The sequence below is a fragment of the Macaca mulatta genome, chromosome 17 (genome assembly GCF_049350105.2).
Source record: "Macaca mulatta isolate MMU2019108-1 chromosome 17, T2T-MMU8v2.0, whole genome shotgun sequence".
Classification (NCBI taxonomy): Eukaryota; Metazoa; Chordata; class Mammalia; order Primates; family Cercopithecidae; genus Macaca; species Macaca mulatta.
This window is the reverse complement of record NC_133422.1, coordinates 28,923,222-29,040,058: the sequence shown is the minus strand read 5'-3', so window position 1 is coordinate 29,040,058 and position 116,837 is coordinate 28,923,222. Positions and strand designations below refer to the sequence as shown.

Here is a 116,837-nt window from a genome sequence, read left to right as displayed (position 1 = left end):
GTAGGAAGATGGGAATTTTGCCTCATTGCTCTTCAAATCAAACTTAGATCGCTGAGAGACTTCGTGTACAAACACAAGCATTTGCTGAACATGTTCCTGAATTAAATGTGAGGGACGGTTTGGGAATTAGAAATCTTCTGGGACAATTTATGAGTTTAAACAGCTATCTGAATCTGAAGTTTCTCCAGAGCAATTCAAGTTGTTTCTCTCCTAGAGAAGGAACAAAAACGTGTAAGTATTCTATGACATTTTTAATTTAAATGTTTGGTAGTCTGCAAGGTTTATTGAATACTCAAGGTATGACGAAGAAAATATTGATATCTAATAAAAGCTTTTTTTTTTTTTTTTTTTTTTTGAGAGACGGAGTCTCGCTCTGTCACCCAGGCTGGAGTGCAAAGGCACGATCTCTACTCCCTGCAACCTCTGCCTCCCAGGTTCAAGCGATTCTCATGCCTCAGCCTCCCAAATAGCTGGGACTACAGGGGTGTACCACCACGCCCAGCTAATTTTTGTATTTTTAGTAGAGATGGGATTTCATCATGTTGGCCAGGCTGGCCTGGAACTGGAGACCTCAGGTGATCCGCCTGCCTCGGCCTCCCAAAGTGCTGGGATTACAGGCATGAGCCACCACACCTGGCCTCAAAAGCTTTTTTACTTTGGATCAAAAAGGGAATGTTTGATCCCTAAGCACTAATAATAATAGTTTTATAAAACAATAAAGTGTGTTGGATATTATTGACCACCACCACACAGGTGTAGGTATATTTGTATTTCTTTTTTCTTTTCTTTTCTTTCTTTTTTTTTTTTTTTTTGAGACAGAGTCTCATTCTGTCACCCAGGCTGGAGTGCAGGGGCGTGATCTTGGCTTACTGCAACTGTTGCCTGTGTTCAAGCAATTCTCCTGCCTCAGCATCCTGAGTAGCTGGGATCACAGGCGCCTGCCACCACGCACGGCTAATTTTTTGTATTTTTAGTAGAGATGAGGTCTCACCATATTGGCCAGGCTTGTCTCGAACTGCTGACCTCAGGTGATCCACCCACCTTGGCCTCCCAAAGTGCTGGAATTACAGGCATGAGCCACTGCACCCAGCCATATTTCTATTTCATAGTTTAAATATCTGAAACTTTGAAAGTTTAAGAAACTTCCCATGGTCACAAGTCTAGTAAAAGATTAAGGTGGGAATTGAAAAGATGAAGGTCTGTCTGTTGCTAAACATGTGTTGTGTTCTTTCTGGGGGTAGGCATAGAACTTCCTGTGATAATGTTCTATATCTCTGTTACCAATACAGTCCCCACAATATGGTGGCTATTGCACACATAAAATGAAACTAGTGTGACGAGAAACTCAATTTTTTTTTTTTTTTTTGAGACAAGTCTTGCTCTCTGTTGCCCAGGGTGCAGTGCAGTGGCGCAATCATAGCTCACTGCAGCCTTGAACTCCTGGGCTCGAGCAATCCTCCCGCCTCAGCCTTCTGAGTAGCTAGGAGTGGCTTAAATGTAAAAATTTAAAAGAAAATTTTAAAAGAACTTTTGTAGGGACAGGGTCTCATTATATTGCCCAGGCTGGTCTCAAATTCCCAGTTTTAAGAAATTCTCCGCCGAGGCCTCCCAAAGTGCTGGGATTATAGGCATGAGCCACAGTGCCGGCACTAGAAATTTAATTTTTAGTTACATTTAATTTTCATTAATTTAAATTTAAAGTTAAATAGCCACATGTAGCTAGTGGCAGCTGTATTGGACAGCATAGCTATAGGACATCACACTGCCTTGTCTATAAATGCTTAAGCTACTGTGATCTCATGTATAGGACATCTGGGTATCAAAGACAGAAAATGTGGAAGTGTAGTTGGAGGAAAAAACACATTTTATCCAAAGCAAAGTTACTTTTCTTTTCTTTTCTTCTTTTTGAGACAGAGCCTCACTCTGTTGCCCAGGTTGGAGTGCAGTGGCATAATCTCGGCTCACTGAAACCTCTGCCTCCCAGGTTTAAGCAATTCTCTGCCTCAGCCTCCTCAGTAGCTGGGATTACAGGCACCTGCCACCATGCCTGGCCAATTTTTGTATTTTTAGTAGAGATGAGGTTTCACCATCTTGGCCAGGCTGGTCTTGAACTCCTGACCTCGTGATCCACCCACCTCAGCTTCTTAAAGTGCTGGGATTACAGGCCTGAGCCACCGCGCCTGGCCAAAGCAAATTTACTTAAACTGCAGTATTTAAAGGGAAATAGACCTAAAAGTTATAAGACTCATACAAGTTAGGTAAGAAAAATTTCTTCTAGAAAATGTCTATTGGCCATTTCACTTAAGGATTATTAATGTATTGGCAATGTTGATTATAAGGGACATAGCAATTTGAAATAGGGGGAAACAGTGTGCCCAGAACTCTGTTGTTCACTTTGGGAGACCGAGGTGGGCAGATCACCAGAAGCTAAGAGTTTGAGACCAGCCTGGCCAACATGGCAAAACTCCATCTCCACTAAAAATACAAAAATTAGCCAGGCATGGTGGTGCACACCTGTAATCCCAGCTACTCAGGAGGCTGAGGCATGAGAATTGCTTGAACCTGGGAGGCGGAGGTTGCAGTGAGCTGAGATGGCACCACTGCACTCCCACCTGGGCAACAGAACAAGACCTTGTCTCAAAAAAAAAAAAAAAAGGCTGGGTGTGGTGGCTCATGCCTGTAATTCCAGCACTTTGGGAGGCCAAGGCAGGCAGATCACCTGAGGTAAAGAGTTTGAGACCATCCTGGCCAACATGGTGAAACCTTGTCTCTACTAAAAATACAAAATTAGCTGGGCCTGGTGGTGCATGCCTGTAATTCCAGCTACTTGGGAGGCTGAGGCAGGAGAATCACTTGAACCCAGGAGGCGGAGGTTGCAGTGAGCTGAGATCATACCATTGCACTCCAGCCTGGGCAAAAAAAGGAAATTCCATCTCAAAAAAAAAAAAAAAACACATTGTTACTGCATGTTTCAGTTCTTTAGGCATTTTCCAACCTGGGGAATCATAAATTCCTCAAATAGTAGGGACAGAAGAGAATGTTTACAATCAAACTAATGAACCAGTCTTTTGGATGGTTACTTTCAGGTGTCTCCTGCCTCCTGTTACCTTGCTTTCCAGGAATGACTTTAGAGCTGAATATTTACAGACTGGAGTCTTTAATGCTCCATAATTAGTAAGCAGAGTATGTCTCCTCCAAACAGCAATACGCAAAGAATAAAAAGGTATCTACTTAATACAACGCTAGATGACAAGCCCTTTTTTGTCTGACTTCTGGATTTAGTGGTTTGTCTGAGTCCTCTCCTAGACCTGCTGACTTGACGATAAAAATCTCTTTTCAGTAGAGACTAGCTTTTCACACTTGTTTAATTCTTCCTCTTTTGGTAACCAGTTTACCTAGACCTTTTTTTGTTTGTTTGTTTTACAACAAATATAACATCATTGTCCTGTGGAAACCCTTTTGTTTATGCTGGATCAAGAAGGTATCTCTAGGTGTTGTGACCCAGACAGGGCACATGGCTCTCCCTCATCTCTCCGTGTGCCTGCCTGCAGAAAACCAAAGTACAAACGTGGGCCCTGCAATCAAGTTGCATGGACCCTCTCTCCTCCTGACTGTGCAAGAGTTACTTAGCATTTTTTGCCCTCAGTTTCTTCCTGTATAAAATAGGGGTAAAAATAGTTTTCTACCTGATAATACTGTTGTGAGAATTAAAAGAAGTAATCCCAGAAAAGGCTTAATAGTGCACACTCAGTAACTGTCATTGATCATTTTTTTTTCCCTTATTTACATCTCTACATGTTGGTGATTTTAAAAAATCATTATTTTATTTTTTTCAGTTCCGGGGTTCACGTGTAGGATGTGCAGGTTTGTTACATGGGTAAACATGTGCCATGTTGGCTTGCTGTTAGGCCCCGCATCCATTAGCTCTTTTCCCTAATGCTCTCCCCCACTCCCTGCCATCCCCCGATTATGTTTTATTTTTATGTATGTATGTATGTATGTATGTATGTATGTATGTATTTTGAGACAGAGTCTCCCTCTGTCACCTAGGCTGGAGTGCAATGGCATTGATCCTGGCTCACCGCAATCTCTGCCTCCTGGGTTCAAGCGATTCTGTAGCCTCAGCCTCCCGAGTAGCGGGAACTACAGGCACCCACCGCCATGCCCGGCTAATTTTTTAGAACTCCTGACCTCAAGTGATCCGCCTGCCTCGGCCTACTAAAGTGTTGGAATTACAGGCGTGAGCCACCACAGCCTATTATTATTTTATAACCACAATCCCCATCTTCACCAGACTATAATATGACTTTTTTTATTCAAAAAAGAAATGTGCTCCTCTTTTTTTTGATGGAGTCTCACTCTGTCGCCAGGCTGGAGTGCAGTGGCGTGATCTTGGCTCACTGCAACCGCCGCCTCTGGGGTTCAAGCGATTCTCTTGCCTTAGCCTCCCGAGTAGCGTGCGCCAGCACACCCAGCTAATTTTTATATTTTAGTAGAGACGGGGTTTCACTCTGTTGGCCAGGATGGTCTTGATCTTTTTTTTTTTTTTTTTTTTTTTTAAGAGACAGCGTCTCGCTCTGTCACCCAGGCTTGAGTGCAGTGACGCAATCTTGACTCACTGCAAGCTCCGCCTCCCGGGTTCACGCCATTCTCCTGCCTCAGCCTTCCAAGTAGCTGGGACTACAGGCGCCCGCCACCAGGCCTGGCTAATTTTTTGTATTTTTAGTGGAGACGGGGTTTCACCGTGTTAGCCAGGATGGTCTCCATCTCCTGACCTTGTGATCCGCCCACCTCGGCCTCCCAAAGTGCTGGGATCACAGGCGTGAGCCACCGCGCCCGGCCTGGTCTTGATCTCTTGACCTTGTGAACTGCCCGCCTCGGCCTCCCACAGGGCTAGGATTGCAGGCATGAGCCACCGCCCCCGGCTGCTCCTCATTTTTATTATACCAAACATTTTATGGATTCCGCTCCAATGGGTAAGGTTAATGTTTTTCTCTACTTGAGTTTCCACCTAACATTTGTTGAGGCCTCATCATGTGCTATGTACCATATTAGACACAGAGAACCCAAAAACGATTGAGACATAAATGCTTTCCTCCAGGTACTCATGTTTACTGAACAAGATGATGCAGAAACAGATAACAAATCTGGCATTCATTCAAAGAGGTCACTTCCCAGTAGGTCTAGTATTATCAAAATAACTTCCAGCAGGGATCAGCTGAAATTGGATGCCAAAGGGTTGCTTTTTGTTTTCTTGTGTGGGGAGGGGAGGGTGGATGTTAATAATAGGTTAGATATATCAGACATTCCATCTGCTGGAGTTCATATGGTTTAATAAGGTCATTCATACCTTAATGTGAATGAATTATTTCTTATCTGAGATAATGATTTATCTTAATAACTTTTAATTTTTTTTTTTCAGATATGGGATCTCATTCTGTCGCCCAGGCTGGAGTGCAGTGGTGCATTCACAGTTCACTGCAGCCTCAAACTCCTGGGCTCACGCGATCCTCTTGCCTTAGCCTCCTAAGTCTCTGGGATTACAGGCACGAGCCACTGCACCCAGCCTATCTCAACTATTTTGAGAGTGAAAACTTTGGTTTGAGGGTGATTTGGTGGCCTAATGCATTTGAGACAGGGAAGACCTCGTGGGTTGAGCACAGTGGCAGCTTCTGGAAAATCAGAAGGCCCATGAAGGACTGGATATGAGTGGAAAAAAATCAGAATACTCAACTTCCGGTCCGTTTGACAATTATGATCATTTACTGTCTTTGTATTTCTCATCTATAAAATAGGGAGAGACAGGGGAAGAGACGCTGCTGGACTGGAGTGATGGGCTCACAGGCTCAAAGCATTATGCCTGTGCGAGGAGCCTTCGAGATCACCCAGTCCAACATGCTCATTTCACAAGTGAGCAACTTGCTACTTATATGAAATAACCTGTTCAAGGACACACTGCTTGTTATTGAAAGAACCAGCAAGTTACTAAATTATCAGGACTGTGTTCATCTCTAAGGTACCATTTCGTTCTATATCTAGTATTGTACAATTATATTTTTACATATATGTACTATAATATCTAGTATTTTAAAATTTTATTTATATATGTGTCCTACAATATATAGTAGTATAAAATTAGATTTTACACATATGTAAAATCATGTAGATTTTACATATGTGTAAAATCATGCAGAATCATGACCTTGAGACCATAAGTATATTCTAAATTATGCCCACTACTATTTTAACAGTGTTTATTTTATTGTAGTCTAATTATTTGAAAATGATATTGGAGGTACAATGTGTGTGTCCCAGGCCCATTAGCCCATTATTATGCCTTGAGGTTACCTCATTTGTGTTATCCACATAATTATGTATCAGTGCTTACTGGCCAGACAGTAGCCTCGCTTGAGGTGTCCCCAATTATTTCTGAGGATTTATCTGGTTCTTCCTCTCTGACTTTTCGCCTTACTGCTACAATGCTGTGTCTGCTGCTACTGATTAGCATGGGTCATGAGATGGTTGCCCTGTTAGGCACACCTATTTCCATGACTGGTGCTCCCTGGAAAGGGGACACCCCTTGGAGAGGAGACTTTGCTTTCCTAGAGTCTAAGGACTGTATTTATTCTTTGGGGAGAGTGGAGGTCTTCATTACTGCTGTTCTAGACATTGGCCACAACAGAAACCACTTGTCTTTGTGTGTCTTTTTGCTTCCATTGTTCCTGCCGACACCACAGACCCTCACCATGCCTTGGAACCAGAGCTCCAAGCTCTGCCTGCCCCAGAGAGAGATGGAGATGACAATTTCAACCACACAGGGCTTTCACAGGGATTAGAGATGATGTATACAAATGCCTGGCAGGAATTCAGTAAATGAAAACTCTTTATTATTTTAGATTTCTTTACCACTGAGGTAAAAGCACTGCTAGGTAGCTGGGTTGATGCATTTGGATGTCATTTTCTTCAATTTTCAGTATTTGCTTTTTGCTTCAGGTGTGCTTCGAGTGTGGTGAATTAGCCAAAAGGCGATCATGAGGGAAGGAAGGAGTTTACTCATTCACTCATTAATTCATTTGTTCATTCAGCAAACATGTATGATAGAACATGCTGCTAGAAGAAAACACCTGAGACCTGATAATTTATAAACAACAGAAACTTATTTCTTTTTTTTTTTTTTGTGACAGAGGCTCTGTCGCCCAGGCTGGAATGCAGTGGTGCGATCTTGGCTCACTGCAAGCTCCGCCTCCCGGGTTCACACCATTCTCCTGCCTCAGCCTCTGGAGTAGCTGGGACTACAGGCGCCTGTCACCAAGCCCAGATAATTTTCTGTATTTTTAGTAGAGATGGGGTTTCACTGTGTTAGTCAGGATGGTCTCGATCTCCTGACCTCGTGATCTGCCCGTCTCACCCTCCCAAAGTGCTGGGATTACAGGTGTGAGCCACCACGCCCGGCCAACAGAAACTTATTTCTTACAGTTCTGGAGTCTGGGAAGTCCAAGACCAAGGTCCCAGCAGATTCTGTGTTTGGTGAGGGCTGCTCTCTGCTTGTTGCTGTGTCCTCACATGGCAGGAGGGATGAACACTGTCCTCACATGGTGGAAGAGACAGAAGGGCAACAGGCACTATGGTGCTCCCTTCAACATTTTTTTTTTTTTTTGGAGATGGGGTCCTGCTATGTTGCCCAGACGGGAGTGCAGTGGCTGGTCACAAGTGTGATCATAGCCCACTATAGCCTTGAACTCCTGGCCTCAAATGATCCTCCTACTTCAGCCTCCCAAGTAGCTGGGACCACAGGTCCACATTGGCTCCAGCCTCTTTTATAAGAGCACTAATCCATTCATGAGGGCAGAGTTTTGATGACTTCATTACTTCCCCAAAGACCCCACATCTTAATACTAGCACATTGGGTACTGGCTTCCAACGTATGAATTTTGGAGGGACACAGATGTTCACACCATAGCAATAGGTGAGAGAGAGAGAGATAAGACTACACAAATTGCAGCAATACAAAACTGTAAGTAAAGTTCTTCTAAGGTTCAGAGGGAAAGATATTACTCCTGGCTGGGAAGATAGTAACAACTAATACTAATATAGCAATTTCAAAGAACTTCCACATGCATTTTAGAATTTGATTCTCATAAAACCCCAATGATTCAGGATCCTCACTTATAGATGAAAAGAGGATTCAGGGCAGATTATTGACTTGCCTGGACTTGATCTGATAGGATTCAGCCCTGAGACCTGAGTTTTCAGATTCTGAAGATCCTTCCACAGCACCATGCTGGGAAAGCTTCATAGAGAAGGTGACCGCGTGGGATGAGTATTCAAAGAGGAAGCGATGTTGACAGGCAGAGATGGGGCAGGGCCATCTGAGCAAGTCAAACAGCAAAGATGTAAAAAGTGGAAAGGTTAAGATATGCTTGGAAAAAGGTGAGCAGAACATGTTAGCTGAAGCATGAGTCATGTGCAGGGCAACCAAAAATAAGAAAAAGTATCGGCCAGGCGCGGTGGCTCACGCCTGTAATCCCAGCACTTTGGGAGGCCGAGACGGGCGGATCACAAGGTCAGGAGATCGAGACCATCCTGGCTAACACGGTGAAACCCCGTCTCTACTAAAATACAAAAAATATATATATATATTAGCCGGGCATGGTGGCGGGTGCCTGTAGTCCCAGCTACTCGGGAGGCTGAGGCAGGAGAACGGCATGAACCTGGGAGGCGGAGCTTGCAGTGAGCCAAGATCGTGCCACTGCACTCCAGCCTGGGCGACAGAGCGAGACTCCGTCAAAAAAAAAAAAAAAAGAAAAAGTATCTTGCACTGTGGCTGCATCACATATGATCTCAACCACTAGACAGTTTATTTATTTATTTTAATATATATATTTTTTGAGATGGAGTTTTGCTCTTGTTGCCCAGGCTGGAGTGCAGTGGTGCGATCTTGGCTCACCACAACCTCCCTCTTCCGGGTTCAAGTGATTCTCCCGCCTCAGCCCTCCAAGTAGCTGGGGTTACAGGCATGTGCCACCATGCCCGGCTAAGTTTTTGTATTTTTTTTAGTAGAGACAGCATTTCACCATATTGGTCAGGCTCGTCTTGAACTCTTGACCTCAGTTGATCCACCTGCCTCGGCCTCCTAAAGTGCTGAGATTATAGGCGTGAGCCACCGAACCTGGCCCTACACTGAGTTTAGAAATGACTTGACAGACAATGGCAGAGGGGAAGGGTATGCTGATTGGGAGCAGAGGTGAAGTCTGGAAGATCTGGAGAAATGAGTCAGATTGCTGTGGAGGGATGGGGGAGGCAGGCGGACTGCCTAGGAGGTGTTAAGGTAGTCTTGTGGGTGGCATGGGAAGAAGAGAGAGATGCCAGAAACACTGAGTGGTGAATTAACATGGTGACTAGTTGAGGGAGTTGAGGGAGAGACAGAAGTAAAGATGGCTCTTAGCTTGAAGAGGTGTCCCTGGAAGAATGGTTATGCCAATAACAGAGTGGTGAGTTTGCAGAAAGAAGCTGACTTAGGAGGCAAATCAAGAACTCCTTTTCCCGTCTGTTATGCTTGTGTTGCCTATGGCATACTGCTACCTGACTGACTACTGGCATGACTCCCCATGCCTTGGGAAGGTGGAGAGCGAGTCAGAGGGTTTGACTGACCCCTGGGCTGAGGACCCTTCCTTCCTGTCTCCCCCGAGACCCCCTAGTCCTTCATACATGTGCCTGATGAATACAATGCTTGGTATATGGTAGACGCTCACAATATGTGTGGAAAATAAATTCATTTAAAATAAGAGCTGTCAAGTTTCAGGCCAAGGGTGATGATTAGGGTGAGGCAAAAGAGAAGGAGATAGTTGCTAACAATGAGAAACACCAAATTTGAGTCCCTGGAGGTGGTCATTTCCCAGAGATTAAGGTCTCCAAGGTCTGGTGCAGGCTTGCACTTTTTACCACTTGAGTGGTAAAAAACTTGATGAAGTTAAGGATGTAGAAAGACTGTGGTGTCAGGGTGCCACATTTGTGGATGCTGAAGTTACCAGGGATACTGGCAAATAATAAAAATGACTAAACTAGATCCAGGCAAAAGGGCGGCCCTGCTTTGGACTGGGCGTGAAGAGAGGTGGCATAAGGTAACCTGAAAAGGGAATACCTACTAAATTATAATAAAGACTGAACAACAGTCTGAAATTTTCTCTTACATTTAGTCAAGGAGAATGGCAAACACACAAGTTCTGTTTCCTTAAAACCCAGAGTTGAGCTAATGTATTCTTTCTTTTTTTTTTTTTTTTTTTTTGAGACAGAGTCTCGCTCTGTCGCCCAGGCTGGAGTGCAGCGGCACGATCTCAACTCACTGCAACCTCCACCTCCCTGGTTCAAGCGATTCTCCTGCCTCAGCTTCCCGAGTACCTGTGACTACAGGCATGCACCACCACGCCCGGCTAATTTTTGTATTTTTGTAGAGAAGGGGTTTCACCATGTGGGCCATGGTTGGCCAGACTGGTCTCAAACTCCTGACCTCAGGTGATCCTCCCACCTTAGCTTCTCAAAGTGCTGGGATTACAGGCGTGAGCCACTGCGCCCCACCTAGCTAATGTATTCCTTCTAAACTCATAGCTGGTGTGTGTGCGTGCGCGCGCGCGCGCGCGCGCGTTTCCCTTCAAATGAGTGGTTAGACTAAGATCAGGTGTTACAAACTGAGGACCTGATATTCTGAAGTGACTGAAATGCTTAAGTCTATTAACAAAATGTGAATTAACATTTAAAAATAAAGCGAAAAAGAATCTACCTTTTTGGTGTTCCTTGAAAAGTGGAATCTTCTGGCAACACTGGGCCACAGTCCAATATGACTAGAGTATCTGAAGCCTGTGTTTATCAAGAGGCCACACCCCCCACTCACAAAGACGAATGCCCCTGGACATAGCTTTGCCACCAAAGGCTTCTGAGGGCCTCAAGCTCTTTTTTTTTTTTTTTTTTTTTTTTTTTTTTTGAGACGGAGTCTCGCTGTGTCTCCCAGGCTGGAGTGCAGTGGCGTGATCTCGGCTCACTGCAAGCTTCGCCTCCCGGGTTCACGCCATTCTCCCGCCTCAGCCTCCCAAGTAGCTGAGACTACAGGCGCCCGCCACCACGCCCGGCTAGGTTTTTGTTTTTTTTTTTTTTTTTTGTATTTTTAGTAGAGACGGGGTTTCACCATGTTAGCCAGGATAGTCTCGATCTCCTGACCTCGTGATCCACCCGCCTCGGCCTCCCAAAGTGCTGGGATTACAGGCTTGAGCCACCGCGCACGGCCAGAGCCTCAAGCTCTTTAAGGCCCTTTTGGTTTAAAGATTGTCCTTTTTGATCCCGTCATGGTATATTCCTACCAACTTTTGACCTCAGTTCAATTAAATTATAAGTACTACAACATTACATACCTGCTCATGTCTACCATAGATTATGAAAATTAATTAACATACAAGCTAATGAAGCTCACCTGCTCCAGAAAGCAGCTTTTTTTGTTTGTTTTTGAGACAGAGTCTCCCTGTGTCGCCAGGCTGGAGTGCAGTGGCGCGATCTCGGCTCGCTGCAACCTCCGCCTCCCGGGTTCAAGCGATTCTCCTGCCTCAGCCTCCAGGCGCGCGCCACCACGCCCAGCTAATTTTTGTATATCTAGTAGGGAAGGGGTTTCACCATGTGGCCCATGGTTGGCCACACTGGTCTCGGTCTCTTGACCTTGTGATCCGCCCGCCTTGGCCTCCCAAAGTGCTGAGATTACAGGCGTGAGCCACCGCACCCGGCCGAAAGCAGTTCTTTATCAGTGCAATCCATCCAAATTTCCCTGTTTCATTCCTTCGATGCCCCCGGAGGGAGTGGGAGTGCTACACAGGAAAGTGTGCGACCCAGGGCTTGGCTGCTGCCTGAAGGCTAAGATTATGTGTGGTGGTAGAACAAGAAGTGTTGGGGGCATGGAAATACAGGGACTGCCAGAGTGAAGGTTGCAGAACCGGGGTTGGGAGGATGATGAGAAACTGGGCGACACTAAAGCGCCACTTCAACAAGTATTTATTGCGTATCTACGACGTGCTAGGCATTGTTTTGACACTAGAGATTCAGCAGTAATTCAACCAAAGTACCTGCTCTCATTGAGCTGAATTCCCGTGCGGGCAGCCAGGTAACGCACGTAAACACTCGTATCACGTAGATACACATGTACATGTCAGCTAGAAATAAATGCTATTTATAAAACTGAAGCAGAGCATGGACACAGCGAATGAAGGTGGCTGCTATTTGGGAAGACCTCCAAAAAAGCGAGACTGCGAAGCACCCGCGGTTGTTCTTTTTCTGATTTTCTACCTACCCGCAGCGAGGTGCGCTCCCAGAAAGCTCCGCCCTCTTCCTCCTGATAGGGCGCAAGGTGCCAGGGAAGCTCCCCTCTCTTCCCCGCCCAGAGGCCGCCTTGTGGGGGCGGAGCTTTGCGCCCAGCAATCTGAGCGCGGCGCGCAAAAAGCCGCGCGCGCAAGGGTCCCGGCATTCTCCTCGTTCGCACTAGGCGTGGAGAATTACCCCAGGCGGATCGTGGCATGCTGGGAACTGTAGTTGACGACCGCTCCCCCCACCCGCGCCTGAGGGGCGGTAAAAGCCGCCAGGTCCGGCTCCATTTCTGACACCAGACTTGCAGCACTCAGGGATTGTGGAGAGCCCTAGCAGGGAAAGAGGGCAGGGTCATCCCGAGAACCAACTGGCACGTCCAGCCCGGCGAACGCCCAAGCCGGTCGCCGCCCCCGGTCACGTGTCGCCAGCCTCCACGGGCGCGCGCCGCTCTCAGCACTGTTCCCGCCCCACCCGGCCCGGCAGTCTGCCCGCGCCTCCCCCGGCGCTACTGCCACCTCGCGCTCGGAGGCGTCACGGAACGTGCTCTCCTCTCACCCTCCCCCCTCCTGCTCTCCTCCTCCTCCCCCTCCCGCGCCGAGACTCGCCGCCGCCGCCGCAGCCGCAGGAGTAGCCGCCGCTGGAGCCGCGCGCAGCCATGGCCGAGAACCCCAGCTTGGAAAACCACCGCATCAAGAGCTTCAAGAACAAGGGCCGCGATGTGGAAGTGAGTGTGCTTCCGTGGTCTCGGCCCGCCTGGCCGCGCCGGGCCGGCGACGCGGGGAGGGGCGGGGGGCCGGCGCCGGGCTGGTTCTCGTCGGCTTGTGGTCGGCCGGAGTTGGCCGCCGCCTCCCGTCACCGCGGCCCCGGGTTGGGCGGAGCGGGCGGTGAGACGCGGGCCGGGCTGCAGTCACCCTCCGAAGCTGCCGGCGCGGCGACCGGGAAATGCCGGGGTTTTCGGCCCCGTCACGCGGGCGCGGCCTTGTGTCGGCGAGGAGGGGATGTGGAGCTGAGGCGGGGTCCTCGGGCCGGGGCCGCCCGAATGAACGGGGATGCTGCCGCCCCGGCCCGCCGACCGCACAGCCGAGGGGGCGGCCGCTGCTTGCGCCCGCCGCTGGTGCAACCTTCCGCCCGGTGCAGCCCCCTCTGCGCCTCCCGCGCGGCTGCACATGGAGCCTCGCCTCTGCCGGTCCCGGCTGCTACCTTCTGCTAGCCGGGCCCAGGCGGGCGGTGGCGGCCCGCAGAGGGGGGTGGGGACCAGCCGGGTAACTGACTTGTTTGAGGGTGATGGATGGGGGAGGGTAGGATGCGCCAGGACCATTTTCTTATATTCCAGTGCTCGTCTTTGGACTAGTCGTGCCGAGCTGTTCTAGCTCATACTCCTGCAACTGCTGGCATTTGGAGCGAGCTGAAGGTGGACAATAGTTTGCCATCTATTGTGTTCAGGCTTCGGAAAAGAGGTTGTTCTGACCTCCGTTTATAGGACTTGTTTTCTTAGCCTTTCTTGGAGTGGGGTGTGCATAGAGTGATACAATTTCTTTGACACGTTTTACTAAAATAAATTGGATACATAGGGTTCATACGTCCTCTTACGTACCTCTTGCTCCAAGCTAGTAGAATTTCCAAGTGGTTGCAAAACTAAACATTCATCGCGGTCACTCAGTTAGTTGCTACTCAGCATGTTGCCATTGTCTCATTAAGGTGACATTAGCAGGTACTATTTGCAAACTCGGCTTGTTGAGGCAGCGCTAGAGGTCTCTCTGCAGCTACTGAAAACAGTAAGTATAATGCACAAACTTCACTGGGACCGTGACCTTTGGATTTGTTAGGGGGAAAATAGTTTTAAGGCCACAGCCTTCTTTTCTAATACTAGCCGACATGATTTGCAGTTTTGTAATTTTTGGTAAGAAGCTGGTGTGATTAAGAGGTGTGTATTTTATCCTATCTTAAGGAAGGTTGTGGGGGTAAATACACCATTCAGCGTTCTATTTTGTAGAGAAACAGACAAACTCAGGCCGTTTTTCGAGCTACAAAATTAAATACTAGTAGGAAAAAACCTAGGGAGATATCCGTGGAATTCCCATTTAAATGAGTCAAAGATCATATATTCTTTCCTGGTCATGGTTAAATATCCTTTGTGAGAAATACATCTAAGCAAAAGTAAAACTTGGGAATAGACACAAGAAATTTTGGAACTGCCTCCTGTTATCGGTCCACTTGATGACAAGTGTTAATTTTGAACTTTTCCCATTAGGAATTTTTCTTGACGCCTACCCTGTTCCAAATAAAAATGTATTGAAAAATACTCATATTGTTGGTACAGAAGAACCAGTAACATTCTTCCTTCTCTTGGATATTGGTACAGGTTTTTGTTTCATTGTTTACCTCTATTATTGTGTTATGGTAGCTCAGTGATACTTAGTAAGGACTCCTGCACATAATAGGTACAAAACAAATATTTGCTGATGATAAGAATGTAACCAGTGACTTTTAGATGCATGAAAAAGAGCATGGTTGCTAAGCCATTCAGCCTGGTGTTGGTCACAACATTACATTTCTCGGGACTCTACAGGGTAACTAACACATGAAATAGACATTCAAATGGTAGTTCTAATGTGACAGACACCGCGTTAAGAGCTTCATGATACCTTATTTAATCTGTGTAACAAGTGTATGAGTTAGGTGTGGCATTATCCCCACTTTACATGAGGAAAGTATTTTTTGAGACGGAGTCTTGCTTCTTTACCCAGGTTGAAGCGCTCAGGCACTCCTAGCTCAGCTGCAAGCTCAAACTCCTAGGCTCAAGGAATCTTCCCACCATGGCCTCCCATGTAGCTGGGACTACAGGCAGACACCATCACACCTGGCTAATTTTTTAATCTTTTGTGGAGACGGGGGTCTAGCTTTATTGCCCAAGCTTGTCTTGAACTCCTGGGCTCCAGTGATTCTCCCACCTCAGCCTTCCAAAGTGTTGGAACTACAGATGCTAGCCATCACACCCAGCTGGAACTTTAGGTACAAAACCTCAGTGTGCTTATGTAGCCTGTGCATGTCACTCAGTGGATATGGGTATTATTTATTCACTGATTGTCTATGGGTATCTATCAATGTTAGGTCTTGGGGATAAGGAATAAGATGCAGTCTGTACCTCAAGGAGTTTACAGTCCAGTGGGGGTGATAATTACAATGCAGAACAACAATTGTTACAGTGTAGTATTCCGAAAATGCATGCCAAAAAACTACTTGGAGGTGAGCAGAAAGGGAAGATACTCTGGTTGATTTCTAATGAATGAATGGGAGTAAGCTGATTGTGAAGGATGAAAGAAAGGTGGCCAGGCAAAGAGCGGGAGAAGGCCGGTGGAAGAAAGGGGCATTCCAGACCAGAGGGAGCAGTAATTGAAGAGTCCTGAGAGAAATGTAGGAGAGAGAGAGACTGAAAGGTAAACTGGGGTCAAATCTGATGAAGGGCCTTTATTGGGGATTTAGGCATGTCTAAGAGTAGATAACCATGCTTAGTCTTGTCCATTAGAAACATAGTACAACTTAGCTCTGTAACTGAGTAGTTGTGGTTATCAGGCTGTTCTAAAACAGTGAGATGCACTTTGATAAGCTGTGATGCCTATTTTTTCACATACAGGATAGACAAAAGCTGAAACATGTTAGAAATTGTAGAACCAGCTGATACACAAGATGTTAGGTGCAAGAATAAGACACATACTTGTTAAAGAAAATAAAAGGATAGAGTTATGCCAGGGGATTGTGAGTAGAGACAGGGTTGAGGAAGAAAATTTCTTTATCATTCAATCAAGAGAGACTTTAAGAGATTTTTGGAGAGGAAAAAAAAAATGAGGTTAGTGAATCTTATAGGAAGTATGTACCAAACTTAAAAGGGGCGTGTTAACTGGTGAATAAATATCCAGGTAAAAAAGAAGAGTGATTATATTAAAGAGAGGAGACTTCCAGATGGCCTGTGTTGGTCCAAGAATATCTTGTGGCAAAGAGTTGCTTGGAAGCTTTTTTTTGATAGGGAGATCTGAAGGAATTTATTCCAGAGCAAAGAGGAGGTGTAACATGATTAGAGCAATGGAAAGGGTGACAGGGCAGTTAATACCTAGAATTCATTTTGGAGAAATAGTGCTGCTATCTGGTCTGCAAGGAAGAGTTTTCCAAAAAATTAAGACTGGGAATGGCTACAACCTGGAATGAGGATTTGATGATGCTGTTCTTCCTCCCTCTTCCTCCTCCTTCACATTCTTTTTGTAAAGATCACCGAAGAGAAAGGGGGTAAAGGTTATTCTGAGGTTTATAGATGGAGGAAGGGAAGGAGTAATTATTATCACTGATAGAAATTTGGAGCTTGGGTAGGGGAATGGATTTTGTAGCTAAAACTAGGAAGTACATATTGGAAGGGAAACATTTCCTTTTATTTGTTCTGGAATGTGCTTTTTAAAAAAACAAAACAAAACAGGGTCTGGCTCTGTCACCCAGGGTGGAGTGCAGTGGCCCAATCTCAGCTCACTATAACCTCCACCTCCTCCCGGGCTCAAGCCATCCTCTCATCTCAGCCTCTTGAGTAGCTGGGACTATAGGCACATGCCACCACACCCGGCTAATTTTTGTGTTCTTTGTAGAGATGGGGTTTTGCCATGTTGCCCATGCTGGTTTCAAATTGCTAGCTTAAGTTATCGCCCTGCCTTGACCTCTCAAAGTGTTGGGATTAGGGACCTGAGCCACCATGCCCGGTCCTGGAATGTGCATTTTAATACTAGACCTTTTCATGTAAGGCATTGATTCTTAAAAACTTTTTTCCTGTTTTCAAAGATAACTTGTAGAAAAGTGTGCAAAACAGAAATGTTCTGTTTAATGAATACTTACAAAACAAATGCTCAGGTAACTGCAATCCAGGTCAGCTTCTCATTTTCTTGCTCCTGTATATCTCAAGGATGTGACATTTTCATTAGTAACAGTAATTAATAATCATTATTTTAAAAACCTTAACATTTATTGTTTACAGTATACCAGTGCTAAGTACTTTATATAGATTATCTATTTAATCTTCACAACAGTCCTCTCAAGTAGGTACTATTGTTATCCCCATTTACTGCTGAGGAAATTTGAGGCCTACAACTCTTAAGTGGCCCTGAGTCTTCCATTGGGTGTTAAGTGGCAAAGCCTGGACTTATATCAAAGCTTGATGCTAAGCAGCCGGGCGCAATGGCTCACGCCTGTAATCCTGGCACTTTGGGAGGCTGAGACAGGTGGATCACCCGAGGTCAGGAGTTTGAGACCAGCCTGGCCAACATGGTGAAACCCCATCTCTACTAAAAATGCAAAAATTAGCCAGGTGTGGTGGCTCATGCCTGTAATCCCAGCTACAAAGGAGGCTGAGGCGAGATAATCACTTGAACTGGGGAGGTGGAGGTTCCAGTGAGCCGAGATCGTGCCACTGCACTCAAGTCTGGGTGACAGAGTGAAACTCTGTCTCAAAAACAAAGTTTGATGCTAAAGCCAGAACTCTTGCTTACTGTGCTGTACTCCACCGAAGGGAATCTAAGACTTGACTTGTACAAACCATGCCTGAAAGTTAGTGAATGGGGAAAATATCAAAGAAATATTGACTATCAATCTCAGAAATTGCTATTTCTTTTTTTTTTTTTTTGGAGACGGAGTCTCGCTCTGTCGCCCAGGCTGGAGTGCAGTGGCCAGATCTCAGCTCACTGCTTGCTCCGCCTCCTGGGTTTACGCCATTCTCCTGCCTCAGCCTCCCGAGTAGCTGGGACTACAGGCGCCCGCCACCTCGCCCGGCTAGTTTTTTGTATTTTTTTAGTAGAGACGGGGTTTCACCGTGTTAGCCAGGATGGTCTTGATCTCCTGACCTCGTGATCCGCCCGCCTCGGCCTCCCAAAGTGCTGGGATTACAGGCTTGAGCCACTGCGCCTGGCCTAGAAACTGCTATTTCTATATTTTAAAACCTTGCTAATAATTTTTGATGAACTTTATTATTAGATTTATTTGCCTTTTTATCTTTTTACTCTTGCAAAGTTTTCTTCTTATCAGCAAGGAGCCAGTTAGTTGGTTTTACCAAAAAGTGATAATCCATAATGGGCTAGCACTTAAGCTTTCTGCTTTAGTTTCTGATACTAGGGCTAATATATATTTTCTCACCTGCAAAGTTCAGTTAGCTCTACCAGACTTGCTTCTGTCTCTCTGGAACCTCCAATGGTAAGTGGCAGTATCTGATTGTCCAAGTTTAAAACTCTATCCTTGACTCCCTTCTCTTCCCCTCCTTCATCCTTTTCTGTATTAGTCATCTGAAGAACCCTCATGTTTGTACCTGTTACCAACCTTACTTCCACTGCCCCTGGTTTAGACCCTTACCTTTCTTGCCTGAACAAGTATAATAGTGTACCTAGCTCGTCTGTGTTCAGTATCTTCTCTCCCCAGTGTATCTTGTGGATTGATCTTTCTCAGATCTTTCTGTGTTACTTTCCTGTTTGTGATTCTTCCCATTGACTTCAGGATAAAAGTCCTTAGCATGCCACACATAGTTATAAGACTCTACCTTTTTTACCTCACCTTGTGCTTTTTCTTATATCTCCTTTGTGCCAGCTGTGATAAAGCTGGAGATGCTTGAGTAACCAGTAGTTTCTTCTTCATGCCTTTGTATATGCTGTTCTTTGTGCTTTCTTTTGGCCATCTGTTGAGTTGGAGCTCACTCTGGCAACCTATCTCTTCAGTGAGACTCCTTCATATATCTCTGGAACACCAAGATTACAATTCTGCCACACCATATCATTCTGGTTAAAAACAAAAAACAGACCTTTAAAAATTCTCCATGAGGCCTTTCCTGACTTATAGCATACTTGGTACTATCAGTTCCTATTCTTTTCCTTCTCTCTAGTGTTTTCCTAGGTGAATTTTCCTTCACCTATTTGGGATAAATTGCTGTGATATACAACAAATTCTGTTTGTGTATAGCTGTTCGAGTATTTGGGCTCTGTCGAGAAGCTCACTGAGAATAGATAACCTTGGATGTAACTTGAAACACATGAAACGTAATAGAGAAGAGAGACTAGATGGTATACCTGAAAAAAAGTCTGCATTTGGGAATGAAAGGTTCAGTATTATTCTAAGACATTAGTTTTCTTTTGGTGTTGACTCCATGGCATCGATACTGTTGCCTAGCCCACCTTGAACAGCCTGTTCTCCTATAATGTATTTCTGTAACATGAACTCACTCATACTTGAATGATAAATAAGAGTGTTAAGGCAAAATTCATATTAGTTCATATGTGATTTTTAGTAGCACATTAATGTTTAGCACTCTCAAATAACAGCAGTTGAACATAAAGTACAGAAACACAGTTGAACGGATCAAGTCCAGGAGTATGCGTATTGGCCATGCACCCATGTTCTGCCTCTTGGCTCTGTTTAACCATGTGCAGTGTCTAAAGGTGCTTACGACCATCTGTCCTGTACATTTCCCTCTTTCTTCCTAAGTTTGAAGAGCGTTGAGTGTTTCAGCAATCTATATGTCATAGAGCAGACAAACTATTTTTGTTGTTGTTGTTGAGTTCACTAATGGGGCATATACTGCTTCCTGGTTCTTGGAGTTCTCTTTTTCAGTCAGCTTTGCTAAGTCTTCTTTTACCCTTTGAATGTGGTAGGCATGGCTTGGGATTCTGTCTACGATTCTTTTATCTATAGACTGTTTTTCTTGCTCATATCAGCAGCTCCCTTGGCTTTAATCATCATTTCAGTGTGGGGGGACTTAAATTTCATAAAATCATCATCTGGAAATTATTCACATGAGCATCTTTTTAGCTTCTCAAGCTCAAAGTGTTTAAAGCCATGTTCTGCCTTTGTTTTTTCTTTTTTCTGTTTATGGCATCATCACCCTCACTGTGACCTGAATTTGAAACTTGAGAGGCTTCTTGGACTTCTTTCTCCTCTTCCACATTCAGTCAGATGCCAGTTATGTAGCTCGAATCTCTGTGCTGTCTCTGGATTTTGGCCCTGCCTCTATATTCTGCTGCCTCCAGCCTACTTTAAGCCTTATTACCTGTCACCTTCCTGTTTAAAACTATCTCCAAAGTGGTGTTCTTCCTCTAGTTTATGAGATTTTTCAGTGAGCCTGATGCCTGATTATTTCTCCAGATTCAGCCTTCTTTCCCCACCCCCTTAAGCCCTAGCAACACTGAACTTCTTATATGCTTATACATAATCTGGAATCCCGCCTGCCCCTCCTCGCCAGTGCTATTTCTATTCTCAGGGCCATCTTGCTGACTGGAATATCCTTCTCTGCCTCCTGTTGCCTGGCTAATTCCTACCACTTTTAAATACTCAACTCTGGGTAGGTACCATTCTTTGCTCCTGGAAGAAGTCTGAGTGTATCTTTCTCATTGCAATTATGATAATGTATTCTAATTAGATTTTATTTTTCTTACTAGATTGTGAGCTTTTTGAGGGCACAGACTATGTGTCTTCATTGCCTACCACTTAGTACAGTGGCTAGAACCAAGCAAGCATTAAAATATTCCTTGAATAAATACATCCTAGGCACCACAGACACGATAATTTTCTCATGTATTTTTTAACCGAAACATTTACTCTTTTAGTGCCTTTTTCTACTGCTTCCCAAATCAACTCCAAGCTTTTTATTATGACAGGTGAAGTTCTGGGAGATTAAGGCATGTACATAGTGAATGAATTAGTGATTAAGGCTAATTTATATGGCTAAGTAACACTCCTTTATATGTATATACCACATTTTGTTTACCCATTCATCTATGGATGAATACTTGGGTTGTTTCCAACTTTAGTCTGTTGTCTCCCAACCATTTAAAAATGCCACTAATTTGTTCAGGTCAGTTTTCTTATATTAAATTGCACTATATGAAATTGCCTCTTTCCAGGTTTGTAACAACAGCCAAGTATTGGCAATTTCATATGGTTTAGCCTAATAGACTGTCCTAATTACTGGGTTTGTCTGTTTCCTTCTGGTGGTGCTTAACTGGTTCCTCTTATTTTTTTTTAATCACCCTTTGGATATTTTGTAATCTGGAAGTTTTTTAAAAAAAATTTTAAAACATTTTTGAGACAGACTCTTGCTGTTACCTGGGCTGGAGTGCAGTGACATGATCATGGCTTAAGCAATCCTCCTGCCTCAGGGTCTTGAATAGCTAGGACTACAGGTGCACACCACCGTGTCCAGCTTATTTACTTTTTGTAGTGATGGGGTCTTGCTGTGTTGCCCAGGCTGGTCTTGAACTTATGGCCTCAAGTAGTCTTTCCTCCTCAACCTCCCAAAATGCTGGGATTATAGGCATGAGCCACTGAGCCCAGCCTAAACTGGAAGTTTGATTTAAAGGCTTGATTAGCTTCAAGTTAAGCTTTTATTTATTTATTTAAACTTCAGTTGGTGATAGTGTGTACTTCAGAATATATCTCAGTAATGATAATAAGATTCGTCATAGGGTTCAGGTGATAAAGAACAAATAGTTTAATGCCATGAATGTGAAAGTTATTTAACAGTTTGTGAAGTGAATTTTAGTTATTTGGGTGAAATGCTGCATGAACTGGGTGAAATGTGACATGAACTGGATGACATTTCAAGAAGTGGAAAAAAAAGTAACTTAGTATCCAGTAAAGGAGTTACAAAGTGTATTTCTAGAACTTCTAACTTCAGAGTCAGTAGGATTTTCTTTCTATGACTGACACCACTCCTCAGTTGACTTTTTGTTTAGTTAGCATACGGTTTGGCTGTACAGTTGGCCCTTTGTAACCTGTGGATTCGTAGGGCTGACTACTGTACCATTTTATAGAAGAGACTTGAGCATCTGCAGATTTTAATATCTTTGGGGGAGGGAGCATCTGGAGCCAACCCCCCGAGGATACTGAGGGAGGACTGGATTCTCATTTTCAAGTCTATTCCTTTATCTTGGAGGTAAAGGAATATTAAAAGTATAAGGAGGACGTAGCTATCCTTTTTGCAGTTTTACTATTAAGAAAAATTTTGTTACAGCATAGCCAACATCAGCAGTTAAAATGTGGTAAAATAAATCTTGACTATATTTACTTGGAATTAATCATTCTCGGTTTTCTGGGTTAGGGAGGTTGTATATATACAAGATTTTACTTTATTTTGACACCTGCCTTAAATCGAATATAGTTTAGCTGTTTTCTTGATTCTTGAGAATCACCATTATGCATGTGGATATTGGGTTTTGCTTTTATATAAGTGATGCCTTCAGGTTGTTAGATTAACAGGATTTTGTCCTTGATTTTTATGCTTGTGGAGTTTTTGCTCTTCATAATTTTTTTGGCATGTCCTTCCCTTGCTTTTAGTCTATTAGCTTTCTCTTTGATACTGTCAGCATGTTTACCTGTGGTAGCCCCTGTGTTTCTTTTTATTTGATGCTTTACATATTCTAGTGACTTGGGAAACAGATTATTAAACATTTATTTAGCTTTTTTTTTCTTTGAGACAGGGTCTTGCTCTGTCATCTAGGCTGGAGTACAGTGGCACAAACACGGCTCACTGCATCCTTAACCTCCCAGGCTCAAGTGATCTGCTCAAGTAGCTGGACAGGTGCATGCCATCATGCCCAGCTAATTTTTATGTTTTTTGTAGAGACAGGCTGTCGCCATGTTGCCCAAGCTGATCTCAAACTCTTGAGCTCAAGCAATTCATCAACCTCAGCCTCCCAAAGTGCTGGGATTACAGGCGTGAGCCCCTGCGCCCGGCCTGTTTAGTATTTTCTACATGCTGTGTAGACATCATTAGGTACCAGAGATTATAAATATGAAAATATTCCCTGATCTAAGGAAGTTCAGTTTAGTGGGAGAGACTGATACTTAAGCATATGGCTAGTGTACAGTGTGATAAATTCTATGATACAGGTACATAATTTGTAAAGTACTATAAGAGCATAGAAAAAGTGTGACTGTACCTGGGGAAATTTAGTAAGGTTACACAGAAGGTCATACTTGAGCTAGGTCTTGAAGGATGAGTTTGCCAACTCAGAAAGAAAAATAGCATGAATAACAGTGACTGTGTCATGGAGTCTGAAGGTTTGGCATGTTTAAACTGCAGCTGATTTGGGGGGTATCATATCCATTCTCCCTGCTTTTGGAAACAGCCTTCTGATTTGGCCTTGGGAAGCTACATTTCTGCCATTGGATATCTCATGGTGGGATTTTTAATGTAGGTGATCCTGCCTCTGGTTAATTAATGTACCTCACACTTTTCTGGCTAACACAAATTAGGCTAATTCTGTCTCTGGCATTTAAATCTTGAGTGAGCTGATACTGAGACCTAATTGATTCATCCTGACAGAAGTACTGTGAAGGTAACCATCCATTAATTCCTGCCGGCTAGATATGTGGGAGTTGCTTCCATAGGCTTGATTCTTCAGCTTTGCCTTGGTTTTGTGAATTACTCTATATTCTACCAATAAATTCACTCTTCCCTTTTTTTCTTCTTAAATTAACCCAAGTCAGTTTCTGTTGTTTGCAACATAACTCTAAGGTAATCAACTGTCTTGGTTTGCCTGGAACTGAGGTAGTTCCCAGTATACAGGACGTTCAGTGTTCAAACAGAGAAAGTCCTGGACAAACCTTAACACGTTGGTTGCTCTAATTGAAACAGTTTGGGTGTAAAGATAATGAGTTCTCGGAATCCAAATGTTGTTCAGATGAAAATACTCAGTATGCAGCTGAAAACGGTGCAGAACTAGCTTGCTTCAGTTATGTCACTCAGCAGCTATTCGAATTCTTTACTAAGTGTGAGGGATAAAACAATGAAAATAATGATAACCAGTAATTGTTGAGCACATAACTATGTGCAAGGCACTGTGTTTATATGAATAACCTTAAATAATCCTCACAAAGTTTACATTATACAGAAGAAGAAAATAAGTTCTTCATTTCTTCATTTTCTTCTTAATTTGTTAAGAACATACGGTTAGGAAGGGGCAGAACTTGCATTCAGTCCCAGATTTCCGACTTTAAAACTCCATGCCCTTAATAGCTATTTTCCTACTTTACCTCAGGGTTCCTGCTCAAGGAATGTGTAGACTAGTATGCAGATTGTGTGAAAGCAAGTAAATATTTCCTGTAATGGAAGTGTGTACCTAGTAGAGCGGGCACGTGGGGAAAGAATCACCTGAGCTGGCCTGGATGAGTCACGGAAGGCTTCATGGAGGTGATTGTGCCTGAGCTGAAAGTAGAAAAATGTGTAGGTATTTGTGGTAAATCTTGGGCAAGCCTGGAAGTAAGAGGAGACAGTGTGATATGTTCTGGGGAGCTAAAGTAATTCAGTATTTCTGGCTGGGCGCGGTGGCCTTACACCTGTAATCCCAGCACTTTGGGAGGTTGAGGTGGGCGGATCACCTGAGGTCAGGAGTTCGAGACCAGCCTGGCCAACATGGTGAAATGCTGTCTTTACTAAAAATGCAATAATTAGCCAGGTGTGGTGGCATGCACCTGTAGTCCCAGGTACTCCAGAGGCTGAGGCAGGAGAATCGCTTGAACCTGCAAGGCAGAGGTTGCAGTGAGCTGAGATTGCACCACTGCATTCCAGCCTGGGTGAGGAAGTGAGACTCCATCTTAAAATAAGTAAATAAATAAAAATAGAAAAGAAATATTTCTTCAATATTCAGGTGGAGTAATTGGAAATTTGGGTAGAACAGACAAGAGCTAGATTGTGAAAAACCTTTTCTCTGGGGAACATTTTAAATAGTGAAATAGATTTGTGCATTTAGAAGCATTGCTTTGGTTATACCATAGGGGATGGATTGGTGAAGACGAGAAGAGAGTTTGGGAGTAACAGCAAACCCTCAAGGTCTCAGGTAGGTGGCCTGACTATAGCATTGGCACTGAAATTGAAAAGCAGAAAAAGTTATTAGGACTAATCTTTTGGCATATTTTACCTTACAGAATAGAGGTTGGCAAGTTTTTTGTAAAGAGCCATAATATTTTTTAAAAGCCTAAATATTAAGGCTTTGAGGGCCATTCTGCTTGTATTGCAACTCTTCACCTGTGCCTTGAGCACAACAGCAGCCATAGACTGGAGGCAAACGAGTGTGGTTGTATTCTAATAAAGCTTTATTATGGAATCAGTTGGGGGTCTGGATTTGGCTCACAGGCCCTTCCTTCTAGGCTAGTGTGGCCAGTGGTGAAGATTAATAGTTCAAAGCAATGACTACAGTAAGATGATAATATAGGTGAGGGATTTTAGGGGTAAGAAGGAAAGAGGAGCAGGGGAGTAAACAACCCTGAGGAACCAAATCATATTAGGAGACAAGGTGAAAATGGTGCTGAGGGAGTCTGTAGGAAGCTTAGCAGCAAAATGGTGTATCAGAACTTTAGGGATGAGAGTTTCCTGGAGGAGGGGCAGTAATTGCAGTATCAATTGCTACAGAGAGGAGAGGCATGATGAGATCTTAAAATAAGCCTTTTGTTGTATTTGCTCATTGGGGGCCAGTGAGAAGTGGAAAACTGAGAGAGTGGTGGAGGCTGAAAGCTAGATCATGATGAGCTAAGGAGTGAGTTGGAGTTGAGGTAGTTAGACTAGTTAGAACTTTGGTTTAAATATTTGGTAGTCATGGGAAGGAGAATCACAGGTTAGCCTGAGGAAGCAGTAGGATTGAAAGAAGCTGTTCGTTGTTTTTTATTTGTTAAGAAGGGTGGGGGTGGTGTTGACTGTAGGCTAAACTGAAGAAGCCAGAGCAAAAGAGACCTGAGGACTTGGTTAGAAAAGGAACAAACGACTGAGCCTAGATAGAGTAAGTAGGGAGTTGTTAGGGAAGGCAAGTAAGAGATGTAAGAGATGTGGAGAGATCTTGAAGGAGCCTCAGGTGGAAAGGACTTGAAGTACAGACGGAAATGAGGATGGGCTGCATTAGGGGTGGGGAAACTGGAACAAATTATACTTAGTGGCCTCTATTTTCTTTGACAACTTTATCTATAGAGAATGACGGGTTTAAGAGGTAATACTTGAAGGAAAGGTGTTTCAGGGAAAGCAAACTAGGATTTATATAGGAATGAAGGCCCAGCTGAGGTAAGTACTGTACTGGATTGTTATTTTGGTAACAGTAATGAACAGTTTTCAGTTAATTATATCAGATTTAGCTATGAATGCATTCTGGATTTTAGTTAGAATTGTTAAACCAAAATCAAAGTGTAGAAGTCATATTCAATTGAATTGTTAAAAAAAAAAAAAATGGGGCCGGGCGCGGTGGCTCACGCCTGTAATCCCAGCACTTTAGGAGGCCGAGGCGGGTGGATCACAAGGTCAGGAGATCAAGACCATCCTGGCTAACACGGTGAAACCCCGTCTCTACTAAAAATGCAAAAAATTAGCTGGGCATGGTAGCGGGCGCCTGTAGTCCCAGCTACTCGGGAGGCTGAGGCAGGAGAATGGCATGAACCGGGGAGGCGGAGCTTGCAGTGAGCTGAGATCTGGCCACTGCACTCCAGCCTGGGCGACTGAGCGAGGCTCCGTCTCAAAAAAAAAAAAAAAAAAAAAAGGAACTAGCAGGAACATTGGAATTTATTGAGTCCAACTCCTTATTCACAGATATGAAAATTTAAGGCATAGAAAAATAATGAATGCTGTCCACTCATCTAGTTGGTAACCAGGTTTTCTGATTTCAGAAAACCAAAAATCACTTGTTTTTAATTATGTGTTTTAGCATAACACACTTAAAAATTCTGGCTGGGCACAGTGGCTCACACCTGTAATCCCAGCACTTTGGAAGACAAGAGGAGGGAGGATTGCTTGAGGCTAGGAGTTAAAGACCAGTCTAGGCAATATAGTGAGACCTCATCTCTACACAAGATTTAAAAAGTAGGCAAGCATGATGGTTCACAACTGTAGTCCCAGCTTGGGAGGCTGAGTTGGGAGGATCTCTTGAGTCCAGGAGGTGGAGGCCACAATGAGCTGAGATTGTACTGTCTCAGAAAAACAACAACAAAAAAACAAAAGCTCTCTTTTATAAAACTTTCAAACATATGTAAAAGTAGAGAGAATAATATATTGAACTCCCATGTGGCATTTTAAAACAATTATAATTTATGGTTGTTTTGTTTAATTTATATCTTGTTAAAAGAAAGTCCTTAGCCAAATTAAAGAGTTCAACTGAGCAAAGAATGCTTTGTGCATAGGGCAGCCTCCTGAGCCACAGTATGTTCAGAGAGACTCCAGCACAGCCAGGTGGTGGAAGATGTATAGACAGAGGTGCAGAAGCAGTCAGATTGGTTACAGCTCGGCATTTGCCTTATTTGAACATGGTTTGAACAGTTGGCCCCTTTTGACTGGCCAAAACTTGGTGACTGGCACAAAAGTAGGTTACAGTCTGTTTACACCTCCATTTAGATACATTTATAGTTCACTATGTACAGAGAAGCCTTTAGACTGAACTTCAAATATGTAAGGAGACAGCTTTAGACTAAACTGGATTTAACAATCTCTACCCACTTCTACTCTTCCCTGTATTGTTTTGAAGCATAATCTATCAGTATTATGTTTCATCTGCCAAAATTTTAACATATATGCCTAAAAGGTAAGACATACGGTAGTTTCAGTGTTTTTTCCCCTTTTAAAACATAACCCACAATATGGGTTAATGTGGGTTATGTGGGCTAAGCAGGTTGATGTGGGTTAATGTGAGTTCTGTGGGCTAAATAGGTTGATGTGGTTAATTTTTAATTTCCAAAGATGTTTATAAGTTATTATGAGTGGACTTTTTGGAAATAAAGGTTTCCTCGTATTGCAGTATTTTGGGAAGTGATTTTACTAAAAAATAATACAGGCCAGGCATGTGGCTCATGCCTGTAATCTCAGCACTTTGAGAGGCCCAGTTGAGAGGACTGCTTGAAGCCAGGAGTTCTAGACCAGCCTGGGCAGCAAAGTGAGACCCTACCTCTACAAAAAATACAGAAAAAAAAAAAAAAATCAGCTGGGTGCATTGTCGTGTGCCTGTAGTCCAAGCTCCTTGGGAGGCTGAGGCACGAGGATTGTTTGACCTGAGGAGATCAAGGCTGCACTGAGCATTGCATCACTGCACTCCAGCCCACGTGACAGAGCGAGACCCTGTCTCACATAAAGAAAAAAATAGTGTGACAACTGTTTATGTGGCATTTATATAATATTAGGTATTATAAGTAATCTAGAGATGACAGGTTATATGCAAATACTATGCCATTTTATATAAAGGGACTTGTGCATCCTTGGATTTTGGTATTAGGAGGTCCTGGAACCTGTATACTTTCTTTGCATTTCCCATTTCAGAATCACAAAAGGAGTACAAATCCAACCCTTCAGCATATCTTTGTGGTGTTTACAGAGGGTGTTAAGACAGATACTGTTGTTATTTTTCTTTATTCAAATGATAATAATAGGGACTGAAAGGTAGAAAGCTGAACAGAGTATGGAGGAAGGTAACTGAGTAGGCATTGAAATAATTAGAGGGATTGGATATTGCATGTGCATTCCTCAACATTTGAATCAGCAAGAAAAAAGGAATTAGATAGACTGAGAAGGATGAACATGTTGGCTAAATATTGGGCTACAGATTGTAGAGATGCATATATGGGTGGTAGAGAAAAGGTAGAAATTAGCTTTTGTTATCCTCAGCTAGCAGAGAGCAATGGACTATACAGTTAGTATCTTTTTATAAATTTGAACTGACTATAAGTTTGAAACTACTTCCCATGACTATGTGTATCTTGGTTTTGAAATATATACTTGGGAATGCTTATTGAGGTGCTTTCTTTTGTCTTTAGATTATGCAGAAATAATTTTAGTTAACTTTAGCATGTGGTATTTTAAACAAGGGTCAGAAAAACATCAGAAATGGATAGAAGCATTTTTCAATAAATATTTTGGGAATGGTCCTTGTATAACTTAATTTGTGTACTAATTCATATTATGTATTCACTTATAGTTACATTTCTGCTTATTCTACTTACTAGTAGTTAAAAATTAACTATTTTTTAAAGGGAAGGGGAAGATGAAAATAAAAATTGTGATTCTAAATAAAATCTAAGCATTCAGATAGATTCACAGATTTTACAGAGAAAATTTACAAGCTGGTAATTCCCAGTTAGGATTATCATACTATTTAATGATAAAATGCATATTTACTGCTGTGTAATAAGAATACATTCTGTTGGCTGGAATCCTTCAATACATGTGAAAATAATTTAAAATACTTCCTCATTGCTCTTGGGCAATTTAAAGTTACTGTCAGGGACTATGGCTGGTAATAACAGTGTGGTTTTCAGTTATCTGTTAGAGTTCTGGAAACCTTGTTTTTGCTTGGAAGAAAGAATTGATACTTGGATGTTAAAGTTCTTTAGGGGCACAGCTGGGTGTGGTAGCTCATGCGTGTAATCCCAGCACTTTGGGAGGCTGAGGTGGGCAGATCTCTTGAGGCCAGGAGTTCGAGACCAGCCTGGTCAACGTGATGAAACCCTTGTATCTACTAAAAATACAAAAACAAAAAACAAAAAACAAAAAGTTCTATAGGGGCTGGATATTTGCTTTTGTTTTCTAAATTTTATGGATGTAGGGCTTAGTGCAAACACATTTTTGTGTATCCTGTTGAACTCTTGAAACTTTGGAAAATTTGGAATATTTGAGAAGCTTGGAACTAAATAAATCCAATTTTGGAATACAGAGGAAAAAAGTACATGGGCTATTGTAGTACAAAAAGCATTGTCACTGAATATGACCCACCCCAAGTCAGATTGAACAAACATTGGTTGTACAAACTCTTTTTTCAATATTGTGGAGCCAGAAGGAAATAAAAATGAATGAAACAAGATCCTTGTATTCAAGGGACATATTTAATTTAATAAGGTAAATAATAACTGAAGGCAACTATAAAACAGAACGTGATAGTTTAGTAAGAGTAAAGGAAGTTTGGGAACACAGAGAAAGGATAGTTGTGAATTACAGCCTTAGAGATTTGTGAGGGCTTCTTGGTGGAGATGAACTGGGCCTTGAATGTTTCATGATTTGACGAAGATGCATAAGTTAGAAAAGCAGAAACAAATATTTTTTAAAGCTGGTTTGTTTGTGACGGTGTACAGCCATATGGATGAACTTCTCCCTAGTTTGTCTCAGCGACCCAGGGCATTAGCATGAGAGCCTGTTAAATCAGTGTTTCCCATCTGGAGCGCTGCCCTAGGGGTGGCCACCCAGGGACTTGGGTGGTGGAGCCTATGTAGCCTTGTCCTTTTATCTCAGTATGCTGTATAAATATTTCCTGTGCGTGTCGTGATGTGAAAGTGGCTGGGAAGCACTATTTTAACTCACTAAATATTTCTCTCCTGGTAATAAATTCTTCAGTGTATTGTTTAGTGTTTGTCAAAAATAGCTAGAATATTTTCTTTTTTCTTCCCTTTTTTTTTTTTTTTTGAGACGGAGTCTCGCTCTGTTGTCCAGGCTGGGGTGCAATGGCATGATCTCCACTCACTGCAACCTCCGCCTCCCAGTTCAAGGGATTCTCCTGCCTCAGCCTCCCAAGGAGCTGGGATTACAGGCATGTGCAACCATACCTGGCAAATTTTTGTATTTTTAGTAGAGGCAGAGTTTCACCATGTTAGTCAAGCTAGTCTTGAACTCTTGACCTCAGGTAATCCACCTGCCTTGGCCTCCCAAAGTGCTGGGATTGCAGGCATGAGCCACCACGCCTGGCTGAATATTTTCATAATGAGAACACATTCCTAATTAGTTGTTTTAGTTACCAGTGCAGGAGTCTTCTGATACGTTAGACATAGCTCCATGCAGCAATTAGGGGGCACAGCCAGGTTTATAACTTTCATTCTAAGTTTTTGTATTTGTGAACGTGATGGTATTATGTGAGGACATGATATGTTTGTGGTCATGGCTAAACTTTAAATATAATTTAACCAACATATCCCTCCCTGTGCTTTTCTTTTGGTAAGCATAGTAAATACTGGACCTATTTTTGAGAAAACTGTACACTGTTTACAGCAGTGCAGGTATTAGGGAGGAAGGGATGTTTGGCAGATCTGTTTAGGGTAAAGATAGCCTTGAGAGGAGGTCCAGAGCTCTCTTGTCTAAAAGGCAGAGAAGGGAGAATGAGCAAAAGAGAAACCTGAAAGTTCCGAATTTACAATCCAGAGGAAACCAGGCAGCTGGACATCCAGGCCTAGGTGTTATAGGAGACCTCTAGTTATGACTGCTGCCAGGTGTTGAATTCGGGGTATAACTGTAGATTCTTGGGGCTGTGGCTCATGTGGCTTTAATTAATCTTTCTCTCTTTTTAAAGAATATATTAATTGTATTGAAGTGGTGAAATTGGAGTCTCTGCTGACTTGTATCAAGGAAAAGGACCAAGACCTGGTGTGGTGGCTCACACCTGTAATCCTAGCACTTTGGGAGGCTGAGGCAGGGGGATCACTTGATCCCAGGAGTTTGAGACTAGCCTGGGCAATATGGCAAAACCTCGTCCCTTAAAAAAAAAAAAAAAAAAAAAAATTGGCCTGGGTTTAGTGGCTCACACCTGTGGTCCCAGCAGCTTGGGAGGTTGAGGTGGGAGGATCCCCTGAGTCTGGGAGGTTGAGGCTGCAGCGAGCCATGATCACTACTCCACTCCAGACTGGGTGACAGAGCGAGACCTGTCTCAAAAAGATGACTATGAATGGGTTAGTCTTGGTGCTATAGACTTTCAGAATGTGGTTACTTCTTCCTTTCTTTTTTCTTTTGGTGAGGTAGGAGTTATGTGGTGCCTAGAGGTGTTTTAAGGACCTTCAGAAAATGTATAGCACCTTCCTGTTCTTCTTGTTCATTTCCTCTGCCTAGTAGACTTCAGCAGTGTAAGTTTGGTTTTATAACTACTGTAAAGTCATTTTTACATGAACTCACCACTTAGTCCTAATAATCATTGGAACATAAAATGAACAAAACATTAAAATAGGTGTCATGTAAATGTTATTGTAAATTTTATGTATTTATAACACTCTTGAAGGTTTATTAGTTTTTGACTGCTTACAATTTTTTTTAATTACAGGGAATATTTATCAGCTGCCCCAAGTGTTGATAAGCAACACAGGTCCAAGTGCATAATATGGTATTAATAGGATAAAAAATTAGGACATTGGTAATTAAATCATAGAAAAAATAATCTCTGAGGCAGACTAATTTAGAAAGGGCTTTAAATAATTTAAGTACTTCTCAGAATAATTAACATTAGAAAATTACAGAAGTAATACACATCAGTATTTAGCATGATGAGTTTTGACAAATGATTACCCCCTTGTAACCACCATTGCAATCAAAATGTAAATATTTCTGTCTTCGCCAAAGTTCCCCCATAGCTCTTTGCAGTAACCCCTTCCTGTCCCTCACCCTTAGGCAAATATTAATCTGCTTTCTTTCATTGATCAGTTTGCCTTTTCCAGAATTTCGTTTAAATGTGATCACAATACATACTCCTTTTGTGTCTGACTTTTAAAAAATTTAATATTAACATTAATATTTTGTGTACCTAAAGTTCATTCTTCTTAATTGCTGAGTCATATTCATTACATGAATATATCACAACAGTAGGCCATTTATCTACTGTTGGCCATTTGAGTTGTTTCTAGTTTTTGGCAACTGTAAGTAAGACTGCAATGAATATTTGTTTATAAAGCTATGTGTTTGTCTTTTGGATCAATATAAGTCTCTGTGTTTCTCTGTTGGATCAATACCTAGGAATAGAATGGCTGGGTCATATAAGTGTGTATTTAACTGTATTTATTTATTTTGAGACAGAGTTTTGTTTTTGTCACCCAGGCTGAAGTGGAATGGCACGATCTCGGCTCACTGCAGCCTCCGCCTCTTGGGTTCAAACAATTCTCCTGCGTCAGCCTCCTGAGTATCTGAGATTACAGACGTGCGCCACCATGCCCTGCTGATTTTGGTATTTTTAGTAGAGATGGGGTTTCATCATGTTGGCCAGGCTGGTCTGGAACCCCTGACCTCAGGTGATCCACCCGCCTCGGCCTCACAAAGTGCTGGGATTACAGGTGTGAGCCACTGTGCCTGGCCCAACAGTATTTAGAAACTTCAAAATTCTTTTCCAAGGTGGTTGTACTATTTTACATTCACCAACAGTGCGTGAATTCTGTTTGTTCCACATCCTCACCAATACTTTGTTTTGCCAGTCTTTTAAATTTTCATCATTTTACTAAGTGTGTAGAGGTGTCTTACTATGGTTTTATTTTGCATTCTTCACATTCTGTTGATGAAGTTGAAGAGCATCTGAAAAATCCATAGCTTACATCATATTAATGGTGTAAATGTAAAGCTTTCCCCCTGAGATCAGGAATAAGACAACGGTATTCATTGTTGTTCTTCCTATTCAGTATTGTACTGGATTTTCTAGCCAACACAATTAATTAGGCAAGAAAACAAAATAAAAGATAACCAGGTTGGAAAATAGAAATGAAAACTCACTATTTGCAAATGTGATCTTCTGGATAGAAAATCCTAAAGAACTCACTTAAAAACTATTAGAGCTAATAAATGATTTCAACAAGGTTGCAGGATACAAGATCAGTATGTAAAATCAATTGTACTTTAGTATACCAGCAATGGGCAATCTAAAAATTAAAACAGGCCAGGTGTGGTGGCTCATGCCTATAATCCCCAAAATTTGGGAGGCTGAGACAGGTGGGTTGCCTGAGCCCAGGAATTCAAGACCAGCCTGGGCAACATGGCTAGATCCCATCACTACAAAAAAATACCAAAATTAGCCTGGTCTGGTGGCGTGTACTTGTAGTCCCACCTACTCTAGAGGCTAAGGTGGGAGGATTGCTTGAGCTTGGGAAGTTGAGACCGCAGTGAACTATAATTGTGTTACTATGATGAGCAATAGAACCTCCAGCCTGGGTGAGACTGGATAAGCAACAGAGTGAGACCCTGTCTCAAAAATCAAAAATGTAAAAAGCTGGATGTGGTAGCACATTCCTGTAGTCCCAGCTACTTGGGGTCAGAGGAGGGAGGATCACTTGAGCTGGAGATGTTGAGGCTGCAGTGAATGGTGACTGCGCCACTGCACTCCAGCAGGGGTGACAGAGTGAGACCCTGTCTTAAAAAACAAAGTAACAATTTCGTTACAACAGCATTACAAAGAAAAAAATAGGAATAAATTCAGCAAAAGTGTAAGACTTTTTTTTCTTTATCAGGAATTCATTGCTTACTGAAAGTTTATGACTTGTACGCTGAAAACTACAACTTCATTGAAAGAAAGATCTAAGTAAATGGGAATATATTTCATGTTCGTGGATTGGAAGAGTTATTGTTAACCTGCAATATTCCCCAAATGACCTAAGAGATTCAATGCAATTTCCCATAAAATCCAAGCTGACTTGCCTTTTTTCTTTTTTTCGATTCTTTTCTTTTTTCTTCTTTTTCTCCTCTTCTTCTTCTTCTTCTTCTTTCTTCTTTCTCCTTCTCCTCCTCCTCCTCCTCCTCCTCCTCTTCCTCTTCCTTCTTCTTCTTGAAATAAGTTGATTCTGAAATTTGTATGGAATTGCAAAGGACCCTGAATAACCAAAGCAAAACTTGAAAAATAAGAACTAAGTTGAAGGACTCATATTTAGCAATTTCAGAATTTACAGAACAAGCAAACCTATAGTAATTAAGACCGTGTGGTACTGGCATAAGGATAGACATATGGACCAATGGAATAGAATTGAGAGTCCAGAAATAAACTCACATTTACCAGTTGTATTTTGGGTTTTTTTTTTCTTTCTTCTTTCTTTTTTTTTTGGTAGGTGGGTAGGTCAATTGATTTTCAACAAGGGTGGCAAAACAGTACAACAAGGAAATAATCGTTTTGGTTTTCTTTTTTCAACAAATGGAACAAATGACTATCCACATACAAGAGAATATTGGACCCTTACCTCACACAGTATGAAAAACCAACTCAAAGTTGATTAAAGATATACATGTAAAAACTAAAATGTATAAACTTCTCAGAAGAAAACATCTGTATAGATCTTTGTAACCTTGGCACTGGTTTCATAGTACCACCTTAAAAGCACAAGTGACCAGAGGAAATATAGGTAAATTGGACTTTATCAAAATTAAAATATTCTATACTTCAAAATACGTCATCAAGGAAGTAGAACAGTGGCCAGGCATGATGGCTCGCTCACACCTGTAATCCCAGCACTTTGGGAGGCCAAGGTGGGAGAATCGCCTGAGCCCAGGAGTTCAAGACCAGTCTAAGCAGTGTAGTGAGACCTCGTCTTTATAAAACATTTAAAAATTTTCCTGGTGTAGTGGAGCACATCTGTAGTCCAAGCTACTTGGGAGGCTGAGGTGGGAGGATCACTGGCGCCCAGGAAGTTGGGGCTGCAGTGAGTGGTAATCACGCCCTGCACTCCAACCTGGGCGTCAGAGTGAGACCCTGTCTCCAAAAACAAGAAAGGAGAAAAGCAGCCCGCAAATGGGAGGAAAATATTGCAAATCATACATCTGATAAAGATACTACTTAACCTCCAGAATTTGTAAAGAACTACAACTGAACAATACAAAGACAATCTAGTTTAAAAATGGGCAAAGACTTGAACAGTTCCTTGAAGAAGGCATGCAAATGACCAACAAACACATGAAAAGATGCTTAATGTTATTAGTCATTAGGGAAGTGCAAATCAAAAGCAAGAGATACCATTTCACATACACTAAAATGGCTAAAATCAAACAAATAATAGCATTGGGAAGGATAAGTGGAAATTGGAACTCTCATACACTTCTGATAGGATGTGCAGCAACTTCAGAAAATAGTTTAGCAGTTCGAAATGTTAATCATAGAGTTCTCATATCACCTAGCAATTTTATTTTTGGATATGTGTCCAAGAGATGAAAAACATGTATGCAAATGCTTGTTATAGCATTATCATAATATCCCCAAAGTGGAAACAACCCAAATGTCCTTGAATGGAAGAATAGGTAGATAAAATGGGGTATGTCCATACAGTGGAATATTATTCAGCAATAAAAAGGAGTAAAGTATTTATACTAGCTACGGCATGGATGAATCTCAAAAACATGCTAAGTGAAGAAGCCAGACATGAAAGTCCATATATTATATGATTCCATTTATATGAAATGTCCGGGCAATCAAATCCATAGATACAGAAAGTAGATTAGTGATTGCCAGGGGTTATGGGAAGGAGCATGGGGAATGAATACTAAAGGGTATGTGATTTCTTTTTGTGGTGATGAGAATGTTCTAAGGTAGTGGTGATGGTTACGCAACTCTGTACTAGAAACCACAGAACTTGTCCTTTTCGGATAAATTTTATGGCATGGGCATTATATCTGAATAAAGCTGCTACTAAAAGAAAAAAGGAAAAATATACCTAATAGTAGCATAAATTACCTAAGGAAGGCATTTTCAGAATGGAATTGATGTAGTAAAGTAGCGTGGCATTCTGGCTTCTAGTAATGGTATAATACTGTAGAGTTACCTTCCCATAGATAACAATGATAATATCTGGACAAAATATATTAATTTTTCTTTAAAGGTACTGGAGAGTGATCAAAAGCAGACAGAAACTGGAGGAGAGCCTATTCTTAAAACATAACTTTATCTTGTGAAATTTATGAGTTGGTAGGTTTTTGTCTGAGGGTGCTCTGTAATCCTGCTACTTGGTGAAGAATACCACAGCCTTATTTGCATGAAATGTAAGAGTACAGAGTTCTGGGCTAACAGAACAGCAAGAAACTTAGTCGGTAAATCCTGGAAGAGAGGCAGCTAGAAAAAAAGTGAGTCCAAAAATTCTCATATAAGATCTGTCCAAATTCTTGGCAGTTTTTAAATACTATGCATGCAGTGGTAGCATGTGTGGTACATGTATGTGTGTCACACAAGCTGGGTTCTTGACATTTAGTAGGTAGAACATTAACTTTTTTTTTTTTTTTTTTTTTGAGACAGAGTCTTGCTCTGTCGCCCAGGCTGGGGTGCAGTGGCCGGATCTCAGCTCACTGCAAGCTCCACCTCCCGGGTTTACGCCATTCTCCTGCCTCAGCCTCCTGAGTAGCTGGGACTACAGGCGCCCGCCACCTCGCCCGGCTAGTTTTTTGTATTTTTTAGTAGAGATGGGGTTTCACCGTGTTAGCCAGGATGGTCTCGATCTCCTGACCTCGTGATCCACCCGTCTCGGCCTCCCAAAGTGCTGGGATTACAGGCTTGAGCCACCGCGCCCGGCCAACATTAACTCTTAATAGATTGTTTTAAGTTAAAGTCACAGTTGTGATCCCTAGTGAGAGATCTCAAAATTAAAAGGTGAACCTAAATGCTAGGAGAGGAATATCTAATGGAATGCTAGGAAAAAAAAAAAATTGTTAACCCAAATGAAGACAGGCCAGCAGAAACAGAGAAATAAAAAACAAATGAGTTGATAAAAAACAAAAATACCATAATGAAATGCCCGATTCCAGCAATATCAGTCATTACGTTACATTTAAATTGACTAAAGCACCCCAATTAAAAGGCAGAGATTGTCAGACTGGATTAAGAAGCAAGACCCAACTGCATGCTGTCCATTTTAAATACATTTTGCACTATGTAGTGCATTTTGGTTACAGTGCACATTGACTTCTCTGTAGCAACATTTTTTTTTTTTTTTTGAGACAGAGTCTCTCGGCGTCACCCAGGCTAGAGTGCAATGGCATGATCTTGGCTCACTGCAACCTCGGCCTCCCAGGTTCAAGTGATTCTCCTGCCTCAGCCTCCCGAGTAGCTGGGATTACAGGCATCTGCCACCAGGCCGAGCTAATTTTTTGTATTTTAGTAAAAAAAATTTTGTATTTTTGTATTTTTAGTAGCTAAGTTTTTGTATTTGTATTTTAGGGGTTTCACTGTGTTGAGCAGGCTGATCTTGAATTCCTGACCTCGTGATCTGCCTGCTTTGGCCTCCCAAAGTGCTGATATTGTGTAGCAGCATTTTAAATACAAAGACATAGTTTGAAAGTAGAAAGATGAAAAAATATAATAGTGGTATGTACCTTTTGCACTAGGTAAGGTAGATTTGTTTGTTGTTGGTACTCACATTGTAACTTAGTAATAAAGCACAAGTTTTAATAAATGGTTTGTATAGGTATACTTTGTGCAGTAACCAAGTCATATTTTGTAGATGTTCTGTAAGGACTTGTGATGGAAGGCACTTTTGCCATACTGTCCCAGAGAGATAGATTGTGATATCCTTGTTTCTTAAGTGGGGACTCTGGGGTTCAGATAGGTTAAGTAATATGTCCAGGATCACATAGCTAGTTAGTGACAGAGCCACTCATATGGTCTTTCCATTGTATAACTCTTGTGGCTTTAATACCTAAGAAGGTACGTAGCAATAGATTATTTTGAAATTTGAATCACATTATTTTTTAAATCTTTAAACTGTACACAATTTGATACTTTTTCACACACATATATACACTGATGAAACCATCACCACAATCAAGATAATGAAAATATAGTTTGTAATAGTTCTTTTTATTCTAATTTAATTGATATTATTCTTTTTTTCTTTTTTTGTTTGAGATGGAGTCTTGCTCTGTTGCCAGGCTGGAGTCAAGTGGCGTGATCTCGGCTCACTGCAACCTTCACCTCCTGGATTCAAGCGATTCTCCTACCTCAGCCTCCTGAGTAGCTGGGACTGCAGGCACCTGCCACCACGCCCAGCTAATTTTTGTGTTTTTAGTAGAGACGGGGTTTCACCATGTTGGCCAGGCTGGTCTTGAACTCCTGACCTCAAGTGATCCGCCCACCTTAGCCTCCCAAAGTGCTGGGATTACAGGTGTGAGCCACTGTGCCCGGCCTAATTGATGTTATTCTTGCATTAAATTATTTGATGGTATTGCTCTAAAATTTTAAACTCTTGGAACATAATGTCTTGTGTTTAGTCCTAAACCTATACTTTCAGTCCTTTTTTAAGTTCCAGTCAGAACTTAAAAAAAAAAAAGAAAAAAAAAATCCTAACTTGATTACCTCTGTAAAGAGGAAAAAAAAGGAATCCCATTTAAGTTCTTTGTAAAGTGAAAAATCTCACTCCCTTCTTAATTTTTTAAAAAAATTCTAGTTGATATGTTGTAATATTAATGTAATGGAATTTTCTGTCTGCAATGGAGTAAGAATAGGCTTTTTGGAAGGGTGAAACAAGCTTTAATTTTTGATGTTAGGTTTATTAATAAACTTCTCCACCCCCTGCCGTATCTTTTTAAACTCTTAACTAGCAGACCAGTGGGACTGGATAGAGGAGGAAGTTTGACGTTTCCTATTTATTCTTAATTTCCCATACTAGACAAGACTTTTTAGATCAAAATAATGCTTATCTTCCAGAGAGGATGCCATTCAAATAGCAAATTTAATATAATTTCTGGTATTTAGGTTCTAAGTTATTTGATTTTTAGTTACTACTATAGAGAGGCTAAATATTTCAAATTTTTGATGGTCTCACTAGCACAGGAAGAGAACAGGTTCATAATCCAAAATTATAAAACATAGGAAGAAATATATCACAGATAATACAAACACCAAAAGCATCAGTCTTATGTCTGCTAAGAAATTCAGCAATAGAGGTCATCAGAGAAAGACCATAAAATAAATATTTTTAAGATGATTGAATCATTTTAAGAAGGACCTAAAAACATTAAGAAGTAAAAAGTACTACAAAAATAAACTATTTTGCTAGAAGTGAAAAATAAATCATTAATGTTAAAACCTCAATGGACAGGAGAAGTAATGGCATTTAATACTGGAAATGGAGCCGGGCGCGGTGGCTCACGCTTGTAATCCCAGCACTTTGGGAGGCCGAGGCAGGTGGATCACCTGAGGTCGGGAGTTCAAGACCAGCCTGACCAACATGGAGAAACCCTATCTCTACTAAAAATACAAAATTAGCCGGGGTGGTGGCACATGCCTGTAATCCCAGCTGCTCGGGAGGCTGAGGCAGGAGAATCGCTTGAACCCGGGAGGCGGAGGTTGCGGTGAGCCGAGATCGCGCCATTGCACTCCAGCCTGGGCAAAAAGAGCGAAACTCTGTCTCAAAAAAAAAAAAAAAAAAAACTGGAAATGGAGATTACAACCTGTAGACAGAAAAGGGAAACAAACATTGATGACTGCCTGCTTGGTGACACGAGCTGCTTTTATTAATGTCTATTTTATTTAATTATTGGAACTACTTTTTGAGGTAGTTGAATATCCCACTTTTAGAGAGTGCTGTTATCTACAGATAAGGTAAAAACAGTAAATTAAGTAAGACCAGTGAGGAAAATGATAAACTCAGTTTTGAATGTCTTAAGGAACATGTGGGGTTTTCTGGGGAGTGATCTAGGAGATACTTCAGTTCAGGAGAGAGATCCGGGCTTGAAATTTTAAGCTGCTTAAATTCCCAAGGCTGTGGGACTTGCAGAACACACCAAAATCTGTTTACTTAGAAATATAGCAGTTTACTTAAAGGATGCTGTCTGAAGGGAGCTATAGTTGGAGGGGTGATTCACATCTGACATCTGACATTTTATGTCAGCATTTTCAAATCTATAGAGACAAAAAGTAGATTAATGGTTTTGTAAGACTGAGGTGGGGAGCTGGGTGGAATGGGAAGTGACCGCTAAAGGATAAAAGGTTTCTTTATGGCCGGGCGCGATGGCTCACGCCTGTAATCCCAGCACTTTGGGAGGCAGAGGCGGACGGATCACGAGGTCAGGAGATCAAGACCATCCTGGCTAACACGGTGAAACCCCGTCTCTACTAAAAATACAAAAAATTAGATGGGTGTGGTGGCAGGCACCTGTAGTCCCAGCTGCTCCGGAGGCTGAGGCAGGAGAATGGCTTGAACCTGGGAGGCAGAGCTTGCAGTGAGCCGAGATCGCGCCACTGCACCCCAGCCTGGGCGACAGAGCAAGACTCCGCCTCAAAAAAAAAAAAAAAGAAAGGTTTCTTTATGTAGTGATGAAAATATAGGCCAGGCGCGGTGGCTCACTTTGGGAGGCGTAGATGGGAGGATCACTTGAGCCCAGGAGTTTGAGACCAGCTTGGGCAATATAGTGAGACCTCATCTCAAAAAAGAAAATGATAAAATTTATTGTGTTAATAGTTGTATAACTCATTGAAATATACTAAAAACCATTGAATAGTTTAGGTGAATTATTTGGTAAGTGAATTATATCTCAAAGCTGTTATGACAAAAAAGGTAATGGTTGCACTTTGATGTATTGATTAATCATAACCTAGAATATATACAGGTGAGCAAAATAATAAATAGTACTGTTTTAGATGCCAGATACAAATATTTTTCTATATTTAAAGATTAACTAGATTTTTCCTTATATATATTCTGTTTATAACATGGAAAAGTTACATATTACTGCACAATTCAGAATTCAGGAAACAAATCTGGATTATCCAGAGTTATTAATATGTAATTGGTAATTGAAGCCATGGAGATATATATGATAACCTAGAAAGGGTTTGTAGAGTAACTAGATGAATAGGCAGAACCTTGGGAAGAGCAACATGGATAGATGAAGGAGGAAGATGAAAGAGGAGGAAAACCAGGAATGTGGTATTATGGAAGTCAAGGAGATGAGAATGAATGTTCTCCTGCAAAGATACCGTGTAATTAAGGATTGTGTTCCATGAATAGAAGGTTGCTGATAATGTTGGCAAGAGCAGTGCCAATGGCATTTTGGATGGAGTGGACTAAATAAGTAGAAATGAAGGCAGTCTAGACTATTTCAAAAATTATGGCGAAAGAGAACAGTAACTACTTAGAAGAAAATGTAAAAATGTAGGTTGAGAAAGGGCTTTTTTTTTTTTTTTTAAATGAAAGACATGGGCATGCTTATGATACGGGAAATAGAATACTTGAAAGATGGGGGAGAGGAGATGGATAATTGGTGAAGCAAGGGGACAGTTGATGAGAGGATATTAGATTCACTGCACAGCCAGCCACCTCTTGCACTGTCATTGTGACAGGATGAAAGGAGACAGGGATGTTGGGATTGGGGAGGAGATTTAGATGTGCACATCAGGAAGTTGAGGGAGTGCTACTATCTGATAGTTTATGTTTTCTCAGTAAATATGAGGCCTGGTCTTCTACTGAGAGGAAGGAGGATTTGGAAGGGGGCTTGAGCAGTAGCTTTTTGTGCAAAATCTAACTAGGAAAGCCTGGAAAGATTTCTAAACAGTAAGCATTGAGAGCTTAATTGAGGTTAGAGACCTAGAATTTGTTATACCTATAATGGAGGTTGAGTAATTTGTTTTTTCTCTTGCAACACTTAGCAACTCAGCTTTTAGAGTGAGAATTGAAACAACCCAGGGTTAACTTTTCACCAGGGCAACAGGATAGAAGTACAAGAGTTAGAGTTGATGAAGTATGAGGACTATGTAAGAAGGAAACAAAAACAGGAAGAGCGAGATTCTGTCTCAAAAAAAAAAAAAAAAGACCAACAGACTAAAAACTGACAAACTGACTCTTTTTTTTTTTTTTTTTGAGACAGAGTCTCTCTCTGTTGCCCAGGCTGGAGTGCAGTGGGACCATCATGGCTCACCACAGCCTCAACCTCTCGGGCTCAAGTGATCCTTCCATCTCAGCCTCCGGAGTAGCTGAGACTCCAGGTGCTCAGCACACACCCAGCTAATTTTTTTTCTTTTTGTAGAGATGTCTCATTATGTTGCCCAGCCTGTTCTTGAACTTCTGGACTTAAGCACTCCTCCCGCCTCAGCCTCCCAAAGTGCTGGGATTGCTGGTGCCCACCACCTTGCCTGGCTAATTTTTGTATTTTTAGTAGAGATGGGATTTCGCCAAGTTGGTCAGGCTGGTCTTGAACTGCTGACCTCAGGTGATCTGCCTACCTAGACCTCCCAAAGTCCTGGGATTATGGGTGTGAGGCACCATGCCTGGCCAGTTTTTAGTCTGTTGCTTTTTGAAGATAATCTGTTTTTCGCTGGCTCCTTCTAGGATATTATTCCCCTGGGAAAAGAAATCTTTTTATTTTCCCATTTGCAGTTTGCTGGGTGTCTTGAATCTGTGGTTTATTGTTTTTTATCAGTTCTGGAAAATTCTTAGCTATTATCTTTTCAACAGTTGCCTCTGTCTGGGGGAACCCAAACAAATACTGTTTTGTATTTTTTGTATCCTCTGTGTTTCTTACCGTCTCTTCTGTATTTATCGTCTTTGGCCCTCTTTTATTTCATAATTGACAGTTTCTTCTGACCTGTCTTAAAGTTCATAGAATCTCTTAAACTACTTTAAATTTGCTGTAAGAACCATCTGTTGAGTTCTTAATGTTGGTTATATGTCTCACTTAATAATTATTTTTTCATATCTCAAAGTTCTGTTTGATTCTTTTTTTATTTTTCAGATCTGGTCATTTCTGATCATTTCTTCTGGCTTGCTGATATATTTTAGTTGCATTTTTCCGTTCCTGAAATACTTGCTGTAGTTATTTTATATTGTATAACCTAAGTGTTAATTTAGGTTTAACTCTCCAGCCTGGCATCAGGGGTGAGGACTTAATTTCTGTTCCCAGTATGAATTAGGCAGCTATCCTCATAGTTTTCATTTCACTTAATTACCTTTTATGACTTCTCCCGTAAGTTCAACTTGACTGATCTCTCCTCCTCTTTACTACTTATATGACATCAGCAATGCATTAAAAAATATTTTTTTCTGTTAATAGCCAGGATCCAGTTGTAGTAGAGCAGGTAACCTCCCAAATATGAGGTCTTTCAGAAGTAACATATACTGTTTCTGTCCTACTTTTTTTGTTATTAAGAATATGTGTGTTATTTAAAATATAGGAATTCTTTTTAAAGACACGATACCATTATGACACTTGCTCATGTGATCATGGGGAGAAAGGGCGGCAGTGCTGGTTCGAGTCCCGGAATCCAAAGACCATAGAACCTGGAGTTCTGAAAGCAAAAATTACTCTTTGCTCCTCTTTTTGTTCCATCTGGGCCCCCAGCTTATTGAATGCTGCCCACCCACATTGAGAGTGAAACTTCCCCTATCAGTCTACTAAGTCAAATGCCAGTCTTTTCAGGAAATACCCTCACAGGCACTGGGACAGCCCAGTCATTCTCGTCAAATGCCTGACCGCCTGGGTTTTCCTTTCAGCAGAAGAGGGACGAGCTCAGTGCCTTCTGAACCACTGAGGATAATCAATGCTTTTACCAGCTTTCTGGGTATCCCTTAATCCAGTTAGGTTGACACCTGTAATCAACCATCACAAGGTCCACACATTGTGATTGATTGATTGATACGAGTTCAAAGTCTCCTTTTTAATTTATGGTCTCTTAACCTCACCGTCTTTGTCTTTTTCTATGCACTTGATTGTTGGAGAAACTAGGCATAGAGGTTCTCATAATCTGAATTTTACTTTTTTTTTTTTTTTTTTGAGATGGAGTCTCATTCTGTCACCCAGACTGGAGTGTAGTGGTGTGATCTTGGCTCACTGCAACCTCTGCCTCCTGAGCTCAAGCAATCCTCCCACCTCAGCCTCCTGGGTAGCTGGAATCACAGGCATGTACCACCGTTCCTGGCTGAGTTGTTTTTTGTATTTTTGGTAGAGATGGCATTTCATCATGTTGCCCAGGCTGATCTTGAACTCTTGAGCTCAAGCACTCTGCTTGAATTGCTGGGATTACAGGCATGAGCCACTGCGCCCAGCTGGATTTTACATTTTATCGTGTCTCTTGACATGTATATTGGCCCTCTGTATTTCCTGTAAATTCAAAGTGGAATCTAAAAGCTTTATCAGATTCAGATTGTTTGGGGGAATTGGGGAACAAGACTACATCAAATGTGATGGTTTTCTCTTCCATCAGAAAGGCACATAGTGTCTGACTGTCTCTTTCTGTTATGTTGACAACCACTGAGGAACATTGTCTAAGTCTGTTATTTACTAGGATTTGTAAAATGATGATAATCTGTCATTCCTTCTTTAAGTTAGACCAGGGATCCCCAACCCTGGACCACTACCAGTCGGTGGCCTGTTAGGAACCGGGCTGCACAGTAGGAGGTAGGCAGCAGGCAAGCAAGTGAAGCTTCATCTGTGTTTACAGCTGCTCCTCATTGCTTGTATTACCACCCGAGGTCCACTTCCTGTCAGATCAGCAGCTGCATTCGATTCTCAAAGGAGCACAAACCCTGCTGTGAACTGTGCATGCGAGTGATCTAGGTTGCATGCGTCTTATGAGAATCTAATGCCTGATGATCTGTTAACCATCTCCCATCATCCCCAGATGGGACCTCTAGTTGCAGGAAAACGAGCTCAGGCCTCCCACTGATTCTACATTATGGTGAGTTGTATAATTATTTCATATTACAATATAATAATAATGGAAATAAAGTGTACAATAAATGTCATGTACTTGAATCATCCTGAAACCACCTGTTCTACTTCCTAGTCCATGGAAAAATTGTCTTCTGTGAAACCGGTACCTGGTGCCAAAAAGTTTGGTAACAGCTGAGCTAGACTACATCTATTAAGAGAAACCTTCCTCTCATCTATTAATTGGTTAGATTACCCCATGATAAAAGTTGTGTAGAAACAGTGAAATGAATGCTTGATTCTCTCCCCTTATCAGTTTTCAAAATAATGAGGTAGTTCATTATCATCCTTCAATGATGACCATTTAATTGTTTGGGTTTTTATTTCCATTTCCTGGATTTACAGATTGAAATCTATGTGTATTTGAATTCATTGTCTTATTGATAATTGATTATAATTATACTGTCTTTGAACATTTGGAGCCTCTTCATGTTAGCTCCTGAGTCATTTTTACAAGACTCTAGTCTTGTAAATATCTTTGATATTTGGTATGTTAAGATATTGCAGGCTTATCTTATACCTTTTCTATCCATTGGTCAGAATGAACCAATTCTCTCTGTTTGCTATTGGTGGTATTTTTTAGAGTATTGTCTATGCACTCACTGATTTGGTCATTGTTTCTAGGCGTTGGAGATACACATCTCCAAGTAGACATCTTGGAGTGGATAGATGTAGGATTAAAACAAAATTTTGTGTGTGTATGTATGTATGTATATAAATATATGTGTATGTGTGTATATTTATATGTATGCATATGTATATGTGTATTTATATACATATGTGCACGCATAAACACACACATATAATGCATATATTGATATTCCAGTTCAAATTCAGGACTATGGGTTTTTACTAAACTACGTCTATCATATATCTGTCTTTCTCCTAGGCCAAACTTCCTGTTTTTTTCTAACACCAGGAATAATAGAATATGACATTTTTACTCATTTGCTTTATTCCACATAGACACATAACAATCTCAGAATAACAATACTAGCAGTGCTGCACCCAGTAATAGGGTTACTCAGAACAGTTTGGAGCTCTCCTGGTAGTTCTCTTTAGGATTGACTGGGGTTGCAGGGTTAAATTGCTGTGTTGAAAAGTTGCATGGGATAGTGTGATTATGCTACCAAATGGATACACATTTATGTTCATTTCTTTTTTTATTTTTAGGGATTGCTTTTCTTGTTAAATTTGATTTTGTCATATACATATGCAGTTTATTTTCATGGTTTTAAAGTCAAGTCCTAGTTTCCTTGTCATCACCTATACATTTATGTATAAAAGAGTCATTGTATGTGATCTCTTTTATTTTTTCTGTTTTATTATACTTTTGGCCTTTAGGAATGTTTGTGGTTTTGTTTTTGTTTTCTTTAGTGCTCTCTTTCTTAGTTATTTTCTATTGATTCCCCATTATGTACATTATTGAAATTAGTTGTGACTTTCTCTTCTCCTTCCCCCTCAGCATCTGATGTATATCTTTTAACATTTTTATTAAAAACTGACCTTTATTTTGAGGTGATTGTTGATTCACATGCAGTTGTAAAATATAACACAGAGAGATCCTGTTTATCCTTTGTCCAGTTTCCCCAGTGGTAACATCTTGCAAGATGCTTGTACAATATTTATGTTCATTGAAGTCATTACTTGTATCAGCAGTTTGTTCCTTTTAATTGCTATATAGTGTTCCATGGTATGAATGTACCAGTTTAATCTGTGAAGGATACCTGGGTTGTTTCCAGGTTGTAGCTATTAAGAATAAAGCTGTTGTAAACATTTGTGTACAGGTGTGTGTGTGTGTGTATGTAGATAAGTTTTCATTTATCTTGTCTAAATGTCCAGCATGTAGTTGCTGGGTCCTATGGGTGTTACATGTGTACTTTATTTTTTTTTTTTTTGAGACGGAGTCACGCTCTGTCACTCAGGCTGGAGTCCAGTGGCGCGATCTCGGCTCACTGCAAGCTCCGCTTCCCGGGTTCACGCCATTCTCCTGCCCCAGCCTCCTGAGTAGCTGGGACTACAGGCGCCCGCCACCACGCCCAGCTAATTTTTTGTATTTTTAGTAGAGATGGGATTTCACCGTGTTAGCCAGGATAGTCTCGATCTCCTGACCTCGTGATTCGCCTGCCTTGGCCTCCCAAAGTGCTGGGATTACAGGTGTGAGCCACCGTGCCGGCCACATGTGTACTTTAAGAAATGGCCAAAGGTGCTATCATTTTACATTCCTGCAAGCAATGTATGAAAACTCTCCATACTCACCAGCATTTGATATTATCACAATTTTAAATTTTAGATGTGTAGTAAGATCTCATGGTGGTTTTAATTTGCATTTCTATTTCCCTGATGGCTAATAGTATTGAACATCTTTTCATGTGCTTATTTGCCATGTGTATATCCTCTTCCATGAAATATTTTTTCATTTAATTTGTCCATTTTCTAATTCCATTGGTTGGTTGGTTAACTGTTGAGCTTTGAGAGTTTTTTTTTGTTTTTGTTTTTGTTTTTTAATTCTAGATATTAGTACTTTCTTGGATATGTGGTTTGCCAATTTTTTTTTTTTTTTTTTAGTCTCTAGCTTCTCTTTTTATCTTCTTTACATGGGTGTTCACAGAGCAAAATAGTTTTTTATTTTGATGAGGTCTAGTTTACCAACTATTTCTGTTACGGATCATGCTTTTAGGGTCCAGTTTAAGAACTCTTTGCCTAGCCCCAGATCCCAAGGAATTATCTCTTATGGTTTTTCCCAAAAGTTTATAGCTTCACACTTATTTTGAATTAAATTTTCTTTTAAGGTGTGAGGCTTGAGTCAGGGTTAATATTTTTGTCTCTCAGTATCTATCTGGTCCAGCACTGTATGCTGAAAAGTTCATTGACGTCCTCCATTTAACTGCTTTTGCACCTTTGTAGAAAATCAGTTGGATGTATTTGTGTAGGTTTATTTTGGGTTCTCTGTTCTTTTCAGTATGTATATTCTTCCACCGATATCACACAATGTTTATTACTGTAGCTATGTAATATATCTTAAAATTGGCTAGATTTATTCTTTTCACTTTGTTCTTCATTTTCAGAATTCTACTTACTTTGCCTTTCCATATAAATTTTAGAACAATACTTTCTGTCTGCAAAATATATTGCTGGGATTTTGATAGGAATTGCATTAAACCTGCATATCAGTATGAGGAGAATCAACATCTTTACCAAGTTGAGTCTAGCAATCTGTGAACACAATATGCCCCTCCATTTTTTCTCTTTTTTAAACTAGAAACAGGGTCTTGCTCTGTCACCGAGGCTGGAGTGCAGTGGTGCAATCATAGTTCACTGCAGCCTTGAACTCCTGGACACAAGTGGTCCTCTTGCCTCTGCCTCCCAGGTAACTAGGACAGTAAACACTTGCCACCATACCTGGCTAATTTATAAATTTTCTGTAGAAGCTGAGTCTCACTATGTATGGTCTTGACCTCCTGGGCTCAAGCAATCCTCCCTCCTTGGCCTCCCAAAGCGTTGGGATTACTTGAGCCATTGTCCACCATTGTTTGTTTGTTTTGAGGCAGGGTCTATCTCTGTCTCCCTGGCTGGAGTGCAGTGGCACAGTCTCCATTTACTGCCTGAGCTCAAGAGATCCTCCTACTTCACCCTCCCCAATAGCTGGAACTACAGGCATATACCTCCATGCCCAGCTAAATTTTTTTTCTTTTTTTTTGTAGAGATGAGGTTTCGCCATTTTGCCCAGGGTAATTTCAAACTTCTGGGCTCAAGCAGTCCACCTGCCCCAGCCTCCCAAAGTGCTGGGATTACAGGCATGAGCCACCACACCCAGCTGTTGTTGTATTTTTAATTTCAGTGTCTACGTATTCATTGCTAGTATATAGAAATACAGTTGATTTTTATGTTATATTCTGTGACCTTGTTGAACTCACTTAATAGATCTGGAAAGTTTGGTATATTCCTTGGAATTTTTAAATCATGTTTTCTGCAAATAAGGGATTGTTTTATTTCTTTTTTTTTATTTTATTTTTTATTTTTGAGATGGAGTCTCCCTCTGTCACCAGGCTACAGTGCAGTGGCGCGATCTTGGCTCACTGCAGCCTCCGCCTCCCAGGTTCAAGCGATTCCCCTGTCTCAGCCTCCCGAGTAGCTGGGACTACAGGCGTGCGCCACACCCAGCTAATTTTTGTGTTTTTAATAGAGACGAGGTTTCACCATGTAAGCCAGGATGGTCTCAATCTCTTGACCTCGTGATCCGCCCACCTCGGCCTACCATAGTGCTGGGATTACAGGAGTAAGCCACCGCACCCAGCCAGGATTGTTTTCTTTCTTTTGCGTCTATATGCCTTTTACTTTATTTTCTTGCCTTATTTTACTGGCTAGAACTTCCTATGTTGAATAATACTGGTGAGAATGGACACCATTTTCTTGTTCTCAATCTAGGGAAACAGTATTCAGACTTTCACCACTAGAATGTTAACTCTAGGCTTTTATTTTTCTGAGTGTTTTTACTGTAAATGGATGTTGAATTTTGTCAAATTTTTATCTGCATTGAATAATATAATCCTTGATTTGTCTTCATTAGCCTATTAGTATGGTTTATATTGATTGATTTTCAAATACAGAACCAGCCTTGTATCCCTAGAGTGAAGTCTGGTAGTATAGTGAATTCTAGTTGGTAACATTTTGATAAGAATTTTTGTATCTGCAGTCATTGAGATATGGGCCTGCAGTTTCTTTTCTTCTTCTTCTTTTTTTTTTTTTTTAATGCTGTCTTGTCTGGTTTTGTTATCAGGTAATTTTGTAATTAGCTTCATAAAGTGAATTGAGAAGTGTATCCCATCTGTTTTTTGGAGAGATTATATAAAATTGGTGTTAGTTCTTCTTTAGGCATTTGGAAGAATTCTCTAGTTAAACCATCCAAACCCTGAAGGGAAGTTTTAAAATTATAAATATAATCATCTTAATAGTTACAGACTTACTCAAATTAGGTATTTCATATTGAGTGAAGTGTGATAGTTCTTGCTTTTTGAGGCATTGGTCCATTTCATCTAAATTGTCAAATTTATGTGTGTAGAATTGTTTGTAGTTTTCCCTTGTTCTTTTGATGTCTGCAAAGTCTGTAGTGATAGTACCTTTTTCATTTCTAATATAATTTCTGCACTTTCTCTCTTTTTTTTTTTGGCCAGTCTTGTGTTAATTTTACTGATTTTTTTTTTCTTTTAAGAACTAGGTTTTTGTTTCATTAATTTTCTCTACTTTTTTGTTTTCAGTTTCATTGATTTCTGTTTATTAATTCCTCCTACTTGTTTTCGGTTTGTTTTGCTTTTTATGTTGTAGGCTGTCGAAGCTGGGAGTTTTGATTATTGGTTTGACTTTCTCTCTTTCCTAATGTTTGCATTAGGTACTTTAAATTTCTCTCTCAGCACTGCTTTAACCTCTTTTCTGCTCTACTCTCCTTCAGCATCTGATGTGATGCAATTTCCTTTTCTCACCAGTTAATAGTTAATAAGGCAATCAGTACACTTTGTTGTTTTTTTGTTTTTATTTTTCTTGAGATGGAGTCTTGTTCTGTCACCCAGTCTGGAGTGCAGTGATGTGATCTCGGTTCACTGCAGCCTCCCCCTCCCAGGTTCAAGCGATTCTCTGCCTCACCCTCCTGAATAGCTGGGATTACAGGTGCACACCACCACACCCGGCTATTTTTTTGTATTTTTAGTACACCATGGTACACCACCATGTTGGCCAGACTGGTCTCGAACTCCTGGCCTCAAGTGATCCACCCGCCTCAGCCTCCCAAAGTGCTGGGATTATAGGTGTGAGCCACTGTACCCAGCCCACTTACTCTGTATTTCACATACATGTTTTGTCTTGCTCTTGAACTTTGTGTCTACATTGTCAGGGCATGTAGCAGTTAAATACTATATTTTATCCCTTATAACAGTGGTTCCCAACCTTTATGGCACCAGGGACCATTTTCATGGAAGACAGTTTTTCTGTGAATGGCTGGTGGGGGAGGATGGTTTTGGGATGAAACTGTTACACCACAGATCATCAGGCATTCGTTAGATTCTCATAAGGAGCACACAACCTAGATCCCTCACATGCTCAGTTCACAACAAGGTTTGTGTTCCTGTGAGAATCTAATGCCAACCCTGATCTGACAGGAGATGGAGCTGAGGCCCTAATGCTCACTTCCTGCTGCTGTGCAGCCCACCTCCCAGTAGCCCATGGACTGGCACCAGTTCGCGGCCCAGGGATTGGGGATCCCTACCTTAGTTCTACAGGTAAATAAATTCAGTGCTCACAGTCACCTTGTATCAGTGTCTCTCCAGTTACTTTGGTTGTGTGGTGACCATTCTCTATTAAATTCTTCAGGAAGTGGTCATATAAACAGTAGTCCTTGAGTTGTGTTCATAACAGTTGTTTTGCCACTTGTATGCTTTAAATTTAGTGGCTTTGACTGGATATAAAGTCCTTGATTCACATTTTCAATATTTTTTGCCTGATGTCCAGATGCATTTTTCTTTTATTTGCTTTTTGGAAGTCCGTTAGTTTTACTTGTATATGTCTCAGTGTTGGTTTTTCTGGATGGATTCCCCCGGTACTTGGGTGTACTTTCAGTATTTCAGTTCAAGTCTTCTAATTTCAGGAAGTTTTTCTTGATTTATAGTTTTAAGTATTTGCTCTGTTTCATTCCTTCGGTTTTCTTATTTGAGGACTCTTTATTATATGAACTTAAAATCTAAGTGCCTTTATTGTCACTTCTTTCTGATAATTTTCACCTTCATTTCTGATTACAGTTTTTTTTCTTTACATAGTCTGTTTCTCTTAAGCATTATCTGTTGCATACTGGCTCTTAAGATTGCTCTTGGCTAGGTTCCTTTCTGAAATACTTTTTTCCTTTATTTCTAATCCTTTTTTGATTGCTAGGACCTCATTTCTGAGTTTTTCTAATTCTGACTGATAATGTTCTTTCACATTTTCTATCATTTTCTAGGACAGTTTTGATCAGTTTTGTGTGTATGTCTTTTCAGTAGGCTTTCAATAGCATCACTCTGTTTCCTGTTCTCTCATTTCTTATAGCATGGGCTTCAACGCCAGTCCTTTCCTGTCCATTTTTTGATAGATTTTCCTGAACTTTTAAGAGCAAGAAGTGGGTCAGGATAGTCTTTCTAGTTTCACCATTCAAGATCTTTTTCTTCTGTTGTATGTTACAAGATGATTTTTTTTTTTTTTTTTTTAACGGAGGTGGCATTGGCATCCTGTTTTCTGAGGTCTGGCTCTGTTCATTGTAGGACATTGTCCAGGAAGAGGACTTTAGTTCTTTGATTTTGAGTCTAGCTCCATCATACTTTACAGTGTTGGTGTGTGCAAAAGATCCCTTCCATTTGCAACTGTTCTCAAGTTGCCTTTCCAAAGTCTCTAGTCATTCATGATTTGGGAGTTTTCTTGTTCTCAGGGTCTTCAATTACCCCATAACTTCTGCCCTTCCATTGTCTTCTGCATATATGCTGGTACCATATGAGTCCTGTAGCTGGTGATTTAACCAGACCCTGCTTGTATTTGAGAATTTGTTGGAATACTTTGTCTCCCAACCTTGTAGGTGTTGTTTGTTTGCTTGTTTTGGGGACAGGGTCTCTATCACTCAGGCTGGAGTGTAGTGGTATGATCATGGCTCACTGCAGCCTTGACATTCTGGGCTCAAGCCATTTTCTTGCCTCAGCTTCCCGAAGAACTGGGACCACAGGTGCACACCACCACATCTGGCTAATTTTTGATTTTTTTGTAGAGACAGAGTCTCACTGTGTTGCACAGGCTGGTCTCAAATTTCTGGGCTCAAGCAATACTCCCGCCTCAGCCTCCCAAAGTTCTGGGATTACAGGCGTGAGCCATTGTGCCTGGCCCTCTTGTAGGTTTTGTCTGTGGAGTTTGAGTTTGGATATTCTGATGACATTTTTTTGGGTGGGGCAGGGGATGCCAAGAGATGAAAAAAATCATTGACACATCTTATTCGAGAGAAAGATAACGCAGGTTTTGCATTTTAAAAAGAATCCCCCGGCTGCATTGTGGAAAATTGATTCAGGGCATGGAAGAAGACTGGTTAGGCTATTTTAGTAGTCCAGATTAGATGATGGTGCCTTACTCTTAGATAGTGGCGGTGGAGCTGGGAGGTTTGAATCCTGTTTTGGTGACTTGTTTGATTTCAAAGGACTGAAAGAGTGAGTAGACAGGGGGATAGTCTTCCAGGATTGGTCTCTTGCAACTATTTGGATGGTTGTATAGTTTCCTGGCATTAGGAGTATTGACAGGAGAGGAGATGTGGGGATCTTTTTGGTGAGGGTGTTAGGAAGGGAACAAGTATATTAGTTTTAAGCATACTGAGTTTGAAGCCTTAAAATAATCTCTCTTCCAGCCCCTAACATACATATGCACATATTTTAATTGTTTTGGGAGCCTTTTTCTGTCCCTCTGATTATATCTCCTTTTGATACAAAACTTAACATTTACTTTCCTATCTCAGGCTTCATCCTTTTTTTTTTTTTGAGACAGAATCTCACTCTGTTGCCCAGGCTGGAGTACAGTGGCGCACTCTTGGCTCACTGCAACCTCTGCCTCCCAGGTTCAAGCAATTCTTATGCCTCAGCCTGTTGAGTAACTGGGATTACAGGCATGCGCCACCATGCCCAGCTAATTTTGATATTTTTAGTAGAGATGGGGGTTTCACCATGTTGGCCAGGCTGGTCTCGAACTCCTGACTTCAGGTGATCTGCCTGCCTCTGCCTCCAAAGTGCTGGGATTACAGGTGTGAGCCACTGCGCCCGGCCAGCTTAACACATTTTTATCACTCATTATTACTCTCATTTCCACTAGACCAGGTGTTGGCAAACCTTTTTTTTTTTTTTTTTTGCCAAGGCAGGGTCTCACTCTGTTGCCTAGGCTGAAGTGCAATGGCACCATCATGGCTCCCTGCACCCTTGACTTCCTGTGCTTAAGCAGTCCTCCATCTCAGCTCCCCTGAGTAACTGAAACTGTAGTTGCACACATGAGCACAATGAGATGCTACCTCTACAAAAAATGAAAAATCAGCTGAGTGTGCCTGTGCTTAAGTGATCCTCCTGCCTTGGCCTCCAAAAGTGTTGGGATTACAGGCGTGAACCACTGCACCTAGCCTGCTAACTTTTCCTTAAAAGGACAAATAGTAAATATTTTAGCATTTGAGGGCAAAAAGGCAAAAATAAGAGCATGATGTAGGTACTTAATATCATTTATAATGTAACCACTTAAAAAATGTAAAAACCGTTCCTGTTGTGACGTACAAAAACAGCCTGCCAGATTTGATACCCAGGCTATAGTTTGCCGATCCCTGTGCTAGAATGTGAATTCTGTACTTGCTTCCTAGTTGGCAAATGTATTGCCCGATGTATTTTAAATGTATTGAGTAAATTTTTGTTGAATGGGTGAATGACTTATAGATTAGGAGCTTAAGAGACAGTGGACTAAAAAACTTGAGAGTGGTCATGAAACAGTAATTGCAGACATGAGGGTAGATGAGATCACTTGGGAAGAATATAAGGGAGAATATAAGGGAATCCATCTTTTTCTTTAATTTAAACAAAGAGCATAATAAGTCACGACTAACTCAGAGGCACTTATATCATGTATAGTAGTCAGTACCTCTTCTTAACTGACCTAAGTGAGTTTGGCCATTTACACTCATGATTCTTTTGGGTGAATAAGTGGTCTTTAATTATTAGAGATAGGTGAGCGTAATAGATACTTTCGCCTTTGAAGTTTTGCTATTAATGAGTTATATACACAAGTCTTAGAATTCTGCTACATATATAAACACGTATTAGTAAACGGTCACAAAAGTCACACAGTTTGTTTCATGTGTATAGTACTTTTAGACTGGAGATGACCACCTTGTAAGAAAACTTCAGCCCTAAGCAGATACCGTAATGTTCTGACTAGGATTAGGTGATACAGTTCTCTAAGAAGAGATGGAACACAGGATCAAGGGGGTTTCTAGACACAGAAACTTCTCTGAAGTTGAGCTGTAGGGCCTGCCAGATTCTTAGACCCCAAACAAGTAAGAATCAAGTGCCTGCATTTCTAGTCAATTCCTGTATCTTGAATAACAGTTCTACGTTAGCCGTAAAAATCTATTTCCAACTTTCCTTATGTAGATTATCAAACCAGTGTCTATAAATTGAGATGTTCATTTTCGAAGCACTTATTACCTGGGAGCTAACTCCTGTTTAGGTGTATTTAAAATGTTAAATTAATCACCACTTAAGTGTGGTTTCCTAATTTAGTGTGGTTCTTCAGAATTTAACTCACCAATTCTTTCTATACAGAAATACCTGAGTGTGAATTAAGATGGTAGAGCAGAAAATCATATTTTGGAGCAGATATGCTACCTGGGTCTTTTTGTTATGTATCATCTTACAATAATTCATAAATAAGTGTTGCAAATATTGCAATGAAAATATTTTTCTTTTCAGTTATAGGAACAATTGGAGTAAATATTCATTTAGGTAAAATTTTTAACAGTGGTAGAGTTCTAATCTTCCAGTGAATAAAGATAGCTTACAGAGTTATCAAATAACACTTCATTAATGTTGGTATTTGAAGATTGTTCGACATTTGTTGTCATTTTTATGAATTTATGCATAAGACATTCTCTCTATTAATAGTACTAAAGTCACAATATAGAAACATACTAAGTATAGAATTAAATTCAACGCTCTTTCTAGTGTTGAACCTTATCAGGCATAATAGTTTTTATCAGTGTATCATTCCATCACATGAAATGAATATGACTAATTTGAATTTTGTTTGGCAGTTTTGTTTATATTTAATATATGTCTCTATTTAACTGTAAGTTTATATCTAGATTATTTCAGTATACTTAGCAAACTTTATAATTTGAATTTTATGAGATTTTTTTCCTTAAGAAGATCACTGTGGTTTTAGAAAGAGATATCACAAGAATTATTAAATAAAATATAGCGTACTGAATCTGGCAGTATATTAAAAGAATAATATACCGTAACCATATAGCCTTTATTCCAAGAATGTAAGGATGTAACCATGCTTATATGTATAATAAAAGAATCCGTTATATCAGTGTGTGTTGTGGGAAGTCAGGGACCCTGAACAGAGGACTGGCTGAAGCCGTGGCCGAAGAACATAAATTGTGACGATTTCATGGACATTTATTAGTTCCCCAAATTAATACTTTTATAATATCTTACACCTGTCTTTACTGCAATCTCTGAACATAAATTGTGAAGATTTCATGGACACTTATCACTTCCCCAATCAATACCCTTGTGATTTCCTATGCCTGTCTTTACTTTAATCTCTTAATCCCATCATTTTAGTAAGCTGAGGAGGGTGAATGTTGCCTCAGGACCCTGTGATGATTGTGTTAACTGCACAAATTGTTTGTAGAGCATGTGTCTTTGAACAATATGATATCTGGGCACCTTGAAAAAAGAACAGGATAACAGCAATGTTCAGGGAACAAGGGAGATAACCTTAAATTCTGACTGCTGGTGAGCTGGGCAGAACACAGCCGTATTTCTCTTCTTTCAAAAACAAATAGGAGAAATATCGCTGAATTCTTTTTCTCAGCAAGGAACATCCCTGAGAAAGAGAATGCGCCCCTGAGAGTAGGCCTCTAAAATGGCCGCTTTGGGGGCTGGCTGTCTTGTACGGTTGAAGACAAAGGGATGAAATAAGCCCCAGTCTCCTGAAGTGTTCCCAGGCTTATTAGGATGAGGAAATTCCCGCCTAATAAATTTTGGTCAGACTGGTTGTCTGCTGTCAAACCCTGTCTCCTGATAAGATGTTATCAATGACAATGTATGCCTGAATCTTCATTAGCAATTTTAATTTTGCCCCGTCCTGTGGTCCTGTAATCCTGTGATCTCACCCTGCCTCCATTTGCTTTGTGATATTTTGTTATTACCTTGTGAAGCATGTGATCTCTGTGATCCACACCCTATTCGTGCACTCCCTCCCCTTTTGAAAATCGCTAATAAAAACTTGCTGGTTTTACGGCTCAGGGGGCATCACAGAACCTGCTGACATGTGATGTCTCTCCCGGACACCCAGCTTTAAAATTTCTCTCTCGTACTCTTACCCTTTCTCAGACCAGCTGACACTTAGGGAAATAGAAAAGAACCCACGTTGAATATCAGGGGTGGGATTTTCCCCAGTAAGTATGTTAGAGGGGAGATATATATTATTTCAGTGTTTCCCCATAAGGCATGCCTCTTAATAAACTCAGAAGGATATCTTACCTTTTGATACAAAACATCTATCTCAAACTTATTTTTATTTTCATGTTTTTAAGGCCATGCCAATGAATTTACTTTTTAAAAATATGAATCATTAGAGATACAATTCATTGATTGAAGGCATCAGAAACCATCTATGGCTGACTTAAGCAAAACCATAGTTTACTGGAAGAATGTAAGGTAGTTCATAAGGTGCGTAGAGAAATGGAAGAACTGGGAATTGAGCAAGTCAGGGATACAGGCATTATTTACTACCTTGTCCAAAATTCTTCCTTTGGAATTTAATGTGCCTTTTTTTCCCTTTCTCCTTAAGATTCAGAGTTATAGAAGAGATAATTCTGTTAGTGTAGTTGAGTCTTGTGACCTATTTAAGCTAGGAAAGAGTGAGCCACTTAGGTCTCATTAAGACTTCAGGATGGGAAGGATATAATTCCCCAAAGATGACTGGGTACAATTAGGGCAGGAAAATGGGTCCTAGGCAGCCAAGTCCCACCTTCTACAAAATTAACCAACAGATAGATATCCAGTAAAATACAGAATTTGGCTTTTTAACAAATTGTAGCTCATCATTTAAAGTATAAGATGTGTTAGTCATTGAGATATTATACATTTCTTCTTTCTTTCTTATTTATTTATTTTTTGAGACAGTGTCTTGCTCTGTCACCCAAGCTAAAGTGCAGTGGCATGATCTCAGCTTACTTCAACCTCTGTCTCCCAAGTTCAAGCGATTCTTGAGCTTCAGCCTTCAGGAGTAGCTGGGACTACAGGGGCATGCTACTGCACCCAGCTAATTTTGATATTTTTAGTAGAGATGGGGTTTTGCCATGTTGGCCCTGGTCTCGAACTCCTGGCCCCAAGTGATCCTCCAGCCTCCTAAGGTGCTGGGATTACAGGTGTGAGCCACTGCACCCAGCCAAGATTAAATTACTTCTAACTCAAATATCTTGAGTTTTTTTTTTTTTTTTGGGGAGGGGGAGATGCAGTCTTGCTCTGTCTCCCAGGCCTGGAGTGCACTGGCGCCACCTTGGCTTGCTGCAACCTCTGCCTCCCAGGTTCAAGCAATTCTCCTGCCTCAGCCTCCCAAGTAGCTGGGATTACAGGTGTCTCATTTTTTTGTGTTTTTAGTAGAGACTGGGTTTTAGCTTGTTGGCCAGGCTGGTTTTGAACTCCTGACCTCAAGTGATTTGCCCGCCTTGGCCTCCCAGAGTGCTAGGATTATAGGCGTGAGCCACTGCGCCCAGTTGAGATCTTTATATACTAGCAGTATCCATATTTTGATACATCTGTAATCTTTTTCTTTTCTAGACAATGCGAAGACATAGAAATGAAGTGACAGTGGAACTGCGGAAGGTAAGGTTGATTTACATTTAAATAAAAGTAATTAGATTTTTCTGATGTTAAAATTCTGTGTATCTTGAATAATGAAAATACTGTGGCAAATTCGTGGTCATCCCTAAAATCACACATCACTGGATACTTTATCATGGTACTTATTTGTAATAACTTTCATTTACTGAGGGTAGTAAGCCCTGTGTGAAGCACTTTACGATCACTGAAATTTCATAACATCTGATGAAGTTAGATACTTTTTCTTTGACATCCTCTTTCTGTAGGCTTCATCTCCCTTTCCCTGTGTAAAAGTTATACATACTTGTTTAAGATGCTTTAGATAAATAAATAAAAGTAGAAAAACCTTGTATTTTCGTAACTGAAAGCAACTGTTATTAAAATTTATTATATTTTCTTCCATTACTTTTGGAGGATCTTAGAGTTACCTTCATCAGATTGTGTTTTCTTTTTTCTTTTTCTTTTTCTTTTTTTTTTTTTTTTTGAGACGGAGTCTCGCTCTGTCGCCCAGGCTGGAGTGCAGTGGCCGGATCTCAGCTCACTGCAAGCTCCGCCTCCCGGGTTCACGCCATTCTCCTGCCTCAGCCTCCCGAGTAGCTGGGACTACAGGCGCCCGCCACCTCGCCCGGCTAGATTTTTGTATTTTTTTTAGTAGAGATGGGGTTTCACCGTGGCCGGGCGCGGTGGCTCAAGCCTGTAATCCCAGCACTTTGGGAGGCCAAGACGGGCGGATCACGAGGTCAGGAGATCTTTTTCTTTTTTTGAGACAGCGTTTCACTCTGTGCAGGTTGGAGTGAAGTGGTGTGATCTTGGCTCACTGCGAGCTTGACCTCCCAGGTTCAAGTGGTCCTCGCACCTCAGCCGGCTGAGTATCTATGAATAAAGGCACACCACCACACCCAGCTAATTTTGTTTATTTTTTGTAGCGACTAGGTCTCACTGTGTTGCCTAGGCTGACCTTGAATTCCTGGACTCAAACAATTCTCCTTCTCCTGGGATTACAGGCATGAACTATCATGCCTGGCCCAAATTTTGTATTCATGTGAACACATTTTATTTGAAACATATTTAAATTGCTAATCAAGAAAATAATAGTGAATTCTCTTTCTATACACGTATCTTTTTTTTTTTTTTGAGGCAGGGTCTTGCTTTGTTGGCCAGGCTGAAGTGCAGTGGTGCAATCTTGGCTCACTGCAACCTCTGCCTCCCAATTCATGCCGTTCTCCTGCCTCAGCCTCCCGAGTAGCTGGGACTACAGGCACCTGCCACCTTGTCCAGCTAATTTGTTGTATTTTTAGTAAAGACTGGGTTTCACCATATTAGCCAGAATGGTCTCGATCTCCTGACCTCGTGATCTGCCCGCCTCAGCCTCCCAAAGTGCTGGGATTACAGGCGTGAGCCACTGCACCTGGCCTATACACATATCTTTTAAAAAATAAATTAAAAACTTATTTCACATCTTTGATTTTTGTCTTAGGTTAGACTTTTCCTCATCTAATTCACTCCTAAAACTCCTTCCTATATTAAATTACCATCTTGGGCTGGGTGCGGTGGTTCACGCCATCATTCCAACACTTTGGGAGGCTGAGGCAGACAGATCACCTGAGGTCAAGAGTTCAAGACCAGCCTGGCCAACGTGGTGAATCCCTATCTCTACTAAAAATACAAAAATTAGTTGGGTGTGGTGGCATGCACCTATAGTTACAGCTACTCAGGAGGCTGAGGCTGAAGAATTGCTTGAACCTTGGAGGCAGAGGCTGCAGTGAGCCAAGATCGTGCTACTGCACTCCAGCCTAGGTGACAGAGCAAGACTCTGTCTCAAAAAAAAAAAAAAAAATCAAATAAAAAAAAATTACCATCTTGAAACTTTTCAGTTGTAGGGAGAAGGAAGGAGGTCTTGATTCTGAAAGTACACATTCTCTTAGAGTCACTAGAAATAGACTTGTGCATTTATTATTTAATAATTATTTTAAATACATGCTTTGCTTCATACACTGGCTAGGTAGCTCTTCAAATCTGTAAAGTTTTAAAACAGTTTTGCCAGAAGCCCATTTTAACTACATTTATAAGGTCTTCATCAGAAATGCGTTTAGTTATTCAACCAAGCATTACCATTTGAGCAATTGTCTCATGGAGATGAACACTAGATAAATAATCACATAACCAAATATATCCTTACAAATTCTGAATGATGCCATGGAGGAAAAATAGCCATGAAAGTTAACAGAGTGAGGTTTTTTAAAAATTGGACATTCAAAGGTGATTTGTCTGAAGAAATAACATTTAAGCTGAAACCTGTAGGATAAATTAGAATTAGCTTATTTTTTCTAAATGTTTAATAAATAACCATATTTTGAATTTTTGCCAATCAGTGTCATGCTTATTGGTATAGTATATAGTTCCTGACATCCATTCTCCTGTACCCTTTCCCCATCCCCTTTTTAAAATTAAATTTTGAAAATACTAAGAGTTGTATTATGTACTTACTAAATTTCAAAAAGTTCAGTAGAATATTTTCTATGTAATTAGCCCAGTAGCTCCAAAATTAGAAAATTAACAAGGAAGATCATTGTTTTATTTCATTCATCAATGGATTAAAAGCTAATATGATAGAGACAGAATTATTTTATGTCTATTATCTATTAATGTAATCATCGATCATTTTGTATATTAATAAACATTAACATAAGCTTAAAAAATACTTGCTAATTCCAGTTCCCTGTCAACTCCTTTATGAACACAACAATACCTTGGTAATCATATTTGCAAGTTCTTTCAGATCTTTGGGTCATTTAGACCAGAGAGATGAGTTAAGCTTTAGCTTAATAAAGTAAGGTGAGTTTTTCCCAGTCTTAACACTTTAAACTTTTTTTCTTTTTCACATTTTGTTGACATACAACATACATACAAAAAGTCCACACATTGTAAGTATCCAGCTTGATGAATATTTATAATGTGAACACATGTGTGTAACCACCAGCTCCTGGATCAAAAAAGAGAATACCCCAGGGCCTCTTTCTAGGCATTAGTTATCCCCAAAGGTAACCATTATTCTGATTTCTAACAGATTTTTTTGCATATTTAGAACTTTATATAGGTAGAATAGTGTGTGTCCTTTTTTTGTCTGGATTTTCATTCACTGAATGAAGATAACTTTAATAGATGCAATAGAAGTAAAATTGGAATTAAGCAATTAGTATTTATTGCCATCTGTTAACATTATACCGTCTGCCCCCAGATACGGGCCCTTACTTTTCCTTAACTTTTTGTGCTTGCAATTCCACTTTAAAACTTTTGTATTAGTTCTAATATTCAGAAGCCTCCTCTAGTTTAATCATTTTAGCCCCTCTAATGTGCTTATAAATCTGTGCTACTAATTTATATTTATATTTGGTTACTTGATCCTCCTGTTGTTGTGCCGCCTTCTCTAATTTATAGAACTGAAAATTCCTGCTTATCACAGCGTATCTTTTTAAATATTCACCTTAGTTGCCTTAGAGCAACTAAGGCGTGAGCCACTGCACCCGGCCTGAAGTTTTAAGACAACTTAGTTGCCTTAGAGCTTGTGCCCTTTCTTGTTTTCTGGATAACATTATTTCCTTTCCAGTTACTATGGTTCCATTTCTGAAAATACTTGTAGTAGGACCAAAAATGAAATTAACTAAAGAAATCTCAAGCAATTTCTTATTTCAAATTTAATAATTCCCCAAGAAAGCAGTAGAAAGCAAACTTTTCCTGAAACAACGCCTAAAGTTTATTCAGACAAAACTTAGTTGATTTTGATGTGATTTTACAGAGATGTGGAGAGCTCTTCAAGAGAAGATTCCTCCACTCTTTATGGTCAGAGTATCTGTCCCTGATTCCAGGCCTTGCTCTCTCTCTTGCTCCATTGAGGAGAGAATCACATTGTTTTTATTTAGTGACATTGAGATTCTTGAAAACAAAAGAGAGCTAGTCCCCAGAGTTTCATTGAGAAATTGAACTAGAGGATATCATCGTCAATTATAACTCATTTTACTCCAAGGATATTTGAATATTTCATTTTCCCTTAGATTGTAAACTTCCAAAGTGCAGGTAATAACCACATTCACTATCCATCTACATCCCTCCACCCCAGCCTCCCAAATAACTCCTAAGTCTCTTCCTTAACCCATCTCAAAATGCCTAATCAAATTGTGTCTGTGTAGTTGATACTCATTAAGTGCTAATATTCAAGAATTAAATTTAATTATGATCTCTAAAAATATGCACTTATATTTAAGTCATGTATTGAAGTTTTTTTGTTGTTTTTTTTTTGAGACGGAGTCTTGCTCTGTCACCTAGGCTGGAATGCAGTGGCACAATCTCGGCTCACTGCAAACTCTGCCTCCTGGGTTCACGCCATTCTCCTGCCTCAGCCTCCCGAGTAGCTGGGACTACACTTGCCCACCACCATGCCCGGCTAATTTTTTTTTTTTGTATTTTTCAGTAGAGACGGGGTTTCACCATGTCAGCCAGAATGGTCTCGATCTCCTGACCTCGTGATCCACCCGCCTCGGCCTCCCAAAGTACTGGGATTACAGGCGTGAGGCGCCGCACCTAGCCTGAAGTTTTAAGACAAATACTTTAGATATAGGCTGTGCTACTCAAAAGTCCTGATCTCTGTGACAAGTTAGGGAGCTTGTGCCAAAATGTAAAAGAAGGCACTGCTTCCTTCAAGAGAGTCCTTCTGACAGAAGTAAATGGAAAGATATCCCATGTTCATGGATTTGGAAGAATTCGTATTATTAAAATATCAGTACTACCCAAAGCGAGGTACAGATTCAGTATGATCTCTATCAACCTCTAATGTCATTTTTTCACAGAAATAGAAAAAAATACCTCTAAAATTTGTATGAAACCACAGAAGACCCCAAATAGCCAAAGCAATCTTAATGAACCCAAAGCATCACACTGATATGAAAATCTACTGCAAAGCTATAGTAATCAAAACAGCATGATAGTGACATAAAAACACACACACACACAACAGTGGAACAGAACAGAGAGCCCAGAAATAAATGCACACATTTGTAGTTGGTTGATTTTTGACAAAGGTGCCAAGAACATGCAACAGGAAAGGACAGTCTTTTCAATAAATGATCTTGGGAAAACTGGCTATCTACATGCAGAAGAATGAGACCAGGCCCTTATTTCACACCATACAGAAAAATCAACTCAAAATAGATTAAAATGTAAACATAAGATGTGAAACTGTAAAACTACTAGAAGAAAACACGGGGAAAATCTCCATAATATTGGTCTGGGCAATGTTTTCCTGAATATGACCCCAAAAACACAGACAACAAAACAAAAGCAGACAGATGCAGTTATATCAAATTTAAAAGGTTCTGCACAGCAAAAGAGACTATTAATAAAGAGAGAACCTATAGAAAATATTTGCAAACCATACATCTGATAAGGGGTTAATATTATATAAGGAATTCAACTCAATAGCAGGAAGACTAACCAATGAAAAAATGGGCAAAGGTTGGGCATGGGAGGCCAAGGCAGGCGGATCACAATGTCAGGAAATTGAGACCATCCTGGCTAACACGGTGAAACCCCATCTTTACCAAAAATACAAAAAACTAGCCAGGTGTGGTGGCACTTGACTAGTCCCAGTTACTCAGGAGGCTGAGGCAGGAGAATTGCTTGAACCTGGGAGGCGGAGGCTGCAGTGAGCCAAGATCACGCCACTGCACTCCAGCCTGGGCGACAGAGCAAGACTCCATCTCAAAAAAAAGGGCAAAAGACCAGAATAAACATTCTCAAAACATAGAAATGGCTAATAGGTATACTAAAAATTGTTCAACATTACTAATAATCAGAGAAATAAAATTAAAACTACTGTGAGATTTCATCTTCACACCTGTTGATAACCGTTATCAAAAAGATGAAAGATAACACATGCTGGTGAGGATGTAGAGAAAAGGAAACTCTTGTACACTCTTGGTCAGAATGTAAGTTAGTACAGCCATTATAGAAAAGCAGTATGGGAAAGTTCCTAAAAATAGAACTACCTTGTGATAAAGCAGTCCCACTACTGTGTATATATCCAAAGGAAAAATGAAACCTGTATGTTGAAGAGATATCTGCACTACCATGTTTATTGTATCACAATACCCAAGATAAGGAATCAACCTAAATGTCCACCAGTAGACAAACAGAAAAAGAAAATGTGATATATGTACATAGTGGAATACTTTTCAGCCTTTAAAAGAAAGAAACCCTTCTTTTACAACAACATGGACGAACTTGGAGGACATTACATTACCAGAAATAGGTCAGGCAAACAAGGCAAATATCACATGCTCTCACTTACACATAGAGTCTAAAAAAAGCTAGACTCATAGAAGTAGAGAGTAGGATGGTGGTTACCAGGGGCTGGGGCCAGGGGTGGGAGGCACAGGGATTTGGGGAGATACTGATCAAAGTATCTGGGTAGCTGGGACCACAGGTGCTCAACACTATGCTCAGCTAATTTTTTGTATTTTTGGTAGAGATGGGGTTTTGCCATGTGCCCAGGCTGGTCTTAAACTCCTGAGCTCAAACAATCTGCCCGCCTTAACTTCCCAAAGTTCTGGAATTACAGACATGAGCCACCGCACTCAGCTGTGTTTATTAACTCATAGCCATTCCACAGCATATACATACTTCAAAGCATCATGTTTTACTCAATAAATATATAGAATTTTTGTCAACTTTTAAAAAATAATGTGTTTAAAGTAGGTCTTTCTGTCTAAATAACTGAACTAAACAGTGTGCTTAGTTTCACAATTGATTTACATTCTGGCACAAGCTCCCCTCCCAACCTTTTTTGGTTACTTTAGACGCTTATCACCCTGAAGGTAAAAGCTCCCTTATCTTGTAGCAGAACTGTAACAAATAGTTTGAGAATTATTAACCAGTGTAAGGATCACACTTCAAATAACAGGTATTGATCTATCAAAATTGAGGATGACAGATGACATCTGTTTATTAATATGTTCTGTTTACCTGGCCTCTGACTCCTTTTGTGTGAATTGTTTTTTCTCTTACCTCGTTCTCTTTCTTCCCAATTTAGTGAGGCTTTTATGCATCAACACTTAAACACATCTGTACCTCCTTTTTTTTTTTTTAATCACATTGTAGACAGAGTTATGTAGGAATTAAGTAACTTGCATAGTCACAAGCTAATAAATGGCAGAGCTCTTAACCATTATGCTATAATGCCTCTCAAAATACATGTGTGTTGGTTGAATAATGCTTCGTGGGTTGAGAATAAGCTCAAAACCTGTTACTTGTATTTTCAACTTTCGGCACATTATATTAAACTTTTTTTTTTTTTTTTTTTTGAGACGGAGTCTCATGCTGTTGCCCAGGCTGGAGTGCAGTGGCGGGATCTCGGCTCACTGCAAGCTCCACCTCCCAGGTTCACGCCATTCTCCTGCCTCAGCCTCTTGAGTAGCTCGGACTACAGGCACCCGCCACCACACCCAGCTAATTTTTTTGTATTTTTAGTAGAGACGGGGTTTCACCGTGTCAGCCAGGATGGTCTTGATTTCCTGACATTGTGGTCTGCCCGCCTCGGCCTCCCAAAGTGCTGGGATTACAGGCGTGAGCCACTGCGCCCGGCCAAGTCCCTTATTTTCGTTAGATTTGGAGGTGAGGCAGGTTTAAGATCCTACATAAAGAAAAAATCCACCCAAGTGCCCCACTTGGTTGATAAGATCTAGTACTCGTTTTAGTTAATTGTTTGAAATATATTTTTAAAAATACTCTAAATTCCCCCATATCAACAAGCCAGAGAAGAAAAATACGATCATATCAGTTACTCATTTCTGGTAAAAGGAATAGAAAGGAATTGCCTCATCTTGATAAAGAGCACCACAAAAACCTCACAGCTAACATCATACTTAATGGTGAAAGACTAAATGCTTTCCCTTGAGATTCAGAAGCAAGGTGATGATGTCTATCATAACTGCTCTTACTCAGTATAATGCTGGAAGTTCTAGCCATTACCGTATAAGGCAAGAAAAAGAAATGAAAGGTATGTAGTTTGTAAAGGAAGAACTAAAACTATCCCTATTTGCAGATAATGTGATTATCTGTGTAGAACATCCCAAGGAATCTATCAGAAAGCTCCTGGAACTAACAGGTGAGTTTAGCAAGATCACAGAATAAAGAAATCAGTCGCATTTATGTATGCTGAACATGCAGAAACCAAAATAAAAAAATACAATTTTTAGACAATTCAAAGAAAATAAAATACTTCCATATACATTAACAAACATGTACAGGATTTATACAGTGAATATTACAAAATACTGATGAAAGACATGAAACAAGACATAAAGAAATGGAGAGACGTATACTGTGTTCATGGATTGGAAGCCTCAACATAATAATGACATTGATGCTCCCTAAATTGATCTCCCTAAATTGATCCTATTGAAATTCAACCAAGATATTTTGTGGATGTAGACAAAACATTTAAAAATATGTATGGAAAAACACAGTCTCTAGAATAGCTAAAACTTAACAAAGAAGAAAAAGAGGAAATTACTTCACCTAATATGAAAGGTTATAGTATATAGCTATAGTAATCAATACTGTGTGTTATTGGTAGAAGGAAAGACATAGACAATGGAACAGAAAATATAACACAGAAATATGCCTGCACAAATACATCCAGTTGATTTATAGCAAAGTTACAAAACCAATTCAATGGAAGGAAGGATAGCTTTTTCAAAAATGTTGAGCCTAAACTTCACACCTTATGCAAAAATACAAAATGGATTATAGACTTAAATGTAAAGCACAAAACTATAAAACTTTTAGGAAAAAACGTAGAGAATTTTCCGGATCTGGAGAGAGGCAAAGAGTTAAATTTGACCACAAAAGACTAATCCATAAAAGAACAATTGATAAATTGGACCTGATTAAATTAAAAATTTTGCTGTGTGAGAGCCCATATGAAAAGATAGAAAAGACAAGCTAGATATTGGAAGAAAATATCTGTTAAACCACATATCCAGTAAAAGACTAGTATCTAGTGCGTATAATGAACTCTCAAAACTCAGCAGTAAGAGCCAGGTGCAGTGGCATACACGTGTATTCCCAGCTACTCAGGAGGCTGGGGCAGAAACAACACTTGAGCCCAGGAGTTGGAGGCTGCAGTATGCTATGATCTTGCCTATGGACAGCCACTGCACTCTAGCCTGGGCAACATAGTGAGACCTCTGACTCTTACACACACACACACTCTCTCTCTCTCTCTCTTAATAGTAAGAAAAACCAAAACAATCTAATTTAAAAAGATGTGAAGAGTCATTTCATTCAAAGGAGGACATACATTAAATAAGCACATGAAAAGATGTTCAGCATCGTTAGCTATTAGGGAAATAGAGATTAAAGCCACAACTACACATCTATCAGAACAGCTAAAATAAATAGTGACACCACCAAATGCTGGCAACGATGTGGAGAAACTGATCACTCATGTTTGTGGTGGAAATGTAAAATGGTACAGTCACTCTGGAAAACAGTTTGTCAGTTTTTTGTCTAAACATGAAACCTCTGTGTAACCCAGTGCTTACAGTCTGGACGTGTATCCCAGGGAAAGGAAAATTTATATTCATATGAGATCTGTACATGCATGTCTGTATAGCAACTTTATTTTTAATGGCCAAAACTTAGAAACAACACAGATGGCCTTTAATGGGTAAATAGACATACTGTAATATGTCTACAGTATATCAATATGATAAAATACTATTCAGCAATAAAAATGAACAATTATATAAGCAACAGTTATTGATACAAGCGACAGTTTATATAAATCTCCAGAGAAGTATGCTGGGCCTATGATTCTGTCACAAAAAGGTTATATGCCGTATGATCCCATTTACATAACATTTTTGAAATGATAAAATTTTAGAAATGGAAGACAGGTTAGTAGTTGCCGGGGTTATATAGGGTGTCAGAGAGATGAGAAGGATGTGGTTTTGCATATAAAAGGTCAGGAGGCATGCATCTTGTGTTTTTGGAATTGTTTACCATCTTGACTCTGGTGGTAGATAACATGAATCTATACAGGTGATAAAATTGTATGGGATATAATACACACACACGTAAATACATGTAAAATGAGGTCTGAATAAAATAAGTGGATTGTATCAATGTCAGTATCCCAGTTGTAATATAGTTTTGCAAAGTGTTACCATTGGGGTAACCTGGGCAAAGCATACAAGGGATCTTTCCATATTATTTCTTTTTTTGTTTGAGACAGAGTCTCACTCTGTCGCCCAGGCTGGAGTGCAGTGGCGCCATCTCTGCTCACTGCAAGGTCCACCTCCCAGGTTCACGCCATTCTCCTGCCTCAGCCTCCTGAGTAGCTGGGACTACAGGTACATGCCACCACGCCGGGCTAATTTTTTGTATTTTTAGTAGAGATGGGGTTTCACCGTGTTAGCTAGGATGGTCTCCATCTCCTGACCTTGTGATCCGCCTGCCTTGGCCTCCCAAAGTCCTGGGATTACAAGCGTGAGCCACTGCACTCGGCCTATATTATTTCTTATAACTGCGTGTGAATATACAATTATCTCAATAAAAATTTCAGTTACCAAAAAAAGCCTAAGTTAGTATCCAAAAAAGCAGCTGTTTGATAATGATCCTGCAGGGAAAAAAAGAAACATGCATTAGACTGTCAGTTCTTACATGATTGATGAACCAGTAGTGTTATTTTTAAAAATTAGTTTCAATCAAAGTGTAATACACTGAACAGAGTGCCCAAACCATAAACTTATAAAACTTATGGGTGAATATCTGTGTAGTCATGCAGCAGTAATATCATTTCATAAATGTTAATATTGAGGGGAATTTTCATTGAGTATGTTTTCCTACCTCGTTAAAAGCATTTAGATGCAACCAGGGTTGGACTATTTCTAAAATTTAAAAAAAAAAAAAGAAAACAAACCCCAAGGAACTAAAGCCTAAACTAGATGAGGGTTTAAAATTAGGGTATTATTGGATAAAAACAGATTTAATTACTTATTTCAAGCTTGAAAGGGGGCTGATAAGTAATGTAATTATCCTTTTCATAAGATTTAAAAGAAGTGACATCAAACTTGCTCCACAAGTTTAGGTATAGAATTGCAAGCCAGTTTTTCAAGATGGAAAGAAGAATTTGGGAATGAAAAGGAATTACTTTATGTACAGGTTAATAACATATAGAACTTACTAACTCAAACAACATATTAAGTTGGGTTATAAGAAATTGCCCATAGTTAACTGCTTTGACCTACAAAACAGTTCATGTGGTTCAACCTAGTAGAAAACAAGATCCAAAAGGGCTAGATAAATACACGCATACATGGATAATAGATTAATAATGGATTTTTAAAGGAATTTAAGAAATCCAGCTAATCCATATGTATGTTTAAGGATTAGTTGGGTATTGAAGTTAGGGAAGTTCCTATAACCCCTGAGCTTCTTTCTCACTTGACAAAAGAGAAGTATACCCTTTATGGATGCTGAATTTATTGTAGTGCAGTTTTCAGGAGGGTAAAAATCTCTAGGTATCAAGTGAAGGGACAGTTTAAGTTATTGGTTTTAATGATTAATCTGACCATTAGAAACCTGCCCAGTGATTATTTTTCCTTGGCTTGTAGTTATTTTTGTTAAGAGTAAAGTATGGGGTGGGTGCGGTGGCTCACGACTGTAATCCTAGTACTTTGGGAGGCTGAGGTGGGTGGATCACCTGAGGTCGGGAGTTTGAGACCAGCCTGACCAACATGGAGAAACCCCATCTCTATTAAAAATACAAAATTAGCTGGGCGTGGAGGCACTCAGGAGGCTGAGGCAGGAGAATCACTTGAACCCGGGAGGCGTAGGTTGCAGTGAGCTGAGATCGCACCATTGCACTCCAGCCTGGGCAACAAGAGCAAAAACTCCATCTTAAATTAAAAAAAAAAAAAAGTGAAGTATGGTTCTTGTGCCATAGATATTTTGGTCTGCGTTAGGATGTTTTCAATTTACATGCAGGGGTTGTTACCTAATGTTTGATAAAAGAAAGAATTTATTAAGAAGCTATAATAGCTTTAAACTAGTATATGCCTAATAGAATATCTCTCTCTCTCTCTCTCTCTCTCTCTCTATATATATATATATATATATAAAAAGTCAAAATTTGCAAATTTAGAAGAGGAAATTCATCAAAGACATAATCATTGTGGGAGATTGTCTTCTTAGTAATGAATAAACACCAATTAAGAAGAGATAGAAAATTTGAATAATTCACAAATTTTAACTAGTGAACACGTGTAAAACCACATATGTATTTGGAAACTGGTTTTATGGTAGAATAAGCTATAGTTTCCAAACTCTGCGCTGAGGTAACATGGGGCTCCACAGTGACCTGAAAGGGTCTTTGGGATATTTTAATTTTGAGAGAAATACAGTGACATCTTTCAGACACCACAGACTTAGATCTTGAGATAGTCCACAGTTTAAACACTTAAATAACACTACGTTCCTTTCTCCAATTATTTTATCTAAGAGTGAAATAATTTTTTCTTTCAATTTATTTGTTTTTCTTTTCTTTTTCCCAAATGAGTACTTTGGCCTACACCGTGGACTGAGAAAGTTTGGGAGCTTCTAGTATAAAGCAGGTGTCAGCTAATTTCAGTGTGTTGTACATACGTGTTCTCTGACCACAATATAATTAGAATAAGACAGTTACAAAAACCTCATGTTTTAAAGTACGTCTGAATATATTGAATATATTGAGCATCAAAGAAATCTTAATGGAATCTAAGAATGCCTAAAAATGAACAGTAGGAAAACTATTACATGTCAGAACCTGTAGAATACAGTTAAAGTGGTAATTCAGGAGACAAATTTATAGCAAGTAGAGAGAAGGAACAACAACAAAATACTAGGAATTTTAGAAGTCATATTAATTTAAATACAGCATAAATTTAAAAACATGAGTGCATCAGCTAGTTTTTTGCTGCGTAATACACCACTCCAAACTATGTACCTTAAAACAATAGCCATTTTATTGAGCTAACAGTTTTATGGGTTGGCGGAGTGGGTTTTCTGGCATAGGCCAGTTCAGCTGTTTTCTGCAGGCTTCCCTTATTGTCTCTGGTCAGCTCACAGGGTTGATTGGTGACTAGATGATCTAGCATGGTCTCAGGTAACTTGGCTGGGACTTGGTTGTTGTCCACGCAGTCTCATTCTCCATGGCTCAGTGTTCACAGGATGGTTTCAGGAAAAAAGTAGCAAAAGAGAACCTGTCCCTGACGTGTAAGCACTTTTCGAGTCTGTTTGCTTAACGTCCCATTGCCAAAGTAAGTCACACGACCATGCCTACAGTCAGTGTGGGACTGGATATGGGAAGGGGAATTACTGCCATTTTTGCAGACAACCTACAATTTAAGTATGAGCAAACTTACGCAAATAGGCAAGGCGCAGTGGCTCACGCCTGTAATCCCACCACTTTGGGAGGCCAAGGCAGGCGGATCACTTGAGGCCAGGAGTTCGAGACCCGCCTGGACAACATGGTGAAACCCTGTCTCTTCTAAAAATACAAAAATGAGCCGGGCATGGTGGTGCTCGCCTTTAATCCCAGCTACTTAATGAGGCTGTGAGGCAGGAGAATCGCTTGAATCTGTGAGGCGGAGGTTGCAGTGAGCCAAGATCGTGCCACTGTACTCCATCCTGGACGACAGAGTGAGACTCTGTCTCAAAAACAAAAAACAAGCAAACAGAAAACTTATGCAAATAAATTTGGAGACTTATGTGAAGTAGGCAATTTCCTAGCAGAAAAAATTAATTTACCCAGCTGACTCAAGAAGATAACCTGAATAGATCTCTAAAAAAAAAAAAAAAAAATCAAAGAGGCTAGGCGTGGTGGCTCACTCCTGTAATCCCAGCACTCTGAGAGGCTGAGGTGGGCAGATCACCTGAGGTCAGGAGTTCGAGACCAGCCTGACCAACATGGAGAAACCCTGTCTCTACTAAAAATACAAAATTAGCCGGGTGTGGTGGCACATGCCTGTAACAGCTACTTCGGAGGCTGAGGCAGGAGAATCATTTGAACCCGGGAGGTGGAGGTTGTGGTGAGCCGAGATTGCGCCATCGCACTCGAGCCCGGGAAACGAGAGCAAAATTCTCTCTCAAAAAAAAAAAAAAAAAAAAAATCAAATTAATACAGCTAAAAATTTAACCTCTCTCACCATCCTGTAAAAGAAAAGGTAGTCTTACAGGTGGAACTCTGGCAGACATTGAAGGAACAGATAATTCCAGCCTTATTAAATGATTTCAGAGAAGTTAAAGAGGGAACACTTCCCAACTCATTTTATGAAGCTAGCGAAACCATGATCCCAAGCAACAGACCAAGACAGTCTGAGAAAAGATACTTTTTAGCCAGTTTCACTTAGGAATATTGAGGAAAAAAATCCTAAATAAAATATTAACAAATTGATTTCAGGAATGAATATTTAAAAAAAAATTCTAATAAAGTTTCCAGGACTTGCAGGGATAGTTTAATATTAGAAAGTCATTTAATTTACCATATTTACAGATAAAAGTGGAAACATAATATCCATTTCAATATATGGAAAGAAGCACAATTTGATGAAATTAAGCACTCATTCATGGCTTATAAAGAAAAAAGTTATTAGCAAGTTAGGAATAGAAAGGAGTTGCCTTGCCCAATAAAGGGTATCTACCAAAAAAGACAGTACACATCCTATATAATGATAAAATGCTATCCCCAGATTGGAGATCTGTATATGTAGGAAACTTTAGTTGTATTTATGCTTTGTATTTCTTCTATTCCAGAAATACTTGGAAAGGAGAAATAGAGGGAGTAAGATTCCTTAAAGACCTCTGGAAGCTTGATTGATCAAGCTCTGGAAAAGAGGAAAATAGAGTCAAAGAATGAAAATAGAACGGAATCAGTGTTAAAATCATTTGGGGTTGGGGGTTAACTTGTCAATAAACTTTGTTAAAACTTTTTAAATGGATTAAATCCAAGAGATGTTAAACATTTCTATATATATTACAAACCATAGAGTGTAACTGTAATTTTTTTTTAATTTTATGCAATTTCAGATTTGTAGTTTGAAGTTCAAAGTTGTGAGAATAGTATAGAAACATCATATACCCTTCACTCAGCACCCAGGTTCCCTAGCATTTTTCATATTTGCATTATTATCTTTGTATACATTTTTTTCCTTGAACCAGTTAAATTGCAAGCATCATGCTTTAATTCCCTTAATACAACAACTTATATTTCATAAAAACAGATAGTTTCTGTTTTTATAAGCACAGTACACTTGTCAAACTAACTTAGGTAAAAATCTGCCATTCAATCCATAGAACCAATTTAGATTTTGCATATGGTTCCCAGTTACGTCCTTTATAAATCCAAGATCCAAGCCAAGATCAGACATGGCATTTAGTTGTCATGTTTCTTTAGTCTCCTTCAATCTGGAACTCTTCCTTAGTCTTTATCTTTCATGACTACATTTTTGAAGAATATAGGGCTATTTTTTTTTTTTTGGTAGAATGACAGACTTGGGTTTTTCTGGCATTTCTCAGGTTATTTATGTTAGGAATACCACAGAAGTTATGTTTTATTAGTACACCAGACCCCAGGAGGCACATAGTGTTGATTTGTTCTTCACTGATAGTGACACCTTTTGTCATTTGGTCAAGAATGCTGTTTGCCAAGTTTTCCCACTTTAATGAATATTCTGTGGGAAGCCACTTGAAACCATGTAAAATATCACTGCATGGATTTGAATATATATATACACACACACACACACATATATATATAATGAGATGCTTATAATGTGAGATTATATAATGTGAGATGCTTTAATTTAAAAATATTTTAGCATTGGTTAAGTTACTAAAGAAGTATGCTTATACAAGTGGAAATTGGTAAACTACTATTGATTGACATATATAGACACCAGTTTATTTAATTGTGCTTGCTTATACCCAGCACAAAAATTGGCATGCGGATAAGCATGTTTCTATATACGTATAGAAATAAGTATCTGAATCTTATTTTCTAGTTTATCTGAATTTTAACATCAATAGTAATGTCTCTTCAGTAACTTTGTTATAATGAAATACCTTGTAAATATAGCAAACATTAGAAGTATGCCTTTTGAAATTTTAAATTGAAAAGGATGTTAGACATTATTTGGTCTCTTGATGTAACTTGTTTTAATTCTATAGAAAAACTAAAAACTTAGAGAAAATCGGTGATTTATTCACAGCTACATGTGTAAAATGGCACAGGTTACCGTAACAAACAATTGAAGTTCAGTGAAATTTGGAAATTGATTTGCTAATAGAGAATTTTTGTTTGTAAAAGCCAGATAGCAAGAGTTTAAATCTGAGATGATGGCAGGTAGGCAGCATTTATGTTCATGAATTCTTCCTACTCCCCACACCTAGCAAGCATATGCAAACCTCAACATTTGAGCATTGGGCTCTTCCCATTAAGGTGGTTTCTTAATAAACTGCTGCAGGTAACCATTAGCCATAAGTAAATGAAAACTAGCATGCCAGTTGAAATATATTTGCTAGACTTTGTAATAATATTGCATCTCCAAATTTAAATCTTTCCTAGAGATTAGGAGGCACACCAACATGGCCAAAACAGTTGGTGCCGGCCAGTGCTCATGCCTATAATCCCAGCACTTTGGGAAGCTGGAGGCAGGCAGATCACTTGAGGCCAGGAGTTTGAGATCATTCTGGCCAACGTGGCAGAAATGCATCTCTACTAAAAATATAAAAATTAGCCAGGTGTGGTGGCACACGACTGTAATCCCAGCTACTCAGGAGGTTGAGGCATGAGAATCACCTGAACCCGGGAAGCAGAGGTTGGAAGTGAGCTAAGATTGTGCCACTGCACTCCAGACTGGGTGACAGAGTAAGACTCTTGTGTCCAAAAAAAAAAAAAACCACAGTGGGTGCTTAATGAAGTATGTGTGTAAAAGCAAGCCAGGTAATTTTGTTACCAAAGCCAGAATGTGACCCTTGTCATTGGTTTGCAGTATGCACATTTAATTCATATTATCCTTATGTGTTCAGTATTTGTTTCATAATTGCCTAATAAAGTTGAAGTCGTTTTAATGGATTTTTCATTAACAGCAGTCCTTATGACTTCTTAAGCATTTATTGGTTGGCTTTCAGAACAAAAGAGATGAACACTTATTGAAAAAGAGAAATGTTCCCCAAGAAGAAAGTCTAGAAGATTCAGATGTTGATGCTGATTTTAAAGCAGTAAGTTACCATGTTTTTATAGTGACTTTAAAATAATTTTTATAGTAACTGTGAGAACTTCATTTTTAATATAACACCAACTTTATAATAAGTATATTAACTTTATCAGGTACACTATTTAATGAATGTGATTTTGCTAATAAACTCTGCTGAACTATGTTTTTTTTTTCTTTTTAAGCAAAATGTAACACTAGAAGCTATATTGCAGGTATGTTATTAATTTAATATTCTCATTTTGAAGTATTTTGAAATTGATTTTTTTTTTCATTTCTGAAATTTACATTTGGTATTGCAGAATGCCACAAGTGACAACCCAGTGGTCCAATTAAGTGCTGTCCAGGCAGCAAGGTAAATACTACTTTGTCCAGAGAGAGAATTGTGTCATTCCTCAGTCATGTTACCTGGTGGTCTAGAAGTTAATACGTTATTTCTTTTCACAGTTTGAAAATTATAGCAATTAATTTCTTATATTTATTTTCCTAGAAAACTGTTATCCAGTGACAGAAATCCACCGATTGATGACTTAATAAAATCTGGGATTTTACCAATTCTAGTCAAATGTCTAGAAAGGGATGATAAGTAAGTATGGATTTGACTCCCTATTCAGTTTTTTTCAGTTAATTTAAAAGTTTGGATTATTATTTAACCAGTGAGTCAGTTTGGTTTTGTGCTTATGATAGTTGTCATATATTTTAATTTAATTTTCTTATTCTGTGATCATATTTAGCAGACCCAGAGCGCTTCTCGCTTTCGTTTCTGAAGGATGTCTATGTTTTCTAGGAAATTTTTGTCTGTTTATTGCCTGCTTTATCTCAAATATTTATAGTCTTTGTTAGGATTTTTTATTAGTAATATTTTAAAACAACCCAAATAATGTTTGAGTCACTCTTTGCTTATGAGTCTATATATAGATTAACCTCGTGACTAAGTCAACGTGAATGGTTTCCAGAACTAAGTGGCTCTTTCTTACCCTGGGAATCTTCCACCTGATTACTGATCCTCTGTGTTGTCTTTAACAGAACTTCATCCATGATAAGTTGTCAGACTTTTTGTCTGCAAATTAAGAATAAGGGGACAGGTTATAGTTACCCAGAAGAGAAGAAGTAAAACTCAGTGGCATATTTTGAGGAACTGGTCCTATTTCCATTTTTGTTTAGTGATATCTCAGTGCTGTGCCTTAAACTTCGTTAATTTGGATTAACTGGGGAGAATATAAGTTTGAACTCCAAATATATTAAAACAAATGCTTTTTTTGCATTTAAGAGCATCTAGACTGAAACTTGGGATATTTTGCTAAATGTTGTCCAAGGAATTTTCAGTTGGCTAGATAAGAATAGTGGTATATAAATGTTGCCACTAAGGGTTTTTAGTATTTAAAAATACCATTTGCTTTCGTTGTGTGCCACAACCTCTCCCATTCTCCACCCCCAGGCCCTTAACACTTTTTAAAATACTATCATGTTTGTTTTCTATAACAGTGTTTATTTAAGTAAACGTAAGTTTTATTTTAGCTGTTGAAAAAAATAAATTCTGGCCGGGGGTGGTAGCTCAGGCCTGTAATCCCAGCACTTTGGGAGGCCAGAGTGGGTGGATTGCTTGAGTCCAGGAGTTCGAGACCAGCCTGGGCAATGTGGCAAAATCCCAGCTCTACCAAAAAAAGAAAAAGGAAAACAAACAAACAAACAAAAAACCCCACGAAAATTAGCCAGGCATTGTGGCACATGCCTGTAGTCCCATCTACTTGGGAGGCTGAGGTGGGAGGATCGTCTGAGCCTGGAATGTGGAGGTTGCCATGAGCCAATATCATGCCATTGCACTCCAGCCTGGGTAATAGAGCAACCCTGACTCAAAAATAAAATAAATTCGGCCGGGCGCGATGGCTCACACCTGTAATCCCAGCACTTTGGGAGGCCGAGGTGGGGGGGTCACGAGGTCAGGAGATCAAGACCATTCTGGCTAACACGGTAAAACCCCATCTCTACTGAAAAATACAAAAAAAAATTAGCCGGGTGTGGTGGCGGGCACCTGTAGTCCCAGCTACTTGGGACGCTGAGGCAGGAGAATGGTGTGAACCTGGGAGGTGGAGCTTGCAGTGAGCCGAGATGGCACCCCTGCACTCTAGCCTGGATGACAGAGTGAGACTCTGTCTCAAAAAAATAGATAAAAATAAATAAATAAATAAAATAAGTCCTCTCTACTTCTACCTTTAGGACCCTCCACTTCTTTTTTTTTTTTTGGAGACAGAGTCTCCCTCTGTTACCCAGGGTAGAGTGCAGCATGCAGTGGTGCAGTCTTGTCTCACTGCAATGTCCGCCCCCCGGGTTCAAGCGATTCTCATGCCTCAGCCTCTTTGAGTAGCTGGGATTATACGTGTGGCTAATTTTTGTATTTTTAGTAGAGATGGGGTTTCACCACGTTGGCCAGGCTAGTCTCGAACTTTTGACCTCAGGTGATCCGCCTGCTTTGGCCTCCCAAAGTGCGGAGATTACAGGCGTGAGCCACTGTGCCCGGCCTAGGGCCCCTTGTTTGTGGCCAACTTCTCTTCTTTTTTTTTTTTTCTTTTCTTTCCAGCCTTTTATATATAGACTCATTTGTGTGGGTGTGTCTGTGAAACATAACATATATAATACAGAAAAATATGCTAAAATATATACAGCTTAATGAATAATTATAAAACACAGACCTCTGTAACCGCCACCCAAAGCAAAAACAGAAGATTTTCCGTGATTTGGATCTGACTTTATGGATTTGTCATGGGAAGTTGTGTTATAATATAAAAGGCCATATACTTTGGAGCCAGATTGACTATGGTTCAAATCCAGGGTTTGCTGTTGATGAAAATTAAGTGGCTTTTGAACTTCAGATATCTCATCTATAAAAATTAGGTGATAGTAAGGAATGGAAATAATACATAAAAAGCACTCTGCACAATGTCAGGCTTATAATAAATGTCCATTTGTTATTGCACTCATTCATTTTTTCTATTTCTTTTTTTCCACATGACATCTTGGAAGACTTTCTCTGGCTTTATAATTTTATTTTTTACATTTATCCATTTTCTCATTTGAGTCCCTCATTCCCAGTATTTTGCCAAACCACCTAACCAGCTTAATAACTTTCTCCTTCCAGTCTGAGGCAACATATACTATCTTACTGTTTTTGGTCTTACTGGTTTTTTTACTTCTTCTCTGCCTCTGATATACCATCTTATTTCCTACCTTCTGCTAGAATTCATGTACAGGGGAAATTTTAAAAGTTTGTGGAAAAGTGGAATCAAAAGATAATAAAATATATAAACTTGATTTCTCAACATAAGCTCCATCAAAGTCAAGACACTTTTGTAAGTGATACTACCAGCCATTGTCTATCCTTAAAGAACTGAGGGTCCTGGGAATTTAACCATGTCAGCGCAGTCTTTTTCATGATATTAACTGAAGAAAACTAGATGGCCTTTACAGTTTGTTGTTTTAAGATTAGGAAACAAAAAGAAGTCACAAGATGCCAAATCAGAACTGTAAGGTGCATACCTAATGATTTCCTATTGATTCTCTTGCAAAATTGCTCTTGTTTGATGAGAAGAATGAGCAGAAACATTGTGGTGGAGAAAGACTCTCTAGTAAAGCTCTCCCAGGCTTTTTTCTGCTAAAGCTTTGGCTGACTTTCTCAAAACACTCTCGTAATAAGCAGATGTTATCATTCTTTGACCCTCTAGAAGCTCAACAAGAATAATACCTTGAGCATCCCCAAAAACTTTTTAGTCATTAGCTTTCCTCCTGACCAGTCCACTTTTGCTTCTTTTTTTTTTTTTTTTTTTTTTTTTTTGAGACAGTGATGCGATCTCGGCTCACTGTAAGCTCTGCGTCCCGGGTTCAGGCCATTCTTCTGCCTCAGCCTCCTGAGTAGCTGGGACTACAAGCGCCTGCCACCACACCCGGCTAATTTTTTGTATTTTTGATAGAGACAGAGTTTCACTGTGTTAGCCAGGATGGTCTCGATCTCCTGACCTCGTGATCCGCCCGCCTCGGCCTCCCAAAGTGCTGGGATTACAGGCGTAAGCCACCGCGCCTGGCCTGCTTCGATTTTACTTTGTCTTCAGGATCATACTGGGAAAGCCATGTTTCATCTCCTCTTACAATTCCTTGAAGAAATACTTCAGGACCTTGATCCCACTGGTTTAAAATTTTCATTGAATGCTCTGCTGTTGTCTACAGCTTATCTGGGCACAATGGTTTTGACACCTATCAAGGGGAAAGTTTGCTCTACTTTAATTTTTCAGTCATAATTCTGTGAGCTGAACCAATCAAGGTGTCTGTGGTACTGGCAATTGTTTCTGCTGTTAATCAACAATCATCCTCTATTAGGGCACGACCAAGATTAATTTTTTCCTCAGATATTGATGTTGTTTGCCACTGTGGACTTCATCTTCAACATAGACTTGTCCCTTGTTGAAAGGAGTTAACCATTTGTAAACTGCTGATTTCTTTGGGGGCATTTTCCCCATAAACTTTTAAGTGCATCAGTGAATTCACCATTATTTCACCCAAGCTTCACCATAAATTTGATACTTGTTTTTGCTTTAATTTTAGCAGGATTCCTGTTGCTCTTCTCCTAGGGGCTCATTTCAAATTGATGTCTTACCCCTTACCCCTCTTAGTGCCTCAAACTAGATCATGTTCAGACATATATAGGAAGTTAGTATAAGTTTATTTTGGTGCAAAAAAAATTGAAATCCATGGAGTTTTTTCATAATACACATTTTTAATGAACTTTTAAAAGTCACCTCATAGTTCTTCTCTGCTACTTCATTTTCTCATATGTTCTATCTTTTTAACCTGTATATATATTCCATCCTCACTGTTTGCTGTATGTCTGACATTTATTCTTCTTAAAACCTTTCGTTCTTGGATCTCTAACCTTTTTTTTTTTTTTTTTTTTTGAGAGAGAATCTCGCTCTGTCGCCGAGACTGGAGTGCAATGGCACAATCTCGGCTCGTTGCAACCTCCGCCTCCCAGATTCAAGGGATTCTCCTGCCTCAGCCTCCTGAGCAGCTGGGATTATAGGCATGCACCATCACATCCAGCTAATTTTTGTATTTTTAGTAGAGACGGTTTTTGCTGTGTTGGCCAAGCTGGTTTCGAACTCCCAACCTCAGGTGATCCACCCGCCTTGGCCTCCCAAAGTGCTGGGATTACAGGAGTGAACCACCGTGCCCGGACTTCTTTAACCTTTTGATACTAACAACCTTGCTTGCTCTCTTCCCTGTTTATAGACTTTTCGAACTCCCTAACCTTTGTCTAATCTCAATTTTTGCTGACTGAATCCCCCCAACCTTGGTATTCCACTTAAGGGAATTTATACTCTTTCAGCTATCCTAACTTAATATCAATAATTTCCTTTTAACAGGTCTTTCCTTCATGTCTTTTTTGAGACAGGGTTTCACTCTGTCACCCAGACTGAAGTGCAGTGACACAATCACAGCTCATTGAAGCCTCAAACTCCTAGGCTCAAGCAATTCCCCGCCCCCCTTCCCTGCCCAGCCTCCCAGGTAGCTGGGACTACAGGTGTGTACCCACATCTGGCTGATTTTTTATTTTTTGTAAAGATGGGGTCTCACTGTGTTGCCCAGGCTGGTTTCGAACTCCTGGGCTCAAACGATCCACCCACCTCAGCCTCCCAAAGTACTGTGACTACAGGTGTAAACCCCAATATGTCTTTTAATAGGCCTCTCCTACATCAGCCTTTAACCTTTTTAAGCTATTCTGCATACTATTTATTTGAACATTATTTTCTTTCCTCCCCTTTGCAATGCCCCATCCTTAGCGTATCTGTGGAATACACTCCTCACTCCCATCCTAAAACACACACACACATGCACAAACACCCTGTTATTTGCTTCTTAGTTAGTTTCAGCTCTCTTGATCTAATCCTTATCATTCCTACACATCATGATCCTTCCATGCATGATACCTTTTTTATTTCCAGCTGTCACTGCCTTTCTTTTTAAACGCATCTTTGAGAAGCTAGTTCAGTTGCCACTTTCTTTGTGAGGTCTTCCATCACTATTCAAAAATATAGTGATCTTGTTTTTTCAACAAAATTATACAGCCTTGTAATATCCCTAGTATGTAAAGCAGATGGTGTAATGGAGACAGATGGGGTTCTAGCTTTAAGACCAGCCTAGAGCCTGTGATAGTGGTTAAAGTGAGATGATTAGGGCCTCAACTAGCACTTGATATTAGGGGTGATTATATAAATGTAAGAAATGTTTAAGAGGTAAAATTGACATGATATATTGATTAGATGTGTCTGGAGAGGAAGTCAAAGTCAAGGGAAATAATGACTGGCTGAATGTTATAATACCAGTGGACATAAAGAAGCAGGTTCATAGTGACTGGCTTTGGAGGTCAAAGAGATTTTTAAAGTAGAAATGGCTGCTGTGTGCAGTGGCACTTGCCTATAATCCCAGCACTTTGGGAAGCCAAGGTGGGCAGATCACCTGAAGTCAGGGATTCAGGACCAGCCTGGCCAACATAGTGAAACCCTATCTCTACTAAAAGTACAAAAATGAGCCAGGTGTGATGGTGTGCACCTTAATCCCAGCTACTTGGGAGGCTGAGACGAGAATTGCTTGAACCCCAGAGGCGGAGATTGCAATGAGCCAAGATGTGCCACTGCATCTCCCGCCTGGGTGACAGAGCGAGACTCCATCTCAAAAAAACAAAAACAAAAACAAAAGTAGAGATGGCTAGCAGGCAGTTGGATTATAACAAGGTGAAATTCAAGGACAAGGCAAAGGATAGCCATATCATATCAGTCTTAAGAGTCATGAATTTAAGTGGTAGTTAGTGTCTAAAAAGATGTTTTACTGTTTTTTTTTACAGTCCTTCATTACAGTTTGAAGCTGCTTGGGCATTAACTAACATAGCATCAGGAACTTCTGCACAGACTCAAGCTGTTGTGCAGTCTAGTAAGTAAATTCCTTATTGTCTGAACTTTTTATTTTTTAATGATGGCAAGGAAGTAGAATTTTGTAATAAATTTTATCTTGTAATATTTTTTAAATGATGACTTTTATAAGTTACTTTTGATGACCAATATCTTTTTCATAGCCATTATTAATCTATCATGAAAAAATTTTAATTGTGGTTACTAAAAGAAGAGTAGAGTTTTATCTTTTGGAGTAGACATCATGCTGTGATAACAGGATTTTAAATTTCCATTTCTGATATCTTCAGGATGCTGAATGGCTTCTGCCTTTTAGCTTATGACATTTTAAATTTTACTTTCCTCAAGGTGTGCTAATAATTATTGTTAAATGAAACTGACACAAGCTCTTTAGAAAAGTACTAGATATCACCACGTATGTTGTTTCTTATAGTATGGGACACTTAGCTAACTTTAGGTGTGGTAATCAAGGTGATTTTAAGTAGCATGTGATATGGCACTAAGTTACATTGAATCATGTATTGAGAATACCATTCTCACCAGACCCACAGATGGCTCATGCCTCTACTCCCAGCACTTTGGGAAGCTAAGGCAAGCAGATCACTTCAGTTCAGGAGTTCAAGAACAGCCTAGGTGACATGGCAAAATCGTGTCTCTACAAAATATTAAAAAATTAGCTTTGCATGGTGGCGCGTGTGCCTATAGCCCCAGCTATTCAGGAGACAGAGGCGAGAGGTTCGCTTGAGCCCAGGAGGCAGAGGTTTCTGTGAGCCGAGATTGCACACTGCATTCCAGCCTAGGCGACAGAGTGAGACCCTGTCTCAAAAACAAACAAAGGCCGGGCGCCATGGCTCACCCCTGTAATCCCAGCACTTTGGGAGGCCAAGGCGGGTGGATCACGAGGTTAGGAGATCGAGACCATCCTTGCTAACACGGTGAAACCCTGTCTCTACTAAAACTACAAAAACAAAATTAGCCGGGCGTGGTGTCGGGCGCCTGTAGTCCCAGCTGCTTGGGAGGCTGAGGCGGCAGAATGACGTGAACCCAGGAGTAATACACAGATACAGCAAAAAAAAAAAAAAACTACTTAAATATTACTAGGGGAAAATACTGAAATTGATTATTTTTAGGGTAAAGATATTTGCCACATTTGTTCTTCCAGCAAACTATAATTGGGCAGCTACAATATGCCGGGCTCTGTATTTGATCAATTTCTTTGAGCTGAAATCTGTAAACTCTTCAACATGTTGCTAGTATAAATATTAGTTTTTCTTTATAACAGATGCAGTACCTCTTTTTCTGAGACTTCTTCATTCACCACATCAGAATGTTTGTGAACAAGCAGTATGGGCTTTGGGAAACATTATAGGTAAGTGGTTTGAAAGGAATCCTGTTAAGAATCTAAATTAACTTTTTTCCTACATTGGCATAGCCATTACATACTATGTTTCCTCTGAATTTAATGTGGGTTGACTCTCTTCTTGCTTCATAAGTACTAACTTAAGATGATACTCTTTGAAAAGGATATACAATTTGCTGTTAGCATTGGTAGGTTAAATTTATGTTCCCCAAATCAAAATCTGGAGAAACAACATTTGATGCCTTTGACTAATGGTGAGGAAACATAGAACGTCAGTGTTCCCACATGAGCCATTGCATACATTTCAGACTTTCTCATCCTGAATGTAAGTTTTTTTTAAATACAATTTTCATTTCTGTAGGTGATGGTCCTCAATGTAGAGATTATGTCATATCACTGGGAGTTGTCAAACCTCTTCTGTCCTTCATCAATCCCTCCATTCCCATCACCTTCCTTCGGAACGTCACATGGGTCATTGTCAATCTCTGCAGGAATAAGGATCCCCCACCGCCTATGGAGACAGTTCAGGAGGTAAATGAAGAATTGTAAAGGCCAGATGGTATATTTTCCCTATGTTTGTACTTCAGGAATTCATTTACAGGGGACAGAATAACACATATACTGATTTCATTGCAGGTGTGAGTTTTTTTTGGGTTTTTTTTTTTGAGACGGAATCTTGCTCTGTTGCCCAGGCTGGAGTGCAGTGGCGTGATCTTGGCTCACGGCAAGCTCCACCTCCCAGGTTCATGCCATTCTCCTGCCTCAGCCTCCTGAGAAGCTGGGACTACAGGTGCCCGCCACCATGCCTGGCTAATTTTTTTGTATTTTTAGTAGAGACGGGGTTTCACCATGTTAGCCAGGATGGTCTCGATCTCCTGACCTCGTGATCCGCCTGCCTCGTCCTCCCAAAGTGCTGGGATTACAGGCGTGAGCCACCACACCCGGTGTGAGATTTTTAAAGTAACATACTGTATTTAGTTACTGACCCCTATGAAATAAAAGTTGAGTGTCTAACTAAAAGAAGGTCCATTCATCCTATGCTTATTTTTTAATTGATTATCTTCATAAAAAGAAAATATAAAAAATTCAGAGAGAAAAATACAAAAGGAAAACAATCTCAAAGTTTTATTACTGTATTGCATTGTTGGTTTAAAGCTGTAAAAGGGGGTTGCTACAGGCAAAACTAGTATACTTACATGCAAATGTTCTTGAATGAGTTTGCTTTAAGTCCAATTGATTTTTTTTCTTCTTCTTTTTTTGAGACATTCTTGTTCTGTTGCCAGGCTGGAGTGCAGTGGCGTGATCTCAGCTCACTGCAGCCTCCGCCTCCTGGGTTCAAGCAAGTCTTCTGCCTCAGCCTCCTGCGTAGCTGGGATTACAGGCCAGCACCACCACACCCGGCTAGTTTTTGTATTTTCAATAGAGATGGGGTTTCACTGTGTTGGCTAGGCTGGTCTTGAACTCCTGACCTGAAGTGATCTGCTCACTTCACCCTCCCAAAGCGCTGAGATTACAGGCATCAGCCACCGCCCCTGGCCTAACTCCAATCCCAAAGTGCTGGGATTACAGGCGTAAGCCACCACCCCCGGCTTAATTCCAATTTATTTCTGATAAAATTGGAGTTATTAAAAATGTGACATATTGGCCGGGCGTGGTGGCTCATGCCTGTAATCCCAGCACTTTGGGAGGACGAGGCGGGTGGATCACGAGGTCAGGAGATCGAGACCATCCTGGCGAACATGGTGAAACTCTGTCTCTACTAAAAATGGAAAAAAAATTAGCCGGGCGTGGTGTCGGGCACCTGTAGTCCCCGCTTCTCGGGAGGCTGAGGCAAGAGAATGGCGTGAACCCGGGAGGTGGAGCTTGCAGTGAGCAGAGATCGTGCCACTGCACTCCAGCCTGGGCGACAGAGCGAGACTCCGTCTCAAAAAAAAAAAAAAAAAAAATGACATATCTTTTGTTAAATCTACTAGTTAAAGCAAAAACTTTTTTATTTACGTTTGATATGTAAACAGATCCGAGTACTTTGCATTATTTAAAAAACCCTACATAACCTTTATTCACTGTTGACTGTATTATCTCTTTTTTTTTTTTCTTTTTTTTGAGACAGTCTCGCTATATTTCCCAGGCTGGAGTGCAGTGGCACAATCTTTGCCCACTGCAACCAACCTCCACCTCCCGAGTACAAGCGATTCTCATGTCTCAGGCATGTGCCACCATGCCAGGCTAATTTTTGTATTTTTAGTAGAGTTGGATTTTCACCATGTTGGCCAGGCTGGTCTTGAACTCCTGGCATCAAGCAGTCCATCCACCTCGCCTTCCCAAAGTGGTGGGATTACAAGCCTGAGCCACCACACTTAGGCAACTGTGTATCTTTAAAATGGACATCTTTCTGTAGCACCTGCTACTTTTTGTTGCTGTGCAAAGGTATTTTGTGTGATTTCCTACCACCCCCCTGCTCCGTTTCACCCAGATTTTAAAAAGAGATCTCAGGGGCCTGAATTCAACAAGCAAAGCTTTGTACTTTGTACTGGTTCGAATTTTCTTGACTAAAACTGAGTTGAAAACTTTAATTTGACTTAAGTAGCTTATTAAATAAAATCGTATTTTTACTTTAAGCAGGTAAGTGAGACAATTATGGCAGTTTTAAGTGTAGCTTTTCTTAAATAGCTGTAACTGTATACTTGCATCTCCTTTTTTTCCACTTGACATTTTATGTCATAAAGAAGCTTATTAAAAACAAATGTTTTTCTTTTAAGGTACATTAACTTCTACCAGATTTATTTGCATGTTTTAACTTGTTAATTGAACATATTTCAGTTTAACATTTGAAATATGTTTTTGGTTTTTTTAGATTGAATTTATCAGATTTTCTTTTTCCTAAAAGATTTTCAGACAAATTTAACATTGTCTTTCTCGCTCTACAAACCTTATTTACCTGCTTTTTATGTCAAAGTTGTTTATTTTTAGACATATTTATTAACTAATGTTAATTATTGTTTATCTTCTTTCCTCAGATTTTGCCAGCTTTATGTGTCCTCATATACCATACGGATATAAACGTAAGTTAAGAAGCAGCTTAAATGTGGGATTTTGCTCTTGATAGGACTGAAAGGGTTTTTATATAAGTGTCAGCATACATTTTATCAACTTGTCGAGTTTCTACAATGTAGATACAGTTTTCAGAAATAGGGTTAAGCTTAAATTAGGTTTATAGCTTAAATCTGTAAGTGGTAATAGCCATACAGCAAAAATGCTCACTTTTGAGAAACTACTGCATATGTAGTTTATTTCTGTCATTATTAAGTAGTGTTTTTAAGCATTAATATTTGTAAAGCAGTAAAACCTCATGAAGCACCTTACTTTTTAAAAAAATCTCACTGGTTCTTACAACAGGTAGGCTAGATATTATCCCATCCCACCCCTGCCCCGCCCTTTTATAGAATAAGAAGAAATGGACTCTCAGAGAGAGGTTAAATGACTTATCTAAAGTGGAAGAGCTAGTAAGGGTCAGAGTCAATATTCAAACTGAAGTCTTCTCATAACAGATCTTGGGTACTTGTCACAAAACCATGCTGCCTTTTTATGCTACAACCTTTTTAGATATAGTATTGAAGAATATATAGTTTTAAATGCAAGGCATTTTTAGATGATTTTTTTTTCATTATATTCAGATTTAGTGAAGCATTTACTGTCTACATTCTGGCAAGTTTGATACTATCTAGGCAATCAGAAAATTCTCCTAAACCAGTAAGGTAAATTGTTACTCTTCCATGGAGTAAAACAGTCGATACCTTTTGGTGACTAGTGTTGATCCAGTTTCTGTTATTCTAACTAATATCTCTTTCTGATTTGTTGTATATTTGTGTTTTGGTAATCTTATCTTTATTCACATACACGTAACATGTACATACATATGTGTATATGTGTGGCAGAATTGTGAATTGTGTGTAATTTATCATTGGGATGAAGAAAATACATCTTTGCTTACATTTCTCACAAGGCAATATAATTTATATATAAAAATTCTATCACATTAGCTCATTTGCAGATTTTAAGCTCTTGGGATGGAATCTTTTAAAGGTAGCTAAAGTCACTTCATGTTTGACACAGCCTAATGTCATTAAAATGAAGTTAAAACATGTTTATATGCTGTCTTATTTCCAAAATGAATATAAAGTAACTTAACAAAAGACATATAATATCTGTAAAGGAAAAAGTAAAATTTATACAGAAGTTTAGTTGTTGCTGTTGAAAGTTTAGTTGTAAGCTTTCTGACAGCGAAGATTAAAAGGGGAATAAGCAAAATATCTGCTGTTTGCCTCAGGACTTTCCCCCAGAACATTACAGAATTAATTATAGGCAAATAAAAGCTTTCACCATCTGTTGGTTGTGTTTATGTGAAAACTGGGGTATTAAAGTGCCAGTGTACTGTAGTTACGGATACATTGGTCAAGTTTAGCAAACACTCACAAATTGTTCCACTTAAAGCCAAAATTGTGCCATGAATTGTATACTCAGTGATAACACATAAAGAGACCGTGCCTTCTAAGACCTTAACATTAAAAACGTAAAAAGAGTAAAAGGAAAGAACTTATGTCAAGAAATTGCTCTGCTGGATCTCTTTCTGTAGTCTCCTTTTATCTTACCAGTATCCTTGTAAGATAAGTTTTTTTTTTTTGTTTTTTTGTTTTTTTTTTTGAGACGGAGTCTCGCTCTGTAGCCCAGGCTGGAGTGCAGTGGCCGGATCTCAGCTCACTGCAAGCTCCGCCTTCTGGGTTCACGCCATTCTCCGGCCTCAGCCTCCCGAGTAGCTGGGACTACAGGCGCTGCCACCTCGCCCGGCTATTTTTTGTATTTCTTAGTAGAGACGGGGTTTCACCGTGTTAGCCAGGATGGTCTCGATCTCCTGACCTCGTGATCCGCCCATCTCGGCCTCCCAAAGTGCTGGGATTACAGGCTTGAGCCACTGCGCCCGGCCGTAAGATAAGTTTTATTCTATTTTACAAATACAGAGATTGAAACCCAGTGAAGTTAAATAATCTTTCTAAAGTCATACAATGAATGAGAGCCATACCTGAGAACTGAAGCCAGGTCCAAGGCCTGTGCTTTTTCATACCATGATCACATATTCAGTATAATCCATAGGCTCACAGTGAAAAAAAAAAAAAAAAAAATCATACCATGAGCACTTAAACACAAAACATGGTATGAAAGCCAACAAGAAAAAAAGTACGATAGAGGAATGACAAAAGTGCTGTATTATGGAATCACAGACAATTTTGTCTGGTGAAGCAGAAAGCTTCATTGACAAAGTAACATTTGAGACGAGCATTATAAGGAGACAAAAGTGGGGCCAGAGCCAAAGATTATAGTGTTCATAGTTAGCATTTTTTGAGTTTAAAATCAGCCAGGCACTGTTTTAACCACTTTTGATATGTTAACCCATTTAATTCTTACAAAAGTCTTGTGAGATTGGTACTCTCATTATCTCCATCATCTACAAACGTTGTAAGAGAAGCAGAGGTACTTAAGTCATTTGTCTCACATCATATACCTAGGATGAATAGGATCTTGACAGGTTGAGAGAAAGTCATTTCAAGAACATGGGGGAAGATACTAAGGACTCAAGAATACATGGAGGTTTAAGAGAATACAGGTAGATAATAACCTAATATATTTGCTAAGGAGTTGATTTGCAGAGTCTTTGATTCTTTTTTTTTTTTTTTTTTTTCCCAAGATGGAGTCTCGCTCTATCACCTAGGCTGGAGTGCAGTGGCGCAATCTAGGCTCACTGCAACCTCCGCCTCCCGGGTTCAAGGGATTCTCCTGCCTCAGCCTCTCCAGTAGCTGGGATTACAGTGTACACCACCACTCGCTGCTTATTTTTTATATGAGTTTTTTATTCTATATTAAATAGTTTTAAGTTTATCTTGTAATGAGTACAGAGTCATTGTATATTTTTTAAATTGTGAAATGATATTTCTGTTTTATACAGATAAAATTATCTGTAACAGATAAATAACACATAAAAGGTATGGAAGGTTTGGAGGGGGGTAAGTTTGAATGTAGGTAGATGTATTTTGCTATCATAATAGGTTTAGGGAAATCGATGAAGGCATGGGCTCTTATTAAATTGCAATGGTAGGAATGGTTAGGGGAGAAAAAACTTTGAGTGTTAAGAAATAGAGTAGGCCGGGCGCGGTGGCTCAAGCCTGTAATCCCAGCACTTTGGGAGGCCGAGGCGGGTGGATCACGAGGTCAGGAGATCGAGACCATCCTGGCTAACATGGTGAAACCCCGTCTTTACTAAAAATACAAAAAAAACTAGCCGGGCGTGGTGGCGGGCGCCTGTAGTCCCAGCTACTCGGAGGCTGAGGCAGGAGAATGGCGTGAACCTGGGAGGCGGAGCTTGCAGTGAGCCGAGATCGCGCCACTGCACTCCAGCCTGGGTGACACAGCGCGAGACTCCGTCTCAAAAAAAAAAAAAAAAAAAGAAATAGAATAGAACTTGGAACTTGTTCCTCAGTGGTGGTATTTTGCAAAAGCAAAAGACAATACAGATTTTGGATTAGTCAGTATTTAAGGGATTGATGAAAACCTGGGCATTGAATGAGATTGCCTGGGGGAGGCTGTATTTTGGAAGGAGGGCTAAAAATGTAACTGAGGAATTCCCTGCATTTCAGCAATGGCAGCAAGGGAAGAAGAACCAACAAAGGAGTTTTTAAAAGTAGTGTGATGATGGCTGGGCACGGTGGCTCCCGTTTGTAATCCTAGCACTTTGGAAGGCTGAGGCAGGCGGATCACTTCAGGTCAAAAGTTTGAGACCAGCCTGGCCAACATAGCAAAACCCTGTCTCTACTAAAAATACAAAAATTAGCTGGGCATCGTAACGCGTGCCTGTAATCCCAGCTACTCGGGAGGCTGAGGCAGGCGAATCGTTTGAGTCAGGGAGGTGGAGGTTGCAGTGAACCAAGATCTTGCCACTGCATTCCCGCCTGGGCAACAGAGCGAGATGCTGTGTTAAAAATAATAATAATAATTAAATTAAGTAGTGTGATAGAAGCATAAACTATGGAACAAAGAGTGGGGAAAAATAAGGCAGAGATTTAATAGGTTCTAGGTCGTATAGTCTTGTCTAAAGAACTACATATCCTTTTTATGTAGCAGATAAGGAGCCAGAGAATAAATGGTCAAATTTTTATTTTGGGTTGATAGCTCAAAGGCTAATATAGCTCAAAGGCAAGAAAATCGCTTGAGCCCAGGAGTTCAAGTCCAGCCTAGGCAACATACTGGGACCCCATCTCTAAAAATAAAAAATTAGAGACTACAAGTATCTGCAGTTTCAGGGTGCCTAAGACCCAGCTGTAGCTTACCTTCTCCCAGCCTTTGAGATATTGTCATGGAGTCCCCACTGAAAACGGTTAATTGATCTCAGTCTACAATTTCATTATTAGCTAGAAAAAAAATAGTTTTCTGCTAATAATAGTAACCATGTAATAGAGAAATATCTTAAGGCATCATGTCGTTTTGCACAGGATTTTGTTTTGTGGACACAGTTTATTTAAACACACTATTATGGATAGGCATTTAGGCTATTTCCTGAATTTTGCAAATGTAAAAGTATTATACCAAAGACTAATACTTATATATGTGTGTTTTCATATATTGGAGGTATATCTTCAGGGTATGTTCTTAGAAGCAGGATTGCTGGGTCAAAGAGTGAATGCATTTGTAATTTCGTTGCATACTGACAAATTCCCTACTGTAAGGGTTGTGCCATTTTGCCTTGGTATTTGGGAAGGTTTGTATTCTTGTTCTAGTGGTAACTTTTATTCTTTTATCTTTTCTTTTGTACTGTTTTGACAGTTTTAAACAACCTTTTTCGACTCCTTTATCTATTATGTAGTGTATGCAGTGATGCATAGCTTACTGTGTGCATTCAGAAGTGAAAGTGGCTTTCTCAGTATCCTTGCCAAGAGTGTGTTGTCACATTTAAAATTTTTGATCATCTGATAGGTGAGAAATAGTATCTCAGTTTTACTTTGCATTTTACTTTTTATGAATGAAGTTGAACAATTATTTCATTTGTTTAAGGGCCATTTTAGTTTGTATCTTTGCGAACAGACTAGTCATATTTACTGTCCGTTTTTCTGTAGGATTTTTGGTCTTTTTCTTAGGTTTTAAGAGTTCTTTATATATTAAAGATATTCTCTTCCATACTTGAAATACTTCCCTAGTTTGTCTTTTGTCTTTGAGCATGATATTTTGCCAGGTGAACTTTTTGTATATAATCAAATTCATCAATCTTTTTTAAATTCTACCTACATTTTGTCTGAACTATAGATGTTTTATGTTAGAGAAATATCTATACATTCCTTTTTTTGGGTGTTCTATCAAGGACACTAAAAAAATGTGATGAATTTTTCAGTGTCTATAGAGAAAATTATATTATTTTTCTCCTTAAATCTACTATTAAAACTTATATTAATGATATTTTTAAAAATTGACCCATCCTTGCATTCTTTGAATAATTTCACTTGATCATTTTATGTTAGTTTCTTAATGTAGTACGTGATTCTGTTTAATATTTTATTTCAGATTTTTACATCAGCATTCACGTTAAGTGATACTGGTTTGCAGTTTAGCTTTTGTTCAATTTATTAGGCAATAATTGACATTAATTACAAATACTAATATTAAATTTAATTATATTAATACAGTTAGTTAATGGTGCTATCATCTTGATGTATTAGGTTTTATACTTTTATTGTTTTATTAAAGTTTAGATGTTAATGTTATGGTTCCTTCATTTTCTGTACTCTGGAACAATTTATATAGCATCGAGTCTGTCTGACCTTTGAAGATTTGATAGTTTCCCTCTTAAATCCTTTGGGGATTTGGTACTTTTTTGTGGAATTAGTTTCGTGATAATTTTCTTTATTTTTGATGTGGAAGTTGGCTTGTTTAAGCACTCTTTCTAAAGGAGGTCAGTTTTTATAAACTATTGTTCTAGGAAATTTTTCACTGCATCTACGTTTACTTGCATTAAAGTGTGCAGGGTAGTTTTTATACGGGTTTTGTTCTAATTTATTATTTTAAGGGTTATTATCATTTCTCATTTTGTGTATTTGTGCCCCTTCCCTGCTCTTTTCTAATTAAATTAGGTAGGACTTTTTCTGTGTTTCTTAGTTTTTTGTGTTTTGTTTTGTTTCAGAGAACCAGGGTTTCAGTTTATTAGCTAGATCTGTGATTTTTCTGTTCTTTATCTCATTAATTGTGTATTTTTCATTGACACATCATAATTACCCAACATCCGTAGTTTGCACTGTGGTTCATTCACTCTTGCTATTGTGCATTCTGTGGGTTCAGACACATTTGTATAAATTTTTAAGGCTGTGAATTTTCCTTTAATCACTGTTTTAAATAAACCTCATAGATTCTGATGTGTGGCATTTTTGTTTTAACTTTTTAGAAATTTTGTTGAGTTTAGTCCAGGCATTTTGGCTCATGCCTGTAATTCCAGCACTTTGGGAGGCTGAGGTGGGCGGATCACCTGAGGTCAGGAGTTTGAGACCAGCCTGGCCAACATGGTAAAACCTCATTTCTACTAAAAACACAAAAATTAGCTGGGTGTGATGGCGCGCGCCTGTAATCCCAGCTACACAGGAGGCTGAGGCAGGAGAATCACTTGAACTCAGGAGGCAGAGGTTGCAGTGAGCCAAGATTGCGCCACTACACCCCAGTCAGGGTGACAGAGTGAGACTGTCTCAAAAAGAAAAAATAGAAATTTTGTTGTTGGGTTTTTTTGGTTTTTTGTGTATTTTTTTTTCACCCAAGAGCTGTTTAATATAAGGCTATTACATTTCTGTATAGAAAAGGCTTTTTTGGTTTTTAGTTTAGTTTAGTTTAGTTTAGTTTGAGACAGAGTCTGGCTCAGTCACCCAGGCTGGAGTGCAGTGGCACAATCTCAGCTCACTGCAACCTTTGCCTCCCGGGTTCAAGCAGTTCTCTTGCCTCAGCCTCCCGAGTAGGTGGGATCATAGGCACGTGCCACCATGCCCTGCTAATTTATGTTTTTAGTAGAGATGAGTTTCTCCATGTTGGTTAGGTTGGTCTCAAACTCCTGACCTCAGGAGATCCACCTGCCTCAGCCATCCAAAATGCTGGGATTACAGGCGTGAGCCACCACGCCCGGCCGGTTTTCATTTTATTAATGTATAATTTTATTGCTTTGTGATAGGCTTATAATGTTTCTGACTTAGGTAATTTATTAATGTTTTCTTTGAACCTAATGTGATATTTGTACATGTGCAAGTTGTTGCCATTATTGGGGTATAAAGTTCAATATACATTCATAAGAGTTATATCTTTATTTTTTGCCAATTTGACTTCTCTCATATGACAGTAGTATGTTAAAACCTATCATTAGTATGTTTTTGCATATATTTGTGTGTGTGTTTATTCTCTGCTTTAAAACAGTGATTGCAAGGTTATTTGATTAATAGATGTTTATAATTGTTGTATTTTCATGATAATTTGTGGGATTTAACTTTGTAAGGTATCTTTTTCCTTTGTAATGCTTTTTAGCGTAAATTCTACTGGTCTTTTTACAGGATTACAACCTCAGCTTTCTTTTTATCGTTTATTTGGTATACTTTTGCTCATCCCTTTATTTTTAGCCTTTCCAAATTCTTTGTTTTATGTGTGTCTCTTGTATACAGCATGGAATTGAGTTTTGTTTTGAGAGCCAGAGCCAATTTGAAAATCTTTTTTTTTTTTTTTTTTTTTTAAATGGGTGAGTAGGCCCATTCACATAGGTTGATAGATTGATTTGAACTGTCACTTTGTGAAATAATTTCTGTGTGGTTTTTTTTCTCTGCTTAGCATACTTTTATCTTTTTCAATTTTCTTTTGGTATTTGGGGAGATTTGTATTTTTGTTCTAGTGGTTACCTTTATTCTTACACCTTTTTAATGCTCCTTTTTTACTATCTGTTTTGACAGTTTAAAATATGTTTTTTAACTTCTATCTCTTACCTGTGCAGTGATGCATGAGCTTATTCTATTTTCTCTTCTCTTGCCTCAGCCTCCCATTTTTTAATCTGATTCTAGACTTACCTGTTTTGCCAAATTTGGAACATGTTTCTTCACATTTTTTTCAGCTCCTCCTTTCCTTGTAGGGACTCTGAAGACACAAATATTAGATCTATTTTCATTGTGCTGGAAGTTCCTGAGAGTTAATTTCTCTTTAATCTTTTTTTTTTTTTTTTCTGTTGTTCAGTTTGGATGATTTCTATTGAAATGTCTTTGGGTTCATTGATTTCTTTTTCCCCCCTCCATCATGTCAGGTTTTTTTGCTGAGAATTCTCATTTTAAATTTGTTTCAAATGTGTTCATAATTGTTCACCAGTGCATTTTTATGGTAGTTACTTTAAAATCTTATCAAGTCCTTGTCAGATAATTCCAATATCTGTGTCGTCTCAATATTGGCATATGTTGACTGTCTTTTCTCTTTTGAGAAATTCCTGGATCTTGGTATGAAGGGTTATTTTCCATTGTAGCCTACACATACTGGTGTTATGCTTTGAGACCCCTGTTTCTAGATAAATCTAGTTACCTGTTACTGCCAGGCTGGGCAGTAGCCAGACTTTGTTCTCACACACAGCATCTGCAGACACCTCCAGCAGGGAGGCCTCCTCACTTCCAGGGTGGGAAATGGGCTGGTAGGTGGGCTCTGCTCTTAGGCCCAGCTTCTATCCTCCAATTTTTGAAGTTGCAGTATTTCTATTTTTCTAAAACCTATAACATTTACAAATTCTTTTTCCACTCTTATCTCCATGTTTGTGTTAGTCCTTGATATACAATTAACATATGTTATATACTCATTTATCAATCCTGTTGCTGAAGTTGCCCCAGTCATCTGTTGAATGAAGCTCATGCTCTAGTTAAGGGATCAGTAAAATTTTCTGTAAAGGTTCAGAGAATATTTTAGGCTTTGCAGGCCATATAGTCTCTTCCACTGAAGTGGACTTCCCTCTCCCTTTCTCTGCTCTCTTTTACACAGTCTTGAGGCAAGAGGTCCAGACAAAAGCTAGAATTTAATTTTTTTCTCCTCTTACAGGTAATGGAAATTTTTAGTGTTCTCTGACTCTCAGTGATGCTGAAGGGGTGTGGGTTATATGTGTGGTTTTATTTTATTTATTCATCTATATGCTTTTTTGAAGGGTATGTGAATTCAGGTGCCTGCTATTATTTTAGGGCAAAAAGATGTGATGTCTTCAATTTGGATGACCTAATAGGAAACATCTTGATTTTGCATAAGCTACAACCAGTGCTTATATTCCTCTGTGACAACACCAAGCAGTGCCACATACAAGATCTGTGACTTTGAATGAATCACCAGATCTCTGAGCCTGTTTTCTTCTATGTAGTTGCAAAGTTGCAAAGTTAGGATGGGCATAGGACATGGTTTATACTCCAGGCTTTTCAGTTGGGGACACATTTCAGGAGATTTTCAAACAATTTTTTCCCCAGATGAAGTTAAAGTGCCAAGTCATTTCTTTTATTAGTTTACTTTAGTAGTCTGAAAAATTGTATTACTAAATATGTTGGAAAACCAGTAGAGTATATAGAAGACCTTTCTGTTCTCTTCTGAACTTAAAACAGCATGGTGTGTTGGCCTCATTCTTGTAAATAGTGTTTTTCTATGTGATTATTAGGTAGCTAATTTGTGAGGGCAGGGAGAATTACTTTTCTGCCTGTTTTTAAATGCATCTATCTGATACATAAATGCAGAAGTTGGAATAGAAGTTTTCCCAGACTTCTGTGTCTCATTTTTTGTGAAAAATGATCTGAGGTAGGCATTGAGAGACAGATAAGGTACTTTCTACTTAGTAGGTTAATCAGCTAAGCAGATATTTTTGCCGCTAAGCTAAAACATGAAATTTGCTTACTTTTTCTGTCACTACTCCTGAGGCATGTTGAACATGTAAAGCAGTCAAACAAATATGTAAAATGGTTTTTGTGTTTCCTGTAGATTCTTGTAGACACTGTTTGGGCTCTGTCATACTTGACAGATGGAGGTAATGAGCAGATACAGATGGTTATTGATTCAGGAGTTGTGCCATTTCTTGTGCCCCTTCTGAGCCATCAGGAAGTCAAAGTTCAAGTAAGTATTTTTAAATTCTTCTTATTTGTATAGAATTGTTTGCTATAACCAGTTAACTTGTACAACTAGGCTTTAATTCTATCTGTAAGTGCTTATCTTCCAGATTTCTTCTGCTAGTCCCTGAGCCTCATTTTGTTGATTTCCAAATCTTTATCTCACCCAAATTCGTTGCTGAGTTCCACCCTGTATAGCCAATTGTTCTTGACCCTTTATACATACCATCTAAGAACTCCTTCAAGCTTTCCATGTTTTACTAGACAGAAATGAAACGATCATCTCCCACATACCTGCTCTTCTTCCTTGTCTGCTTTCAGTGAACAGCATGGCCTAAGCTAGAAATTTTGATTCCTCCTTGCAATTCCCATTCCATTACAAAATCATTTCAATTCTTCTTATATAGGTTCAAATCTGTCTCTCCTTATCTATCTGGAACCACAGATTTAGTTCAAGACTCTGTCTTTCCCCCAAATACTTGGAATAACCTAATTTCATTTCTACTTTCTCTCCCACTCTAATTAGGGGTAGGCACTTGCTAGATCTGTTCATCCTACTTCTACCAAAGTGACTTTCTAGGTGGAAATGTGTGCCCATTCCAGGCCTTTATTAAAATATATATGTATTTTTTTTGAGATGGAGTCTTGCTCTGTCCCCCAAGCTGGAGTATGGTAGTGGGATCTCTGCTCACTGCAGCCTCTGCCTCTTAGGTTCTAGCGATTCTCCTGCCTCAGCCTTCAGAGTAGCTGGGATTACAGGCATGCACTATCACACTTGCTAATTTTTGTATTTTTAGTTAGAGATGGAGTTTCACTATGTTGCCCAGGCTGGTCTTAAACTCCTGACCTCAGGTGATCCCCCACCTTGGCCTCCCAAAGTGCTGGGATTACAGGCATGAGCCACCATGCCCAGCCTTAAGAAACTGGACTTCTAGCATTTTAATTTAGATTTATTTTTTTTATTTAATTTCCTTTTATTTTTTGAATCTTTTTCCAACCAATTTTCACACAATTTTTTTTTCATGAAGTTTCAGTTTTTCACAAGAGACTATTTAAAATTCAGAATTGCTCTCAGACTTCTTGATGCTTTGTGAAAGGATGAAATAAGTGTTATTCACGCCTTGGCATTTTTACTTTTTCTCAGGATTATGAAAAATATAGAATCAGTCTTATAAGCAAATAAATTTATAGAAAACATTTTATCCCCACCCTAGACAGCAGCCCTCCGAGCAGTTGGCAACATAGTGACTGGCACCGATGAGCAGACCCAGGTTGTTCTCAATTGTGATGTCCTGTCACACTTCCCAAATCTCTTATCACACCCAAAAGAGAAGATAAATAAGGTAAGGCATATAATGTCCTCATCATGCTATTTCTCTTTCTATGTCTCATTTTTAACTGTCTCCTTGTTTCTATTGCTGCTTGTGTGTTTTTCTTAAAAACCACCGCAGTGAAGATGAGAATTATTAAATCACCTCTGCAAATGTTTTTCTTCAACTTTTTTTTTTTTTTGAGACAGAGTCTGTCACCCAGGTTGGAGTGCAGTAGCACGATCTCGGCTCACTGCAACCTCTGCCTCCTGGGTTCCAGCAGTTCTCCTGCCTCAGCCTGCCAAGAAGCTGGGACTACAGGCGTCCGCCACCACACCTGGCTAATGTTTGTATTTTTAGTAGAGATGGGGGTTTCACCACGTTGTCCAGGCTGGTGTCGAACTCCTGACCTTGTGATCCGCCTGCTTCAGCCCCACAAAGTGCTGGGATTACAGGTGTGAGCCACTGCACCCAGCCTTTTTCAACTTTTAATTGCTTCTGGTAGGTGCTGCCCTGATCATCACAGAGTAAAAAACATTTTTAGACTACCTGTGTTTCTATTTAAATAGACTGAGCATAGCAACAATCATTAAATTGCAGCCACTTGAAAGTGCAGACAAAATCTGCCATTTGAATGGGCTGGTATTTTTGTTAAACAAACAGATCATAAAAATTTGATCTCCCAGCAAAATTAGATTGAATCCAAAGACGAGGTGCCTAAATTCAAGGATCATAAAAAATTACTCTTTTTAAGATTTCAAGCTTCATAGACAAGTTTATTATTAATTGTGTAATACGTACTTACTAGTAAAAAGTCTTCATGTCTGGCTTATTTCATCCAGCATGTTTTCAAGGTTCATCCATTTGGCAGCATGTGTCAGAACTTCTTTCTGTGGCTGAATAAATACTCCCTTATATGTATACACCACGTTTTGTTTTTCCATCTTTCTGTTGATGGACACTTGGGTTGTTTCCACCTTTTCACTGTTATGAATAATGTTGCAGTGAACATTGGCATACAAATACCTATTTGAGTTCCCACTTTCAATTTCTTTGGATAGTAACTGAGAGTAGAATTGCTCGATCATATGTTAATTCTGGGTTTAGCTTTTTGAGGAACCACCAAACCGTTTTCTATTGCAGCTGCTTTACATTCCCACCAGCAATGTTACTAGAATTCTAATTTCTCCACATCCTAGCCAACGCTTATTTTCTATTAAAAATAATTATTGACATCCTAGTAGATGTGAAGTGGTGTCTCATTGTGGTTTAAATTTACATTTAGTTTACTAAAGTTTTGTCTGCCTAATATACTACCATCACCCAAACCCAGCAGAACTGATCATTTCTTCTTCGTCGTCATAACTATATTTATGTAGTTGCTTGACTATAATTTGACTGTTGAGTTCTTATAGAAAAGTATGGTGTCAAAAAACACATTTTAAAGATACATTTGTTTCAGTGAAGAGAAAGAAGCCAGAGACTTTCAGACTCTGAACCAGTTATTTTTACTATAGAAATTTTTAACAATATAGGTGATTTTTTTTTTTTTTAAGTTAAATAAATGTATTCCATAACTGGAAACAACTGAGAAGTGAGGAAGCTGAGTAGAAGTCAGCAGAGAAAGGTTTCGGCCTGTGATGCAGTATGTTCTTAAGTGAGGGTATCGTAGGGGTAGAGGAAAATTTCATAGAAATGCTGTCTCGGCTTCAGCAAGCAATTAGTTACTTCAAAAATTTTTTGCCTTGAAAATTTGTTACTTGCATCTTGAGACCATCATGGGACCCCGGAAGTAGAAGTTACCAACTTGATTTTCTTCCCTCAGCATTTTTGTTTGAAACTTTTAAAATCTAACTGTGCAAGAATAGTATAGTGAACACCCATGTACTCTGAACACAGATTCAGCAATTATTAACAACTTACCACAGTTGGATGGCAAAATAAATTCAGTTGTGGAAGAGGAAGATACACATGTGATACTGACCTATAAACAGCTCACAGACGTTTTTGATGACTTTTAAATCCTTTAGTTTTAGAATATTTATGTTATGTAGACCCATGCTAGTTAGATGGTTAATTTCTATGGAATACTTGAATGACTATATCTTGTGAGTAAATGTTTTTAAAATAAAAAATTCACCTTTATTAGAAGTAGTTTTTAAGTAGTTTTAGAAATTCAGTTGTATAGTGGCTGGGCGCAGTGGCTCACGCCTGTAATCCCAGCACTTTGGGAGGCCGAGGCGGGTGGATCACGAGGTCAGGAGATTGAGACCATCCTGGGTAACACAGTGAAACCCCGTCTCTGCTAAAAATAGAAAAAAAATTAGCCGGGCTTGGCGACAGGCTCCTGTAGTCCCAGCTACTCAGGAGGCTGAGGCAGGAGAATGGTGTGAACCCGGGAGGTGGAGCTTGCAGTGAGCCAAGATCATGCCACTGCATTCCAGCCTGGGCGGCAGAGTGAGACTCCGTCTCAAAAAGAAAAAAAAAAAAAAAAAAGAAATTCAGTTGTATATTTATTTGTGTCTTTTAGAGGAAGCTGCTTTGTTCACTTCTGTATCACCATTTCCTAGAATAATGCCTAGCTTATAGTAGGCCTATATACTAATGAATGGATAAATGCCAAGTTATTAGAGCCCAAATATAATTAATGGAAATTTCCTTATTACTTGTTTAAAATGGAAGATTTTGTATACCTAATCAGTTTTTAGATGCAGTCTGTTTAATGTAATTTAGGTGATTTTGTTATTGTCTATATAAAATATATTAAAATAGAAAGGCATTAAAGGTATTATTTTTCAAATAAAGGTGCCCTATATTTTGTTCAATTATAGGAAGCAGTGTGGTTCCTTTCCAACATAACAGCAGGCAACCAGCAACAAGTTCAAGCTGTAATAGATGCTGGATTAATTCCTATGATTATTCATCAGCTTGCTAAGGTTGGTCATATTATGAGTTCACTGAGTCTATTAATCTGTTAATAACCAAGACTTTTTGGATAAAGAGTCCATTTTATGATCTCTTATTTTTAACCTTCAGGGGGACTTTGGAACACAAAAAGAAGCTGCTTGGGCAATCAGCAACTTAACAATAAGTGGCAGAAAAGATCAGGTGAGTTTGCAAACCTGTAACTGTCATGATTGTTAATACTGGAAAGCATGCTACTCTCTTATGTTTAGCAGTTGCTGACTGTGTTGTGTTCTTTTTGGGGAAAAGATAACTGTGTTGCCCAGGCTAGAGTGCAGTTGCTATTCACGGGCGTGACCATAAAGCACTACATCCTCCAACTCCTGGGCTCAAGATACCCTCCTGCCTCAGCCTTCCAGGTAGCACGACACCCTGCTGGGGAATAGATAATTATATAAATAAAAATATGTCTTCTCTTTTGTTGTCTAGGTTGAGTACCTTGTACAGCAGAATGTAATACCACCGTTCTGTAATTTACTGTCAGTGAAAGATTCTCAAGTGGTTCAGGTGGTTCTAGATGGTCTAAAAAACATTCTGATAATGGCCGGTGATGAAGCAAGCACAATAGCTGAAATAATAGAGGAATGTGGAGGTAAGAGTGGATTGAATGAAGAAGAATATTTGAGCACTGGAACTCTGAAACATTAGTTCTTTAAAGTCAACTTAGTAGAAAGAAAATTACTAGGATATGTTGTTTTTAAATGATCACAGTATGTTGCTTTTCTTTATTCACTATGTTTGCATTCCAAGAGGATTTTCCAGAAGGCAGTAGTCCATACTTTGCAAAAACTGGTTGTGAAGGTCACTGTGTAACCTTCTAGAGATTGACAACATAGTTTTTTTTTGGAGACAGAATCTTGCTCTGTCGCCCAGGCTGGAGTGCAGTGGCACAAACTCAGCTCACTGCAACCTCTGCCTCCCGAGTTCAAGCGGTTCTCACACCTCAGCCTCCCAAGTAGCTGGGATTACAGGTGCATACCACCACACCCAGCTGATTCTTGTGTTTTTAGTAGAGACAGGGTTTCACCAAGTTGGTCTCGAACTCCTGACCTCAAGTGATCCACCTGCCTCGGCCTCCCAAAGTGCTGGGATTACAGGCATGGTCCACTGTGCCTGGCCTGACATTGCATTTTAGGAAACACTAATACTTCTCTTGAAGTCACAGTGCATGACAGCAAATTAACAGCCCTTGCAACCACTACATAAATTTTAAAGCTTTATTTAATCCAGCATTTCTTAAACTCCTTAACAATGAAACACTTTTGTGTGTGTGTTATTACCATGTAATTCTGTGGACCCCACTTTAGGAAATACTATTCATATACTTGGAAAAGGTTACTGACTTCTGAGTCACCTAGATATTTTGTTTCAATCTCGTAATGGTTCTTATGATTGCCACAACTACATGCCAAAGTTATTACCGTGGCAGTTACTTTGAAATTTTAATGAGAAATAATTGTGATTTGACATACTGTATTATTCTTTAGTAATGACATGTGAAACATATGTTAAAATTCTATTTTTAAATGTACATGTTCAATATGTACTAACATGTCTAAACCTTAGTTTATCATCATGTCATGTTTTAGATTTTTCATTGACTACTTTATATGAATATTGTTTATTTATTTTTTAAGAGAAAACAAATGCAGTAGGATCATAGAATACTCAAACCGGGAGGATTTCTTTTTGTTGTTGTTGTTTTTTGGTTTTTGGTTTTTTTGAGACAGAGTTTTGCTCTTGTTGCCCAGGCTGGAGCGCAATGCCTCGATCTCTGCTCACCGCAACCTCAGCCTCCCAGGTTAAAATTCTCCTACCTCAGCCTTCTGAGTAGCTGGGATTACAGGCATGCGCCACTACACCGGCTAAGTTTTTATACTTTTAGTAGAGACAGGGTTTCTCCATGTTGGTCAGGTTGGTCTTAAACTCCCGACCTCAGGTGACCTGCCCACCTCGGCCTCCCAGAGTACTGGGATTACAGGCATGAGCCACTGCACCCGGCCGGGAGGATTTCTTGAGAAGTTATTCCAGAGATTTTAAGGAGTCTTGTCCAAGGTCACAGAAGTAGGTTGTGATAGAAGCAAAATTAAAATCCAGATCTTCTTACTATTAATTCACTGCTCATTCTGCTTTTTCAATATTTTAAGATAATTAAAAATTAGCATTGTAGTCAGGTTCATAACCCAGCAAGTTTGAGCAACTTAGAGAATTATTACTCTTCAGCTTTTTATCAATATAGTTACTTCTGTCTATAGGAGTAATAATTAGGATACATATTAATATTTTATAATTGTATAAAGCACTTTGGCAACAATTTCCCCCATTTTTCTGGTTTATTAGTATATAAGGAAAAAAATGCAACCATTTTAAAATAACCTTCAAAAAGACATTTCAAGGAAGAATATTAAAGTTTGAAATGGTAAACTTGTGTATATGATGTGTGGAGTAAATATATTGGAAATATAAATGAAGGCATTCTATGGTATCTGTTCTGGAAATATTTTCCCCCAGGTTCATTGTGGCTATAGGACATAAGACCTCTATTCATTTTTTAAAGAAAGTTTTTCAAAATTTAAATCTTTCTCTTTTATACCAATTATAAGGTTCTAAAAACTTATTTTGTGGTTATATAAAAGTACTAACATTTGGAAAACAAAGAGAAAGATACAAATTACTTTATGAGGCAGTAAGATTAGTAAGATTGGCCGGGCGCGGTGGCTCACACCTGTAATCCCAGCACTTTGGGAGGCTGAGGCGGGCAAATCATGAGGTCAGGAGTTCGAGACCAGCCTGGCCAACATGGTGAAACCCTGTCTCTACTAAAAATACAAAAAATTAGCTAGGTGTAGTGGCGAGAGCCTGTAATCCCAGCTACTCGGAAGGCTGAGGCAAGAGAATCACTTGAACCCAGGAGGTGGAGGTTGCAGTGAGCCGAGATCGCACCACTGCAGTCCAGCCCTGGGGACAGAGTGAGACTCCATCTCCAAAAAAAGCGCCGGGCGCGGCTCATGCCTGTCATCCCAGCACTTTGGGAGGCTGAGGCGGGGGCGGATCACGACGTCAGGAGATCGAGATCATCCTAGCTAACACAGTGAAACCCCGTCTCTAAATTATCCGGGCATGGTGGCAGGTGCCTGTAGTCCCAGCTACTCGGGAGGCTGAGGCAAGAGAATGGCGTGAACCCAGGAGGCAGAGCTTGCAGTGAGCCGAGATCTCGCCACTGCACTCCAGCTTGGGTGACAGAGAGAAACTCCATCTCAAAAAGAAAAAAAGGATTAGTAAGATTATATTAAAGCAGTGTGGGGGAGTCAGTTCTAGTACTGTCACAAACTTGCCATATAACTTGAAATAAGTCTCTTTACATATTTATGCCACAGCTTCCCTCTGTCAAATGGATTGTTTGGGTGTTTTTTTAGACTGCCTGCCTCAGGGATCTGGGTACCTCACGGGCTTCTAAGAAGGAAAAGAATTAGTAGGATTCTGGTCCTCCAACTAGAACCAGCCCCGTGTTTTATCTGTATTTTAGACAAACCACCATCTTAAATGGGGGAGCAGTGTGTTCTGAGTTCCTTAGGATTTCTGCATGATCAAAATGAGCATGGTTTTGATTAGTATCTCCTTATCAATTAACCAGTTATTTTGATTATTTTATTCTTACCAGGTTTGGAGAAAATTGAAGTTTTACAGCAACATGAAAATGAAGACATATATAAATTAGCATTTGAAATCATAGATCAGTATTTCTCTGGTGATGATGTAAGTAGATATTAAAATAGGGTGTGTCTTCATGTAAATGAAAACCTATACACAATGTAAATTTACAAAGAGTTTTCCTTTTATTACTAGGATGACCTAAGTTTGTACTGTATTTCTATTAGACATTCCATCAGTCACTTTCTCTTACTTTGAAACTTCATTATAAGGTAAAGTTGTAAAAACAGTTCTTGTTTCATTTGTAATCTATTAACTAAGAAGAAATAGTAATTATGTAAGTGATGTATGTTCAGATAGGTTAAATAAATCTACAGATACAGAAACTTAAGGATGCAGTTTTGAAACGTGTTAAATTTTAAATTATTAAATTTGTTACTAAAATTATTGATTTATCCGAATATTTTTAGGTGATTAAAGCATTCACATAGAATTATTTGCTAAGAGGTAAAAAGTCAGTTCCACTTACATCATTATGTATGGTATCATAACCTAATAAGGATTTTCTTCTTGTTTTTTTATAGATTGATGAAGATCCCTGCCTCATTCCTGAAGCAACACAAGGAGGTACTTACAATTTTGATCCAACAGCCAACCTTCAAACAAAAGAATTTAATTTTTAAGTTCAGTTGAGTGCAGCATCTTTCCCACATTCAATATGAAGCACCACCAGATGGCTACCAAATGATAAGAACAACAGCAACAAAAGGCTCCAAAACACACATGCCTCTTTGTTTTGATGCTTCTAAAGCAAGCCATGTCTCAGTCACTTTGCAGTTGCCAAAAGTCACTATCACATGGACTGTAAATGCATATGCATGATTTCCTAAACTGTTTTAGAACTCTCCTTAACAATCTCAACTACCCTATTTTTCCCTGTTCCCTGGTGCCACAGGCTGACAACTGCAGTCTCCAATTTAGAATAAATATTCCATAGTGGTGACATGTCAGCTGCCCACTGATACTCCTTTGGAAAATGGTGCGCTGTGGATCAAGACACTTTGGTATGATGCATATACAAGTTGGAAGACTAAAGAGGTGCAGTGTGATCTGAGCCTCCATCATTGTCCTCCACAAACATATTTTCATATTCTTTATGTGGAAGAATAGATTTTAAAGTACAAGCCAAATGATTTTCATTGGTGGAACTGACACAAAAAAAGTAACTTAAAAACAAGGAACTTGGTTATTGAATAAACAGATAAGTTTAAAAAAAAAAAAAAACTGTACTTCATCTACCAGTAATTGATGTGTTTATTATCTGCCTCAGAAGCCAGGGTTGGAGGAAGAACCTTAGATATGGATATTAATGCTTTTGCCATTATACCTAATTTTTGAGAACAGCAAGCCCTATTTGACCACTCTCTTCAGCCTGTGTGTTCCTGCTGTTTTGAAGTAATCAAATGCTGTGCATGGTATTTTACCTGAGCTGCAACCTGTTATGGACTTGAACTTCTGTTTAAGTTGAAAGCAAGAGTCCCTGACTATAAAGGAAAAACAGCAAAACAAAAAACAAGACAAAAAAAAACTACAAAAGTCTAAAATACCCATTGGTGATGTTTTTTAAAAAATCTTGCTTTCAGCTTTCAGGAGTTAATATTCTTTGTTTTAATTTGATAATTGGATATGGTTGATTTATATTGGGTTTAAACTGTGGAGCTTTCATGTTTACTGTAATTTAGTCTTAAAATATTTTTTACTTAGTAACCAGTGCTTTTGATAATGTGGTTGGCAACAAACCAGCAACTATTTAGAAGTGTCATAAGACTTCATTCTTTGAGTATTGGGAAAGTTAATTCAGATCCTACTCTAAAAGCATCTTCATATATTAAAAGATTCAGACAGGGATCTGTGTAGAGGAGTAATTTGCAGTTATTTAACATAAACCTGATTTGCAGTGATCTCTAAGTAATTCTGCAAAATCCTATTACTATGTCAAGTTATTGCTTTTGGTAAATTGTCTGGCCCAGTTATTAATGAAAGAATATGGATTTGAAAATTTTTAAACTAAATAATTTGTGCTGTCACAGAAATGGTATTGTTGCTTTTGTTTACTGGGTATAATTTCCCAATGCATTGATGTGAAGGGATAGAAAATCTAAACTAATTTAGTTATCCATGGGGGGTGTATTTACTGTGATGAAGATGAGACAGATGCCATCAGAGCTTTGTGAATCAGCTGGGGTGTTTTCACTGATAAACAACACATAGCAGGTGTGCATTCATTACAAATATATGTATCTGCCAAGGTGGAGCCACTTTAAAGAGTGAGTTTTGTCTTGTATCTAAAGTGGATACAAGCGTATGTTTAAACTGCAAGATTTTTACTTGCTAGAGAATCTGTTTTAATATAGTGGTTTGGCCTCTGATTATTTATAGGTTTTATAAATTTTAGAATCAATTTCTCTTTAAGGTGGCTCAGATTTTTCAACTCTTGTGCACATAAAATTGAGTTGAAGTTCATTGTGCCTTTTTTTCTTTATCCAAATTTTGAGTTAAAGCTTCATATGGTAACTGCATCCTGTTTGGACACTATAGTCTAAATTTTTGAAACTGCGTGGTGTTCACTAAAAGTAGGAATAACAACGTAAAAGCGAATTAAGGTCACAAACTTCGGTGAAACCCTTAAAAGTCCAAATCTTCTTGATATTGTGAACTGTACCCCTTCCAGTTTAGTTTCTTCTGGACTTTCCTTACTTAACTGACAGTTACCTTTTAAAATTTGCACACATTATGATTAAAATTGGGCCTCTACTGTGATGATTCCTATTTCCTCTCATGTTTTAAAGTGCAAACTAACATTTAAGTGAACATTAGCATCAAGTAGTGCAGACATTTGTATGCATTTCCTTGATTCAATTTGTGACCTCACCAGTTTTGAATTGGAATTGCACCATTTCGTAGATAAAGGAAACTAAGTATATTGCTGCACTTTTAAGTTTTCAAAACAGTGTTTAAAAATTGCATTGTTTTTATTTTTTTTTAAACTCAGTTTAAAAAGACTAAAACGTTCTTTCAAAAGAGGCATCTAAATGTGTTCCTAATTTTGTATATGGGCTTAGGTTTTGTAACCAATAAAAAAAGCTGCTATCAAATATGATAAAACATTGAAAACTTATTTCTGAAAATAACTTGTTTGTTTTCTGTATGGTTAAATTTAAATTTGGAATTATTTTTTAAAAATCACAATGGAGGTAAATCATGAATTACTCTTTTATTGTATTTTAATATCTCCTTCACACCATTTTACTGAACTAAACTGAAGTCTGTTCACCTGGCACAGTTAGCCAAACATCCACAGCAAGGTTTTGCAGCAGGAAAAAGGAGGGCATTTATCTGCAGGCAGGGCACCAAACAAGAAAAATGAGGCAGCTCACGCTTAAGACCCAACCTCCCTCATGGCTTTACAAGCAAAGGTTTTTAAAGGCAGGGGTGAATTTCAGGAAAGCATAAGTTACAGGCAAAATTGTACATCAATACACAATGGTTTGGCCTAAAAATGTGGCCTGTCTTGAAGCTCAGGGTGGCAGGGGGTGACTTACAGGTCATAGGTGAATTTAAAGATTTTCTTATTTGCAATTGATTAAGGAATCAAAGCTTTGTCAAAAAACTTGGGGTCAGCAGAAAAGAATGCTAAGTCTGCCCCATGGGCGTGACTTCCTATAGGCCCCTCAGGAAGACATTGAGAACAAAGAATGGCAGTCAGAGCTCAGTCCTCAGTTCCCCCTTCCCTGGCCAGTGGATCCATTTGGTGGGGGTCCAGGTTTCTGAAGAACAACTCAGGGACATATGTTAAGATGTTATCTTTAGTTTCTATAAGGAACCAAATATCCTGTGACTTCCTTGCTTATTGTTTTAAGCTACTATTACTCTCTTGCTTATCAAGTTGCTTATTTATTCATAGGGCTAGCTAGGTGCCTGGAATTTCCCTTGAAGGAACTCAAAATTTTCCTTTATTTCCATGCTTGGGGGACACCTGGCGGGCCCTTAAGAGGGGTTCCTGCTCCATCTCAACTTTAACAAACCAGGATGATCAATAATAATGCTAGATTTGAGACTATTTTGTGACAAATAAGAATTACCAAAATCTGTATTAGTTTCCTAAGCTGTTATTACAAAGTACCACAAACCAGGTGGTTTCAGACAATAGAAATATATTGTCATCCACTTCTGGAGACCAGAAGTCTGAAATCAAGGTGATGGCTGAGCCAGGCTCTCTCTGGGGGCTCTCATGGGGACGATCCTTCCTTGCCTCTTCCTAGCTTCTGGTGGTTCTTGGCAATCCTTGGGTTTCCTTGGCTTGCAGCTGCATCACTCCAGTCTCTGCCTCCGTCATCACATGGCATTTTCCCTTTGTGTCTCAGGTTTAAATACTATAACTTAGAAAAAGCCCATTTTTTTGAGATGATGGTACGATATGACTTTCATCAAACAAAAACTCTTAAGACCTGGCTAACCCTTGAAAACATGTGACTATGGAAAATAGTAATCAGAGCCAACCTAAAAGTTTTAACCTGTTAGGTAAAGTTATGGCACTAAGTGAAATCTTGCATTAATTAAAAGAACAAAGGAGCAGCCACTTTTGAGTGTAGAAATGTTTACTTTTGTATAATGCCACTTCAAATTATTTTTAAAATAAGTTGGTATATAAGTAAATGTGATAATACTCATAGTCTTGCCATCATTTCTTTCAGAAGGGTCATCCTAAAGGGCGTGGTTGGTGGCAGACACCTGTAGCTCCAGCTACTTGGGAGGCTGAGTCAGGAGGATCACTTGAGCCCAGGAGCTTGGGAGCAGCCTGGGCAACATAGCAAGACCCTATCTTTTAAAAAATTCTATTTTTATATGAAAAGAAAATGTTTAAAGAAGGGTCATTCATCCTTTCGGGATTAGTTAATGCAGATAAACAAGTAAACAAGAGCAACTGACATTCACAAATGTCCGTTGTCTTACAGTGGTGGTTAATTTTTTAAACGCTAGTTAAACTGGGGAAGTTTACTTAACTCTTTTGGGGGGAAAGGGAATATAATTTCTGTATATGAAGCTGTGGGTATAAATGTTGTACTTGTTTAGATAGCTGAAAAACTGATAGAATGATTCTCCAAAAGTACTATATACAATGTGTGGGAAAAGGGATGTGGGAATGCAACCTAATCCCACTGTTTGCCCATAAAATCCCTCAACTAACTTAGGCCTAAATTGTTTTTTTGTTTTTTGTTTTTTGAGATGGAGTTTCCCGCTCTTTAGCCCAGGTTGGAGTGCAGTGGTCTGCCTCCCGGGTTCAGGTGATTATCCTACCTCAGCCTCCTGAGTAGCTGGGATTACAGGCACCTGCCACCACGCCTGGCCAATTTTTGTATTTTTAGTAGAGATGGGGTTTCACCATGTTGGCCAGGCTGGTCTCGAACTCTTGACCTCAAGTGATCTGCCCGCCTCGGCCTCTCAAAATGCTGGGATTACAGGCGTGAGCCACCACACCTGGCCTCAATTGGGATTTTTTAAACCCTGCACTATTAACATTTTCGGCTGGATAATTCTTTGTTGTGTGTCATCTGCCCTGTGCAATGTAGGATGTTTAGTAGTTATCCCTGGGCTCTACTCACTAGATAGCAGTAGCACCTCTCTCCTCTCCCCAAGTTAAGACAACCAAAAATGTCTCCAGAATTGCCAAACATCTGGGGGCCCAAAACCATCCCTGATTGTAAACCACTGTCCTAAATCAATTCCTATAGAAAACTCCACTCAAATGAGACAGCCTAAATCATGACTTTTTTGTGTGAACAGTCCCAGGCTTTCCTCAGATGCGTAAGATGAAAAAGGGAGATACAAATGTGCCTTTTCTTCATTCTGAGTTTTAGGAAAAATTGGAGGCAGGCCTAACCTAATTTCCCAAATCATATGTAGGAAACTCCAGGTAGTACTGAACACCTATTTCAAGGGACTTGGGATAACGAAATAGAAATACGGAGCAACTAGTTACCTCTTAAATTTATCCTGTGGCTAAAATACAGGGTTGTAAAACAATCAAATGTGTTAATTGCCCAAATCTCAACAAGTGTTTTTCAAACACTTCTAGGTGAAAATTTCAAGTTATCTAGGGAAAACGAGTTGGACTAGAAAATCATAGCATAGTTTGAAGATCACTTCTTGAAGCATTGTTGAGAGATTGGCCCCATCAGAAAACTTAAAATCATCTATTAAATTATTAAAAACAGAAACTATGGCTGAGCCATGCTATAAAGAAAGTATTCTCTGCAGGGAATTTCTTCTATAGCATCCCCCTTCCCTACGCTAGCAAATTGCCATACACCTTCTTGAGGAATTCTCTTAAACTGTGATACCCAAAGATGCTTGGGGCCTTGTGCCAAATAATGTGAGAAGCCATAAGATAAGGAACATCTTCGTGGGACAGCAACTTTACTAGGTGGTAAGTAAAAGTTTTATTGGTAATACAAGCCAAAGTGTTATAAAGTATACATTTTACATATTTTAAACATAAAATCAGATTTTTGAGGCAGGGTATTTTATGGAAACATTCCTGCAGGAGTAAGTCAGAAGAGCTTGAGAAACAAGGTACTCATTTTGAGGGAGCTTTGTTATTTATTGCCTAGCTTTGCTTGCTACAAGATCCTTTCTTAACCTGGGTGGATCGCTTGAGCCCAGGAGTTTGACACCAGCTTGGGCAATATATAGTGAGACCTCATCTGTACAAAAAAATTTTAAAACTTAGCTGGTGGGCATGCCTGTAGTCCCAGCTACTTTGGAGGGTGAGGCTGCCATACACCTGAGCAGAGATTGTGCCACTGCACTCCAGCCTGGGCCACAGAGTTGTGAGACCCTGTCTCAAAAGAGAAAGAAACTTAAATATCCATCAGTACAAATTAACTGTTTTTGATTGGGAGTAGACTTTGTTATTTCCAGATAGCAGAGGAGACTTAATCCATTTTTTAAATCAGCTTTCTTCTTCTACCCGAACACACCTTGCATTTCATCCATTCTCATAAAAGTCATTGCTGGACCTGGTTCCTGTCAGCTTGATGCACTTCAAGGATTCCAACGATAAGGAATGTGGTGTGACTGGTTTCTGGGTACTTTGGAATGAATGGGAACATTCCATTAACTGGACATTTGATTCTATTAATGTGGAGGGATTCTTTCAGTTATTTTACCAGCTTCATCATAATTAGATTTGTGATCAAGTCACGCCCTCTTTATCATCAGCTCTCTTTGACCCAACTCGTTAGGCATCTGCCCCTTTTCAACTAAATATAAGAATAAATTTCATATTCAGCCTAGTTTTTCTCATGAGATCACATTCTACATATGTATCCTTTCGATGTTTTGAGTCTTATATAAGTAAGAATTCTGACTAAGCCTTTAGAAACATTCGAATACTAGGCCGGGCACGGTGGCTCACACCTGTAATCCCAGCACTTTGGAAGGCCAAGGCAGGCAGATCACGAGGTCAGGAGATTGAGACCATCTTGCCTAACACGGTGAAACACCATCTCTACTAAAAATACAAAAAATTAGCCGGGCGTGGTGGTGGGGAGGTTGAGGCAGGAGAATGGCGTGAACCCAGGAGGCGGAGGTTGCAGTGAGCCAAGATCGCACCACTGCACTCCAGCCTGGGTGACAGTGTGTGAGACTCCGTCTCAAAAAAAAAAAAAAAAACTCGAATACTGAATACTCTGTCCTGTGCCAGGTACTGTGCTATGGCACAGGATACTTGTAAAAATAACAGGAATAAAAAAAATGACAAGTTTTGACAAATGTTAGAAAAAAATGAGGTATACAATGATATACATAGTAGAGGAAATTGGCTACTGAGAAAGGTGATAACCAGGCTAATGTTGAGCCCTTAAAAGTGCCAGCCAAAATTTTCACTGATTGTGGTAAAAAGGCAGGAGTTTACTGGGCAGATTGAATGGAAAAGCTTTCCAGCAGTGGAAGAGTCTGTACAAAGCCTTGTGAGAAGCACCATGGGGCATCTGAGGAAGTGAAAGAGAGCAAGTATAGCTAGATGAAAGATTATAATGGGAAGAAGGATTAACGGGAATGGGAAAGGGCTAAAGAGATAGGGAGGGGCCAGAGCCCACAGTCTAGTAAGTCATGAAAAGGATTTTGGTATTCTATATGGAAAATCATCAAGCAAGAGGGGTAACAGATTAATAAAGATCACTAGTTGGTAAGGCTAAGGACAGGAAATGTCCTTTGGATTTAGTGATGTAGAGGTTGCTGGTCCCATTGAGTGAGTGAAGCACAGAGACGAGATAGTGAATAGGTCCATGAAATGCATAGAATCAAGAAATACTTGGCTGCTGAGGAGGAGCTGGTGATGCCAAGTTTGGGGAGAGAGAAGTATTGGGGATGATTTCTAGGTTTCCAGGTTGTAGTAACTGATGAGTGGAAGTAACATGAGATAGAAAAGAGAATCAGACATTGGGGTGCAAAGTGATGAGCTCAGTTTGGGTTTTGTTGAGACGTCCAAGTGACCGTCAAGTAGGGCAGTTGGAAATAGTGGTCTGGAGTCCAGAGAATAGGACCAGGCTAGAGATTGAGTTCTCTGCTGGTTTTGCTGGTCATTAAAGCAGAGGGTAAGGATGAGACTGCCTGGATCTGGGGTCTGGAGTGAGAACAGCCTAGGACTGTGGTGTGGAGCTGCAGTAATCACTGGGCATTTGTAGTGGAAGATGCACTTGCAGAGGAAACAATGGCTAAGAAGGCTGTGTTCTTAGAAAACCAAAGGAGGCCGGGCGTGGTGGCTCACGCCTGTAATCCCAAAACTTTGGGAGGCTGAGATGGGTGGATCACAAGGTCAGGAGATCGAGACCATCCTGGCTAACACGGTGAAACCCCGTCTCTACTAAAATACAAAAAAAAAAAAAATTAACCAGGTGTGGTGGCGGGTGCCTGTGGTCCCAGCTACTCGGGAGGCTGAGGCAGGAGAATGGCGTGAACCCGGGAGGCGGAGCTTGCAGTGAGCCGAGATCGCGCCACTGCACTCCAGTCTGGGCGACAGAGCGAGACTCCGTCTCCAAAAAAAAAAAAAAAAAAAAAAAAAAAAAAAAAAAAGAAAGAAAAGAAAAAGAAAATCAAAGGAAAAATATTTCAGTGCTGTGATGCTGCTCAGAAGTAAACTAAGAAAACGAACTGCTCTTTGGGTTCACTGATGGGGAGGCCAGTAGTCACCTTAGTGAGAGCTGTATCAGTGTGATAAGGCAGGAACTAGAGTAGAAAGGACTGAGAAGCAGGGTCAAGACATGAAGACAGGGGATCTGATCAGTTTTTTCAGTTTCTATTTTGCTCCGAAGAGGAGGTGGGCAGCATGGTCCCTAAAGGGTGATAAGTTAGTTACAGGACAGGATCCAGAGCATAGGTGGCTAGATTGGCCATACTCAGTCGCCAGTTATTTAACTGAGCAGCTAGTATATGCCAAACTCTGTAATAGGTGCCAGGGATACAGCAGTAAAAAGGTAGCCACAACCCCTGGCCTTGAAGACTTACATTGTAGTGGCAAGAGATTAGCAATAAGTGCATAAACAAGGATCATTCTATCTGGTGTTAACTGCTATAAAAAAAATGGTATAGAAAGTGACCAGGGGAAAAAGTTCTTGTGTTCAGTGCCAGCATTTTTTTTATAATTGTAAAATACACATAAAATTTGCCATCTTAACCATTTTTAGTGTGCAGCTCAGTAAAGTATGTTCACGTTGTTGTGCAACCAATCTCCAGAACATCATCTTGCAAATCTGAAACTATCCCAATAAATAACACTCCACTTTTCCCCACGCCCCCCCTCCCCGCCCTGCCCCTGGTAACCCCCATTCTGTTTCTGCAAATCGATTATTTTAGACATTTCCTGTAAGTGGAATCATAAGTATGTTTTTGTGAGTGGCTTGTTTCACTGACCTCATAGGGTTGTGAAGTTAAATAATGTAGGTTTGTTCCCGGACCAAACTGGGGGTTGGGCAGCCCAATTAACAAGGTGCAGATGAACCGCGGAAGAAGAGTTTTTATTTCTGCAACCGGTTACAGGGAGAAGGTCTGGAAATTATTGCCAGACCAACTCATAATTACAAAGTTTTTCCAGCATGTATATACCTTCTAAGCTGTATCTCTACGTGTAAGAGTGCATTCATCTAAAGACACAAGTGATTAACAACTTCTAATCCTGAAGACCTTCCTCTGGAGCCTCAGGAAATTTACTTAATCTAAATGGGTCTGGCTGCTGGGATGATTACCCTTATTTTGTCTCCTGCTAAAATCATGGAGGCTTGTGGAATTCCTCCAGACCCCCAATAAACTTGTTTGTGGAGGCCTGGGGAGTTTCTTCAGATCCCCCAATAAAACTTGTTTAATCCTAAACGGGTCCTGTTAAGAATTCCTTCGTTATCTTGTCATGCTTCAAGGCCCAAGAAAGGCCTAGGCAAAACTTCGTGGGCTTTTGTTACATTCCAGCCTTTGTATACGGGCACTGACTCTTTCAGCTTTTAATATTTAACTTAACCAGTCAGTCAGTGCTGAAACAGGTGTGATGGAGGCCTGCGATAGTGAGACCTGGCCTGCCACAGGTGAAACACATCTATCGCCAAGCCAATAGGACTTACCGCTCCTCTCACCCACACTTCTACTTTTCTGGAGAAAAGGAAAGATTGTCAAAGTAGGCCACAAGGGCTTTAAGCCGGCTGGTGGCTGAAAACACCCTTAACCCCCTCACC

At 39.7% G+C, this 116,837-nt stretch overlaps 1 protein-coding gene across 1 annotated transcript; it reads left to right on the top strand.

Moving 5' to 3' along the window:
• Positions 1–12,962: 12,962 nt before the first annotated feature.
• KPNA3 (karyopherin subunit alpha 3) lies at positions 12,963–109,221 on the top strand. Its single transcript, XM_015121088.3, has 17 exons — positions 12,963–13,063; positions 59,305–59,349; positions 76,573–76,662; positions 76,841–76,870; positions 76,958–77,010; positions 77,146–77,241; positions 83,545–83,630; positions 84,891–84,977; positions 85,330–85,499; positions 87,986–88,030; positions 98,007–98,138; positions 99,346–99,474; positions 102,273–102,377; positions 102,478–102,549; positions 102,835–102,997; positions 106,067–106,161; positions 106,641–109,221. Exons 1-17 carry the CDS (start codon positions 12,995–12,997, stop codon positions 106,737–106,739), a joined length of 1,566 nt encoding a protein of 521 aa, XP_014976574.1. The 5' UTR covers positions 12,963–12,994; the 3' UTR covers positions 106,740–109,221.
• Positions 109,222–116,837: the final 7,616 nt, after the last annotated feature.

Excerpts from the sequence above, each read along its gene's own strand:
- KPNA3 (XM_015121088.3), top strand. The coding sequence starts at position 12,995 with ATGGCCGAGAACCCCAGCTTGGAAAACCACCGCATCAAGAGCTTCAAG. Across the intron at positions 77,011-77,145 it reads AGTGCTGTCCAGGCAGCAAG|AAAACTGTTATCCAGTGACA; the intron begins GTAAATACTACT and ends TTATTTTCCTAG. Across the intron at positions 84,978-85,329 it reads GGCTTTGGGAAACATTATAG|GTGATGGTCCTCAATGTAGA; the intron begins GTAAGTGGTTTG and ends TCATTTCTGTAG.